This window comes from Leuciscus leuciscus (assembly GCF_965113295.1).
Source record: "Leuciscus leuciscus genome assembly, chromosome: 15".
Lineage (NCBI taxonomy): Eukaryota > Metazoa > Chordata > Actinopteri > Cypriniformes > Leuciscidae > Leuciscus > Leuciscus leuciscus.
The window spans coordinates 35,051,236-35,195,414 of NC_138739.1; the positions used below are offsets into that span (position 1 = coordinate 35,051,236).

General features: G+C 37.4%; 4 protein-coding genes across 8 annotated transcripts in view; 1 reads left to right on the forward strand and 3 right to left on the reverse strand.

Moving 5' to 3' along the window:
- Positions 1–2,007: 2,007 nt before the first annotated feature.
- On the reverse strand, positions 2,008–72,285 carry rbm20 (RNA binding motif protein 20). Of its 3 annotated transcripts, none has more exons than XM_082137811.1 (16): positions 71,034–72,285; positions 27,456–28,470; positions 26,555–26,616; positions 26,062–26,159; positions 24,968–25,053; positions 18,398–18,541; positions 16,352–16,483; positions 16,196–16,275; positions 14,520–15,144; positions 13,718–13,798; positions 9,810–10,380; positions 8,832–8,939; positions 8,333–8,454; positions 2,953–6,448; positions 2,430–2,508; positions 2,008–2,146 (listed from the first exon to the last, which is right to left on the reverse strand). In XM_082137811.1, the coding sequence occupies exons 1-14, from the start codon at positions 71,114–71,116 to the stop codon at positions 6,380–6,382; spliced, it is 3,276 nt and encodes a 1,091-aa protein (XP_081993937.1). In that variant the 5' UTR covers positions 71,117–72,285; the 3' UTR covers positions 2,008–2,146; positions 2,430–2,508; positions 2,953–6,379. The 3 variants fall into 3 exon arrangements, with proteins under 3 accessions (XP_081993937.1, XP_081993938.1, XP_081993939.1); XM_082137812.1 differs by lacking the exon at positions 71,034–72,285 and adding an exon at positions 66,957–67,638; XM_082137813.1 differs by lacking the exon at positions 71,034–72,285 and adding an exon at positions 37,904–38,233.
- A 6,172-nt stretch (positions 72,286–78,457) lies between these two features.
- smc3 (structural maintenance of chromosomes 3) lies at positions 78,458–102,458 on the reverse strand. 2 transcript variants are annotated; one of them, XR_014197532.1, is made up of 30 exons: positions 102,248–102,458; positions 101,634–101,709; positions 101,491–101,529; positions 99,578–99,645; positions 99,362–99,433; positions 98,944–99,023; positions 98,774–98,852; positions 98,384–98,501; positions 94,920–95,095; positions 94,690–94,770; positions 94,086–94,250; positions 91,910–92,031; positions 91,204–91,417; positions 91,005–91,108; positions 90,639–90,738; positions 88,060–88,220; positions 87,813–87,954; positions 86,932–87,082; positions 86,691–86,843; positions 85,967–86,118; positions 85,712–85,870; positions 84,770–84,877; positions 84,574–84,682; positions 84,240–84,487; positions 83,263–83,475; positions 80,956–81,144; positions 80,689–80,866; positions 80,334–80,440; positions 79,170–80,161; positions 78,458–79,077 (listed from the first exon to the last, which is right to left on the reverse strand). XR_014197532.1 is itself a non-coding variant. In XM_082137795.1 (29 exons), exons 1-29 carry the CDS (start codon positions 102,260–102,262, stop codon positions 80,090–80,092), a joined length of 3,651 nt encoding a protein of 1,216 aa, XP_081993921.1. In that variant the 5' UTR covers positions 102,263–102,458; the 3' UTR covers positions 78,458–80,089. The 2 variants fall into 2 exon arrangements, 1 of the variants encoding a protein (XP_081993921.1); XM_082137795.1 differs by having other exon boundaries at positions 78,458–80,161.
- Positions 102,459–104,567: 2,109 nt separating this feature from the next.
- On the reverse strand, positions 104,568–109,603 carry dusp5 (dual specificity phosphatase 5). Its single transcript, XM_082137895.1, has 4 exons — positions 109,111–109,603; positions 108,041–108,183; positions 107,451–107,670; positions 104,568–105,274 (listed from the first exon to the last, which is right to left on the reverse strand). Exons 1-4 carry the CDS (start codon positions 109,472–109,474, stop codon positions 104,880–104,882), a joined length of 1,122 nt encoding a protein of 373 aa, XP_081994021.1. The 5' UTR covers positions 109,475–109,603; the 3' UTR covers positions 104,568–104,879.
- Positions 109,604–136,497: 26,894 nt separating this feature from the next.
- The window catches only part of LOC309475223 (stonustoxin subunit beta), a 10,421-nt gene continuing 2,739 nt past the window's right edge, over positions 136,498–144,179 (forward strand). Inside the window, exons 1-3 of one of the 2 annotated variants that reach the window (XM_082137945.1) lie at positions 136,498–136,628; positions 138,129–138,290; positions 142,098–142,163. In XM_082137945.1, coding sequence (XP_081994071.1) covers positions 142,106–142,163 — 58 coding nt within the window. In that variant the 5' untranslated portion in view covers positions 136,498–136,628; positions 138,129–138,290; positions 142,098–142,105. The remainder of the gene's footprint in view (positions 136,629–138,128; positions 138,291–142,097; positions 142,164–144,179) is intronic. The other variant, XM_082137946.1, reaches the window with a different exon arrangement.

Here is a 144,179-nt window from a genome sequence, read left to right on the forward strand (position 1 = left end):
TCCATTCTCTTCTCTCTTCCGGAATACTTTTTCATCTGTGTTTACACAGGTTCTCAAAACAGTGACACCATTCTCACAAGTTTGTGCAACAGCTCAGATCTAATTGGACGGCTTGTTTAAAAAAAGAAAGAAAAAAAACGACACACTGGTCAAAAAAAAAAAAAATATCTGCGATTGATCGCGGCCGGTGTGAATAGGTCCTTCAATCTTTTAGTAAACTAGTTCACTTTCGACTGGAGTTAAAGGCTGTAGTATGCAAGTGCTAAAATAATCATTTGAAAATACCTGTTAATGGCCTGAATCACAGGTCAAAATAAATAAGGTTTAGTAAAAATTGGGCCATAATTTGCTTAAGGTTACCCAAATACCTAATATCATCAAATTAAAAAAAAATATATGATTTTTGCAACCATGCTATTTGGGACAGGGGCCTCCTTTCCAGCTTTTATTGGGCTGCAACGTCCCTCTAGTTAAAATAAACTGTGCTTCATTTAATTTAAAGTCACAATGAAATGCAAGAAGTATCAAATTATCTTTTTTTATTGTGACATACGAGTGAAAATAAAATGTAGGGTGGAGAGACTTGATTCCTTCCATTGGTTGTTGATTGGATGGAGGCAGATCTGAAAGTGAGCTTGCAGTCGATTGTAAAGAAAGGGTTTAAACTGACTGAATGGATAAGTCTGTCATTCACCCGAAAAATCGAATTACGTCATTTTGATTAAGAATTACGAGGTCAAAAAAAAAAAACACATGCAGGGAAAAATCGTACACAACAAGATCAACATGCATTTCGAAAATATACAGGGTGAATGCCGACTTTAAAAGTATCTTATGTTTGCTCAAACTAGATCAAATGACACATTTTACAAAGAAAACATGTCACCAATTTTGTATTTCTGTTTTAAGGGCAAAACAACACTATTGGCTTCAGCTCAGCCTGACCGTAAAGACGATTGTCAAAATGCTGTAATCCACTTTTCAGGCCTATTCGGATAAAGTGGGGCACTTCCAAACCTACTACATTTGCACTGCAACGCCTACATCTGAAGGATTCTGGCCAAAAACAGCTAACAGGATCTCTTGCCCTGCCCTGCCCTGCCCTGCGGGCTGACTTAACCAGCAGTTACGTAACACAAACAGGGCCGACTGTGCCATCGCAGAGTGAATCAAAAAGAAAAGTGTGCCATTAAGTCATCTTGCGGGTGATGGGGGAGGTGGAAAGGTCAGGAGGGGCGATAATCTCAGCTAAAACACTAATCTAGACGATTAAATGATCACCGTCAGACACAAAGAGAGTCGAGTGGGGTTTTTTTTGCAGGCTTGGCATTAGGTTAGCAAGGCAGCATACATGTGGCGTACTTGACGCAGCCAGTCGGACAGTATGTAGGCCGTTTCTGCAAGCCAGACTTTTCCAAATCAGTTCAGGTCTGTTGCACTCAGAGACGTTGAACCCTCTACAAAGGACCAGCACTGTGTAAAACAACATCTGAATGAATGGGAGTGATCGCCTGTTAATGAACGTATGCGGGTGGACTTTGGTAGATGTAGTGTGTCAGTCCGTTCACTCGGACGTTTGTTATACGTCTAACTGGCTAAAATAAAGCAGCGGATGCTGGAACAGATCCAGGTCAACACTTGATTTGTTCTGAACACATATAAACGAAGCCCAAGCGCACTGGACTTTAATTCCAAATGCAATTTATTCGTATTTACGTGCACTTCCAAGATCAGTTAAATCTAAAGTCCAGAATGTTTTCATCTGTTGAGTGTGGACGTGTCGTGAATATACTTGTGGTTCTTGGTGTGAACGGGCTTTAAGGAATGAAAACAGCACCGATACCTTTCTTCGGCAGGCCTCGTCCCTTGCCCATCCTGGACCTCCGGTTGAGCAGTTTGCCCTTTGGGCTGGTGGGCGGAACCGTGGACCGGACCGCATCGCTGTTATCACTCAGCGAGTCGCCCCGACCCGAGTCCCGGGAGGAGTTCTTCCTCAGACGTCTCTTCACCTTGGCCTTGAGTCTTGCCTCGTGAATGCTGCCGGTGGGGGCCAATATCCAGTTTCCATTGATCTCATTATTGACATTTCCAGTGAAGGTGCTGTCCTCATCCCCGGAGGGGAAGGAATCGCTAAGATTTCCGGCCTCTGTGGATGACAATATGTGAATACTCATGACAACTTATATTATGAGACTAAATATACATAAAAATAGCATTAGCACTAGGGGCCAAAGTTTTGGCCCTTTTAAAGACGTTTTGTTCCACCAAAAGAGTAAAAACAAGTGATAGTCCTGACCTTGGCAAATTTCCCAAGGCTTATCATATAAAATACCAAATATAAAGGCAAATAGTTCTCAAACACTGACCTAGAAACATTTAAAATGATATAAAATCACTAACTCACGCGATAAAAATCAACTTAAACTTACCAACAGGGTTTGCATTTAGCCATGCCTCACAGTCAGTTGCCATGGTTAGTTTTACAGCGTATGAAGTGTGCTTTTGCACCTAGGAATGCAGAAATATTAACGTTAATATGTCTAAACAATAAATGAATTAATAAATGAAAACATGTAGACAGCTGCTCCAATCAGCAGCGTCCATTTGGCTCATCCACAAGCCTGATACAATGAACGGACGCATTACCACACAGACAGAAGATCTGCAGTCTCTGAAACAAATTGTTTTGGCGAAGCAATACTTAGTTTTTATAATAATTGTATTAACGTGTTTTACATTTGAGAGCACGCATTTAATGTTTGGTGTTACGTGCACGCGCAAATGCACGAGCGCAACATAAACATAAACAAAGCCTCGGGACCTGCAGCGAACAAACGCGTTTTTGCCTTTATTTGACGCAGCGTGTAAGGTAGAACCTACAAAAGTGTAATATATAGCAAAATAAGTTTCTTCCCAACAACAGCCAGTCGATAAAGAGCAAATCCTACTAACCTGCTTTATCGCGAAGCCCAAGTTCGAACGCACTCTCCGCTGATGTTGATTTTGTGTTCTCTGCCCAGCAACTCGACAGAGTAATGCTGCCCTGCGAGCTCTCTGATTGGTCAGAATAATAGAGGCGGATAACAAAATGACCAATGAAAATTGAGTTCTGACGAAACAGGTCTTTCTCGTATTTTCTACGAGGCGTTCGTTGAAGATCGTGACTTTCCGCCGCCCGGCGATGGACGCCGGAAAAGAAGTGATGTCATTATGTAATACACTGCGCATGGATGAGGATGAAGTCACTTTTTCTCTGTTATATTATTCAACTGACCCATTTAAAAAAAAAAGATGCAAGGGTTATTTCATATTCTGCAGGCCAACACACGTCATTCAGGGCCATCATGAGACATGATGATATTTTCCAAAATGTTTATTCAATATTTGATTCAATGCAACCCAAAAATAATTATACAGATTTTTCTTCCAGAAAATGGGATGCTATTATTAACAGAATATAAAACAGCGGAGAAAAAGTTTTCCAGAACCATTCCAATAATATACTCGCATTATAACACACACACACACTCACTCAGTTTTTTTCTTTTTTTTTTCTTTAAACAAATAAATGTGAAAATTAGACAAATAAGCATGGTCCAGTTCAAGTATCCCTAAGTCTGAGCTCTGTGTACAGCAATGATGAAAAGCAAAATAGTATGACGGACATTACACAGAAACAGCTTTCCACTGGTCAAACGATTATTTTTTTCTTTCTTTTTGCATTTTGAGATTTTCACCACCTAGAAGGCACTTTAAAAAAGTTAATATTTCAAGCATGAAACAGATTCAAGACCTGAACACTGACAAAAAAAAACATCAACAACAACAGCAGAATATTTACAAGTTTTAACCTGAGGATAATTTTACACCTCTTGAAATTTAAATAGAAATTTAAATAAGGCACATCTGAAGTCTATAGAGGAAAATCAACACATACGCAAGCTTTAGAGTATGAATGAGGCAGACGCAAATTATGTAAACACTTCACTTATCAGTGCATTTCACATTCTGATACATATTTTTCACAGTGTAATAAAAATTCCTGGACTGCGGCGGATAGACAGTTTACTGAAAAACGAAATGACGTTCCTCTTTGACGTTCTTTCTTTCTTCCATGGAACACAAATGGAGATATTTTGCAGAAAGTTCCTGCTTACTTTTTTCCATACAAAGAAAACAAATGGGAACTGAGGCTCATGACATGTGGGAGGAAAAAAAAGATATTTGTTAAGTTAAGAAGATAACTTATTGGCTCACTCATTTCAGGTAAATCATGGCCATATACCAATTCGTTACAGTGTTATTTTAGTGTATAGATACAATCATAGTTTTTGTTAATACTTTTCAATTAGATATTATTTTTATATTTTCTGTTTTCACTTTAATGTTAGTTCAAGTTTAGAAATTTTGGTGTGCGTTTTTGTCTTTTTTTCTTCTTTTTTTACGCTGTAAAAAGTGATCAGTTCACTTACTTAAAAAAAATAAGTAAACCCATTGCCTTGAAATCATTAAGTAAATAAACGTAATGCTTAATTGAAAAAATTAAGTTATGTGAACTCGACAATTCCACATTACTTAATTTTTTCGATTAAGCATGAAGTTTATTTACTTAATAATTTTAAGACAACGGGGTTCCTAAAAAATTTTTTAAGTTAAGTCAACTGATCCCTTTTTATAGTTTTTATTTATTAGTTTTAGTTTATTATGCTTCAGCTAAATGAAAATGAGAAATAAAATAAGTTTTATTATCTTTTATTTCAGTTAAAGTTGTGTTTCAAGAAGGCCTAACACGTTTGTTAAGATTTGTTAGCTACAATAACCCTGATTCGTTCCCTGGTTTTAGTGGAATCATGGCCATGATTTAAATAAATTGCACAGAGAACGAATTCGATTTTTATTTTGTTCCTCACAACGATCTCCATATGGCTTCAAAAGACTGTGAATATTGCGCACACATATCACATGGACAGGTCTGAGTATAGATTACTTACGAACTGTAATCCATTACTGAATACAAATTACATGGTGAAAATTGTAGTTAGTAATGTAATCTATTACGTCACATTTTAGGTAATATAATCTGATTACTTTTGACCAGGGATGCACGATATGAAAATTTTGGCCGATACCGATAACCGATAATTCTTTATATTTGAAAGCCGATAACCGATATATTGGCCGATAAATATAAATCTACATTTTTTATATAATTTTTGAGAGCCTGATTGCAAAAACACAAGTCTCACCATTAAAAGCCATGTCTCAAGCACACATTTATGTTCTCATTATAATTTTACGTAGCCTATATATAACAGACTTGCGCTACACATGTTGAATATGTAGTATTTTCCTTTTTTGAAGTGATTCTAATCAAATGTCAAGCAATTTAAAACCATCATGGCGAACAGTGCGCATCTGAAGTGTCTCAGTTGAAGGAAATAATACATTTCAACCAAATTCAGCCAAATTTTCTTATTGGGCCGATAACGATAACATTAAAAATGAACATATATCGTCCGGTGGCCATATATCGTGCATCCCTTTTATTGACCTAACTCATTTAATCACATTGATTTGTATAGAATAATCTTGTATCATATTGATATAAAAATGCAAAGAGAAAGAAAATATATTCCACTCTTTATCAACAACGTGAAGTAAATTGACGAAAAGCAAATAATTAATTGGATCTTAAAATGTTCATTTAAAAGAAAAATAATTTTAAATAAAATCAATCAAAATAAAACACTTTATCTCAATTTTCCATGTAATTATCGCTGCATAACTAGTGGCCGTTCTTCTGTGTGCAATTCCTAAAAACTGGAAGACTTTCTGGACGTATACAAGCAATAGGCTTTTTTAGAAAAGAAAATTTAAAAGATAAAATTAGGAGAATTAGGGATAATCATTGAATTATGAATAATTTACTGCCATTTTGTGATTAAGCAATCATGTAATCAATAAAAAGTAACTCTATATTACTTAAAATGTAATATAATCTGATTACAAGTATTTAATTTGAGGAATCTGATTATGTAATCCAGTAACTCCCCAGCACCGCACATGCACTACTTTAATGATGCTCTTTAAATGTTGGAGCCAAAGACCTCATTCACCTCCATTGTATAGAAAAATAGCAGCATAAACATTTTGCAAAATTACATTGTATTTCACTGACAAAAAAAAAGTAGTGTTTACAATTTCTTTCCAGTGAACAATTCCTTTAAAATATGATACTCGTAAAACAGTGGATCCAATTGCTCCGGTTCTCCTTGAGTCCCTTCCCTCTCCTCTTTGTCTTTGTGTTGTGTCTCTCAGTCTCTCCCTGGATTTGTCTCACTCAGTGTGTCCCAGCGGTGATGGTAGTCTCACGTGAGCCTCACTCAGTTTTTGGCGACTCCGTGTGGAAGTTCAAGAGACTTTCCTCCGCCAGCTGCGACAGATACTTCTACAAAAACACAAACAATCCCCCATTAAATTACACAAACTAAATTACAGGCATGAGAGCAGCCGTTCAGCCTTGAAGAGCAACAGTTTGGTTTCTCTGACTAAAATGGCTGACTGACTGTTATACTGAAGTTAGTTTATGCTACAATTGGATCTTTGCATGTTTATAAGCTCTTTTGGCTCAGAAACCAAACTCTATTAAAATACACTTTTCAAACCCATAAGTTTATGTAGTTTGTCCACTGGCAATATCCAACAGTGGATAAAATGAGAAAAAACGTTGACTTGCTAAGGCTAATTTTAGCTAGCTTTTTAAGTATTCCTAATTTAATCATCTTAAATAATATTACCGCACTTTTTTCATAATTTGACAAAACTGTCTTTCACATTTTATAGGTGCAAAATAATTTTGCACTAGTGTTGTGTTAATAAGTATGGACTTGACTGTTGAGTCAAGTTGAGGTCTGTTTCAAAGACATAAAAGTGCCTTTAGTCGAAGAAACTCCCACATATGTGAGTCCTACCAAGAAGCGTACTTGTTTACCAGTGAGACAAGGAGAGCTGAAAAAGAAGAAGGTCAAAATGTGGGAGGAAAGCAGGTGTTTCCTGTAGTGTTTACAGTCTCTCTCTCTCTCTCTCTCGCTCGCTTTCACCTGTCTTGCTCTTCTGGTGTTAAATTCTCACTGTAGTTCTTGTTAACTCAACACAGCTGGCAGCCCTCGAGCCGGAGACGTGAAGTATGAGGTGACGCCGTTTGGCCGATGCTCTAGTGTGAGAGACATGACAACTGGTTGTGGTCTGACTGTGATGACGGGGAATGTCCGGCTCAATGTTGCGTTGGAAAGTGTGTTCGTCTGTCTGTATGTGTGTGTTTCTGAAGGGTTATGAGAAACCATATCCCACCCTGAGGACCGGGCTCCTTAGATCAGTCGGGTCTTACATTGCCGTCACCAATGGTGTGGTGAGTAGCTAAGTCAGTGTAGCCTTTTCGGTTACAAGGTACTATTTCCAGCAAGTAGCAGCGTAGTGTGGCCAAATGCTACATCGCTGTTTGAATTTCACATTGTTTGCATGTGGCTTTAATGCCATAGTCAAATCCGCTCTGCTAAGTGGTTCTCTCAGTCCACTCTGATTCATTCTAAGAAACAATTCACTGATTCGAGTTGCTTGAGCAGTTTGCATGTAGTTAGTGAGACTGTAGTTTCGCCAATCTTATATGTTCTGCTAGAAATTCAGCTTACTTGTACAACTGTAGTTGGTTAGTCTGTAGTTTAGCTAATCTCATGTACTGTTGGAAACTCTGATTCATTTGTGTGAATCAGTTTGTTAGGGAAGAGATTTTAAGGAACAATTCACTGATTCCAAGCAGTGTTATTTATATTTTATTTTATTCAATTTTTTATATATTTTTATAATTATTTTGAATACATTTTTAGTTTTCATGTTAACTTTGGTCATTTCGTTATGTGCTTTAGTCGTTTCATTAGTTGTTTTTTCTTCAAATATTGCATAAATAATTTCATTTAGCTTTAATTTATTAATTAATCATATTAACTTTAATTAAAGTTTTATTTTATTTTTATTTTCAGTTAATAATTTTAGTGCTTCAACTTCAACTTATTTCAGTTTATTGCCAAGGCAACATTTTTAATTTTCATTTACTTAAAGTTTTTTTTATCTAATATTTATATATTATTTTATTTCAGCTTTATTTATCGCACAAGAGTTAAAGCTGTTTAAATCATCGTATGACAGTCGTTTTATGGTTTTGTATTGTCATGGTGACAAAGCAGTAAAATTGCATACAACTTTAAAGGTTAAGAAAGAGAAAACATTCATATTTTAATGGAAATTGAAAGGAAGACTGCATGTTAGCATTTATGACCTGTAGGTTCCTGTAGTGAATTGTACTCCGACAGTGTGACGTCTTGGCTGTTTGTTCGCTGTTGTAAAACAAGCCACACAGGTTACAATAAAATCCCGTCCTTGGCACAATGAACTCCACACCTGCCAAAACAACAAAAACCAGCCAGAAATCAGAACAACACCAAACCGATACATTTTCTGAGCCACGTTTCTCATATACTGTGTGTGTGCAGGGGTGTAAAGTCAGCTCTTCTGTGAGGGAATCAAGTGCGTTGGCTGTGTGGTAATGAGTACAACAAGCTCAGGCCTCGAGGGTGCAATTCACACCTCACTCAACAGGATGACAAATGCTCCACACTGACATCAGCTGGCCTTAAAGGCTTCAGTTACCCACTGAGAGCCTACATCACAGCCAGAGCTGCTCAAAGCGGCGCTATTACTATTGCTCATGCTTGCTTCTTCCGGACTAACGGTGTTTACATCATGTGGCTCGAATCTTTTGACTCTGGTGGACGTACCTAAAGGTATGCTGTGTTCACTAATGGCTTTCTCCTGATCCTGAGAAGGTGACGCAGCACAGATGTCTGTCGCCTGAGGTGAAGGGGCTGGTAGTGAGTCAGGAATATCTAGAATAGAAAAGAAAGTGGAATGATGAGACTAAACACATGTTATTTTATCTACAGCCTGTAAATCACATTAAACTGCCACTAAAGGTTAAAAAAAAAATGCCCTCTAAGATTTTTTAGCAAGTAGATTTTAAATGCAACTTCTAAAAAAAATCTTTGACGATTGAATTTCACAGTTTTTGTAGGTAAAAAAAGTTTCATCAACATCATCTTGACCTTTGACATCATTTTGAAATAAAAGTTATCAAAATGTCAAAGCTTTTCCACACAACAAAAATGCAAGTGTCATCAAGTAAAATTTTTGCTTCACTAATAAAAAAAAATATTAGCAGCTCTCCAGAGTGACACTAAAAATTATCGCAAATGCAACCAAAAATCCAAATGTGGTTTCAGCGGATATCATCTTGTGCAGTGGCATTAGTTAATTTCTAAGTTACTTCCGAGTGCATGCAAAAACAAGCATGGTATAAGCGGACAAATGATTCTCAAGAACTTGCTCTTTTTAATGAGTCAAAATGACTCACTTTTCAAACTCAATCGTGATTTAATGGTTTGAAGTACCGGTCAGTGAATCTGAACAGCAATCTTAATCAAGAGATTATTAATTTAGATTTCTATGACATTTACATTTATGCATTTGGCAGATGCTTTTATTCAAAGTGACATTCATTGCATTCAAGGTACACATTTGATCAGTTATTGCTTTCCATGGGAATCGAACCCATGACGGGCGTTGTTAGCGCCACGCTCTACTTTTCGAGCTACATGACGGCTATCGTAGTTATGAGGAACTATTAAGAACTATGTGTTAGTTGTATCTAACGCATACAACTAACTGACATACTAACAAACTTATATGACTGTGGGTACCTTTCTTCTGACTGTCCTGTTTGAGACATGGCTCCTTGTTGTCCATCTCTGTCGCCTTTCTTTCGTCATTACTCAAGTCTGTCACTTTTCCACTTTCACATGCGCTGCTGTGGTTTGGAGGCCCAGCTGGTGTGGCTGTGTTGGTCTGTGTGTCCATATCAGTGGCGGTGCAGGTCTCCTCCAAAGCGCTCTTGAACTCATGGGACGGGAACTGGTTGAGTTGAGAGACCAGCTGCTCTGGGACAGGTGACTTCAGGGGCGTCTCTCCGGGGCAGGACTGAGCACCTCCAGAGGTTTCCTCTGGGACCAAATCCACTGGTGGAAGGGTAGGAGGGTCCACCACAGTGTCCTCTACTTTTGTTGGGGTTTCTGCATTTGGTTTAGGGCTCTCTGCATTTGGTTTAGGGCTCTCTGTCGTAGACTGACCGGGCTCAACTCTTGGGTCCTCCTCTTGAAGGTCAGGTAGATCAGGTTCAACTATAGAGTCATCCTCTCCTCCGACTTCATCTACGGTCACCAGTTCCTCCATGCTTTTAGGATACCAGCTCTCCTCCTCTCCACTTTCCAGTCCCTTGGCAAGAAATCAATACTTTCATTCAGCAAGGATGCATTAATTTGATCAAAAGAGACAGTAAAGACATTTATAATGTTACAAAAGATTTCTATTAAAAAAAAAATGCTGTTCTTTCGAACTTTCTATTCATCAAAGAATCCTGAATGAAAAAAATGTATCACTGTTTCCACAAAAGTTTTAAGAAGCACGACTGTTTTTGTCACGGATTGGTGGCTGTAGTGAAGCGCATGACGGAGGAATAAACAAAATAAACAGGTCTTCAAAAATAATAAACAGGAGAATAACATGTAGAAACACAACCACGCATACATTGATGCTACAGGACCAAGAACCAACTCAAACTGATGGCTTAAATACATAGAGCACACAAAAGAGATCAATCAATTAAACACACAGGAAAACTGTGTCAAACCGGCAAACAGAAACTGAACCCAGTGAAAACTAAGGGAGGGCGGGCATCCTGGAGTCGTGGAAGGTAACGGGCAGGTGGGCAGGGCGATGCCAGCAGGCTAGGAAGCCCAATGGAGCTAGGGGCAGGAGCCAGGGAGCCAGGGAGAAGCAGCCTCCTCGACCAATGTGGCCATGAGGAGGGAGCTTGACTCGGCCACTGTGGCCGGATAGCCAGCCAGCCCCCCAATGAAATCAAGGACAGCTTTGCACACTCAAGGCACAGTTCTGGGGCCTGAGCGGCCTCCTGGACGAGCTCTGGGGCTTCAGCCGTCTCTAGTGCAGACTCAGAGGCTGAAGCAGGCTTGTGACTGAGCTCTGGGGCTTGAGTGGGCTCCGGGCTAGAGGACTGGAGGGATGTGTGTGTGCCCCAGACACACACAGCAGCAGCAACTAACAAGGAAATGACCACCTCTTCGACCACGCCAGGGCAGACAGGAAGAGCAGACTCCACAATTTCATTCTTTGGAACGGACTCAAGGTCCTCACTTTCTGGAGCCGACATCGGACTGTGCTCAGGGGCTGGACATGCAGAGGGCCGTTTCTTCTTCCTCAGCCTCCTCCTTTGGGCTGGGGTTAACGCAGAAATTGAACAGACTCTGGACTGGACTCACGAACTGCAGCGAGCTCTGGAACTGCTTTCTCTGGAGCTGGCTCTTGAACTTCACTCAAAAGAACAGGCTTGAGATTATTACATCTTGGAACAGACTCGGGAATTCACTCACTGGAATGGACTCTGCAATTTCACTCACTGGAACGGACTCTGGGATTTCACTCACTGGAACGGACTCTGGGATTTCACTTACTGGAACAGACTCTGGGATTTACTCAACTAAATCTGAACCATTCAGTCAGAGAACATAGTTAATATATTCCAACAATGACGAACTGAATCTACCAGAAGACAGGAACTGATACAGTCTGTCGTTCAGTCCCTCTCGAAAGCAGGCCTTAAGCATGTGAGTGCTCCAGCTCAGCCGATGGTAATACTGCAAAATATCATCCACAAAATCTGTAGGATGGAGATGATCTTTAGCCCGTTTCGTTCAGCCAGATCTATAGTGTCTGGGGTCCTGTATTCTGTCACGGATTGGTGGCTGTAGTGAAGCGCACGATGAAGGAATAAACAATATAGTGTTTAATTATAACTTCAAACACAATAAACAGGATAATAACACAGAGAAACACAACCACGCATACATCGACGATGCAGGACCAAGAACTAACTCAAACTGAGGGCTTAAATACACAGAGCACACAAAAGAGCTAATGAGATTAATTAAAAGGACAAAAGGACCAATCAATGAAACGCAAGAAAACTGGGTCAAACAGGCAAACTGAAACTGAACACAATGAAAACTAAGTCAAAACAGAAAATAAACGTGACAGTTTTCAACATTGATAACATAAAGAAATGTTTCTTGAGCATCAAATCAGCATATTATAATGATTTCTGAAGGATCATGTGACACTGAAGACTGGAGTAATGATGCTGAAAATTCAGCTTTGATCACAAGAATAAATTTCACATAGAAAAAAGTTATTTTTTTGAATTGTAATAATATTGCACAATATAAATTTTTGCTGTATTTTTTAAAAATAAATGCAACATTGGTGAGCATAAGAGACTTCTTTCAAAAACTCTTCCTGAATCATAACATTTCAGAAAGCAAAAACGCAGGCAGGAAGATTAACAGGGTGACCACCTGGTTATTGCTCTGATGGGATTTTGCTGGACAACGCAGGACACATGGGAGAGAGATAAATTTACTACTATTAGACTATGTAAATATTGATTTACATTAGTCGGAAAGCCTATTTGCCATGATAAATATAATAAACTGAATAACAGACTAGTAGGCAAAATCATATTTTATACTAAAATAAATTTCCTTAAGTAGTGACTATGTTATGTTCATTTATTAGACTATACAAACATTACTGTAAGTGCATTTTTACCAGATTCAGTGCATCTTGGATTTGGCCGTTTTGAACAGGACAAATTATCCAGTATGTGTCTGTATTTAACCTCCATCCAGAGTTTACTTCTGATGAGGTCCACACTGGTTCCTCTTTTTCTCCATCCATGTAGTCGTCATTAGCAGAAAAAAAAACCCTCTCTACGAATATGTTCAGGGCTTGACATGAACTTTTTTTGCTCAACAGCCACTGTGGCTAGTGGTTTTCCAACGTTACTACCCGCACAGCATTTTTCACTGGCCACAATTTTGACATCGATACCATTTTGACAAAAAAAATGCCATTTATATATTTTTTTAATTACCTACAATTTGAGATAATATTAGCAATATTAGCAATAATATATTGTCACTTTAAAACCTGACACATTATTTTGTGTTTTTGACTGTTTAAGCGCAATAAGCAGTGAAAAATAACTCAATTTAGTACTGAGAGGCGGCTTTATGCTTGCGCTCTTTGGGTGTGAGCACAAAATCTGCGAGAATGGGTAAAATGATGCGCAATCCGCACAATCCCTTACCGAAACTCAAGCCCTTTAACACCAACAATATTCATCCGGAGCAAGTGAAACGAGTGACTGAGGCGGGTTTGTGTGTAACTCGCTGTCGGAGAGATGAGAGAGATAGAAAGCGCAGCTAGTATCGTGTATTTATGCGGTGGATTATTTTTTTTTTTCAGTATCGATGTGTATCAAAAAAATTATATTATATATAAAATTCAACCCGCCAAAGTGGCTAGTAGGAGTGACTATTTATCCTATAATTATAATTTATTATTATATTTATTAACTGTGGTGTAATTTCAGGGAAGAAAAAAAATACAGACATAACTGAAATGCGGGACACTGCTTATGAGGAAAGCTCCCAATTTCGGGACAGGTGGCCACTCCATAGATAAATGTGTTTACCTCACTGTCACACTTCGAGGACTCTTCAGGTTTGCTGTTATGAGGAGACGCTGATCTTTCTTTGGCTCTATGTTCTTCCTTCTGTAATACATAAAAAAAGCAGTGCTATTAAAATATTGTGTTGAAGGGGTTTATTGTGTTTACATTCCACTCCTTTTATTATATAACGAATAGGGAATCATAGTTTTCTTAAATCTATTGCACCTATTCTGGTATTAGTGTAACAGTGTAGTTGGTATCTGAGAGGTAACTGAGGCGGTGTTTATTCATTAAGGCCCACAGAAATGCAATTGTTTTGTAATTTATTCATTTGCTCTTCATGCAAGTGTGCAATCCTCTTATTCATTTTCCTTTGCTGTTCTCATGACAGCTGTACAAGACATGTAAAGGCAACTGTGCCCTAGGGTCATGAAGGTCAGTAACGCACCACATGTATCCACTAATAAATACTTGCCATTAGTAACTCTTTAGGTTTTACAGGTCACTACATGTTAAATGTGACAGTGAAACATTGGTAGAAGTCTTTATCAGATCAAGTTTGTCCCAACTTTTCTGGTTTTGGAGTTGAAATATTGTTTAATAAAGCAGTACATTTAAATATTTAAAATAGTTTTAAAGTGTATATATTTTAAAGAGTGTATAATATAAAAAAATGTATAATATTTTGATATAAATAAGATGTATTATAAAATACATGATCTAAATTATTATATCTAGTAAGTGTATGATTTCAAATGTTGTGATTCAGTTGAAACATTATACGCATTATATCTTAAAATGCTGTGAAATGTGTAGGACATGCCTTATTTTGGGACTCTTTCTCCTCGTCCTCTCGTCTCCGGCTCGACTTCTTGCTGCGTCCTCGGTCTTCTTCTATCCGGTTGGAGCCGGTGTCGTCCGTCACGTCTGACTCCGAGTGTCTCGGCCTGTGATAGTCTCCACCGTCCCGTCTCTTAGTTTTTCCTTCATGTCTGTGATGTTGCGACCTGCTCAGTTTATCAGTCTTGTACAGTGAGTCTTTCTTGTAAAAGTCATCTATGGAGTGGTAGGAGGAGGAGAAGGAGGAACCCTGAGGACTCCCTCGGGGGTACCAGTCCCTGCCCCGCTCGTCCCCGTGCCCCATACGGGGGCTGATCCGCTCCCCGGTTTTAAGGTAGGGTTTCCTGCGCTCGGACAGCCACCCGTTGGCTCTCTCCTCTTCGTCGTTCCTCCAGTCGTCTCTGTCACGGGGGTCCTCGTCGCCTCGGGAATGGGACGTCCAGTCCCAAGAGGCCCGGCGCGGCCCCATGCCGTTGCTCCAGTCAGGCCGACAGGACGGCCCCGGGGGACTGTGTGCCGAACTACATGAAGTGAAGCTCGGACTGTGGGAGCGCGGACTCAGAGAACGACTGACTGGGCTGCGAGATCTTGCACGTTCTGGGAGGTACCTACACAAACCATTTGAGACGATGATAAAGGAAAAGAAAAATCTTTTTAAAAACACAAATGTACTCTCTCACTTTCACTTTCTTGGTCTTATATTAGGGTGACCAGACCTCCCCGTTTTTCCGAGGACAGGACACTGAAACCCGGGACTGTCCCCGTTTTACAGCATGTTCAAAACAACCCGCAAATACACAGCAAAAAAGCCCAACCATCATAATCTGCTGGTTACCAGAGCAGTCGTGTAGTGATTATCATCACCAATAGGGGAGCTGTAAGCTACATTCATTACTCCGTCGGACACCGCTAATTTAGCCATGAAGAACTGAACCTGGTCGAGCGCAGAGCATGGATATTTATCTTTTTTTTTTTTTTAGAGCTTGCATGGAATTTTTTTTTCGCGCAAAACATACGGATGACATTTATGATATACAACTATGTATACAATATACAAAATGTATTAACAATATGTTCAATGTCATCAGAATACAAATGAGCGATATTATTTATCATCAGTTGTCAAAAGAGACACGCCATTATGAGTTTCAAGGTAGTTACAATACTAGACGTGACTATAATAATAAAATAATTCTATAGTATACTATAAAACAGTCACGAGGGTCTGCAGGGGTCCTCTCTATGATGTCATTTCCTTATTAATGTTTTTTTTTCTTTTTCTGCACGACATGACTTGGATTTGGAGGACAAAACTTTTCAAAGGTTAAGCAGTGAAGCTGTTTTTTATTTTTACCATTATAATAAAACAAACAATAGAAGAAGAAATAATAATAATAACAGAAGATCATGCCAAACTACTTTTCGAGAATTTCATTATTTTAATGAGACTTTTTTTCTTAATTATGATACCAGGACAGTTGCACTGACCCAGACACTTTTGACTTTATGCCCTCCAAATGTTTTTTTTTTAAAGTAATTAGAAATTCAAATCATGCTCTTAATAGAAAATATGTATTCACATCACTGTATATACGAAATGTATTTTTGCATAAATGTATAGTTTCAAACCCAAAAGAGTCCCTTATAAAACATCCTCACCTGTCAGTCTCCTGCATCTCATCTCGCTCTCTCTGGGAATTGATGTCATGGATGATTGAATCGACATCTTTACCTGGTTTCTGGATCAGAAAGCAAAACACTCTGAGTTGGGTTTGTTCAAGCCATGTGATGACGATGAGCCGAGACGACACATACCTTCAGCTGCAGCTCCTTGTATCTCTTGGACATGCGGATCAGGAGTTTGTGTGAGTTGATAGTGGCCGGCTGCAGCTGGTAATACTGAACCATGGCCTGAGCCGCCTCTACGTACGCCATTTCAAGAAAAGCCTGACAGAAAGCATGCATGAAACATAAAATCTGTCAAATGGGATCCGAACAGATATTCTTTTTAATTACGTAATAAATCTTTAAGACAGTTACAAGATCGATTCAACGCCAGGCATTTCAGGCACATGTCAAACTTGGCACTGGACCCAGAATGTGATCCAGTTGGTACTAACAGCACCAATCAAAAAGTCAATCAAATGTGATTAACGAATCGTGGTGATGGAGACATCATCGTTGTCAGGGTTGTGCTTGCCTAAATCTATTTCTGCAGTACTCCTCCAGCCTGGCACCATTTACAACAAACTGTACGATAAATCATCTTAGGACACAGTTTCAAATTAGGTAAAACAGTTATTTAACTGAATAATACAGCTTGTAAAAATTTGAAGTCATCATGAAATAAAAACTTAAACTTCTAATTTATTATGGAATATATTAACGTGCCCTCATAATCTTTAATAAAAATATCTTCTCCTCCCTCTTGCAACTCATCTCTTTTCTTCTCTGATGATGCGTTTACTGGCGTGAGGGCGGGGCTACCTGTCACTCACATGAGATCGACCAATAGCAAACCACAACCATCCAATCAATTCCCCATTGACAAAATCAAGTCCCGCCCTACATTTGTTCTTGTTCGAGAAGCTGTTTCACTCACAAAAAAGTATGGAAGCTTGTTTCCGCCACTGAATAAAAAATTGCGAATTGGTAATTGCGAATACATTTCTTTAAAAAAAAGGTAATTGCGACTTTATATCTCACAATTCTGACTTTTTCTAGCAATACCGAGATTGCATCTTGCAATTCTTTTTTTCTCAGAAATGCGTGATATAAACTTGCAATTGTGAGTTTTTTCTCTCGTAATTGCTAGTTTATCTTGCAATTCTGACTTTTTTCTCAGAAATACGAGTTCATACCTCACAATTCTGACTTTATACCTCACAAAATTGCATGTTATAAAGTCAGAATTATAAGATATATACTTGCAATTATTATAGAGATATAAACTCACAATTCTGAGAAAAAAATAAATGTTCCCCTCAGAATTTGACTATATATCTCGCAATTCTGTAGCCTGGTTGACACCAGACCCTTCTCAGTTGTAACTGAGAGAGGGTCTGGGGAAGGTTCATTCACAGCCCATAACCAACGGACGCTCAAATGCCTCTGGGCGCAATTGGATAGACCTAAAACCAATCAGAGCGATCGTCATCGTGTAAAGCCTCAACGTATGTGATTGGTGCCTCGATTTGGAAAAATTGGAAATGGGCTTGAATTTGCTTCTTGGCCAGACGGACTTGCAGAGCAAATCTAAAATTTGCCGGAAGTTCGTCAAGGTTTTCCCAGGCTAGCAATTCTGACTTAATAACTCACAATTGCGAGTTTATATCACGCAATTCAGAGAAAAAAAGCCAGAATTGTGAGGGAAAAAGTCGCAATTACTTTATTATTGGCACAAACAAGCTTCCATACAAAAGGGAAGAAGAGACTATCCTTTCAACAAAATATGTTGATCCAGGAACGTGTCTAACTCTAATTAGGATCCTGATTTTGTTGAGTTTGAAAATATAATCCAAACCATATCCCTACCTCTAAAACTAACCTACCCATTACTTATCTCTAAAATCATAGGGAAATGGTAGGTGAATAACACTGATGAAGAAGCACCTAACCCTGGTTCTAAGTCTAAACATAATGTAAAGAGAATATAACTGCACATACTCTTAAGCACATTTTATTATTACCAACGTTTTGGCACAACAAGTAGCCTTTGTCAAGGCTTGTAAGCCTAAACTTGGCATAAACTGTAAACTCGTCCATCAAATCTGATTGGTTGATTGGAGTGTTGTTCCAGGAACAACAAAGATGTTGATGCAGGAACATGTTGTACTGCCCAACTCGAAGGCTGAACCATACCTGGTGCGTCGAGCGCATGAGGATGTAGTTGGTCACTTTGCCGAAGGGCAGCCCCAAGTTGATGACATCATTTTCCGTGCAGCTGCCCTCTGGGAGGTTACAGATGTGGACCACACGCCCGGGACACGCCTTACGCTGAAGAAACTGAGAGAGAACGGGACACAATTAAACATACACTCCTCAGATTATACACACTTTTTCATCTGATCAACAATGGTGGGAAATGTTTAAGGGCATTTGAATACATCAATTAAATATATGTGAACATATTTGTGGCTAGCAGTTAATGTGTGATCTTTTTATACCTGAAACAGTTTGTTAAAAAACCACCTGGCCCCTGCTGTGCTCACTAATGCCCCCTACTGGTGCTGTAATACTGGTGGAGCAGCTGGGGGTCTGCATGTACATTAACATACTACACCATCAGGATGTGATTTATCATTTAAAAGCATAAGCGCACTGAAAACTTACACTTGACCAGAAAACGAGAGATATCAATGTGGGATATCATAAATGTCTCATAAAAATTAACCCATAATTCAATTTATTCTTTGAAATTAAATAAATAAACAAATAAATTTAGCAAATTTAAAAAAAAAAAAAAATGTATAGAAAAAAATATATGAATAAATATTAATAAAAATTTTTTTAAAAAAAACATACATTTGGATAATTGATATTACATTTATTCCATATATTAAAAACTACAGAAAGTCTCTCTAATATGTAAAAAAAAAAAAAAAAAAAAATTAAACCTAGTACAAAAAAAAAGCACACAGTATAAAGACTCTAAAAATGATCTAAAATAGATAATAGAATTTTAAAAATAATGATATATTATTATACCATAATTTAAAGATTCTAGAAGGGATCAATCCACGATTAATCTACACTACCATTCAAAGGTTTGGGGTCGGTTAGTTTTTTTAATTTATTTTTTATTTATTTTTTTATGCTCACTACGGCTGCATTTATTTGACCAAAAATGAAGTAAAAACAGTAAAAATGTGAAATATTATTATGATTTGAAAACTGTTTTCTATTTGAATATATTTTAAAATGTAATTTATTCCTTAAATGCAAAGCTGAATTTACAGCGTCATTACTCCAGTCTTCAGTGTCACATGATCAGTCAGAAATCATTCAAAAATTATGATTTGATGCTCAAGAAACATTTATTATTACTATCATTGTTGAAAACAGTTGTGCTGCTTATTATTTTTGTGTAAAAAACAACAACTATTTCTTTTTTTAAAAATCCAAAAATGTTACAGTAGCGTATACTACAAAAATCACAAATAAAAATGTACATAAATAATTCTATATTATGCCCGTCACATTCTACAAACAATAAAATAGACAAATTCCATTTTCACATTATCTTTTCCTGTACGTATAGCACAATCTAAATACTCTAAAAATATCTAAAAAGAATTAAGTTAAAATTATGTCTTATATTATTATTTACATTGTGTCTATTAGTATATTATTTTAATATAAGCTACAGTGAGGTGTGATGTGTACAGGGTGTTTGATTGACAGCAGCAAATGTGAGGGGCCAGGGTCAGTGTTTACACTGCAATTTACACACCGTACGAACAGTATTATACTGGAAGGACCACAGAGATCTACAGAGTGCGTGAGAAACGATTAATAATCATGACTGCCGACTGTGAGAATCAAAGTAGTGAAACTTGTGAAGTTCCTGTAAATGATTCAACAATCATCCTCAGACCGGATCTCAAAGTAGAGCCAAAAAGGCCTTAAATCAATGTCAATCTGGACACGGTTGATTTCTGGGTTTATCTGCGGCCGCCGACTCTAACAGTTTGAGCAGAGCTTGTGATCATTTGGCATCCTGTCAGACTTCTCCTTTGCCCAAATGTGCCAAAAAGGTCACATTAGTTCTACCTCCATAAACACAAACCAAAATAGCCCCCCAAACAGGCTGTTTATGCCTCTGCTATACGCTATACAAGTCAGAATGTAACACTGAATGGCTTCTATGTGCCGGGACAGTAAAATGCAACACCAGTGTTTTGGAGTTCATTCAGCTTGTTATAAAGCAGTCGAGGCTCGAGGTTCTGGCAATGATCAAGGTGATTATGTTGAAACACTGGGTAAAGCATAACTGGCATAGCAGCGGCTGCTGCTGATTGGCTGGCAAGGACTACCCTCAAAAGATTAATTTAATTTTTATGATTGGTCTATAAGCAAGTGAACTTCAAAGTATAAGATGTGCTTGTTTGACAGAATCTCATCATTAGAGAGAGATGAAAAAAAAGAAGAACTTCTTCAAACAGGATTTCCTAAACACCTCCTCCTATCTGTCATTGGTTGACCAAACAGATAGCTCCGCCCCAACGTCACGCCATTGGTCGAGTCAGTGTTGCCATGCTGGGCTGGTGGTCGGGATTCTCAAACAAATCCAGCAATGTTTTGAAAGCATTTTAACATAAAATGAACCTACTAATGGCGTAAAGTTGTCTCCGCATATTAAGTTGCAGCTTTTTTTTTTTATCGAAATATTATTATTGTGGGTTTATATTAATATTTTTAATTCATTTTATTTTTTTATTTTCCATTTTTATTTTATTTTATTTTTATATTTTCCATTTTTATTTCAAGTTTAGTTCAAGTTTTAGTATTTTTGCTGTTTCAGTTTTAGTTTTGGTTATTTTAGTAAATCAAGTTAAACTAAATGAAAATGAGAAATGTTGCCTTGACAACTAGCTGAAATAAAATAAAGTTTATTTTTATTTCAAGTAAAAAAAAATGCTTTGGTAACACTTTACAATAAGTTACCATTATTAACAATGAGCAAAACATTTGTTACAGTCTTTAATAATCTTTGTTAACCTAGGAAATACAAATACAACTGTTGTTAGTTCATGCTAGCTCAAGTTCATAAAATATTAACAGATACAACTTTTATACAAATATTGAAATTGGTATCAACAAAGATTAATAAATGCTTTTAAGAATGATTAATAATTGCTGTTTTAACATTGTTAATAAAAGTAACCTTATTGTAAAGTTTTCGCGGTGCTTTTTATAGTTTAGTTTTAGTTTTCACTTGCGACCCAAAATATGAAATATGTAAATTCCTCAAGGTGGCAATGTCTGATACACAATGATGAAGTGACGTTTCACTCATAGTAACCGCAGGCAGAAAACAAAAGAATAGGAAGAATCAACGTCATCATTCTCAGCCACTCCCTCTGTTCTCTGACTGAACCGCCAAAAATTTGGCCGGAGAAAACCCAGGAATATCCCACAAACCCAGACGACATACTGAAGGAAAATGAAAATTGAGTGGAAGTACGTAGGAGGGCGGAGTCAGGCTAACTTGATGGTGGATCTGGTGAAGAAGCTGTCAGCGATCAAAATATTGATTTTGAAAATGTTGAAAATAATAGTTTTGAGATTGTGAATATGAGCCAGATGCTGAATGTACTGGGAAATGAGCTCTGATGAGGACAGTGATGATGGTATAAAACCTGAATATGGCTAAATACCCGAATATGTAATAATGATTGGCGAAACATTCATGCATTTAAGGGTTAAAGTCATTATGCAAATAAAGACAATAGAAATTAATTATAAACTAGATAACCATTAATTAAATGTCTTCATATTTAGATTCTAACAAAGAGAGAAACCAGATTAATGTTGCAAATTGCAATATGTAACATTTATGATGTGTTCAGTGTTACCAGTAAAATGACAAAGAAGTTTCAATAAAGCAAAAATATTTTTTCAGCTGTTGTCATCGCAATGGTTTGAAAACGAACAAAAATGTATTGCCGATCTGATTACATCTTTTTATGTAACTATAACAGATTGCAGTGGAATACTGCTGTAATACGAATGTCAACTGAGACACGATGAGATTTGTCATGAACACATAATAAATTAGGAGAACGAAAGACAATCTCTTTGGAGATCTAGTGATGACCAGCACCATATCATGCTACAAATGCATTCGCATCTGTTTGCTTATCTAGAGAGGGTTTAAACTGCTTTACACAAGCCCTGAAACAGGTTCATCTGAAACCTATAGCATGCACTTTCTGAATTTCATAGATCTCCTGGCATTCCTCCCGTGAGGAAGCCTTTATCCCCAAGGATCAGGTTACGATTCTGTGGGCTGAAACTGAATTCCCAGCCTCAGAGCCTCCAAAGAATCCTGGAACAGCACACAAATCTTGATTACTTGGACAGACGGTTTGATCTGTCGATGGCGAAAATACAACACCCTTTCTTTCTGGACTGATTTTATTAAACCGAAAACAGAGTTTTTGCATCCTAACCTAAAAAAAAACTAAAAGAGTTATTAAAGCGCCGCCAACGTACAGCTGCAGTATAACAGGTGGGTTTTATTGGAGCTAACATTAGCCCGTGCCTTCACTTCTCCAGTGGACTAAATCATAAATAACTTGGCTAAAAAGACCGCCATAAAGAATCTTTGTGCAAGTCTCTGAATCCACAAGCTGGCAACTGCATAAAATACCATCCAGCACAGGACATGGTTTCAATTATAGGTGGTTTGACGTCTGCGCAAGGTCAGAGCATCTAATCCAAAACAATGCTTCACACCGTCCATATGCGAGGATCCATCAGTCGCACTTGGGACACGCAAACAGCCGCCTGTCGGAGCGCTACTCGCATTACTACACTACACGCAAACAGAGATTGAGCATGAGAGAAGAAATGAAAAATAGACTGTCAGAAGATTACCGATGACAAGAGTAATGTAGAAGAAATGCATTATAACAACGGATGAAATATATTATAATATATTATATTATATGTCTGTAATTGTAGCCACAGTAATAATCCATTATAATATGTAGCCTACCTATCATGGATACACTACCGTTCAAAAGTTTGGGGTCAGTAAGATAAAAAAAAAAGAAGAAATTAATACTTTTATTCAGCAAGCTTGCCTTAAATTGATCAAAAGTGCCAGTAAAGACTTTCAAATTGATACAAAAGATTTCTATTTCAAATAAATGCTGTTCTTTTGAACTTCCTATTTATCAAAGAAACCTGAAAAAATGTAGCACGGTTTCCACAAAAATATGAAGCATCACAACTGTTTTCAACAGTGATAATAAATGCAAATGATCATATTAGAATGATTTCTGAAGGATCATGTGACACTGAAGACAGGAGTCATGATGCTGAAAATTCAGCTTTGATCACAGGAATAAATTACATTTGAAAATATATTCAAATTGAAAATAAAGAGTGATAATATTTCACTCAATTTTACTGTATTTTTGGTCAAATAAATGCAGCCTTGGTGAGACTTATTTCAAAAACATGTAAAAATCCTACCGACCCAAAACGATCGAATAACAGTGTACATCTTCAAAGAGTAAAATGCGTTAGACACTTTAAACACATGATAAATTAATAGGGGTGTTATAATGCATTGCACTTAGTCCAAAAACACTTATTATTAACCAAGGAATGATTAAAAATGTCGTTTCGATGATAATGTAAACTGTGATTATAAGGCGCATAAGTCATACGCTTTTGTCATCTGCAAATGCTGTAAAAGTGGTTCTCTCTTGATAACTTGCTTTCTGTTTCTGTTGATCTCTGTCTCTTCTCAGTCCTTGACCTCAAAATGGCCCTGCTTTGTTTTTTTTGCTAGAAAGCCAATCCCCCCCCCCCCAAAAAAAAGTGTGGTTCCAGTGGTATTTTACTGAGAGACTGTGTGTTGCTACAATTGACAGAACGTTTTTTTGCATATATGCACAGATTATTATTTTTTTTTATTGCTAGCAATAATATATAATAGTGTTTAAGAAACATAGTTAAACTGTGCTTTGTATTATGGGTGGTACATTTTTTTTCTCCAAATCTCTCAGCACTGGCAGGTCTGGCAAAAAGTGAATTTTGGAGGCTCATCCCACAGCTAAATAAAGTCCCTGCACAACAAAAACAAGTGTTCAGTTTTTACACTGAACCAGATCAGTCTAGCCTGGTGCATTCCCACCTCATTACAACAGCATGATAGCATAACAACTGCTGAGTCGACCCTGTTCATTTAACTGAAAAATACTGTTGTGCTCGAAAGTTTGCAGAGCTGTATATTCACAACTGAAACAATCCCCTATCGATGCTACTGAACCACACTTATACATGAAACCCTTTCCTAGTAAGCAATGACTGAGCTGTACAATACTGATCGCTTCCACCTGTTCTCAAAGAGCTCTAGTTGTGAAGATGGCTCAGTTGTCCTTTGAATAATAACCGTTAGACTGTGATAATACGCACTAAGTAATCTGTCAGTCATTGAAATAGTGTGACCAAAATATAGCATGCTCTGTATCTCAACACTCTTGGCTTCTTTACAAACCCGGTGAGCTAAAAGAACAATGCTATGAGATAAGCCAACAAACACTCAGAATAAAGACCTCATAAAAAAAAAAAAAAAAAGATGGGTGAATTTTTCAGGATTACAAATCCACACCAGTCAAACGCCAAATATCATGTGAATTTTAATTTTCAACAAAATATTTATTCCTTAATCCATGGTCTTTCCCCATTACTAACCTTTGCTCCTGAAGTAAATCCCGGCCCTGAGAGAGGAAATGACATGGCTGTGGCAGGCAGATATGAAGCACTTCCAGTTGAAACATCTGTAGAAAACAGGACAGATATTCATATATATTTATAAATAATAGATTTTGAGGAATACATCTAATTTTTCAACAACCATGTTGCAAATTGTTCACATCACCTTCCTTGAGGACCCACTAAAAAGTCAGACCCCATGAAATAATTTGACTAAAGACATTTTTTTTGACATTTTTGTATGTGTGTTGATGTATTTACAATTGAAACAGGAAATAAGGGCAGGGAATATTTTAGTTTAATTAGGGCTTGTAGTTTTTCGCCAATAGCCTTTAGTTTACATACCAGCCTATAAAACCAAATAAAAGCCACTTCATTTGCAACCAAATCATTTTTGGAAAAGGATGTGAAGTAAAAAATGTGACATTGAATCAAATAAAAGTGCGCTGGCATAACCGAAGACACACATATTAACCATCGCTGCGTCCAAAATCGATTACTTCCCTTTAGTATGCGATAAACAGTACGCCAACATAGTAGTATGTCCGAATACATAGTATTGGAAAAACAGCATGCAAAAAGTCCCCGGATGACATACTACTTCCGGCGAGATTCTGGTGTGGGCATTCGATGGTCACTTTACTATCCCATGAAGCTAACGGGAGAGGATTAATGGAAGTGAAGCTACGCAACTGAAGCTGGTGGGTCACGTGACCGTAACAAGCACGATTTGCTTCTTGCTAATGCTAGCCAATGGCTAGACGATTAACATACTGGACAAAACTGTGATTACACCCCTTGATGATTAATCAATATTTTTAGAAAGAAAGTTTGTTAAACAAAAAATTATCTGTGAATTGTTTTGTTTTTTCCCAGTTGTTTCAGACAAAAACAAAAATTGTGGGTTTAACACACGTCACTCAAGTGTGTGCCAGACTGTAGACACTCCACTCCCCCGCAACTGAAGTGACAGCCCTAAAAATAGAGTCCTCTCTAAAATCACGTCCCAGAGTTTTCGGTCTCCTGAATTTTCAGCGCTTACATTGAGGGACAAATTGGGAGATTAGACTTACCTTGACTGGCAGCTGATGTGTATGCCATAGTGTTACTCAATGCCATGTTGAGACATCCTTCAGACGACACTGGAAAGTGCACTGCTCCGAGCGGCGGGCTGCGAGGGGGACAGCACTGCATTTAGATCCTAAATCCCAGTGCATCTGGTCTGACTATATCTTATGACACCGCTCAAATACAAGTCATAGCTCTCTCTATATGGAAGAAGACTCTTTATAAAATAACTCTGTGTTTAATACGGAGATTGGTTGTACTCATAAAATGCTTAACAAGAGTATCACAGGCGATGACCTGTAGGTAATAAAGATCAAAATAAACCACATACAAACAAGCCCTTTAAAAATATCTTGCTTCTACACCAAGTTAGCAACGATTAGCCACCCATGCATCAGAGTTGGTGGTTTATCAGCATGATAGACACTTAAAACAGCCCTGTACATCAATTGATGAAGGTTGTAACATGGTACAAATGGTATTTTCGTCAGTACTCACCTTTCAGTATAAAGCGAACAGTTTTGCAGATGTAACTTGCCCTTCACATGCTGGTCCCAGTCCTGAAAACAGCACACACACACACAAATTCTCACACAAACATGATACGCCTGTCAGATAGACTTCACTATGATCCTTCTCTATGAGAGAGAAAGATTCCCCTGGCGTTGCCACAACCTGGGCCAATTAGAGATCTAGTAGTTCACCGCAGAGAAAGGGCGAGCAAGAGTTTAGAACGAATGCGATTACGACAAACTCCTGCAGAACAACTGCGCCCTCCCCCCCTTCTAAACCTGCCTCCACTCGACACATGCCAGCTGCCACAAAAGCATTTACACCCTAGTGTAACAAATGAGCCCATTTTATCCAAGTATCACGAAAACCCTCTCAGTTCTGCAGAAATAGCTGGGGAAAACAGTTGCTGGAGTTGAGACCAACTGGATCCAACACCAATTCTGGATACTGGATGCTGCAGCTGAGACATCTGGATAGACTTATGTAGGTACAGTACAGAGTTCATAAGCAGAATTCAAAGCCTTGCATACATTCGGCACATGTAGCAAATTCTTGTGAGATTTGTATTCTTAAAAATATTTGATTCCGTTTACACCTAGTATTAAGATCTATCTTTGTGATCCGATCACAAGTATTCTGCATTAAACAGGGTCCAGCGGGTCCAAAACAGTTTATGATCCAATCTCGGTTGATCCGATCGCAAGTGGACAGTGCTGAATACAGGTGTAAACTGAATTCTAAATGGTTTCTTATCCAATCAACATTGAGAGTAGTCATAAACAAATGTGACCACATTGAATTTGCAGTGCAAATGCTAATCCATTTTTGAAGTTGGTGTGAATGGTCCATTTACTTTGATCTCAACCAACAAGTCAGATCTACTCACCTTCAAGTTGTAAACTTTCTTTTCACAAATGGTGCACTGATGGGGTAGGTGTGAAGGTGTTGTCCCATGATAGTCATTGAACTGGTGGGGTTGTAACGACAAGGTCACCCCTTCTTCCCCCTGGGAAACCTGTGGCTGCTGTTGAAATCCCCCTTGCTGCCCGATGGGTGGGCCAGTCCCTGGTCCACATGTAGAGTTAAACTTAGGATCTGCTGTGGGTTCCTCGGGGTTATACAACTCTGCCCTCTGACCCACAAACCCTGGTCCGGGTGGAACCCAACCACCAGGACCTGGTCCTGTACCCATATCCATCTTCCCCAAATTGATCGGACCTTTCCACTGCTCCTTAGTGGCTGATGAAGAAACAGATCCTAGATTCTGATCGTTGCTTCCTCCCGTGAAACAAGTTTGTTGTACTGGGGTTTCTGTGGAGTAGAAGTCTCTCTGAAAATTGTTGTGGACATTGTTTCTGGGTTGTGTAGTGGCTCCACCATACTGCCCTCCATCACATGGTTTATTAGCGACCACTGACGTACCTCCCAGATATCCAAATTGCAAGCGTCGGTCCGTGTCCGTCGAATATGTTCCAGCCTTTTTGCCGAAATCATTGTGCTGACTAGCTTTTTGGTTGGACACCCCTCTGTAGGCAGTGGGCCTGATCCCAGTGGGATTTGGGTTAAAGCCTCCCCCAACCAGTTGTCCTAGGGCAGCATTTGGGGGTGGGAAGGCTATTGGTGGAGGCGGAAAGGCTCTGCCGTGGGCCTGGGCCATATTTGAACCCCGAAGATGGTTGAAGAGAGGCTGGGACATGGCCACATTGGAAAGGACCTGATTTAGGACAGAGGCTGCGGCAGCAGTATTAGTGGTCTGGGCGAGTTTGAGGCGGTGAAGGGTGAGCTGGGCCTGAAGCTGAGCCAGCTGAAGACCTGCAGGACTCAGCAGCAGGTTCTGACCCACTCCACCATGAGCACCTCCCAGAGGAGCAGACTTATTATCAAGCTTTTCTCCTGAGGTACTGTGGAGACACACATAACATTTAGTCAATTAAATGATCATGTGCCACAGAAAATTTACACAGTAAAAACTAGGCATTAGCAAACCCCACATTAGTGTATGGTTCCCATTTGATTCTGATTTAGTAAGCAAGTAATTGCAACCCTCTACAACCAAATTTCATAAGAGGCGACTAAAAAATGTCTTTTTAAATAGCCAATGGGCTAGTAAATTATACGATTATAGTCGCCTGTAATTTAGTTAGAGGCAAAAAAAAAAAAGTTTAGCAGAGATATAATTTCATTGCCTGCTGAGCTTTATGCATCGTCGCTTGGTTGAGAGCGCCCTGCTCAGTCGCTTTCTCTCACACATGCGTGCTCACAGTGAGAGAAAGAGACAGCACATGCAGGGCTCGTTGACAGAACTATCAGTAGGTGTGTTTCCATTACAGATTTGCGCAAAACTTTTGCGATTTTTTTCTAAATGTCGACAAAAACCTATTGCGAAATGACGGCGTTTCCATTACATTTTACACACTGCAAAAAATGCTGTTCTTACTTAGTATTTTTGTGTTGTTTCCAGTCCAAAAATCTAAAAATTCTTAAATCAAGAAGTATTTACTAGAGAAGTAAAACTACATAAGAAATTATTTTTTGTTTTCAGATAAACAGTAAGTAACTTAAGTAATTTTTGCTTAAAACAAGCTAAATTATCTGCCAGTGCAGTAAGAAAAAAAAACTTAATTCAAAAAAACTTAATAAAAACATAATCTTAAAACAAGATTATTTTCCTTACTGCACTGGCAGATAATTTAGCTTGTTTTAAGCAAAAATCACTTAAGATACTTTCTGTTTATCTGAAAACAAAATAGAATTTCTTATGTAGTTTTACTTCTCTAGTAAATGCTTCTTGATTTAAGAATTTTTAGATTTTTGGACTGGAAACAACACAAAAATACTAAGTAAGAACAGCATTTTTTGCAGTGCATTTATTCATTTAGCTGACGCTTTTATCCAAAGCGACTTACAATTGCTATATGTCAGAGGTTGCACGCCTCTGGAGCAACTAGGGGTTAAGTGTCTTGCTCAGGGACACATTGGTGTCTCACAGTGGATTCGAACCCGGGTCTCTCACACCAAAGGCATGTGTCTTATCCATTGCGCCACCACCACCCCATTAACTGATGTTATGCGACTACAACGTCATTTTTTCCTCTCGCGATAAGTCATTCCAAAAATCATAGAAATGGACGTTGGTAGCTTTATGTATATCTCAGCTACTGCACTGGCCATTATTATTAATCAAAGGAGACGTATGTGTGTTATCCAATCATTAATGGCAAGGAAAGACCCTTATACTTGAGAGAAGCACATATGAGGTGTTTCTGGGCGTTTCTCACTCATTTCTGCTTCGAGGTCTTGACTGTGGCATTTCTTTGAGGTTTAGAATCCAGTATTCCTGTAATTCTTCTGTCTTTTATGAATTTAATAAAGAACTCTGTTTCGTATTCTGTCCAAATATACCACGTCATCTACATCAGCTGACCTGTTTCCATTGCAGTTTTGCGAAATATTTCTTTTTGGTTTCAATTGCTTGAAAAACCACCTCATGCGAGCTTAAAAACGTTTTATTTTTTTTGCGATAAACGGGAGTTTTTGCGAAATTGACGTGTTTCCATTGGGCGTATTTTCATTTCAGTGTGTACGTAGAGGGTAGAATTGGTTAATATTTCCATAAAACTTTTCTGGCTACTCAAAAAAAACCTTTAAGTTCTGTTCTAGGAACTTTCTAAAACCCCCAAACTAAATGTTCCCAGAACATTACAGGAACCAAAAATGGTTACATGGGTCACTATTTTAGCGAAAGCTTTTGAAATGGAAATTTTTGTTTTGCAAAACCTCAAGAAACTCAAACTTGCTCAGAAACATTCTTCCTGGCTAGACATGAGTACAGAAACTGTGAACTCCCTGTCCCTGTTTGAGTGGACTGATTAATGCGCTCACATGCTTGCTAAATTTAGCAAGCACTACTATCAATCAAAATATCTGTGCAAGCCTGATAGCACTCTCGCTGAGCACACACCCTCCAATCCAAGAGCTGACACAAGTGCCAAAGACCCAAGGAAGAGTTGTAATAGTAGAGAAATAGGGAACAACAATTTTTCTCAAAAGGTACAGGTCCTAATAAGGGGATTCTTTCATGAGGTACTTTCCATGTGTTCTGGTGTTTCAAATACAGACCAATGTCATGCATGAGCAGTCAAGAAACAACTGGAACAAGGGGAGGCCCTCAGATCCTTTCAAATCTGAATTTGTGCAACTGAATCTTTTGAGTGGATTAACACCTCTCCAGAGTAGTGCTGGAGTCATTTAAGATTATGCCATGGTCTTACAGGAGCCTTTCCAGATCGTAAAGTTCACACATCAATACCAGCTCTAAATAAGTTATCCCTTCTATCTTTAGACCACAAAATAATCAGATAATAGGCTGTTTTTCTACTCGTTACACACATGTTCATATTTACAACACACATTTAATTAAAAGATTTGCTTTAAGCAACAGTCATTGCTGTGTTCCAGTTCACGGTGTTCAATGACTTGTGGGTTAATTTAGCTCTCCACTTCCCGTGAAGTGATATGGATTTCTTCCATTTGTGGTTTGGGGTGACTCTGACCCTGATTTTGAGTCTCACCTAAATTGGCTGAATACACTTTGAAGTCCTTAGCAGGGCACTATTGGCAACTGGAACACACCTCTAGAGTGAATGTGTAAGAACAAACCAAAATATCTATACCCAACGCACATGGATACATCAGTATTTCAAGCATTAGTCTAATGAATATAGAGTTGCAGCGAGAAATTGGCAACCAGGCCACCTGTGTTTCAAGCACTCCTGATATTCACGGAGGGTCACAGTGACTGTCATCTGTCAATATCCGCGTTTCCATTTTCGTGCCCAAAGCAGCCGTGCTAGTGAGTGCTAGGGTCAGTCGCGTCTCCACTGTCACTTCCGGGGCTTGATTGGGGCTCATCGCCAACGGCCTGGGTTTTTTGGCCCGACAAATACCTTGGTCCAAAGCGGTGCAGCTCGGGCTTGAGGAGTGGTCATGAATAGAGGCAGAGTTCATCTGAGTCTGGAGAGGATGATTTCATACATCAGCAATGAAGACTTCAAAAATGATGTTAGCTCAAAACTCACTTTCAGACAGCAGCGAGTGTTTGAAATAACTTCTGTTTGTGATCTGATGGGGACTCTGATCATGGTATAAGGCAGAAATATTTATATGCGATGCAAAAGTCTATGCGCACTAATAGTAAACATGGTAAATACAACCACTTGAAGAAATCAGACAATAAGCTATCACAATAAGCTACTATAAGCTATCACAATCGTTTATTTATTTGATCTGTCAGTACGTCTCGTCTCTTTATACCGGATGGTCTGATATCCATATCTAGCTCCGCATGCATCATAAAATAAAGCAACTCTGGTTTTACGGGAGCTTCCTCTGTTTATCTGGCTGAAAACATAACTGTATTGGGACTGTCACTGGAGAGAGTGCTAAAGCTCTTCAGGTCGTATTTTTGGTGGAAAATTTGTAGAAATTATCATTCTTTCTAAATGTGACGTAAATATAGTGTCCTGTGGCTACAAATAAACAGAAACAGAAGCGACTGAATAAGTGCATCCTCTTCTTTGTGAAATAACGGTAAATACCACTTTATTATCTGTGCGACTATATGTGCAATCTTGACACAAATTAATAAATTATGATCAAAGTATCACTTATTGTTGTAAAACTGTGGTAAAACTTTAAGTAAACTACAAAAATGCTAACAAACGGCTGCTTTTATCATGTTCATTTTGCTAGTTTCCAGTGATTTCTTTCTGATCCGTTTTCTGATAAAACTTTAAAAAGACTAAACATTTATTTGGGAGAACGATGTGTTTTTAGAAACTAAACAGTGTCAAGTTTTATTTAAATTTGACTTTAATATTTCTCAGACCAAAAATAAATATACAGATATTAGTTTCATTGTTGTTAGCACGTTAGCATGTAGCCAAGGGCATCTTATCCTTCGAAAGGCACTTTGTATCTTTGTCAACAAATGCACTAAAAGCTTAATTAGTTATTAATTTGTATTATTTCTCAGATCACAAATAAACATAGAGATGTTAGTTTCAATAATGGATTGTTGTTAGCGCATTAGCATGTAGCCATTGGCTTCTATGCCTTGAAAGGCACTTTATATCTTTGTGGACAAGATGTACATACATACTTTTCTTTTATTATTATTATAAGCAGTAGCAGTAGTATAAGAGCAGTAAACTGGTACTTAAATATGGGTGTATATTACCACATTACTAGACATTCGCCAGTACAATATAACCTGGCATGTGAAACGGCATGCAAAACTGTAATGGAAATCTTGGGCAAAGACACAACATACATAAATTAGATTTTATGGTACAACTGGCCTTTGAGACCCAACAGCTGGTCAACTGTAGCATACCACAATTAAGAGTGCAGAAATTGAGCCAACAATGGATTTAAAAAGTATAGTTTTATGGTTGGCATGCTATAAAATGATCTTACACACTGTAAGTGCACGCAAATATAATGAGGTTAGGTTTCAAAAATACTGTAACGTTAGTAGCACCTAAGTTAGTAAGCCACAGCACATTTGCCCAGAGATTTGTTCAATATTTTATCTTCATTAGCACATTGCTAATATGTTGCAGTGTAACTTTTCTGTTGTTGTTGTTGTTGTGTAAATTTTTTAAACAAAATTGTTTGTCTTGATTATCATTGACGAAAACTTTGTAAACAAACATTTTCGTCAGCTATTTCGTTTGCGTGGCTGTGATATCAAAGAGGACTGTTGGACATTACGCCAGTATCGTCACACCTTCATGACTCGAAAGCCTAAAATACACCAGTGACACACAACACAGCACGCACAGCTACCACCGAAAACCAGTATGGCTCTCACAGCTGCCTGCTCGCTTCTGCACTCGAGTCGTCTCGCATAAGCAGAGGATCCAGGTGTCAGATGCCCTTCACCACTTAATACAAGCCCGTCTTAAGACAGGAAATGTGCAGAGTATAATTATACGCTATTGTGGATGTACAATGTCTTTGCACCAATCTGATCCGTGGGAAGGATCAAGCTTTGTGTATTTCTAGCTAATCCACGGATAAATTGGCAAGAGTACAGAGGTCACGCCCCCCGACCTCATGATGGGACAAATTATGTCCTGAAAGCAACTGTTCGAGTTTATAAGGGCTGAACCTTATTGGCTGGAAATGCATGACATCATTCCTCAGAGACAGAGCAGCGTCTGCAACACCTATCGATGCATTCAAACAGCTGAAATAGTTTTATAATCGTTTAAACAAAATTAAAATAGAACAAAAATTTAATGAAAATTATGGAAATATATATACACACACAATAAGATTTTTTTGTAAAAATGTAAGTAATACTTGCATTCAACAAGGATTCATTGATTAAATTAAACAAAAGTCTGTCTGTCTCTATCTGTTTCTGTCTATCCATCTATCCGTATCTATCTATCTATCTATCTATCTATCTATCTATCTATCTATCTATCTATCTATCTATCTATCTATCTATCTATCTATCTATCTATCTATCTATATCTATATCTATCTATCTATCTATCCATCCATCTATCTATCCATCTATCTGTCTATCCATCCATCTATCCATCTATCTCTCTCTCTATCTATCTGTTTCTATCCGTCTCTATCGATCCGTCTCTATCTATCTATCCGTCTCTATCTATCCGTCTCTATCTATCCGTCTCTATCTATCCGTCTCTATCTATCCGTCTCTATCTATCCGTCTCTATCTATCCGTCTCTATCTATCCGTCTCTATCTATCCGTCTCTATCTATCCGTCTCTATCTATCCGTCTCTATCTATCCGTCTCTATCTATCCGTCTCTATCCATCCGTCTCTATCCATCCGTCTCTATCCATCCGTCTCTATCCATCCGTCTCTATCCATCCGTCTCTATCTATCTATCCATCTCTATCTATCCGTCTCTATCTATCCATCTATCATAAAATAAATGTCAAATCCATTAATTATTTCTAATTAAAGGTGCTCTAAGTGATGTCACGCGTTTTTTAGGCCAAAACATTTTTTGTCACATACAGCAAACATCTCCTCACTATCCGCTAGCTGCCTGTCCCCCGAACACACTGTAAAAAAAAAACGTGGTCTCTCTAGACACCACAGGCTCCACAAACGGCAACAAAAACAAACTGGGCTCACCCGCACCACGAAACACAACAAACAGTGCTCCAGCCAATCACCGACAAGAAGTATTTGAGGGGTGTGGTTTGGGGGTTAGTGCGCGTGCACATGAAGTGGGTGTGGAGGAGAGACGAGAGAGAAGCATGAAGAGGGAAGTATGAATTATGGCCGACACACGACTAAAGAGACGACGTTCCGATGAACAAATTGTAAAGAAGAGGGACAAGGATAAGGAACGCGCAAAGTCCCGAATTTACACCGGAAAAACCCTCGAAATGTGGCGAGAACTTTCTAAATTGACGTTCATGTTCGCCAAACCAACACAAGGATGTAATTAGCTAGAACTATGCAGTCAGCGTTAGCTTTGGTGAATACAACATCTATGTTTCAGCTAGCGTTCAATCTCTATTGTAAATGGTCAAGCAAATTCACAGTAGGGCGACAATTTGTGTGAATGATTGTTTTCACCCACTGTTTGTTATGGATTTGAATGTTCATTTATAGGCTATTGACAACTTTGACTAAATTTGTTTATGACGCCGCCGTTGTTTATGCTCACTGGGAAACGCGAAGCTAACGTTATCTTGCTATTATTGCGTCCTTGTATGGGAGCTATAGTTATAGTTATAACCTCAGGTGGCGAAACGATTTTAAGACAATGTTTCTCTTTTTCTGCATTCTGTTCTGCAATAAATAAAAGCATTTATCTAGCTTGGTGACATTACACATTGAATGAAGTATCAGTAAAACTTAACTTTGTTTTTAGTGACTACTTTGACTTTCCTTTATGCCGGAAGGGAGGGGAGGAGGGAGGAGACGGGATGAGGAGGGGGGAGACGGGATGAGGAGGGGGGAGACGGGATGAGGAGGAGGGAGGGTCTAGCTAGCCTCCGTTTTGTTTAACAACAATTCGAATGTCAACACTCCCGGCATCACTTAGAGCACCTTTAATATCTGTTAAATTCTAACCCTGTAGTTTTGTGCCTATACAAAACATTTGCATTCATAATATCACCAAAACCGCTTTAAACAGCAGAGAAATAAGAAAAGCCACAAAGAAACTACAACACCTGCAAATATATTTAAACATAACCATGCATGTTAAATAGTTTCATATATTCATGTAGCAAGCATATAAAATTGGTTTATTGCTATTGTTTTAATTAAAGAGAATGAGATGTTTTATGACGCTGTATTTACTGAATTAATTAATTGTATTTATCATAGGGTTTATGTATTAAATGTTGTGGTGTGTGTGTGTGTGTGTGTGTGTGTGTGTGTGTGTGTGTGTGTGTGTGTGTGTGTGACCATGTTCTGCTGCTGCAAAGACTAAACGTTCTCATTTTAAAGTGGAAACTTTACACTGACACTGATTTATTGCTCTTTTCGGCTATTATTGTGATTTAATGCTAAAATAATAGTAACCTAACTTTTACAATTTCCACTTTTAATCCATTTATAGATAGATTATATAATCTAGTTATACTGCTGTAGAAATAAAATGTCCAAACTATAATATAAAGGTGCAGTTACACTTCACATTTTAAGGTGACGTAGTTGCATTGTACTTACTCAAATAAGTACTGAATAATATTAATTAACTACTAATGTACTTACTGTAGAGTATTTAGGGTAAAGGTTTGTTTTAGGGTTAGTTAATTGTAATTATGCATCATTTACTGTTATTACTATGTAAGTACATGTAATAATGTGTAACTACATCACCTTAAAATCAAGTGTTACTAAAAGTGCATTAAATGTACTCCTGAACATTAATTACTAATGAACATTTTGACGAGGAAATCAGAGGCTGTCTATCCCGACAAATGTAAGGAGCGCATATAGTACCATATTCAGTTACTGCTTACACGGGCATCTGGTGTCTCACACGTAACGTACTGTACGCACACGGTTTCTTTCCCCATCGGATTTAAAATGTACAAAGTGTAAATTTACAAATTATCTGCAAATGCATAATGTTCGAACTATAAGACCACAACGGAGTGTAGTTTTTCTCAGAGAAAAAAAGGTGTTTATATGAAGACTTATTTATTCTGTGTAGACATAATAAATTATTAAATTCTATGTATATAAATATCACTGTAAAAATTACATGATCAATAAGTTATGACAACATTTGTTTTTGCATTGCTTTAAATCAGTTATACAAGATTCAACTCATTTTTTTAGTTTGTTTAATGTAATTTAAGTTCAAATAACTTAAACAACCACGTTGATTGTACTTAAGTTTAAGGCAGCAACTTTTTTTTTTACAGTGTGTATTTCAAATGCAATTTTTAGCTTTGATTACTAAAAATGACCAAACAAAACTACCAAAAAAGATTTTTTTTTCGAAGACTATATAAGAATCCTTTTTCAAGCATTCAACTGAAATTATTATATTTTACTATGAATTATGTTAAACTATACTATAAAAGTGGAAACATGCAATTGTTCAATTAAGGACCCGTTTCATAATCGTCTGGTCTTTGTATTAACTGGTGTAACTAAATAAAATAAAATAAAATATATACACTTTTTTTTAAACATTTGGCGTAGAAACAATTTTCACTCAGAAATTGCTTTTAAATTTCCCCCAAATAAAGTAATACTTTAAATAAAAGATGAAATTTTGAAAAAGTGAAATATTCAAACATACACCAGACACCTTTGCTCTATTTACAACTTAGAAATTTTTTTCCCCAGATTGATTCATGTTAATTCAGTTATAATAAATAAGATTTTTGACTTCAGTTAAACCAGATACTTTACATTTGCCACGTTTATCTTCAGGTTAATTGAGTTTTCCAAAAAAAACAATCTTTAAAACACAACTAAATGCGAAAGTACAAAAACTGCAACAACCTCGGCTTGGCTCTAAGTCTGCTCAACAACTTCTCAACGTTACATTTCTAATAATCACTTTATCATGCATCTTTGTCTCGCCGTACAACAGCACATCAACCGCGCCAGTCTCCTGTAATGCCACACCACAAATATCGAAGCTCCTTTTCTCCTCACACACACTACATATGCATTCAGAGAGGAAACAATAAATTAGCCTCCTGAGATGTACGACCCACAGATTTAAATCACAAAAACTTGGCGGCGACTTCATAATGTATCAGAACACACTGTCACCACATTATCAGGCCGCTGGCTCTTACCTCGCTCAATCCCTTCCCTCTCTCTCTGCTCAGATCCAGGACTCTGTGTACACTAGCCGCTTCCAGTTCCCTTTGCCACGAATGTGTGCTGCTCCATTCGGCCTGGAATAGTTCAGCGTCACATGTGCTGCGCAAAAGTGAGTGAAGGGAAAACAGGGAGGGCGATGTTATGTGAACTAACACCTTATGGATGAAACCATTCCCAAATGGGATGTGCCTCCTCATCCGATGCATCAAATATACTTTCATTAGGCGTAATTGTTTGCCAGATGTCCGAACGAAAAACTTAACCAATACGACACTTTTAATTTTGAATCTTAACTTCGTAGTTATATAAGGTAGGAGAGAAAAAATTGAAACAAAGATTTGATTTTTAATACACTCTAAAAAATGCTGGGTTGTCTTAACCCAATGTTGGGTCAAATATGGACTAACCCAACGTTGGGTTAAAAATGCAATTTAAAAATGGTCAAACCCAGCCGTTGGGTTACATTTTTAATGTAACCAATGCAATTTGTCCATTTTTAAATTGCATTTTTGTCCATTTTTGATTTTGTCCAAGATGCAATTTGTCCATTTTTAAACTGCATTTTTTAACCCAACGTTGGGTTAGTCCATATTTGACCCAACATTGGGTTAAAACAACCCAGCATTTTTTAGAGTGTATGCATTGCCTATTTTTATATTTAGGTATAGCAGAACATTTTTTTTTTACCAAAAGATTAGATTTTTAATATGCATTGCCTATTTTGATAGAACCTCATGCTGATTTAAAATAGATTTAAATTCTTTTTGAAAAACAATACTTTTTAAAATTATAATTAGGCCTCTTATTACATTCAAATATTTGGGGAAAGTACAATTCTATTTGAACAAAAACGAACACTTTCATTCAGCAAGGATCCATTAAATTGACTCGACAATAACTAAGAAATTGATTTACAATTTTATCAATAGTGTTGTTGATTTTCAGTGTTGTAGACTTTGGCGATGCTGAGGAATCTAGACTGACCCTGTTGCTCCAAAGACACTTGTTTAGGAAAATCAGTTTAGGAAATACTGCCTCCATAGTGGAATTTTTATAGAACAGTTTTCAGCCTTTTTTAACTCTTTTATTTTACCTCTGAATTTTGGATGAATGTTTTTATGGCCTGCAGTGAAAAATAATAATATTTATTCCTTAATTTTGAGAAATACCCTGTTTTTAAAGAATATATTAAATCCCCAGTTTTCTGACTTTGTGAATATGGTAATGTTGGTGGGAAAATATCACATTCACACTTGTAAATAGAATAAATGTTTATGTAATTTTTAGTTTTTTTTATGTAACTTTGTTTTTCCTTTAACATATTCTGATCCGTTCAAGAATGATTTATGCAATTTTATATGATTTATTTGAAAGAATTAAAAGAGCAGTTTCATAGCTATCCTTGTATTGTTGAACTGGTCAAAGTTGATATAGGATTTAGAAATTAGTAATAAGTAATAAGTAATCCAATACTACAGTAGACTAATTAGTACAGTAATCTAATTACACTATTGAAGATATAATTAGTAGCTAGTAATTAATTATTATTTTAGAGTAACTAACCCAACACTGCTATAAACAAAAACATTTATCATGTACAAAAGCTTTATGTACAAGAGCGAAATTAACTCTTAATTTTAACTTCTATTTGAACTTGCGGATTGTGTAATAAAACTTTCTTTATATCTTTAATTGTTATAAAGTTTTTTTTTTTTTTTTTAATCTGTTCTGACTCTGTAATGACCTTTATTGGTGTAAAGTAATTTAGTCAGGTTGAAATATTCATATTAAAATAATTATTTTTATTTTTTTTACTTAAAAGGTTAATTTAATTTACATAAATTAAAAAGTTAAAATTCACATATAACACAGAGTTCCTTTTGAGATTGCCCGACAAAAATGCAAACCACGCTGGTTTAAGTAGAACACACGCATGTTAATAGTAGGACCTTTGAAACAGAATAAAATTGAAGTCGAAGTGAAACATGAGCAACCCAAATCCAGAAAAAATGTCCTGCCGGAGTCACGTAGGAGTTTGTGGGATAATGTGCGACTATTAAATCCTAAATGTGATCCTTGTTTGACAGCATTGACAGTCTTTGCCAAGACGCCCACCTGGCTCTGAACTTCATATGTCCAGTTTCTCTGTCCTAGTTTTCACATTTTTAATTAGCAACATCAGTGAGCTGTAATGACAGATGAGTGGTATCACCTGCTTATCATGATGAACTGAAGCGCTGACAGCATGTGGGATAAAACACAACGCCCTGACAGATCTGCGAAACTATTGGGAATATTAACAGAGAACACAACGTCATTACGAACCACAAACATGTCGCACCTTTGGCCACAAATATTGGACAGAATTACTGACAAAATCGTAAAATAAATAATATATGATCACGCAATAATAACAAAAAATACAGTATTTCATTTGCTTAATTGCATTTGTTGAAAAAGTTTTTTTTTTATATTATTTGTGAGCAAAATTTTGTCTTTTAGTTTGTTATTTGTAATAGACTTTGTAACTACTATAAGGATATTACAAATACCTGTAGGCAATAAAAAAATTGTTTATCATTTTATTTTTTAAGATTTTAAATGTTCTTTATGCGTGTGTGTGTGTGTGTGTGTGTGTGTGTGTGTGTGTGTGTGTGTTAGCTGTTGCCTTAATACTACTATATATGTGTGTGTATATATATATATATATATATATATATATCCTATAAGCCTACATTATATAAAATACAATACATGTGTATTAGTGGGAAATTCACTAATTGAATAGAATTTTTGCTGCAATAAGATAAACTATATTCATAAGAAATATTTCCTAAAATAAAAAACTCTCTTTCAAAATGATGCCGTCTCAATACAGTGTAACATGTATGTTCTGTGTCCCCCCCTTCATTGTGTTTTTGGTTTAGTCCTGTGACCCAGTTTCCCCCAGTCTGTTTGATTAATCATTTCTTTCACCTGTGTCCTTTTCATGATCTGATTAAGCTCCTTAGTTTGCTACATGTATTTAGTCCCTGTGTTCTCCCTCAGTCTTCGTCCGTTCTCGTTAAGGTTAGCGTCAATGTTATACTGTGTTAAAGTGAGTGTTCTCCTGAGTTTTGTATTAAGTCCTGTTTATTCCTATTCTCCGTCTTCCTCGTGCTTTTCACGACACCCCGTTACGTGACATACAGGTCTTGAATTTGCCATACATTTTGTTATCGACGTCAAGAATGAACACAGAGGAATTTACTGTTTTGACATTCAGAGAAATTCAACATTCATCAAATAGAATTTCATTAAACTTAGTGACGAAACAAATACTTTTGTTATATTATACAATAATATAAATATTACGGTTTATATACAATTTTATATTGTCAAAAATGTACACCATCAAAATATATTGTAATTTTGGTATAATTGTGCACCAAATTGATTTCAGATAACTTTATATATGATTTAATTACTCAAATCAAATCAGATTTTGAGGTAAATTAGAGCCTTCTGTGAAATGAAATGTTCTCCGAACATGGTCCATAAAATAAACATTCTATTTCAGTTTCTGCTTTAATTACCCATTAACAAGATGTCACACTTAGAAATTTGAGTTTCATTTTTATATGAATGAAATAAAAAAAATTCTATTGGTGGCACGTTTAACTGAAAATGAATTTTAAAAAAAAAGTCGTTATATGAATTTCTCTGAATATTTAATTTGTAGTTTCTACATTTCAAATTTTAATTAATTCTAATAAAATTAAATAAAATTAAATCTTGCTTACGGCTTCATTTTGAATTAAATTCAAACCCAGCAGCAAAATTTGAGTTTTAAGTGCGGTCTCACTTCATTTCTGAATAGAGTACAATCCTGGTTCATGTAAGCACTCCATGAAGATATTCCTTCCAAAATTCCTGATTTAAATTCAACAATATTTAATTACTAATAAAACAGAATTAATTCATCTGAATTCAGGACCAGTGAAACTTTAAACTCAGCAGTTTCAAATATGTTGACCCAGGATTGCCAGCTCTGCATAACAAAACTAGCCCAATTTCCATATCCCAAATATCAAAACTCAAGATATGCCATTCCCATAACTCAAATACATATTTTACAGTCACTGTAGAAACAACTAGTGATCATAAACACAGCTCAAAGGTTCCCTACCACTCACCCTCCGTCATGACAAAACTCTGGATGTACTCTGTCTCTACACAAAAGTTGTGTGTGTTAACATTAGTAAATGCACTGTGAACTAACATGAAGAGTATTATTAACTAGTAGCAACAAAGATTTATAAATGCTGTACGAATGTATTGTTCATGTTAGTTTATTCTTGAACTAATGTTAACAAATGAGACCCTATTGTAAAGTGTTACCAGCATCATTCTCAAAACAGTCAATCAACAGCATGTTCGCACTGTGAAAACCTTATATAATGTCACAACATGCCCCACTAGAGGGCATATAAGTCAGATGACATAATCTCATTCATTTTCTAATTGCTTTAATAGCATCAACAAACATTTATCGCATTACTTAATTCTTAATAGATTTGTATTTAATTTACATTAAAATGTCATCAAACTTAGAAAAAAGGTTCAATGGGGTTCCTATATTGAACACTTCTTGACTCTAGACAGTTCTTGACTTAATTTTAAAGAACCCTTTATGCCAAAAGGCTCTATATGAGGAGAAATGTCTTAAATTACTGCATAATACTTTCATGTTTAACGGGTTTAAAAAATAATAATAATTGTAATCAAATGTTTACGAGCTGGTGAATTGATGATTAATTTTAATTAAAATGTTAAATAAAATTGGAATTAGACCTGAATCCATAAAATGATCCCATGATGGAAACCCCTGAAAGGTTCTATCTATGAAGCGCCTGACGGAACCTTTTAAGATTCTATATAGAAGCTTTTCTTCTAAGGGCCGGTTCACACAGAACACATTTTTGCAGTTAAAAAGGAGAGATGCCGGTAAGTGGAAAGAAAAAAAGAGCAAGGTCTAGAGATGTGTTTTTTAGAAGTTGAACTTATTTTAACTTGAGCAGGAATGAAAAAATGCGTTCTGTGTGAACAAGCCCTAGATCGATGACATTCACACAACGCTTTTTTGCTTTAAAAAACGCGAGATGCCTGCAGCGTAAGGTCTCAAGATGTGTGTTTTTTTTTTAAAAAATAGATTTTTTTTTGTTTAACTTATTTTAAAGTTAGTGGAATGGAAAAATGTGTTCTGTGTGAATCAGCCCTTAGGGGAGTCTTGCGTCCAAAAAAGCGACGCACCACTGTGATGCGGTAACGCATTATTTTGACCTTGAGAGAAGGACAGGAAAGAGATCTGTTTGGGTATAAGCAGCGGTCCTTGTAAAAGTTATAGGCTATTTCTTTTAACTTGACACGGAGTCAAACGCGGCGCTCATGCAAAAGACGCAAGACGTGAGCGCAACAGTCATACGTCCGTCTAGTGTGTGTTGTTTACTTAGAAAATGGCGGGAGTATGTTGTATGATGTTATGATGACCTATATGCCTTTCTCCACTGACGTGAGTTACTCAAAGCGTTTCTGATGATTGTTAGAAGGCAAACGGGAACATAGTTTGTGTAACATTAGCAACACATTATTAGCTGTTTGATAACATAGTCAAGCGTCCGAAAGTGCAAAGAGCGACACCATTGTGCAGCGTTTACCTCAGTAAGTTGGCCGAGTGAATCTGTGAGCTGGCGTGAGTGGAGGCGGGGCTAATTAGCATATTCAAGGGTCCTTGTGTACTAAATGAAGCAAGGGTGAAGTTACATTCAATTACATTTTGATAATCTCACAACCCACTTATTTCTTATTTTCCACTATAATATGTGGTAGTTTTGTAATGCTCTTCATGGCCTGCCATAAACAGCCTGTTGTACACAAGCGGCCCAGCATCCAATTCCCAGCGAGGTGCCAATGTGACAGATTTACAACCAGCCATCTGTTGGCATTGAGTACGGACGGCACAACAACCAGCATTTCAGATTCTTTCCCCTTTTTTAGCCACACATGGCCACAGTGACTCCCAAAACCTTCTGACAGGGAATAACATGACTGATGTAAAACTAGACCTTCACTTTGATGCCAAAACAATGGAGTGGAGGTAAACCAGCAACCCATTGTTGACTAAACTGGATTTAAAGCAACATGCTTTGACAAAAATAAGTGAATAAGGGAAATTAAAGCACACACACACACACACACACACACCTCAAGTTCAGGCTATTTATTCATTCATCACGTAACATTACATCAATATGACAGTACTGCAATTAAAAAAAGTTGTGAAACAAACGTGTTTCAATAAAAGTTTATGATCAGTGTGTTTAATGAGTTGATCATGTGATAAAAATAGCAAGAGTCATTCATCAAGGTTGAAGCTGATCCCTGACAAAGTGTCACTTCAAATGACTGATTTCATTCTTTGCCGTAAGCAGATAAAAAGGCAAATCCACTAGATGGTGCTGACAGATTTCTCACTGTCACCAAAGCATCAGAGACATTAATTGTGAACTAGGATCCTCATACGGCCTAATGAGGGCAGTGTGTACTGGAAGATAAATCTGCTGGCTGCACATAGAGAGAAATCTCACACTTCAACTGACTGGCTTATATAGCTCAGGTTCCTCTTTACAATGCAAGCCTATGGATTTTTAGCTTCATCGCTAAAATAACAAATCTGTTTGCTTAGAAAAGTAACAGCACATCTCTCATTTTGAGGTGTCATTTTTAAGGTGTCCGTATCACAATATATATTTATTTATATATTATATTTATATATATATATTATATATTATTTATATTATATATATATTTATTTTTGCCACTATTTTAAAGGTTGATTGAACTATCGAAAACAGAAAAGGTGGACATTACATAAATTAAATTACATTTTTAGGCCATTCTGCATGAGCAACTCAGTTTGATCACGGGTTGATTTGTTTGTGGTCAAAGCATTGGGCTTATGATGACATTTTGAAGGTTTTATTTTCAGTTTTCATTTTAATTAATAATGCTGTGCTTTTGTGTAATTTGTTTTTATTCAGTTTGTTATTTATTTATTTCAATTTAATTGCTTCAACTTAAAATTATTTCGGCTAGTTGCAAAGGCAAAATTTCTAGTTAAAAAAATTTTCATCTAATATTTATATTTATTTCAGCTTTTTTAATCAACAAAAAAAAGTTAAGCATTTTAGTAAATGATAACAATGCTGGTATAGTGTTTTTGATTATATATTGTTGTAAAAGTCGTGAAATGTCTTCCATTTAAATAAGTGCATATAACTTATGCTGTATAAAATAACTAAAACCTTTCAGTTTACTGCAAACAAACTGCTACACAAGTTAGACAAATTCTATATTGCTATTATGTAATGCAAGCTTATTGATCCACAAGGAAAAAGATTAAGTTTATATAACTTTTATTAAGTTTGAGGAAAGCATAGACCGACTTTAATTTCTCTAAGAGCTGAACCTGACTGCCTAAAGTTGCCTAAAGTTTTTTAGTTTTCTCTACTAAATCTAAATTGACATTTGTTGTGCATACATTCAAGTAAATGCACAACCATAGCATAAAATAAAAAATTTAGTAAACGGAAATGTAAAGTACGCAAATTATTTCGAAGTATAGCTTTCAATAATTCACTCTGACACTAACAACCTAGTCAAGCCAAGCCAAGTCATAGAGTGTGTCTGGATTGGCCGGTCGAGCTGTAGGGAGTGTCTGAGCCAAACCCAGTTGAGGAGAGAGTGATTTACGGTGTTCTGGTCTGGTGTGACCCAAACCACAGTCTAGTGCAAGAGCGCACCATATCACAGGCATCTGGAATGTGATTCATGTGCTGCTGTAGCGTCACAACCACCCGACGGAGCATTTGTTAAAAGGTCCACATTTAGTCATACCATATGGTGACTTTTACAAGCTTTTCCTAAGGAAGAAAACAGACGTGAACAAATAGGGCATCGTGTCACACAGATAAATCACGTAATTCACACATTCAAATTCTAATTCTATAATAATACCAAGCTATAAATGTAAACTACAAATTTGAACATGATCAGACAGCTAAAAAAGTGTTAGGATTGTGCGTCAAATGTGTTAGTGTGTTCACGCAAAGCAAACAGGATAGCAATTGTCACTGTGTCAGCACAGAAATAAAACTTTAAGACTGGTTTAGTCCCTAATAAATTCTCAGAGTTATATCTTTCGGCCTTTGGACAAGAAACACAGGCTGTGTTCCAAAACCAAGTCCCCCTGTAGTCAATAATTGTATCCCTTAAAACTAATCTTTGATCACCAAAATTACATATTTAAACGTTTTTTTCCTTGAAAAAAAAAAATAAAAAAATCGTCATGCCTTAAAATAGCTTGAATATAACTCTACACCCTTGCCTTATTTAGTATACACGGTTCTATGAATATGCAAATGAGCGCCACCTCCACTCACTCACACCAACTCTGAGATCCACTCGTTGACGATCACAACGTTGACTTATGAATTTGCACATGGTTTTTCTTAAAGCACATTAAAAACACCACGTAGACATATAAACAACATTAAAAGCTTGATTTTCACCACAGGGGGACTTTAAGAAGTGGCGATTTTGTATGAGTTTGTACAATGTGATTCATATGGAAATGGAAAGAGTTTATCATTTTTTGGAAAAAAGCGAACATTGAAGGTCCAAACATGTAACCGAACCTTCAGTGGGGCATAACAAGCAGACTGTTTAAAAGCGTATAAATACGAATGCGCCACCAATTCGGCAAAGAGTAAAATAGTTAAGAATTGACATGAGGTTCTGTTGTTAAATGAATCATGCAGTGATTTTTTTTGCTCTAGTCAATTTACTGGTTTTTGCGCCATTATGCATTTAAAAAAAAAAACCCCTCTTAAACCAGATGCTAATTTGCGCTGCTCTTGGTAGATTGTGTTGGTCATTATGGAAATGATCCGGCTGCGTCTGTGTTCTTTAATATGTGTGTCATCAGGAGATCATCCTCAGAACTTTCCACTCCCATCGGCGCTTTTGTAAAATTGCGCTCTCATGCTAATTTGCCCTGTTTAGTAAATCTGGCCTTTGTTTGTATTTGTGTATCAAATGTGTGAATTTGATGATAGTTTTACCAAATGAAATGGTGAAATGCTAGTGAAGTGACTCTACGTTCACAAACACTATTCTATATTTGGATTTGATTAAGTATACAGATATACTGTCAGCGCCAATAGCCTCGTGGGCAAGTACGCCGACATGTAGCGCCGCTGTGCTTCAGTCGACACGAGTTCGAGTCCCGGCTTGTGGACCTTTCCCGATCCCATCCGCCTCTCTCTCTCTCTCCCATCTCACTTCCTGTCTAGCTACTGTCCTATCCAATGAAAGGAAAAATGGCAAAAATAAATCTAAATAAAAAATTAAAAAGTGATATAATACAGATATACTTTTGATTTATTCATCCAAATTTTGCCAAATTCTCAGGCATTCTGCGATATACGATACATTCCATTTTTATGACTGGATTCTGCGATTCCGTCCATGTTTAGAATATTGTGGAAATCCTGGTTCTAATTTGAATATAATGTTGTTTAGCTTAGCAACATAGTAGCATCCACTGGAATCAGTTACGAGATTGTTAATTGTGAGGCGGTTTTAAGTCGGTCACTTGCGAGCTTCCAGTTCAGGACGCTGCCTATATACTGTAGGCGCCGGCGCGCCGCGGCTACTCACTAGGTTTTGGACTGGAGTTCTGAGTGTTCTTGGACACACTACACCGGTTTAGGTCTGGCTCCGACCCCTGTGCTGACAGCCACTGAAAAAAGACGCTTACCTACCTGCAGGCTGCTGACAGTACACGTTACAGCACGTGTCGAGGCCAGAGGCCAGATGATTGCAGAGCATTTGGCTCTGGGACCACCAACCAAAGAATATTCTAAGTCCAGCCAGCTCAGCACATCATCATGTGGACTACATTTAACATTCACACACTCAGGCCAACATAGACGGCCTTCAATCTGTTCAGCACGGTCTGAAGTCCACTACACACACACACACACACACACACACACACACACACACACACACACACACACACACACTCATTTACTCACTCTTAGTTCAAAGAATGGAAAGATAGACTTTTTAGGATGTGCACTTCCATCACCTTAGACATTTTTTTTTAAAGAACATGTTGCATGGTGACCAAATCTGAAACGGACAGAAATTTAACCCTATAAAGCCTACTGTATCATATTTGATATGGCCTCTAAATTATCAACGTTATTAAAAACTGTTGCACAAAATCTACTGCATTTTGTCTGATTGATAGTTCATTCTTTGCTTTCGCTTTCAAAAATGTTGCGTTCCCCCAAGAAACTCTGTGTTCCCTGACAAAAATGTTTGCGTATTACAGTTATTCACTGAATATAGAACGGAAACTTTCTGTTAACCAATTACGTTTTTTGTCACCGTAGGATTTTTACAGTGTGCCTTTATTTGTTTTTTTTTTATAATATATTTATTTTAAAAAATATATATATATTTATAAAAAAAAATAATTAATAAATAAAAAAATTATGGAGAGGGAGAGCCCTATTATTGTAAACATTTTGAAAATTATAATAATTGTTACTAGATTGTTAAAGATTTATGAATTCAATTGATTAGACATGCTTTTTGATTATTAAAATTAAACCATTAAAACAGAATCCATGCAAATCAAAACAGATTTCATTGGGTTCAGAAATTTTATCTTTGTTAAACTTTTAATAAAGTGTTGTTAAACTGTATAAGCTTTATGATTTTAATTTATTAGACATGCTTTTCGACTACTGAAATTTAATGTAACAGGACTTAAAACATGTTTAAAAAAAATTCAACAGGAAAAAAAAAATTTTTTAGAAAGAAAACCTGAATTATTATTATTTTTTTTTAATACAACAGAATTCAGGACAAAATAAAAGGGATTTCAAAGAACCCTTGGCATTTTATATACACTGGATCAACTTTGCTTTGTTATAAAAAGGTAAAATGATCTGATATTTTAAGAGACTTACAACCTTGACACACAGTCATACCGGTCTCATGCTCTACGCATGCTGGTCGAAACACGTGACTTTTTCAATATTAATAAATAATATTGAAATTGTTAGGTGAGCGATTCCTTTAACGGAGGTCCCTGAGGCAGGGTTTACATTTTCGTGTTGACTAGGCAGAACCAAAATAGATTAATTGGCCGATTTGCAGGCTAACCGGTTTTGAAATGCAGCTCATTGCAATGTCACAGTGAATCAAGTTGGCATAAGAGAACATTTTCATCTCTGTCTTCATAAAGTGGACTTCACAACTATGACTTTCACAAGCCTTGGGTGATGTTTCCAAACATAAACAGATTTCATCCGAGTTTAGGGCAACATACTCAAGGCATCCATTCCAGCATTCTTCGACCACCGCCACCCAACACTACGCCCCCTGACCACCCCCAACTACCACCACCCTGTGAGTGAGATCTGTCCCGAGCTTGCGTAGCATTTTACCATCTGTCAGCACCACCAGCCTGTGGATGCCAATCACGCCCTGTCACTCCCCAGTGACATCGCCTTCCTCAGCCAATCGCTGCCAAGCACTACCTAGAAACAGGTCCTCTCCTGCCAATCAGGATCCTGTGCTTCATCCACCTGTCTCTGTCCTCACATGGAAATCTATGCCTGCCCAAATGCACTCACACGCACATGCACTCGCCTTCAGAGACACAAGTTCCTCTTCGGATATCTTTTGAGCTTGAATAAAAAAATAAATGTAAAAAAATTAAAATCAAATGGTGTGCTCAAGTCATGTCAGAAAGATCGTATTTATGATTCGATCGCACATTAACGCCACTACAAAGTCGCAGTGGCCGTATCTTTTTTTTTTACTTAGTTGAAGTTCACTTTGCAAAACTCTGTTTCAAGTACATTTAACTCAAACAATATAACACTGAATTAAGCATGCTTTTAAAGTGTATGCTTTACTTAGAACATCTTAGTGAATAATACTGTGAAGGCAACATATCTACATGATAGAAGTGATTTGGTAAACACCAGAACGATCTCAATACTTAGTACACAATGTAAAGTGCAACCTAATTAATTATTTCTATCCAGTGCATGATGGGAACACCAGTATCAGAAAGTTGAGAAGGTTTTACTTTACTTTTATAACGTTAATATTTTTGCTTTCATATCTAACAGTTTAAATAGAGTACTATTGTAGAATTTACTTTTTTAAAATTTTTTTTATTGCTAACTTAACTAACTTATTCAGGTAGAAATTACATTAGTTTTTTCAGTATTTACTTCACCACAGAATAATTTTTACGACTTTCCAAATATCCAAAAATACAATCCTTCCCCAGAGGACTTAAACGCACCAAATTACAACGATTCACATCCCAAATGTTGTTTGATTAAACATAAACTTTGAAATTGTATGATCAAATTTATGTAGAAAAGGTACATCGCCATCTTGCTCCAACACAGTCGTTCTCAAACTTATTTTGGTCAAAATCTGCCATAGCAACAGCTGTTTTCTGTTAATTATATTATAATTTTTCAGCTTATCTCCCGCAGAGTCTGTTATGAACATAGTATATAAAATATTGCAATGCATGTATAAATATTAATTACCATTTTTTTAAATGTTTTTGTATGATGTCTCTAATGCTCACAATCGCTGTATTTATTTGATCAAATCCAGTCATATTTTGGAATATTACTCCAATTTCAAATAACTGTTCTGTGTGAAAGATATTGTAAAATGTAATTTAGTCTCACATGATCCATCAGAAATCATTCTAATATGATGATTTGATACTCCAGAAACATTTCTTCTTCTTATTATCAATGTTGAAAACATTTTATGAGTAAGTGAAAGTGAAAAACATTTATTTGAAGTATTTTGTAACATTATAAAATGTCTTTCCTGTCACTTTTGATTACTTTAATGCATCCTTAGTGAATCAAGGATGCATTTTTTTAATTTTTTTTATCATGCAGACCCCAAACTTTTGAACTTTTTGGCCTTACGGTAGCAGTTTGATGGCTGGGATGGGGGGAAGTTCGCTTTAAATTGTTGGTATAGTCATTGTATTTGGCGTAATTGTTTAAATTTTGTCAGTGAAGACAAAATAGAAAGATACTGGCTTTATTTCGAACTCTAAACATTAAAGATAAAGCCGGATGCATTAAAGGCAAATCCAAAACCCACATTACAATATATCTATTCTATAATTTCTCTCGGCAAGATGCAATTATGAAAAATAAATAAATTAACGAAGCATGTGGCCACATGTGCGCTCCACAGAACGGAAACAGTTTATCAAATAGCCATTACATTAATGACTGCAAATACAGAAGATTCCAGAAAAGCTGTGAACAGCTGCCACATACTCAAGGAAGTTGGATGATCTGTGTGAAAATCACAAGTAAGAAGGAGCCGCATTAGTTTTATATCCCTACTGGATTTAATAAAGACATGCAGACTATCAGAGAAGACAAATGAGGAAGCGGAGGATGAAACTACTGTGACTTTTCCGCTGTTGAGCCATTACACACTGGCAAAAAGACAAGACACCACAGCTGTAAGCAGCCGGGACAGAGACTGTTCCAGTAGACTTCATATTACCAAGAATATACTTCAAGAGCTCGTTTCTTCCGACAAACACAATAAGAAGATATTTTGAATTTGAATGGCTTTCATTATAATGGACAAAAAGACACAGAGACATTTTTCAAAATATCTTCTTTTGAGTTATGCAGAATAGATCAGTTGGACAGGGTTGGAATGACATGAGGGTGAGTCATATGTTCGGGTGAACTATCCTTTTAAAAGGTCTGTTTCATGGTTGTTGGTTATGGTTTTAAAAATAGTTGTAAATTTAAAAGAATAGCTGATTTCACGCCACAGCTATAACGATAACAGCAGAGGAATGAGATCACTGGAATCACTTTCAGAATGATTTTTCTAGCTGATGAATGATAAAAACACTGACAGCCAATCAGAATCCATCCTGCTTTAAGCATGAGCATTTAAAATGGCAGACGACAAAACTGCAGTGTGCTTATAATAAACAGAATGATATTGTGCATTGGTGTGGACGTTAATATTGTTATCATTATTTCTTGATCTGAAGTGTAATCTGATAATTTGTGCATATAATTAAACAGGAAATTAAATAAAAGTTTAAGCTTATTAAATGCCTTTTTTATGTTTTAAAGCATATTGCTTTAAATTTAGATGGAAAAGTAGTTTCTAAAGTTTTGGCTTATGAAATGCCTTTATTACATTTTAAAAGAATAGTTCACCCAAATATGAACATAATCCCATAATTTGCTCACTGTCAAGTCCTCCTAGGTGTATTTAACTTTCTTCTTTCAGCCAAACACAATCGGAGTTAATATACAGGCTCTTCAAAGCTTTATAATGGCATTGAATAGTGCCAGAGTTATTGAAGCCCAAAAAAGTGCATCCATCCATCATAAAAGTAATACATATGACTCCAGTGGGTTATAATAAAGGCATTAGTTATAGAAAAATAGTTATAAATATCCATATTTATACAAGATAATAGAGTTCTGGCGAATGGGTGACCTCTGACCCGACGTATGACATAGGCATAGTGCAAGCTTAGGTGAGAACTTACTAACACTGAAGCACAGAGGATAGAGCAAAACAAAATGCCGGTCATGAATTAGAAGTCTAAAACGAGAAGTTTTAAAGAGGACTTCGATATTAGAGAAACGCTACATCATATGTCAGGTCAGAGGTCACCTTTCCGCCAGAGCTCAACTCTCAATTCATTCAATGGACATTGCCAGAAGCCAGTTGGATTATTATATTATTACATTTATGGCATGGATGGATGCACTTTATGGAGCTTCAAAAACTTGGGCACTATTCAATGCCATTATAAAGCTGGCTTGAGGGCAAGTAAATTATTTGATTATTTTCGTTTTTAGATGAACTATTCCTTTAAGGCATATTGCTGGTGAAGTTCACACATACACACACAATGAGCTTGCACTTTGCACTTCTTTAAATAAGCCCTATTAAAATAAAGTTAGTGCAGCAGTAAAGCCTGAAAATATCACTGGTTGGCAGGCCGCCTGCTTCAGTCCAGTAACAGCCATATCTGAATCATCCCACAGTCGCACACACACACACACACACACACACACACACACACACACACACACACACACACACACACACACACACACACACACACACACACACACACACACACACACACACACACACACTTATTTGTTTTTAGATGTATATAAAATGTAACATGTAAAAAACATGATTTACTATCTATATATTGTTTTACAAAATGAGGATGTCCATGGTTTTGTGCAGTGCCTACAGTTAATTGTTAACTACACGGTTAAAAATAATGGTTCTTTGTTGGCATCAACAGAACCATGAAGAATCCATGGAAACTTTCCATTTATAGTGGAAAGAGGGGATAATGTTCTTCACACTGAGAAAACACGGTTCTTTAAAGAACTGCTCACAGAAAGGTTCTTTGGGGGAACCAAAAATGTTTCTTTAAATGGCACTGCTGTTAAAACCCCATTTGGGAACCTCCTTTTGTAGCATGTAGCTACTTTTGAATTGCCATCAATGAAGAAAGATGCTTTCTGCAGTCATACGGTGTTGTTATCATATCTACCAGCAGGGGCAAACTTGTCCATGCTAATCCCACCGTGATCCCGTGTGCTCAACTAATACATTTCATTTAGCATCACAGTCGAGGGGCGACACTAACTTTGCATCTGGGGCCCATTTGCAGTCATTTAATTACGACCGGCCATTAAGAGAAGCCCCGACATCACTTCTTCCCCACAGGGCCCATCGATAAGGCAAGATCATCCGATGAGAGGTTACAGTCGACGACAGCTGTACACTTTCCAGACCTCACTGTGCTATGGCCACCCGGGTTATGAGATGTTATTAATACGCTTTTGAAGACCACACAACACATTCTGTCCCATTCACACACATCATTCCCATCATCCACAAAATTGCGAAGATAGAGATTCTTCCCATTTATCAGAGGAGAACACAAGCAGGCAACAAAGGCTAATGAAATTGGACACCCTCTCTTAGACACACGTCCTCCAACTGTCTGTCCATGTCTCCGTGAATGCTCTTATGAGATAACCGTGGGCTGAGCTGTACTGATAGCAGCAGCTGAGAATAGAGCAGTGACGGCTTGTTTGTTTCCATAGATAACACTGGGCCAGTGGTTAAAGAAACAAAGGGGTACAGAAGATATAATGATAATCGACAACATCAGGTTAGCTCCATTTCTAATGAAACTCTATAGCCTTATGTTGACTAAAGCATGATTTTCACGCAAAATGATTCACGGCAGGTGCATAAGCACGTAATGTTGATAAAAATGGATGATAGTAAACAAATGAGATAGTGTGTAGTTACTAATTAGGATAATACACAGTCAAACCATCTCCAAATAAGGGCTTCCGCACAACGTACCTGTGCAGCCACACGCCACTTATCAAACTTATCCTCATGCACTTTACAGATGCCTACTCCAGAGACGTCCCCCTTCTCTGGACGTCATTGGACGTAAGCTGGACCAGGTCAAGCTCAACCCGAGACGGGGAGATGGACTTCATGCTCCACCCATGGCTGTTTTCCAGCGGGCTCTTGCGTGAGCACATGCGCATCAAAAACCTCAAGCGAAGTGACACGCTATAATCAAGACCAGATAAAACACATTGAAAACACTTTTTTTTTTTTACTTTTCAGTTTTGACTTTTATCCCAGATTTAGAAAAAAACATAAGTAGCCTATGTATTGTTGAATGGGTGGTTTGTGCGTTAAAAATGTTGATAATAAAATATATGCACATGCACTGTTTGTTTATAGGATCCAATGACTTACACCGTATCTACACTGGATGTGGTGCGACTTGACAACAAATTTCCAACAGTAAATTGATGCCTCCGTATTCCAAGCACTGGCGACACTTCTCATAGGAAGGACAAATGGATTTGCAAAGGTCGCTTTGCTGCGTCCAGTGTAGACAGCTTCTAGCTGTTGTCACGTCCGGTATAAACACGGTGTTAGGCGGTTTACACGAGAGTAAAAAATCTGATTTTTTTTTGCCAATCTGACACTGATCGGAATTTGTTGCACACGTGTAAAACACAAAAATTCACACAAGATTTTTGCATACATTCTGAGCCACTTCCAAATTCGGTTTTAAATCAGAATCAAATCCGACATTTGACCCAGGGGCGTGGCCACAAGGGTGGCAGCTGCCACTCTAAAACTGAGCTTTGCCACCTTATTTGCCACCCCAGATGACAGCTCGGATACTGATGTAATGTAGTCTGGCTATCACCAGACCAAGCTCAATCTTTTAAGACTGAACATTAGTCTGGTGAGTCTGCTCTGTATTTTCTACTGCACAAGAGGCGTGATCAACGGGCATAGTTCAAATGACTTTGTACGCAATTGGATAGTCCTTCAACCAATCAGACCAATGATCCAGGTGACGTACTTTGCAGCGAAAACTCCAGGCAGGAAACATGTCAACAAATGTGTTGGTTTGGAGCACTGATCAGCGGTTTGCAGAAGCAGCAATGGCATCGAGCGATTTTTGCAGGTTGTGCAAAAAAAAAAAAAAAAAAAAAAAAAAAAAAGGTACACCCACTCGAGCGATTTGTTTGCTAAACTAAAGAAGCCATTGAGCATCGTTGAGAGGTTAAAAGGAATTGGATTGGATTAAACCCGCCAATAGCGCGCCAGGTGGATAAGCCAGTTTGTGATTGGTCCCCGCAGATTTGTAACGGAAGAAGGATAGAAGAATGTACAGGTTTCCAGCCTGAGCTACAGGGCGAAATCAAATCGCCGGCAGATCGGGCTGGGTTTACCCAGTCTAGATGTAATATACAAACAATTTTCGTTTTTGGTTTATGGGGGGCGTCGACTTACCTTTCCCCCATCGGCTTTTATTTAAAAAAAAAAAAAAAGAAGAAAAAAAAAAAGTGTATCTTACTTCGATCGAGTCACGAAAAGCACTTATCAAATATGATCTATAATTCACAATAGTTTTAGTTTTAAGTCTGATGTCTTCATGTAGATAAAGTGCATTTCTTCCTCTTGCAGTAGGCAAGTGTAAAAGGCAGATCGGTATGAATCCATAGCACGTAGCGTCGGTGCAGTAGCCTAACTCGAGTGTCGGACTGAATCAGAAGAAGAACGCGCTTGTCTTGTCCAGAGACGAGTATAGTTGTGAGAAACTCCACACACCACGAAAGCAACATTTTCATTTGAATCACACATTCTGACAGGTATAATATGGTATTGAATACATTTTCATTCAAATCGCAGTGATTTCAGGAGACAAAACTTGACAAAAAAAAAAAAGCATGTGTAGAAAGCCAAATCAGCACAATATACTGAAGATCTTAATTATATAAATGTTTTTAATTAATGTTAAAAGCTTTTTATATAATTTTTAAATGGTTGACATTTTAGTTGTTACATCTCCGAGATTATCTTGACAACAGACTTGATTGCGGATTAATTACTAAAGTAAATATTAAAAGACTCTGACCTAAACGCATATAAGCCGCCACAGGTCAAGGGCAACCCGCTTGCCCATAAAGATAGCTTTCTAATGTCAGATTTTGAAGCAGACGTGCCTGTATGTGCTCGCACTAAAACTTGTTTTGCAACAAATAAGTTGTGTGTTTAATGTATAAGACTTCAGATTCATTAGCTATATATTTTTATTCATTAGTATATATTTTATACATTGAGTTCATGATTATGATTAATGAATTAAAATATGATAAAAAAAATTGTTTGCAGCATTACAGATAGTTTTAGTACAGGTAAAATATGTAAACTGGAAGAGAAGAGAAGCCTGGCTTCCTGTGATCATGATTCTAAAATTAAAAATATGCTTAATTTGACGTCTGATGTTTACCACTTAACTAGAGTCATAAATTCAAAACTTTTGTTTAAAAATGGTATAAAAGTAAAACAAAAACAAAAAAACGTAGCATAACTTTTGCTGTTGTATCATTGCTGTGGTGTTTGAAAGAAACGGCAGGTCTACCTGCATTTGTGACGTTTTGGGTGTTATGTAAGACGGGCCGTGGGTGGACATGAGTCACCTCGACCCTTAAAATGTCTACATGACTCACTCTTCATAAATCTGCCTGATATTTACATTGTGAATGAACACAAATACCCTTCACACGTCCCACCCCACAGACCATCAACGCCAACCTGCAGCTGTTTCATCCATTCAGACTGCCTCCAGAGGGAAACTTTAGTGTTTTTTTGTCATCTCATCAAGTTCAGCTAATGACACCAGAACCACAGGGTTGGCTTCCCCGCCGAGTTAAACGAAACAATCAATGTTTGGCAGGTGCCCCACTGAGTTTGAGTCAGAAAGACGCGTCATAGAAAGGATGTGTCGCAAAATACTGCGGTAGAGACCTGTAGGAAACAGTTTGGGAATGTAAATTCAGGCTTTCTTTGTTTAAACATGAATGTCACCTGAAAAAAAAAAAAAAAAAAGTACACAATTCTATAAAATAAAAATAGAATCAATTAGTACAGCAACAATTTCAGGCCAATCTGGAAAGCAAAATTCTCCACGTGTTCCCTCAAATATCTCTAATGGGTTTTTACAATAGCTACTAAAAAGCTAAAAAGATTACAATAGTTGTCTGATTCGTCAAGCACATAAACTACCAGGGTAACAGGCTATTGTCTTCTCTTACCTAACCAGATCTCAGCCCTTCTAGTGCCTAGGCCATACAGGTTTCCAGGAACGATTGTCTAGGGCAGGATCGACCTCTAGGAGTTCTTCCTGGTTTAGGCATACGTTCCTAGGCGGCTCTGACTTGCGTCTGAGCCCCTATAGCGAAACGAGCAATCCCTATTATGTCTTGGTTTCTCTAGGCTCTGCTAGGGCTTAAAGCCCGGGACACACCAAGCCGACAGTCGGGCAGTTTTTGTGCGTCGGCCGACTAAGTTTCTTCAGTGTGTTCCGCACAGTCGGCTGAAATTGGTTCTCATCTGCTGTTTTTCGGCCGATTCGACATGTTGAGAGAGAGAACTCTGATTGGTTGTTCAGCTCAGTGAACGAGTCACTGCACGAGAAAAATAGCAAAACAGCGAGTAAAGAAGTCAAAACGGTACAGATAGAAGGCTGTTCTAATGTTAGATCGTTCGAGTGTTCCTTGGCGAATATTTCAATATTAACATGAGAGGAGTGGAATAAAGAAAGTGTTTAGCAGGATTGATATTCAAAACGGTAAGCACGCACTGCTTTGTTTATGGTTTGTGTATCTGCAGCGTCGGTTTCCCTTTTTGAATGACGAATATAGATGAATACATCTTCAGAAATAGACAGTTGTCTCTTTTACACGCAGTACACACATTCTAGCTGACAGTCGGCAGTAGTTCTCTCGGTGTGTTCAAGTGCAGCTTTTTCCCCCGACGCGAGGCGACAACACAGTCGGCTTTCATCAGCGCTACTTCTTAGGCGTCGGTTTGGTGTGTCCAGGGCTTAAGGCCAAGTATATCATTTTAGTCGTTCCGCAACCATAGCACGGCCTGATTGTTTTGGTTCCCCATTACAGTGTCTAGCGACGCAGTACGAGTAAAGTACCGAAAGGGAACGTACTCGGTTACTTACGTAACCTCGGTTCCCTGAGATACGGGAATGAGTACTCGGTTTCAGGCCGTGCTATATTGCTGCACGACTCTCAGTTCGTTGCTTAAGTCTAATTTAATCTGAGTATCCCATGCATGCCAGATCGCCTGCTTTTATAGCCAGATGCCACGCCCATATTGGCGATACGCAAGTAACCGAGAATGTTACAAAGACAAGGCTTAAGCCTAGTCCCAGACTAAAATGCATGTTTGAACAGGTTTAACTGAAAGCAACTTGCACTGGGATATCTTAAAATATATCATATCAGTGCCTTTGTTTTGTCTCAAGATGCACATCCGTATGTTTTTTTTCCTAAGGCATGTTTATAAAAGATACTTAAATGTCATAATTGAACTAAGGCCTAATACTGGCTTCTGTGAAACCAGGCCTAAAACACACGAACGATAATGCTACTATATGCTAATGCTACTTTGCCATGCACATGAACTCAAGTCCTTGTGGTATTTGGAGTCATTATCTAGAACCTTGTTACAGAGTCGACTAAACAAACACGTAAACATTAACACTACTATGCTAATGCTACTTCGCCAAGCACATAAACTTGCGTCCTAGGTCGTATTTGGAGTCCTTAATATGTAGAACCTTGTAAGCAATGTGTGCAGTGGATTATAATAAAACATGCAAACATTAATGCTACTATGCTAATGCTTCTTTGCCAAGCACATAAACTTCATTGTCATTGTGGTATTTGTAGTCCTTATGTAGAACCTTGTTGTAACTTCCATAGACTAAAACTAAACTCTAACACTATGGATAGTGCCTGTTTAACAATCAGTTATGATAACTGAACAAGTTATGAACAAGTCCAAGATTAAGTCCAAGTAAATAATATTCTTGAGCAGAGCTGACAAGTATGTTGTGTCCGCTATTTTTCAAAGCATTACTACATCCCTTCATCTATTAATTTTGTTGTTAATATGGTGAGGAGTTTTTTTTGGCATGGCTGGATGGGTTTGTGTTACGAGGAAGATCATATGGAGTCTTAGAGAAAGACAAGCTGTTACAGGGTCTGTAAAACGTCTGTAAAACATGCCTTGCCTGTTGCCACCGTGCCCTATAAATTAACCTTGATGCCCTCAGAGGCTATACGTATCTGTGGCAACTGGTTTTGTGTTTGTGTTCGCAATTAACTTGAAAAAATAATGTCACTCCAGAATAAGATATTTTGCTTAAATAAAATTAGGCTTTAATACAATTAAGGTTTCTGCATTGTGAAGACAACTGACACTTAAACATGTTACTGATCAATCCTATCTTAGTAACTATTGCTTATCCACCATATTGCTTAATTTTTACAAAATTATAATTTGAAAAATGTGTTTAAATCACAATGCAAAATACTTTAAAGTCCTAATTTTGTCTATTTTTTTTTCTCTTTCCCTTTAGATAGAAATATGGCTTGAACATTTATTTTGTGATCTTCGAAAAAAAAAAACTTCTAGGTGCCGACACCAGTAGATTATGGGTCAATTATTCCTGGTATTTCGATCCTCCTCATTTATCTAACTTGCTGAACAATAGTTACCGGCAACTGCAGTCTTGGCAGCGATCGAAAGGCGACCTATTTTCAACTGTCAGCAAGTCAACAAAATGTCGGTCACACAGTACACACACTATAGGCCGGGCCAGGTCACATGATCAGAGATGAACACCGCTGTTAGTCCATGAGGAATATCAGGCATTGCTATCCATTAACATCGGCAGCAGTTAGCATCTAAAATTACAAATGGTGAGTAGTAAAATTATATATTGACCCCTGCTGTTCTATTCCCTTCAGCACACCTGCTGGTGAAATGCGGGCATTGCCATGCCTGGTAATTTATACACCGAGCACCTGGCCAGACCACGAGACCCCACAGTGCAACCAGCTAGCAGACTCGTCTCCGTTTCAGATGTGATTGAACCTTATACTGGCTCAAAATGGAAAAAGGCGTCTACTCATCCAATATAGTATGTTGATCTGTATCTTAACACACCACAGATCACTCTCAACGCCACAGTTTGAAGGAAAGATGATTGATAAACCGTGAATTTAGGGCCTTGTACAACATTTTAGCTTTCTTAAAAGAAGTGTCAATGAGCACCATATATGAACATATGGAAACAGGTGGAGACAGAACATAAATGATGTAGATATTTAGACAGGTGTCCCTTTTAAATGTGCCAATTAGTGATACCAAACTCTACCAAATTCTTCTTTTTATAACTACACTATCTGGGCCTAAAAAGCATCGTCCTCCATTGATGCTCATTCAAAAGCTTTACTTGATAGATTCCCTAAAAGCTTTACAGATTTCTCTTCTCCCCTTGGGTTGTTTGCTGGGAAAAAAAGCACATTTGTGACCCCTGAACTTTCTTTGAACAGGCCACATGTGTTTTAGCTGGACCTAAAGTACCATTTTATGGTATACTGAAGACCTGAGAAGAAAGTGAAGAATGTGTGAAAACGCCATAAAGCTGAAATCAATGAAAGGAATATTTACCAGAGTACTTAGCACCCTGAACACTTACAAGCTTACATGATACCCTATAAAGATTTCATTGAGAAATCCCTACCGCTACCTACTGCGAATTCAATCTACCTCAAGCAGAAACAAAATGGCTTACAGTTATTCTCAACCTGTGATGGTGTCAAGTATATTTATCAGAGAACCTACTGATAATTGTGATTAAAACTGTCACAATCACATTTAACTGAGATGAGTCACAATCACCCTGAATATCAAGACAAGCTTGAGAATTTGAGTTTCTATATTAATAGTTTTAATTATATCGTATAATTTAAACGCTGAAATGTGTAATGTAATGTAATGGAATCGCAATAATGGTTTTCAAACAGGGTTTTCCTCAATGACTCTGTCTGCCATTGGTTAGGGAAACAGAGATAGCCCCGCCCCAAACTCATGCTATTGGCTGGAGCGTTGCTATGTTGGGCTGATTGGAATCCTCAAAAAACAATGACAACAACAACACTTTACCTACAATTGGCTTTCTTATTGTCTCTGAAAAATATTGAAACTTCAATTAGGAACGGAACAGTCTCTAATGTATAATATTTCCATGTTAAAATATTTTCTTAAACCCATTTTAACATTGAACTATTCTACATTAGAAACGGTTCCTCATTGAAGTTTCAATATTTTTGGCTTTACAATACAGAAACTCATATAAGGCATGATATCCGTGCCTTGCTGCTATACTATAAAATGACTACAGACATCATAAAGGATGGTACAATGGCACAAAATGAACAACTGAGCTACAGGTTGTAAAAAAAAAAAACATGCCAGATGGTAAAACGCGAGATGACGGTAGACGAAAGCAAAATGCCTTTATGGTGTACACACATGCAACAAACTACTCACACTACACTGAGCAGCAGCATCTGTGCAACGCTGAGCTTTAAGCAAGAGATTTCAAAGTCTTTGGAGAGAAACCGTACACATTCCTGGCATTAAGGCATGACGGGGCTGTTGTCAAAGGTCTGTGATATGTTAGTTACGTGAAAAGAGGGGGGAGCGCCACACATGAACTCAAAACTGAGCCTATTTACTGTCTTTATACATGCTTCTGGTGTTGTGCATGATTCACTAGTACACAGAAAGAAAAAGTAATCATTCACAACAACGTATGCCTCGAGCACTAACCCTAAAATCTGATTGGTTGATAGTAATGTTGTCCCTATCACATTAAGTGTCCTCCTGCTGTGAGATTTTGATAAGATGGCAACGGATGCCAATGCGTAACTATACATCTCAGATAAATGTGTCTACAGGCCATGTTCTAGAGCACTGACTCCCAACCAGGGGTGTGTATGCACCTAAATACAGACAATACAACTTAAAAATACTAATTTGTATACTTATATTTAATCTGTGGGTTAAATAACTAATTATGATTCTAATCATGTAGTTTTTAGAGTTCCTTTTTACAGAAAGAAAACTGTATAGAACAGTGTAGACAATTGTATAATGTGTACAGGCTAGTTTTTACCAAAAAAATGCATTACTTGGTGGCTCAAAAAAAATGTTTTACCATCAGTATTAACTTTTTTTGTTTAACGGTGACTTTAATAATATTAATCATAATGACATCCAGTTAAATTTTTTTGTTTTAAGTATAAAGTTGCTAATTTTGGGAGAAACTCTGTGGAATTCTGCAGAACGGATTGGTAAACTTGATATAATCTGTTAAGACGGTGCTGAGCACTATACAATGAGAGTAAAATAAATAAAATATTTGTATTCTATGGTAAAATATCAGCATACAGCTTTGGCATGAACTTATGACTGAATTTCCTTCTTTTTTTTTTAAGGATAATATAATGGAGTTAAAAGGAACAGCTGTGATTTGGAACTGAATAAAGGGGCACTTGAGCATATTGACTGGGATGTTATGGGAAAAACAGATACAGTCATTAGCCGTGTTTCCACTGTCGGGCCAAAAGCGGGCGTGCTAGTGTGTGCCAGGGCCAATCCAGGACCTTGTACTTTAACAATCAAATAAAAGGCTAAATCTAGTTTATAAGCAGATCTGCCTCGTGCCTTGATTCTGCTCAGGGACAGACGTCCAATTAAACTCGGATAAACACCTTCTTTAATTTTAGACCATGTTTACCCAGGGACCTTTACACTTGGCTGACGTGTTCTCAGCATATGTTCGGCACACAGCACGACTGCCGTTACAGTGCCGATACAGCAGTGCTTATTACATATAATTCAATCAAACACATATAGAGCTGTCAGTGATGTCAGATCGAGCACTTTCTCAAAAGGGAAACCGCATCGGGATTGGTGTGAAGCGGTGGTCATAGGGCTGACTTCCCATTTCTAATTACATCCAATATGTGCAGATGAGACGGCACAATTTATTTGATTAAGCTATAAATGGATATACAAGCGGGCATTGCTGTGATACACTGAAGTCATCAGACCTCAAGGTCATGAACCTGGCTTTTCAGTTTTTGTCAAAAAGTAAATCATTTATTGAATAAATAATTGATGATGATAATCATCAATAATAATTCAATTGAATGCTTCCCTACTATATAGTTTGTGAAAAACTATATGCCAAAGAGTAGTATGTCAGAATACATAGCATTCGAAAAAACAGCAGGCGAAAGTCCTGAGTCTGAAGTGCACATTCGATGGACACTTTACTATCCCATGAGGCCACGGGACAGGATTTATGAATGGAAGTGAAGCGACGCTTTATTTCGTTAATGAAATCTATGAAGAAAAATGTTTGTTGATGACCTTTTTTTCCAAGACGAGACGATGACGAGACGAAGCCAGCATCATTAAACAATAACTGTGACTGTATCAACATGCAATATCGCTGACGAAAAAAGACGAGACTAAAATGTAGTTTAAAACACAAAAAAACTTGACCAAAATCATTGTTTGTTTTTGTCGAATAAAAGAGGAGCTTTCGTGCTTGCGGTAGCCAGATGTCAAGAATAGGCCTTTATTTAATTTCCTGGTTTTGGAACGTTCGAAATCGCCAAGCAGTCACTCGCACTTCCGGTGGTTACTTAGTTACACCTTTAGATGAAAAGTAGGTCAGTAAACTTAAATAAAATTGTGATATAGACCAGTGTCTGTCAATATTAAACCGCATAAAGACTATTTAACTAGAAATCATGCCTGTTCTGCGTGTCTCTGTGAATGAATGGCACAGAGCACTTTGTGTGTGTGTGTGGCTGTTTCATTTGCCACACACACACACACACACTGAGGCACGCATGACACTCGCAATGTTTTCAGCCTGACGTATTAACATTAATGCACTTCATCAACAGCCGCTCTGAGAGTCACTTCAGCAGCATTTTAGCTTAATTTGAGAAAAACTATCGTCATATCATAAAACACAGAGAGACTCAAAGGTCAACCCGTCAAAATAAAAGTTTGGTTTAACCTTTGAAGAAAGTTTTGCTTAAATTATTACATTTTAAATAATTGGTTATAACAATTTAATTTAACCATTAAAATAAAAAAAATAAAAAATAAAAAAAATTAACTTATGGGAGATGCGAGAGCAAAGTAGTCCAGTGATAATTAACAGGCAGCCATGGTGAACGCTATAACCGGAAGACGCACTACACTGCTGCAGCAATTTTTCGTGGCTACTTCCGGCGTTCTATTGTGTTGCGATAAAGGCCTATTGTTCTGTTAAAAGGACACGTTTTCTACCCAACAATTTACTTAATATTTGCAATCTGGCAACCATGCACACTCTCTACACCGCGGAAGAAGCGCGGATGATCTGAAAACACTGACAAACAAGTAGGCTAAGCAGAAGTTTAGCGATCTCCATTTGAGATTTTCTGCTGAAATGAAGGTGTCGTTCAGTCAGTCTGTGTTCCTTCACAATCAAACCTTCTCAGTGATGAACTGTAATAAATCCAAACATGGATCTATTCTAGACTATAATTGCGATTGTTGATGTTGAATGAATGCAGTTACGCGACCTCTGTGTGATGACACAAAGTCTTTTTTGGGGGGGTTGACTAAATATGATAAAAATTATAAAGTACATTTGACACAGGACAGTCTGAATAACATTATTAAAAAAGCTGATAAAATTAACACACAAATAGCAGAAGTTGCTGGTGCCTTAAGACTGTCATACTTTCAACAAAGATTAGCCCATTTACTTCCACATGTCAAAGCAATGAACACAAGCTGAGAGGTCAGAACACCACAGCAGGAAACCCACAATTCTACAAAGACGGAAACAAATAAGTGTCACCACAAATAGGCTGATAGTGGTTGACACCCGCTGAGGGCCAAGCCTCGCACTTCTTCACCAGGCTCACCAATGCCATTTGCCTTGTGGACAAATATTTTCACACAGTATTAGTCGTTTGGGTGTGTGAACGTGAAGAAAACAACAACTTGTGTCCTATGTCATTCCAAACACTGACACTTCCCAAATGTAACCAACCTCACCAACCAAACTGGTTTTGATAATTAATGGCCATTCAGTTTTTACCAGCGTCCATCGATCAAAGGAGCTGACAGCACACGTGCTACGGTTGCTGAAAGGGCGAGTGTTGATATTTGAGAGATCGCACCTTCCTAAATAAACTGTCATGTGACCCAAGCCATAGGAGGAAACCTTTGGCTGCGGCATTTACAAGTAAAAAATAAATAAATCGGAGATATCAGAAGATGAATGAATGAATGAAAGCATGAAGTTTCGCTGGTTGCAGGTTTGCCAACATCACATGAAGGTGTCGGCATGTAGATAGTTTAAAACTAATAAAATTAACGTCAACGTTCTTAAATGTCATGAAGATGCTAGCATTGCAGTGTTTTTCTTTCGAAGTCTGGTTTCTTGATGACTTTACAAATCGAATATAAAGCTAACGTTAGCATTGCCGCTCTATTTCTGGGCATTTTATGCTAAAACGTTTCTGTTCCCCAATCATCAGATGTGTAAATCCTCCCTTATTTGGTTACTAATCAACATCTTTGTTGACAATTGAAAACTTGCTAAGCTACGCTGTTTTGTTTCTTTATACCCAATCATTCAATTGTCTGGCAAGACTTTATGGACGTTAAGAGCAAATTTATGGTTGGAAGACATTCCCAACATCCATAAAGTGTTGCTCTAAATTTGTACAATGGCGTACAAATAAACAAAACTATACCGTTCTCTTACCAAGCTTTCGGTTGGATAGGCCAGTTGGATATCCCACATCCCCTTTTTAATTGAGCAAAGGTAGGGGGTCAGTACACCATTTAAAAAATGTTGCCTCAGATTTTACAGGGAGTTTATAGTTAGTTAGGGACTCTGTCATAAATGTTGTTCCAGGACTAAAAACAAAGACATTTCTCAGGCCTCTGTTGCCGCATCTACACATCAAACGGCACAAAACACGTGTTTCCACAGAGCACTGTGTCACCATACTGATTCATGAGCGCATAGACATGAAACTAATGACAAAAGGCAACCGAATAGCCGGTAGTCTTAAGAGCTGAAGGGACAAAGGCATTCACAACATATTTCCCAGCTGTGATTTAAGCATCCCTGGTAATGCCAGCAAACACGCATGCTATGAAGAACCAAGGTCAGGCCTTCACTAAGAAACAAGTGTAAAACTTTTACTGCTCTATACGGTGCTTCAAACATCTAGATCCAACTGTTCAAAGGTCAAACAACACCAAAGACCACGACAGCTGTGGAAAAATAGTACAATGAAAATTAACAACACAATATACCTTTCCAGGGTCATATTCACACGGCCGTTTACACCGAAGTATCCGGGAAAAAGCAGAAGCGCTGTAGCCCAGAATGGCGTCTGGGACTCCCATCAGCCTCACGTTCCCGGGGGTACGACGAGGAAACTCCCCCCTCTGGGTCGGGCTGGCAGAGTGATATAGAGAGAGCAGCTGACGAGGGATATATGGGAGAAGAGAGAGCGATACACCATGGCGGACAAGAGGAAAAAAAGGACAACACAACAGCCCCGACACATCCTGACAATACCAGTCATAATGCTGTGGCCCACTGTGCTATTTAAAAACAATCCATCAAAAATGCCCCATCTTTCACCGCACGGTCAGAGCCCACGACCTCTCGCTGGCTGTGAGAAGCTTCACGCGGGGCAGCTGAGGATTTCATGCACTGCGCCGTTACATGCAGGAGCCAATGTGCAAGAGACTCGAAAACAATTAAGCTGACTTCGTATGACAGATTTCTCAAAGTCACAAAGTTATAATGGTAACAGGTAAAATGACACCGTAACAGCACTGGCTGGATGCTGCAGGATTTACTTTCGATTAAATGTGTTCACAAATACACTTTAACTGCACAGATTAACTGAACTGCACAAAAACACTTATCAAATATTTTTGGAATGTATATGAAAATTTACTTAAAATGATATACAGCAATTTTTGTTATTCTTTGTAATTATTATTCAAAACAACAAACCACTGCAAATGTCATATTTACTAAACTCTATTGTTGCACAGAATTGTAATTTTTTTTTTACAATTTTCTAACATTATCTCAAAAAAAGTATGTGTGTGTATATATATATATATATATATATATATATATATATATATATATTAGTGCTGGGCAAAGATTAATCGCGATTAATCGCATCCAAAATAAAAGTTTGTGTTTGCATAATATATGTGTGTGTACTGTGTATAATTATTTTGTATATATAAATACACACATATGCATGTATATATTTAAGATTTTTTTTTTTACATTTTATATATCAATTATTTATATTTATATATAATATAAATTATGTATAAATACATATACAGTATATACATGCAAATATTTCTTAAATAAATACATGCATATGTGTGTATTTATATATACAAAATAATTATACACAGTACACACACATATATTATGCAAACACAAACTTTTATTTTGGATGCGATTAATCGCGATTAATCTTTGCCCAGCACTAATATATATAAATAAAAGGGATATTTATTTTTTAATGATCATACAAGTTTGATGAAACCATAAAAATATGAGAACATTTTAAAGAACTTTTTAAATATAAATATTAAAGAACGAAACTCTTGGTTAAGGTATTTATCTGGCTTCTTTTTTTTTTCTTTTTTTTAACAACAATCAATTATTAATATTTCATTGGTTAGGGTTAGGGTTCTCTCGCCTTTGCATTTGTTCATAATTTTTAGCAAGAAATGATGTCCGCACAACTTTTGCCGGACATACAGTACCAGTCAAAAGTTTGGAAACGTTACTATTTTTAATGTTTTTGAAAGAAGTCTCTTATGCTCATCAAGCCTGCAGTTAAAAAAACAAAACAAAAAAAAAACGTAATATTATGAAATATTATTACAATTTAAAATAATGGTTCTCTTTTTTAATATATTTTAAAATGTAATTTATTTTTGTGATGCAAAGCTGAATTTTCATCAGCAAGTACTCAGTCTTTGGTGTCTTATGATCCTTCAGAAATCATTCTAATATGATGATTTGATACTCGGTTATTATCAATGATGGAAACAGTTGTGCTGTTTTAATATATTTTTTTGGAATACTTTTTTCAGGATTCATTGATGAGTAAAACGTTAACAGCATTTATTCATTAAAACAGCATTTATTCAAAATAAAAACATTTCTAACAATATAAATCGTTACCATCACCTTTTATCAATTTAACGCATCCTTGTTGAATTAAAGTACTAATTTCTTAAAAAAAAAAAAAAAGTTATTTTTCCCAAACTTTTGAACGGTAGTGTATATTGTTACAAAAGATTTCTATTCTAAATAAATACAGTTCTTTTTAACTTTTTATTCATCAAATAATCCTGAAAAAGTATCTCAGGTTATAAAAAAAATATTAAGCAGCACAACTGTTTCCAACATTGATCATAAATCAGCATATTAGACTGATTTCTGAAGGATCATAAGACACCAAAGACTGGAGTACTTGCTGATGAAAATTCAGCTTTGCATCACAAAAATAAATTACTTTTTAAAATATATTAAAAAAGAGAACCATTATTTTAAATTGTAATAATATTTCATAATATTACTGTTTTTTGTTTTTGTTTTTTTTTTAACTGCAGGCTTGATGAGCATAAGAGACTTCTTTCAAAAACATAAAAAATAGTAACGTTTCCAAACTTTTGACTGGTACTGCACACATACGAAGTGTTGTGCAAAAACGGAGAATGTTTTAAAATAGAAACAGTGGACGCCATGTCCATAATTGGACACCTTTGTAACGCTGCAACAAAATTGGCATCCACATTTCTGTCAGTAACTCACACGTAAGAGTGGCCTGATTCTATACGTCACTCACTGAAGATCACTGCCATGTTCGTCCCGTTTACAGGGCTAATTTTGTTCGCCTGTACTAGAGCAAGTTACATTAGCACTTCGACTGACGAACGCTAGTGAAAGTGCAAAATAAACTTTTCTGTACACGATTTGCCAATGCAACCATCTAAACTTTGCAAGACTAATTATTATCAAAAATATAAATGAACTGCACAGTATAAAAGTTTTTTTTTTTTGTGTGTGTGCATAATTAGCATTATATTTTGACTAGTGTTAAGTGATTTCATAGAGAGGCATGTTGCAGGAATGTGGTCATCACTTATGTGCACATCAGCACTGATCAAGCCCTGTCATTTATCAACACGAAACAAATAGCAGTGTCACCGGTAACATCTGCTGAAAACATTCACACGCATGTGCTGACTGACTGTGGAGACCCAAGCTCATCATCTTATCCAATTAATCCAATTTCCATTCGTTTTCGTCTTCATAATTGATTCAACATGAAGGGAATAGTTATCTGCTGTCATATCCTACATTATACAACATTAAACAGTCACTTGTGTGTTTTAGCAGTGTGTTTTAAACGTTAAAATGTTTCAATAGTAATTTAAAGTTTGGATCATTTATCAACTCATAAACAAGAGTTTAATTTTTTTTTTTTTAAGTTTAAAAGTTTATATACATAGTAATTTATTAAGATGATTTACAGCTAAAATAATAGTTTTATATAATGACTATTTAAAAAGTTAAATTTTGGGGACACCTAAACTAAATTGCAAAATTAATTTTACAAAAATTCTGTAGGTATTCTCAGCACTAACAAACAGTCAGTTTTAAAATAAGTAAATACTATTATTTATGCTATATATATATATATATATCTATCAGTAAGGAGTGCTAACAATAATCACATTTAACAACCTTTATTGTTTGCTTTTATTTATAGATTTTTTTTTTTTTTTTTTACTCTTTACCGCTGGTAAATATGAACCAAATAAATATATTTTCAGTATTAGTAAAATTAGTAAGAATAAAAATTAGTAAGTTTAAATGTAAAATGAGAATGAGTATATATATAAAAAAATAAATAATAATAAATAAATAAATAAAAAATAAATAAAATAAATCACAAAATCAATTGATTTTATATTGCTTTAAATCTATATAAATGCATGTTTACATTTGTGATGAGACAAAGAATGACAGAATAAGCAGGAGGAATGATAACGGTTTATGTTGGAGATCTGTGGCTACAATAATACAGCTCAGAATCACAGTGGAATTGCACTTTGGCAAAGAACTCAAAAGTTACACTCATCGAACCCATCCATCATCTCTGTGCCTTTAGGACCCGTGCCAGTTCAAGCATTTAGATGATTCTTACTGTACTTGCTACTTAAGCGTGATTTATCCCCGCAAAACAGGGACGAAACGCTCGCTAACAAATCGATTTTTCATACATCTCCATGCAACACAAACGACTTTTCCCACAGCGGCACATTCCTTACCTCTGGAGGTGCTCAGCACAAGCTTTCCCAAGAGTTTGTGACTGTCCGTTCTCAAAAACACCCTTGTCCCAAGTTTGGTTCATGGTAGAAACAACTTTCTACCCACAGGAAAATCCAATGAGTCACTCCCCGAAAAATTGCAGGAGGTTTTTACTGCAGTGAATCCCGACCGAGGTCCTGTCTCTCTGTGCAGTTACGAATCGGCCTCCAGTGAATCCGGGATCAACAGCGGTAATGAAAGTGAGCCCACTCGCACGCGCCCTCTCACTGAGCTTCTGCCAGACCTTCAAAAGTCTAAAAAAAAAGTGCAGATAAAACAGTGTGCTGGAAGGGGCTGGTGGTAAAGCTGGGATGAGGGCTGGAGGAATACGACAGGAAGAGGTACGTTTGACCATTTGGGAGTCCCCGAGGGCTGCCGGACTCTTTCATTCTCTCTCCAGCCAATGATAGAGCAAGTGTGAGGAATGCCATTAGCCCCGTCACCCAAAAGTGCCGGATCAGTTTCGTCAACAGATTATCAAAGGCCAGGCCCCCGTGCGCAGATTATTAACATTTCCGACCATTAACATTTTGCAGGGCACAAAGAGGCCCCTGTTGCACGTCTACGTGCAAAGCCTTTGATTCTCTCACTGTAACGCTCTGGAGCATTAACTGCTGACGGAGAGTCTCCTGCAAGGGGTTCTGTCACACACACACACACACACAACTCTACTGGGTCTAGTGGAGATATGTGGATGCTGGCTGTATAGGATTTTGTGTTTGGGTACAATTTGATTTTAAAAATTGGGCACGAGATCTTCTCAACGAAACCAAGATGGATAATAGACTTTGGGGGAGTCAGCGGGATGTGTGTGAAACTTGAAATGCACATAATGATGAAACTTATTCATTCTCACTACAGAAGGAGTTAATGTATATCGACATATATATATATATATATATAGTACAATAGCATAGATGGAGTGACAGAGCCACAATAAACAGAGAGCGATAGATAGTGTGAACAGATAGATAAGAGTGAGAGACAATAGACAGAATTATAGATAGAGTAATAGTGACAGACAGATAGAGCGCTAGATAGAGATAGAGCGATATAATAATAGATAAAGTGATAGAGTGATAGATAGAACAATATAGGGATAGACAATAGATAGATAGAGTGATAGATAGTGTGAACAGATAGATAAGAGTGATAGAGACAATACACAGAATTATAGAGTGATAGATAGAATGATAAGAGCAATATAGTGATAGAGCAATAGAATAATAGATAGACAATAGACAGATAGAGCGATAGATAAGTGGTAGAGCGCTAGATAGAGTGATAGAGCGATAGAATAATAGATAGACAATAGACAGATAGAGCGATAGATAAGTGGTAGAGCGCTAGATAGAGTGATAGAGCGATAGAATAATAGATAGACAATAGACAGATAGAGCGATAGATAAGTGGTAGAGCGCTAGATAGAGTGATAGAGCGATAGAATAATAGATAGTCAATAGACAGATAGAGCGATAGATAAGTGATAGAGCGATAGAGCGCTAGATAGAGTGATAGAGCGATAGAATAATAGATAGACAATAGACAGATAGAGCGATAGATAAGTGATAGAGCGCTAGATAGAGTGATAGAGCGATAGAATAATAGATAGACAATAGACAGATAGAGCGATAGATACGTGGTAGAGTGATAGAGCGATAGAATAATAGATAGACAATAGACAGATAGAGCGATAGATAAGTGGTAGAGCGCTAGATAGTGATAGAGCGATAGAATAATAGATAGACAATAGACAGATAGAGCGATAGATAAGTGGTAGAGCGCTAGATAGAGTGATAGAGCGATAGAGTGATAGATAGAGTGATAGAGCGCTAGAATAGATAGTGATAGACAATAGACAGATAGAGCGATAGATAAGTGGTAGAGCGCTAGATAGAGTGATAGAGCGATAGAGCGCTAGATAGAGTGATAGAGCGCTAGAATAGATAGTGATAGACAATAGACATATAGAGCGATAGATAAGTGGTAGAGCGCTAGATAGAGTGATAGACCGATAGAATAATAGATAGTCAATAGACAGATAGAGCGATAGATAAGTGATAGAGCGCTAGATAGAGTGATAGAGCGATCGAATAATAGATAGTCAATAGACAGATAGAGCGATAGATAAGTGATAGAGCGCTAGATAGAGTGATAGAGCGATAGAATAATAGATAGACAATAGACAGAGCGATGAGCGCTAGATAGATTGATAGAGCGATAGAATAATAGATAGTGCGATAGATAAGTGATAGAGCGCTAGATAGAGTGATAGAGCGATAGAATATAGTGATAGACAGACAGATAGAGCGATAGATAAGTGATAGAGCGCTAGATAGAGTGATAGAGCGATAGAATATAGTGATAGACAGACAGATAGAGCGATAGATAAGTGGTAGAGCGCTAGATAGAGATAGAGTGATAGACAATAGATAGATAGGTAACACTTTATAATAACGTTCAGTTGTAAGTCATTAATAAGTGGTTAGTTAATGATGAACTAATTATTTACAAAACATGACTATGCGTTCATAAATGATTAAGTAATATGTCAATTATTTGATGTATGTTTTGTAGATTCAGTTATAAGTCATTTACTTAAGCAATAAGCCCCTAGAAGCCGTGTTTTACAGTGGATTAAGAACAGCTAAGGGGCGTTGTTAGGCACGACACGGACCGGTTACTCCATAAAAATATTAATTTTATTCATAAAATAAACAGCAGCAACAAAAATATAACGTTATAACACATTTATTCCTCCGCCAAGCAATGTAGTTCCACAGAGGTTGCTAAGCAACACATGCAGCAACAAAGAATCAGAAACGGCAGTTGCGCAGTAACACGCGGTCACAGGTGTGTGTGAGTAACTTACAACGGCTTCGAACGCAGCTCAACCAATCAGAATCAAGGAATGGAACTATCCGTTTTATAAAATTGATTAGTTAATGATTAACTAATCATTTACAAAACATGATTATGGGTTTCATAAATGTTTAATAAATTATGTTAAATTTGTTTGTATGTATGTAGCAATTAGAGGGTGCAGAAAGTGTAAATGCCTAGTATACACGTACAGATAATTTGTAACAGGTAAGTAACAGTGTTCAACACCTGTTATAGATGATGTGTAAACGCATGGATAAATCATTTACAACACTTTCTGCAACAGTTTACACTTTGGATTTGGGGATGCAGAAAGTGCTGTAAATGATTTATCCATGCGTTTACACATCATCTATAACAGGTGTTGAACGCTGTAGTGTGTGCTGTAGTGTAAGTGCTGACTGGTGAGGGTATAGACAGCTGTCGTCTCTCTGAAACACATGGAGGCTTTAACCACTGTGCACCTGATGTGAGCAAAACATACAAAAAATTTAACAATTTATTAAACATTTATGAAACGCATAGTCATGTTTTGTAAATGATTAGTTAATTAACTAATCAATTGTAAATGACTTGTAACAGAATTTACAAGACATACATAAAATGTTGGCATATCACTTGCTAATCATTTATGAATGTTTTGTAAATGATTAGTATATCATTAACTAACCACTTATAAATGACTTACAAATGAACATTATTATAAAGTATTACCGCGATAGATATAGAGTGATAGATAGTGATAGAGCGATAGATATAGAGTGATAGTGATAGAGCGATAGAGCGATAGATATAGAGTGATAGATAGTGATAGAGCGATAGATATCGATAGAGTGATAGAGTGATAGATAGTGATAGAGCAATAGATATAGAGTGATAGATAGTGATAGAGCGATAGAGCGATAGATATAGATAGAGTGATAGATAGTGATAGAGCGATAGAGTGATAGAGAGCGATAGATATAGATAGAGTGATAGAGCGATAGATATAGATAGAGTGATAGATAGTGATAGAGCGATAGAACGATAGATATAGAGTGATAGATAGTGATAGAGCGATAGATATAGATATAGTGATAGAGTGATAGATAGTGATAGAGCGATAGATAGTGAGAGCGATAGAGCGATAGATATAGATAGAGCGATAGATAGTGATAGAGCGATAGATATAGATAGAGCGATAGATAGTGATAGAGCGATAGATATAGATAGAGTGATAGATAGTGATAGAGCGATAGATAGTGATAGAGCGATAGATAGAGAGATAGAGCGATAGATATAGATAGAGTGATAGAATAAAAAATAAAGTGATAGACGATAGATATAGAGCGATAGACAGATAGAATGATAGATAAGAGCAAGATATACCTAGATATATAGTGGCAGAGACACAGATAGATTTTAAACAAATAAAATATACATGTAAGCATAAAGATGTTTAATTTGCCACTCTTAAATAATGAACAGCAAATGCACAGAATATCGATTAGATTCTTGCGGACCCCCTCATTAACCCTCTGCAGACATGTGTGACATTCACGGTCACAATCCCAGAGTATTCTTGACTTGTAGGAAAGCAGATACCGTTGAGAGAATGACTGACACTGAAACTGCAAGCGCTGGACAAAATGTTCCACATCAGCAGGACAACTGCACACAGAAAACCCTCGGAAACAGCCCTGACCACAGCGACAGGTGGAGCTGCGCATCAAACACTTCAGTCAACAAGAGGCACAGAAAACTTTTCTTACGCCGACATTGATTTTTTTCTTACTTTCAATCTTAACTATGAAAATCCTGTCCCTCAACTTTGTCATTTCCACAGCATTTTTTTTTTTTTTTTTTTAAGTGTCAAAATATGATTTAACTACAATTCAGATAAATAAAATTTTAGCAGTGAATTCTCCCCTATAGCAAAACAAAGTCGTCAGCCATTTTATTCTATAAATGTTTAAGTCAGAGTGATATTAAACACCATACATGATTTGAGGTGTGTTGAAAATGACTTTCTGGTGGAAATGACTTTAAAAAAAAATATGGCACAAATGGCTGTCATGGACATTGTTAGTGAGTGTAAAAAGTATTTTACGAGAATATTTTCGAAAAAGGGCAGAAAGCAGCACCCATGTGACGATCCCTGTTTAAATGAGACCTGTGCTGAGTCGTAACGCTGCCCCTTTACACTAGATTGCTGCTCAGAAAAAGGTTGAGCTACAGCTGCGAATGCCATTCTCGTTAACTCGCCACTATACATCCCAATGTTTAAACCACACAGGATTTAAACACTCAAACATCACTCATTAGGAAAACAATAATGGTTAGAATATGCATATAATATAATAAAAACTTCCAGTTTGTTGCTGTTGCTCCCATAGACCTCCTGCACGACCTCATAAAACTGCTTTAAAAGAGGAACGAATGCGGTTCCCACTCGAAGCGGCAAGCTGTAAATGCCTTTTCACATATGGTTTACAAGGGTAAAAATGGACCCGCAGTGACACAATGACGCCTCAGCGAGAGGTTATATGTAGAGCTTGTAGTTGCTGGGTCAAATTTAAAGGATCTGCAGGTTGAGAAGAGTTTGTGACCTCATTTTTACAGTCGAGCGAGTAAATACAACAACTGAAACAAATAAATACGCAAATAACAACGTGAAAGTATATACGACATATTTGGCAGACACATAGACATAATAAATACACAGACGCCCCATTGGTCGCTTTGGAACGGTGCTGCGATTCGTCAACGCCGCCGCCATATTGCTGAGGGCAAGACTGCGCTGTAAACAAATTCAAGTAAACGGGTGAGCTGCGGTTTCTCTGGATAAAAACTAAAATAACGTGTACATTTATCAATCGATTTCAGTGGTTTGTACGTGGCGTACAACATTTATTTTATTTTTTATCTCAATAGTTAAACTTATAAAATATTTTTTTTTAATAAGGAATTGTCAAAGCTCGGCTTGTCATGTATTTGGCTTTTTATTCTTGGATAAGAATTGTGAACACCCCCATACGGAGATATCATTTCATTTTCACATTCAATGAAATAACGTTTTCTTATTGTGAAAAAAAAAAATTCTGTCTTTTTAACCCGATTTTAGCTTTTCTTGGGCTTAGAATCGACCGCCATTGAGAAAATGAAACAAATCAGCAAATACAAAATCACACCGGCAGGTGCTTTCGGTATTTTTATAGCACTAAAATTATATATATATATATATTTACAGATAGATACTCCAAATATACAATAACAGATATAACTGATGGATCCTTTATGGTAATACATATGATATGGTACAACTACTGTGCAATGCAAATAGTAAATATAAGATCAAGTTAGAAGTAATAGTAAATAGTTTAGTGTATAGACAATCAAATAAACAGTATACAGCAAATAAAATAGTAATGAATAGTATAATTATATAATATCATAAGTACAATAATAATATTGATAATAGCATATAGTTTATGTATAATACTATAATAATAGCAATAGAATATGAAATACCAAATACAGAATATAGACAACAAAATAATAAGTTAAATAGTGACAAGTGAATAGTAAAATAATTTAATAGCAAATACAATGTAATGTAAATTGCAGAATAATATACACAATAATAAAAATAGTAAATGACTAGTACCTACCCGAAACGAGTACTTGTCATAAAAGTCGGATTTAAGAAAATATAGATGAATATTTAGATTTCAGGAAATGTACTTTATAATATAAAATATAATATAAGCTACAACTATAATATAAATCATGTCAACTCATGTCTCAACTTGGCTAGCTATTTTAGTCTGACTGACTCCGGTGGCCAACTAACGTTACTATTACTAGTTATATAATGACCAAATACAAGCAGAAACAAATGTTCAGTCTTGAACACAAATGAAAACAGGTCTCGGGGGAATAACCTTTCACAAGGTAATTCCCCGAGACCTGTTTTCAATTGTGCGGTGATGTGTACAGCCCTTAGCACTACACGAAGCAGCCATTTTTCTCAATTCCCGTCATGAGTTATGGGAAAGTTGCCCTCCGCAATATGGCGGCGCCGTTGATGTACGATCCAGCGGCCAATAGGGCGTCTAAGTATTTATTATGTCTATGGGCAGACACGTTCTTGTTGCAATTACCGGAGAGGAAGTTAATAAGTGTTACAAGAATAAAAGTCATTCTGTACTTTACTTTTCGAAGTATATTATTTGATTGCTGGTTGATTCTGCTAAAAAAAAAAAAAAAAAAAAAAATTATAATATCGATATATCGCTTTAATTTTGTGTTCAGCTCTTATGTACAAAAAACAACCACATGAAATGATGATAGAATAAGTAGGGCATTTTTGAATAACTGGTCACATATAGTGATTTGCGACTTAAAAGTCCATAATGGGAATTTAAATGTTTGTCCACTAAGAAAAATTATAATGCAAATTATTGCGTTGTTTAATTCTTTTAGCCTAATTTTTTTTTAACAAATGACAAAAAAAAAAAAAAAAAAAAGACGCCGATTGTATAGGCAGCTGGAAGTTCATCCCGTGACAGTGAAGTGACTAGTGTGAAGAGCCATTGAGACAGCAGCATCTGTTCTCCCAGCAGGACACCGCTCACCAAACTGACAAGTTTAATGGGACCCTAACACTATTCACAGAGACAGACAGAGTCAAGGGCACATGGTGGTTATAGGTTTGACACGGCACCTGTCAGACAACAAATTAACTTGTGTGGTGAACGACTGTAAAGCAGGGACAGATTTATGCGAGGTTTATCGTGGCCTCCCCGTGATTATGGGGTGGTTTCATCTGTTGATTATGTTAAGGGTCGCGAGAGAGTGATTCTGGCAGAGAGAAGCGTGTGAGCAGTTAAGAGAAGAGAGATGGACAGGCCCAAAGGACTCTTGGATCAGTTTAGTGATCAGCTGAGTGGATCTGGCAGATAAAACTGTGTTTGTGTTGTTGGCAGATGGAAAAAGGATCCAATATCCCCAGATTATTTCAGTGAACATGACTCACCTTCAACAGAATGACTACAAACCTATTACAGACGAGCATGATTATTTCCAAAGCCTGATCTCCTCACTCAACTCTGATCTGCTTAAGCTCAGGTTTGAAAGACACTGGGATGAAAACAATGATAAGCATTACAAAATATAAATACTTATTATATTATAAATATTTATTTAAATGGTAGGCTGTGTTTACGTTTTACCTTGAGATTGGTTTAATAAGGAACAACTTCTCAAAAAACCTATAAAAAAAAACCATTTAATTTTACACACACATAAAATATATTTACATGTTATATTTATATATATTTACTTAAGTTATGAATAAAAAGAACTTACTTGCACTGCACATGCCAAAAGCAGCCTCAAAATCGTTGATTTCTTTGCAACCACATGATGTAACAATATCAAAACTGTACAATGTGTGACACGGCGCCCTCTAGCGACAAGAAACCAATGGAATCAGCTTTGATAAAGACCAGGGTAATTTTATTCTTTTTGGGTAACAGAATACACATTAGAAGACTATAATCACAATGACCTAAAGAATAAATGAAACATCAACAAAACAATGATAAAAAAAACATGTAGGCTCATTCGGAAAACCTACAAAACGAGCCGTTTTCATATACCACTTAAAAAGGAGAGTATGATGAAATAGCTCATGCTGGTTTATTAGTAAAGGAAGAGAGAACTGGTGTCAAACGGCAGACTGCAAACCACAGCTCTTTAACATACACCTACCTGTGTATTCAGTCTTAGCATACTACAATTGTTCCTTTACTGGCGCTTAACTTTGAAACTTGAGTGTCTGAACTTTCCTCATCTTTAAATAACTCGGGCTTGAAGCCAAGTGTGGAGCACGGCACATTTCATCAAATATTTTAAAAAAGGTTTTCAGTGTTTTATCCTTGAAAGACGAGAATCAACAAAGAGGAAAGAAAATATAAAATTGTAAAACAAGTCAGCATATCCTGTTCTGAATCCAAGCAGATTAAGAAAAACTAACTTTTGCTTTTCATTCATTCATTCATTCCAGCTGGGATTTAAAAAAAGGAAAACACACCAGTTGAGATGGTGGTGAGAAACAAGGAAAATGAGTGATAGCGGGGTATTGTTTCTCTCAGCCGTGAGTGGTGTCGTCCTCCACAAAGTCCTTGGCCTGCTCTGCTGAGATCACATCGATGTGACTCACCTAACAAACACACACACACACACACAGAGAGAGAGAGAGAAAGAGTAAGCCTAGGAAAATCATCATCTGTGCAGCTTGACAAGAGTTCCATTTATAGCTCATTTTCTATGCACAAGACTCATTTGCATTTGCAAATTACTTCACACATCAAGGTGTTAATGATGCCCGTTACCTTGTTTCTGAATTTGACGCCGTAGAACTTGTCTGCTGACTCCAGAAGCTCAGGTCTGAAGGTCGTAGTGATGAACTGAGCATGTCCAGCCAGCTCCACAATCATGTCTGAAAGACAGCAGTACAAACCACTTATTCACTCCAAGCGGAAGCTTGTAACCTCCCAAAACCAAACATTTTGTGTGTAGTGGAAAGATAAAACAAACGACTAGATAGAATAGAAGGGGGAAAAAAGCATTATTTTGATTAAAACCAGATCACTTCTTTTTGGTCCAGATTTTCTGCCTTTTATCCCCTTTTCAGTGGCTGAAACTTCGCTGCATCTCTAATGTCAACACTGCATTGGCTGATGGTACCTGACACTGCTTTTCTGTGCTGGGCATCCAGAGCCTGGTCGATTTCATCAAACAGGTAGAAAGGAGCAGGGTCACATTTCTGGATGGCAAAGATGAGAGCCAGAGCGACCAAAGACTTCTGCCCTCCAGAGAGCTGCTGCATCTCTCTCATCTCTCCCTGTTTACCTGTGAACGACACCTGACGCACACACGGTTTGTCAAGTTTGAGCATGTAATAACTGTGTGTACATAAGCACACAATCATTTGATTGTCCATGCTGCCCTTACCCTGATGCCCACGCCAGTGAACTGGTCTACACTGGGCACACTGCTCTGAGAGGAAGACCCCCTCTCGCTGTCTCCTCCCTCGCCCTCGTCCTGAGACTGTCCACCCTCAGTGTCTCCCTTCTTCATCACCAGAGTGGCTTTACCACCGGGAACCAGCTTCTGAAACACCTCGCTGAAATTCTTAGACACCTGCGGGGAGACAGAGCACATTATTAAACGGGATACAGAATGCTTGTTTTTATTTGTGCTCACTGCGGTGGGAGATTGATTTAAATAAAAATAAAAGAAACACTGATGATGTGTTTTAAACAGGGCCAGGGCTCGACAAGAAGGACTGAAAGGTGCTGGTGACAGATGATGGAATCACAATCAGGCTGAAGTTTATCATGGACATAATCATGGACATAATTCAATCAAAACGGTTGAATGGTCCTGAATAAAACAGTCACACTTGTAATCCTCTCGGTCCAAAATGTTTATAACATGTTTTGGAAAATATATATTCCATATAACAAAATTGAAAATAGTATTTTTGTGCATTTTTCATAACTCTAACTTAAACTTCTACTTTAAGTTAACTTTTATTTATTTGTTATTAATTATCTGCCAATTGTCTTCCAAGATATAAGAGACCAAACTTATATCTGTGCTCCAAAGCATTCAAGTAGGAAATTTCATTTTCAGGGCTATGCTCAAACAGTGGTTAACAGGTAATAAATGGATTATTTAATACTGCATAAATATAATCTATTACCTTAAAATGCCCTTAAAATACAAAATAATAAATGTATCAAACTAAAATACAGTACATTCATTTCATTGAAATAAAAACAAATTGTCATTTTTGACAATGTCAGGAACACCAGAGGGTTAAAGTTGCCGATTTAAATATAAGGGTTTCTGCAGGTATCTTTTAATGCTAAATTTAATGCCTTTTTAAATGCCTTTTTTTTTTTTTTTTATGCCATACACGACTCATAACCAACCACGCATATTATATATTAGTGCTGTCAATCGATTAAAAAAAATTAACTCGATTCATCACACATTTCTTCTGTGATTAATCGCAATTAAAAACACTTAAATTTGTATAGGTTTATATTAGTTTATATACTGTATAACGTAATAATTTCACAGTTAATCTACAAATTAATGTAGAGACAACATAAAGGCCAGTATCACTGATACTAATACAGCTATGGATGTCTGGATAAAAAAAAAATGTCCCCCCTAATTTTAAACATTAATTATAGCCATCCAACATTACAGTGTAATTGAAAGCTATACATTTTTTAACATTAGGCTTCAAAAACATAACTTTTAATTTAAGTGAACTTCAACAATCCTCATATAAACCTATAATAATTGTCATATTTACCTGTGTAACAGGTAGGACGTATACAGAAATTGAATAAAGTTATCAAACAGCCTGCACGGCATAAATTATAAGTTAAATATAGACTAGGCTAATCCTTATTAAAGCTACAAAAGTTCTTCAGTCAAGAGCAGTGAGTAATTTTCTCTGTTCCCTTTGTTCTTTGTTTAACTTTACTGACAGAAAGCTTTATTGGCTGCTGTCCCTTTAAGAGCAGCCGCTGCTGCACGACACATCACACGCACCTCATTCTCTCACAACTTACCTTCATTTAAGACTTTATTTCACTACTTTAAGACTGCTCTTATGTTATGAGGATACTGTGAGCATAATTGTGTGTGTTATTGTTCGTTCAAGCGCGAAAGAGAACCGTTTTCTGGCGCGCGCCTTTCTCTCTGTGTGTGTGTGTGTGTGTGTCACACTCACATAGACAGGACATTCACAGGCAGCGTGTTTAAAAGCATTTGCATGAATAAGAGCGGGATCATATAATGTAACGCTACCCAAAGGATGACAAAAAATTAATGGATGCTGCGTTTTGCATTAAATATTTTAACGCGTTAAACTGGACAAAAATGAATCGCATGCGCTAACGGGTTAATGTTGACAGCCCTAATATATATATAATTGTTATTTAAGCCACGTACACAAACAGTAATCTACAATTATACCACTCAAGTCAGTCAAAGGAGACAGTGCTGTGACAAAATATTGCATGTCAACAAATCATCTGCACAAAAACGCAAAGTGGGCTTTAACAGCGGATGTCAAGATGATGAGGGGAAAGTTACTACACACAGTTAATTGCTGTCTGCCTTTTACCGTCGATTTGTGGCCGTTTACTTTACAGGAACTTATCAAGATCATCAACATACAAGAATCCTGTCAGCGGAAGATATTTGAGTTTGAGTGAGTCTGTCTGATGGTCGTACCTGTTTGAAGGTGAGCTGGATAGCCTCGTATTTGCGCAGCTCCAGGACGTTCATGAGCTCCATGATGGATTTGTACCCTCTGTCCAGCTCTTCCTGCCTCTTAATCAACTTCTCTTTCTGCTCTGAGAAATTGACGAACTGGTCCAAGGCCTTTTTATTCACATGGCTGTACTTTTTCAGCTCTGTGTTGCACTGCTCCAGCTTCCTGAACAACTACACAGACACACACACACAATCATCACACAACATGAAATAGTATCGAGGGGACATGATGATGGAAAACAATTTGAGATGGGAGGAAAAATTATATTTCAATGCTTTGCGTCCACCGAAGAAAAGTAGCGTTCTTTGCAAGCAAATGTAGTTTATCAAGGGAATGTAAAAAAAAAAATGTGCAAGTAAATTTTTCCAGAACAAAATCACTTGAATAAACGTTGTGCCATTATTACCACTTCTGAACCTACAAGAGAAGATTCCAGAAGATAGCTAAAGAAACAAGACAGATATGGCACAATTCAACCTCCCTCCTCAACTCCACGCACTCAAGTTCACCAAGACAGGGTGAAAAAACAGGAGCGCAAGCATGGGGTAATGAAGAATGAGTCACCTCTGTGTAGGAGGGCTGACACACAATAGAGCCCCTGACTGGAGAGGTGGAGAGAGAGGAGGAAGATCAACTAAGAGGAAGAATATGAGACAGGTGGGAGAGCTGCGAGACTGGAGGGGGACGAGAGGAAAGATTAAAGCCAGGCATGAGCCGAGGAGGTGGTAAAAGGGTATCCGGACAAATCATGGTCTTCATTATGTAATACTCGTTTATGACCTCATTTACGACAAGAAGGAAAAAAGATTTATATCACTCTAAATGTGTCACTGGAAATTATATGGGCAATTCTTAGCAGCTTGACCATAAATCTTGCATTTCAGGGTTAAAAAAAAGAAAAAACAGCAGCAGCAGCTTCAAATGTTTTCTGTACCTGTTTGAGCGTGAGCGTTTGGTACTTCTCAAAGGCCTCCTGCGGCAAGGAGCCCAGCTCGCGGATCTTCTTCATACATTCCTCTTTCTTTTTAAGTAACATGCCCTGTCTGTTGGTCATCTTCTCCAGCTCCTTGGTGTCATGGTTGATGGCTTCGTTCTGCTCCTTCTCGATGTTCTTCCAGCGCTCCATACTCTTCTGATGATCCTTTATTTCCACCTCCGTCTTATCAATGAGGGTGTCCAAATCTGAAAAGTGAGAAACAAAATGCAACAAAATGTAATAAAAAAATGTAATAAATAAAAACAAAACACTGATTTGAGTCTTTACTCACCCTCAGAGCGAGCCAAAGTGTCCTTTATGCGTTTATTAATGCCATCCAACTCTGACGTTGTCGCAGTGAGGACGGTTCCTCCTTCAGTTTCTCTCAGTTCATTCAATTCCTACACAAACACACACTTTTTAGTGCACTATATGGCATTGTATTTCATACAGGTTATACTGCCAAAAGGGAAAACTGCTATATTCACCTGCTCGACTTGGTCGAGACGCTTCCGCAGGTTCTCGTTGAGGTACGTCTCCACCCTGGTCATGATTCCCTCCAGCTTAATTCGCTCATTCAGCAGCTGTCTGTTGTCCTATAGTAAAAAAAAACATTACACACATGAAACACAAACATCTATAAATAACCCCAGACTGAAGGGCCAAAAGAAACATGTTCGGTTTTAATGGTTTATTATTAAGTCTAAAAAAAACAGATGATGTGGCTTTTGGCCACGTGAACGTACATCTAAAAGAACAAGTGGAAATTATATGCATATGTTTAAAGGCCAAAGCCTGCATGGAAATTCAAAAGCAGACAAAATTAGCAAACCAAATGGAAGGCAATACAAAAAAAAGAAACACAAAGGCTAATGATGTGGGCCGGTTATACAACATTTAAAGTAGCTTTTTAATTGTCTGCTGTGTGTGTCGTGTGTCAGGCTGGAGGTGGTGAAGAGCTGCAGCTGTGGCCTCAGGCTTCAGCGATTATTCTCGCACACATCTAACAGAGCTTCACACCGACTAACTTTTCAGATGAGATTACAGCTTCTGTATGGAGTCGTCATACACATACAATGTCACAGCAACTAGTTCTTCCTTGTGACCTGGGACCTTGTAAACATCACTTGGTCACTTTGCAAATCAGAGGCCGTTTACAGCTGGTATTAAGATGCGTTTTGCACACAAACAGCCAGGCTGTTGTTAGGGCTGGGCAGTTAATCAAATTTCATGATTTTTGCTTCCATCGATTATGAAATCAAGATATTATCAATAAAATTATTATTATTGGAGATAGATAGATAGATAGATAGATAGATAGATTTACAAAGTTTTATATATAGAACTTTTTATATACAGATTTACAAACTCATCTCAATATAGACCAAAATAAATGTTCATGACTACCACCATAAATCAAGCAGCCCAACCTGTTGCAGCTGTCTGATCTCATCATTGAGGTCATCCACTCTGCGTTGGTCTTCCAAACTGAGCTGAGAGAGCAGGTCCGTTCCCAGCTCTGCCTTGAGAGACTCCCGCGTGCTCTCCATGGCGTGCAGGCTGGCCTCCAGACTCTGAAGACTGCGTTGCTGGGGGGGAAAGAGTAGAGAGAAACCAAATTAAAGACCTGATAGAGAAACAATGGTAGTTATAGTACTAGCGCTTGAAAATATACTATGCATTACCTTGGGCATGAACGTTTTCTCTGACTGCTGTCTCTTCTCCTTCAGCATTTTCATCTCAGACAGTATACTGTCTCTGGATGCTTTGAACTTCCGCTGCTGGGTCTCGATTTGCTGCATCTGATTCATCAGCTGGTCAATTTCATTATTGATACGTGAAGAACTGAGTTAAGGAGCCCACAAGAACTTGTGATCCAGTTTAATCCCGAAAAGCTGCATCACTTGAGATAATCTGCTTCTGGACAGTGTTATTTGTGTAGTATTTATTAATATTTTGAATTAACTCTTATTTTTATATTTTCTTAATGCTTTTATGCTTCTCAGCTGTGCTCATTCTTTGAAGGGCTGTTTAATACTTTTATCTGAAAAGGTGGTTGTGTCATCATATTAGTTCTGAATTAGTCAGAGTATGAGCCACGCAAATCTATTGTGATTCGATCAAGGATTGAAATGAATTTCACTCGAGGCCTTAAGAATCACATCCTCCAATCCAGCTACACATTCTCATCCCTCCATTACTAATATAACACCATGTGTGCAGCTCATACACGTTAATGACTAGCTGACTCATTCAGTGATCCTCCTGTGACCTTGTGTCATCTAGGCCGATTACACCAGCAAGCCCTGCTGGCCGAGAAACACACAAGTATAATTTTACAATCCATTCGATTTCATGCCACTCCATCACAAGTAACCCTTGTGTGTGAGGTGTAAATGTGGAGGATATGTTCAATGTTTCTACGCAGGTTCTCGTTGAGTTTGGCCTCCAGTTCTCCAAGCTCCTCCTCGGCCTTCCTCATGTCCTTCTGCAGCTCCAGACGGGACTTCCGCGTGTCGTAGTAGCCACCGGTCAGAGCGCCACGATGACTCACCTGATCACCTGTTAAGACATACCACAACAACAAGGGCTCATAAATAAATAAATAAATAATTTAAAAAACAACGCATATAGGAACACATCTGTTTACCCTCCAGAGTGATGCAGTCCATGGTGAAAGCTCGAGCCAGCTGAGTGGACACTTCCATACTGCGGCAGATCAGAGTCTTCCCGAACACATGTTTGAAGGCCTTGTCGAAGTTCTGACTGTAACGAAGCTTGCTGATCATGGGGATTGCGTCCTACAGAAAATCAGTATATTTCCACTTAATAAAATAGCAAAACATAGCAATAAATTAATAAATTAAAAATGAAGGTTATTCATCTTCTATTTCTTAAATCAAACCCTTTTTAATTACTTCCAAACTGTGAAAAAAAGAAGAAAAAAAAAAGGACAGGACTTGGTTTTATCCATCTGAAGTTGATTGGATGTTGTAAAGTGGGCATTCCAGAATGAAGCCAGGCTTTTTTCTTGGGAATATTAGCATAATTTCACCTACATTTCCATGCAAAAATGGTCCATTGTCAATAGTCACTTTCATTTCGCAATGTTTACAGACATAGCAACGGATCTTTTACTCCGTATTGTGACGTACATCCGAGTGAAACGGATCATTGAGAAAATAAAGTAGGATGGGAACTTGGTTCCGATGTTCATTAGATGGAGGCAGATCTGAATGCGAGCTTGCAGTTGATCATAAAGTGGTGGGGTTTAAACAGACTACATGATTGGCGATGTCCGGTACACGTCAACCGAAAGAAGTTTGTCACTTCATTGGAAGGTTGAGTTGATTAAATTACAAGCTCAAAAAATGCTTCAAAAAAGTGAAACGTACATGGATGATTCGTTTACATTAAGATCAATAACATGCATTTAGAAAACAGATTGAATGTTCATTTCATGCTGACACCAAGTAAGGGTCCATTTTAAATGTCATGTCAGTGGTGTAGGTGACCATGTGTCCAGCTTACGTTAGTCTCAGGGTAAGCGGTGTCCCTGACGTCCAGTTTGGTGAGAGGCAGGAAGGTGACCTCTCCAGGCAAGTTCATCTTATTAAACTCCATCAGTATCTTGGTGCTCACTTCATCTGTTTCCACAATGTGGTAAAACAGCCTGAACAAAACACAACTCCATTACTGTCAACACACTGCCACAAACATCCGTGTGACACATGACACCAAGCAGGAAACACTAATAATAAAGCGCTGTGTCTCTGACCTGGTGCCAGCGGTCACCTCCACACAGGTGTAGAAGGCAGGCTCGCACTCAAAGTTGTTCATGACGATGCCGTGATAACCGTTGATGACGTGCTGGTTGATGCCCTTCCGGCGGAAATGTTCCAATACTTTATTAATGCTGTCAATACCATTCAAGATAGCCTGGAGGAAAGGCAAAGAACATTCAAAACATTGCTTTTCCAAGTTCGTATTTTCATTTCAAGCCCAGATGACGCTAAACTGAGTTCATCTATACTGATGTATATTTTTGTAACGTGGGAGAGTTGCTATAATTAGTGACTGACTCAGTCCATGAGAAACGATCCAGCAGCCAAGTTGAGCTTAGCAGATACGGTTCAGTTCAGCCGATACATAGTGAACTGGTGTGGGCGGCATTAGTTTTAAATACATATGCATGTTGGTTACATATAATGAACTCTTGAGGTGGACTTGATGGTTTAACGTTTGACATTGAAGAAAATTAGACATGACATGAATATTAGAATTGTAATTCACTATTGTACTGTAAAATAAAATGTATACAATTTTTTGCAGTAAATATTACAATAGTAATATTATTTTTTTATTTTAAAATATATACATTTTCCCTCCAAATCGTGCTTCCCTACCCTCCGAGGCCATATTTTAAGTTTCATTAAAGGCTTGCTTCAATCAACAACAGCAGGATGTAGAAAGATATTACCAGGCATGAAAACAGGTCAGGGGTAAAAAGGTGAGAAGGATGCGGCAGCAAAAAATCCAATCAACTTATATTATATATATATATATATATATATATATATATATATATATATATATATATATATATATATATATATATATATAGTGCTTTTTAATGTTAAAATTCATCAATCTGGTGAAAATTAAACAAAGAAAAATTATTTTAGTTACAGGGTCTGTCTACATTACTACTACATAATAATAGTTATAATATTAATCCCATATATTGTAAAACAAATGCACTGAAAAATAAAGGAAACTTTCATAATTAGTTTTGTACTAATTTCTATACTTGAAAGAGTATATTTCTATACTTCACAAGGTGTGATTGGGCTAGCCCAGTGTCAATCAAGACAATAACCAAATGGGCCGCTGATCTACGTGTTTCATGGGGTGTCAGAAAAAAAAAACTAACGCTGACTTTTTATTGACCAATGCATTACATACTAATTGCGCACTAACCCAGCGCCGCCAATTAAGCAAAACAAAACGAATGGGCCGCCGATGTACGAGTTTTATGGGCCGTTAAGACAAAAAACGAAACAAAAAAGTATGAGATGTATCGGCCCAAAAAGCACGTCGGCCCACCGGGAATCTCCCGGTAGTCCCGATGGCATTAGCCTTAGGGCTGTGCCGGTAAACTTGACAACCGCGCGCCACCGCGGTGGCTGAGTAGCACCGGCGGTGGACACGAGTGAAGCACAAAGCTATGTTTACAAAATAAATAATAGGTTAGCAATTAAATGTTACATCGCAGCCATGGAAAAGTTTGGATTCATGACGAATGAGAGAGTTGTGCGTGAGCCCATAAATTTAAGCTTTGTCGGCTTTGAATTCTGGTTTGCGATCTGGTCACCCAATTATCAGTGAATTCAGGAGAGCACATGGCACAAGGAAATAAATGACAAGCCAGACTATACACAAACACATGACAAACCGGGAGTGTCAGAGCTCTGTCACCAAACCAAGATAAAAAACCAGACAGAAGTGACAGAACCCTGACAATTCAATGCTTTACAGGCTTTATTGTGTTGTTTCTTTGTTTTTTTATTATTTCAAAACAACCCCCCAACCACCGCCGGTAGTTGGTCCATTACCACCGCGGTGGTAAAAAACTGCCACCGTCACAGCCCTAATTAGCCTACATGCCTGGACGTCACACAAAACAAAATCCTACCTGTAGCCTTTCACCATCCACTTATTTAGCTGCTGTCGCATCAATTGACATGCCATCTCCTTTCCTCTCTTTCTTTTTCTATGTTTAGCCCCCGACAGCTTTTTTGCATTATCCATCTTTTTCAACGACAACTCACTACTCGTTCCTGCTCGCTCAGCGCTCACGGCGCCCGCGCCCGCTCGCGATATTATCCCGCCAAATTAAAAATAATGACATTGGCAACATCGCTGTCTGTATCTGACAGGACAGTTAACATTGTAAGCTAACTTACCTCAGGCTTGCTTTCCGACGTGCGGTTCTTTGTTCGGCAGTGTGTCATCAGACTCGCGGTATTAAAGACTTTGAAAACAATTCTGCCCTACTCTGACTCGGATTGGCTGTCAGGTTTCGGCATTAGGAATGATGATTGGTTTTTTAAAGCTGCTAAGTTTATGGTAACTATAGAGATATAGCGGGTAAATGCTGGCCACGACCACGACCCCCCCTTCTACCCCATTAATATTTTCTCATCGTATCTGCACAAATCACGTAGGTGACCCATTTTGGTTTTAAAACGGCGAATTTCGCTGAAAGGTGAGGAGTTTTCATGCCTGTATTACATTTAATATAATTATTAAAAAAAAATTTAAAATAAAGTACAGATGACTGTTTTGGTTTCTAACCTTTCCGGTGGCTGCTCGCAGTAGCTGTTGTTTCTTCTCCAGGTCTTCTCGTTTGGCTGCCAGCGCCTGCTGTTCTGCGTTCTCCTCTCGCCACAGGTAACTGCAGGAGGAGGGACACAGACACACCCATCAGCTCTGGCTCACAAACACTACGCCTGGGTTCAGCAGGAGACCTTATTCTATAGCCCATCCGTCAAGCCTCATCGTGCTGGGAAACCTATGACTCGTGGATTATTAATAACTAAAATGCCAGGTGAGGAGAGGAACGGTTTGTTCAGGTAACAAGAAAGGGTGGGATGCTGGAAAATGGGCCAAAGCCAGACAATTTCCCATGATGCGTTGGGAATAAGAACAGGAGGGTCTTACTTTCTCTCACTCTGAAGTTCGTCCTTTCGGTTCTTCACCTCGTAGTACTTCTTATCCAACTCCTCCACTCGAGTCTTCACTTCGTTCAAGTCTTGGTCCAGTTTCTGTGACCGAAGTCAAGCGTCATACATTCAAAACAATCCATAAATCTAGCAAAAGTGATAAATCAATACCAAAACAAGCTTTTAACGAATCTTACGGTGTACTGTTCCAGATTTCTCTCTTTATTGGCCTCTGTGTCCTCCAGATCTTTGTGGATGGCGGCGATCTGCCGTTTCTTGTCGTTGATGGCTTGATCCAGAGACTTCAGCTCTTTCTTGATCCATTTGTCCCTCTCTTCTTTAGAGGTGAACTGGCTGCCACGACCCTGCTTGGCATACAGATCTGTTCGCTCTTGTGTGGCTTGAGCCAGTCTGAAAAAACACAAACAAATCAATCATACTTCAACTATTGATTAAAGACACAAAACAGCATTTCTAATGCCTTAATGTGACATTTTGTGAAATAAAATAATTGAAATAATTTGTGAGAACAAAACGAAGGGCGGGACTAGAAAAATTTGATTATGGAAAAACAGGCAATATTATTAAGCCAAATGTTAAAGAAATAAATATTGACAATTCGATAAAATATTAGGAAAACAAACTACTTCTTTTATGAAATAACAGTGATGATGAATCATCCAATCACAAACCTCTAAAGTGATAAGTAGTAGTAGCAATAAGTCAATTATGGTTGTGTGATGTAACATAATATTAGTTGAGTCCGAAAAGCACCTAATATGTCCCACGAATAACTTTAACACATCCCACCCCAACTTCCCATTTAATAGGAAATACATCAACACAGGAAAGAAAACTATGTTCCCTACTTCACGGGCCCTTTCAATGCTTCAAAAAGTTTACCGGGCAATTCCTCGCTCCTCTTTTTCTTTCACAGCGTTAAACTTGGGTTCTGTTTCCTGCAGCTCCTTCTGTTTTTCTTCAATCTTCTCCAGAAGCTTCTGGCGCTCTTTGAGCAGCCGTTTCTGTTGGACAGGAAGTGAGACCATATTTAAAATCACAAGTCGCGGCATTAATTCATGATTCTCGCCTCTTTTAATAGAAAGCTTAAATACATTTTGTGCAGATGCGTGAGGAGGAGGTGTTCATATTTAAATGAAGAAGAATGAAATGCGCATAAACAGGTGTGTAGATTCAGTGTCATGAGCAGAAGAAAGGGGATCTCCGTCTGACCAAAACCTACATTCACCAATCAAAGGGCAAATGACGCATTTCTGCCTCTCCTCCATAGGAAAACACACACACACACTTGGCCAGGTGGGGCTAATCCCTCTATAAGCCAAGCCGGGATGCAAGAGGGGCTGACCAAAAGTGTGTATTTCACACATACAGGGATACACAAGCATTATGTGTGTGTTTGCGTCTGGCTGCGAGCCAGTGCTGGAGTGAGCGTGTGTAGTTAGTGACGCAGACGGAGACACTGCAGACCCTCTGTTCACTAGTGCCTGCCAGCATTTCCTGCAGATCTCTGGCTCTCAGTGTGTATAATTAATGTGTTTGCATTTGCGAGCATGTGTATCAAACCCGCGTGTTTGTGTCTGTGAATTCAGTCATCGCTTTGTTTGTGCACCAGCCACCTCAACTCAGCGGCAGCAATAAGAAAAGAACAAGCAGGTGGGTATTTGTTTGAGGAAATGGAGCTTATACTTATGAATGTTTATATGTACTCCACAAAAGTAAAAAAAAAAAAAAAAGGCATGTTACTGAATGTAGCTCTTTAAACTAGAGCTGTGATAATTAACCAGTCCCTCCAGAAAAACGCGATTATGCGATCGCATGATTCAATGCATAATCAGCCAAAGTCCGCATATTTATGCCGGGGACGCATTTTTTCAAATACGCCGCATAAATTGCAGATTTCCCCGCACAAAATATGCGGGCTTGCATGATTTCATAATCCCCGCATTTTCGTTGCAAAAAGTCACATATATCTCAGCAGAAAGTTGAAAAATGTTGCGTTTACTTCACACAAGCGCAGCCATTTCCCCTGTTGCCATGGGAACGTTATGAAGTGACGTAATTACGCGACATCATTGAAAAGCTGCAAACCCCGCGATGCTGATGAAACCATGATGATTTGTAAGTTTGAGCCATGTGTTTATTAAGGTCTGAAATAAAACAAGATGAGAACTTAAATATTCCCAGCACTTTATGTGATGTAGTATATGCTTGCTTATCATAGGAAGTAATAAGAAATGACTCTTTACATTAAAGTAGTAGCCTAGTGAATAGGGTGTTGGGGGAATCACTTTTTTTTTTGTTCATCAAACCGCAGTTTTTGCAAGTTCCCGCAATTTTTGCAAGTTCCCGCAATTTCATCGCATAAAATTGCATAAATATCCCGCATATTCCATCGCATTTTTTAAGAAAACGTGCCGCATAATCAAGGATTTTTGCCCGCAACAGTCACAAAAAAACTCCGCGTTTTTCTGGAGGGACTGATTAACATCATTGTATAATTTGTCAACTCACTTTACTCCATGTTATTGAGCTAATATAACTCAACTTATTTTTTTTTGAGTGTGTGAAAGAAATTCATATTTTTGATCAATTTAATGTGCCCATGATGAATAAAAGTGAAATTAAAGACATTTATAATGTTTTTTTTTTACATAAATTAAAATAAGAAATGTTTCTTGAGCAGCAAATCATCACATTAGAATGATTTCTGAAGGGGTCACATGACACTGAAGACTGGAGTAATGACGCTGAATAAATAACATTTTTAAATATTATAATAGAAAACAGTTTTTTTTCTCTAAATTGTAATAATATTTCACAATATTTCTGGTTTTACTGTATTTTTGATGAGCCTTGAGACTTCTTGCAAAAACTAAATCTCCAAGCTTATGAACAGTAGCGTACACAACTCAAAGACAAAACCAAAGCGATTTCTTCTAGACAGTAACTTTCACTTTTCTAAGACTGCACTTCTTCTAAATGTGTGCGTTGAGTGCATATGTGTGCCTGTAGCGTGTGCATGTGCTAGCTTGTGTGTGTGTGCGTCTGCTAGTCGCACCCTCTGTTCGCTGTTTCCTGCCAGCTCGTCCTGCAGATCTTTGGCTTTGAGTTCCAGTTTGGTCCTCTGTTTGATCTGCTCCTGTCGCTCGGCGCTCAGCTGTTCTTTCTCCTCCTTCATGGCGGAGATTCGAGCCTTCAGCTCCCTCACCACACGCTCCGTCTCCTACAGAGACACAGAGAGAGAGAGGTTAGATAAGATGACCCAACGTAAGCTTGCTGTATGACGCGTGAAAGCAGTTTTCAAAAGCACGTTTTAGGGAATCTTCACATTTCATTACTTTATTTTAAATTAGTGGGGGAAAGTTAACGTGAAATCAAAATTGACCCCATTTACAATCATTGTTCCTGGTTTATTGTGCTCGACTCATCAGTGCATGTTAATCTAAAGGAAAAAGGAGTTTCTTTTAGTATAATACTTCCTTTTGATGTGTGACAGGTAAAAATAAATTGTAATCTACAAGATTTTTTTAATTTGCTAAAGAAATTGTGGCAAATTTTCATGCAAAACATTTCATGATGATGTTAGGCTGTTGAGGAGGGTTTTGCAGAACAAGAAACATGAATAAACATCAGTGATTAATGCACAGAGAAGCTCAGTTTACCTCCACTTTGTCTCGAGCATCTTGTTGTGCATCTCGCAGCTGTCTAGATTTGTCTCCACAGGTCTCTCTCTTACTGGACAACTAGAGGAGGGAATCACACCTTCAATAAATTATTATGTTTATCACACATCAGCAACAAAGTAATACAGTATGTTGAATACTAATTTATTTACTGTCACAACCGAATTAAACCCGAGAAGGTGATGACAAGTAAGAATTGGTGTGTGTACCTCATCCATCTTGGCCCGGGTCTCGTTGAGCTCCTGGTTGTAGATGGTGTACTCCAGAGCTCTCCTCATTTTGTCCCATTTCTGGTACTGAGCCAGTTCCTCTTTCTCGTCCTCCAGAGTGTGCAGACGCTCCTCGATGTACTTTAGCAGCTCATTAATCTTCTCTCGCTTTCCCTCTGCACACACACACACACACACACACACACACGAAAGAACTGCATGTCACAAACCTTTGACTATAAAAAAACACAGTAAAGCATCTACTGTAGGGCTGGGCGATATGGACCAAAAGTCATATCCCGATATATTTAGGCTGAATATCGATATACGATATATATCCCCATATTTTTTCCGCAAAGTGAGAGCAAATGTTCAGTCAAAGTCAAATATGACGTTACAAGTAGTTTTATTGAAACCGGCTATTTCAGTGAACAGTTGCAAAATCAAATGAATAAATAATAAACAGGTTCCTTAGGGCTGCACGATTATGACAAAAATCATAATTGCCGATTAATCCCTTGGAATTGTGATTTATTAATTATGATTATCAAAATTTGCATTGAATATATATAAACAAATTTTGTGTAAACGTGTTATAATTTGCCTATATATATATATATATATAGGCAAATTATAACAGGTTTACACAAAATTTGTTAACACACACCCAAGTACTGTCCCCCTTTACTTAACATACACATAAATTGAAAGAATATGAATAATAGTAAAGACTAGTACTAATAAATAAACATTAGGCCTATGCTAAAGCTATTAAATAGCAGTCCCAAACTAGTTTGTTAATACAATGTTGGTATGATCCACTACAGTCATGGAAACGACAGTTACCAGTGAATACACAATACTAACAAGAACTGTTAATGAAACATGGAAACTGCTCCTGGTGAATAGAATGAAAATCATCCCTGCATTACTTTTATTTCGTGTAATTTACAACGTAACGGCGTTGCATGCTCGTAGTTTCTTTTGCACTTTATATACAGTGAGGCGATACACAGCGCGCGCCGCCGCATTTGCGCGTGCAATTGATGAGTGTGCGCTACGAGAACAGGATAGCGGCTGACAGGACAAGAAAGTCAGTTTTTCTGAGGAGAAAGACGCTTTATTTCAGCGTACACTTATGTCACTGCCTGGTAGTTCCTATTGTGCTGGGTTTTCTGAAGTAGTCATGATTCGCCTCTCATATCATAACATGCTCTAAACACGCACGCAGAGTGGAAAAGGAGGGGCGGTGGCGCGGGCGCGGGGAGCAGTGCAGACAGCTCCGGGTCAGAGGCTTGCTTGGAGCAAGGATCACAGCACAAATTTGAACTATATCGATATATGCGATATATCACATTTAAAAATATATTTATTTTTTTTATATCGATATAATCGCCCAGCCCTAATCTACTGCAGTGTTTTCTGCACTGCTTTAGTGAGTCATTTAAAAGATTTGGCTCCACTAAATAATACAAAGATAATAAATAGACAACACATTTTTATATTGCATTGGATGCACGATTTAGGGGAAAAAAGCAAATTGCCATTTTTCTGATAAATATTGCAATTGCGGTTCAAAATAAATTCCAGGTTTACTGTCCTTATTTGTAGGGTCCGCACAATTTGGCTAGAAGTGTGATATTATATACCAAAATGGCTATAAAATTATTATTATTATTATTATTATTAGCAGCAAGTAAAAAAAATTTAATTACTAAATTAAAACAAGAATACATTACTATTGTAAGTTCACTGTAAAAATGATTTAAGAAAAACAATATAGTTTTATTTTACATTACATTTTTTATTAAAACTGTAAAAATACAATGCTAATATTTCTGGCTGTCTTAATTTCTTAATGTTTGACCGTTAAATCATCTTTTAAACCAACATTTATTTTGACAAAACCACATTGAGCCATTAAAGCGTGCACACCATCTAGTAGAGCTGCACTAGGGCTGCTCGATTATGGGAAAAAAATCATATTCATGATTATTTTGGTCAGTATTGAAATCACGATTATGTAACACGATTATTTCACATGACTTTGGGTAACGCGTTGCATTTTTTTAAAAGACATCTTTCAACAATTCTTAAAAAAAAAAATTTTTTTTTAAAGAAATTTAAGCATTTATTGTACTTTTTGAACTATTAAAATAAATAATCTAACAGATAATACTTCAATAAGTATTTTAATTTTCCCGCAGGTCTACCACTTATATTGTGGGAAATTCCCCCGCATACATTGATTCACTTTAGCAAGTAGATTGTATGAGTAGCCTAAATTAATCCACACAGATTATAAAATCAAATCAATAATTTTAAAACTTTCTCCAAGACGCAATTTCACAAACCGCGTGAGTGTTCAGCGGCGCCGCGTCGTCTTTTTCTCTGTCTCTCAAAATGGGTTGGACAAGGCAAGCGTCAAAACTACACTCTCGCGTTTAGGAGTCAGGACATGACGGAATTGTCACTTGCACAATCGGGCCAGCATTGCATCGTAACTAAAGTTGATTATTTTCACTTCTTTAAATCTTAGCAGTTTAAACATTCAAGCTGAGAGACTTTATGGCTTCGGGAGGGGCGGATTTGCGCGTGTCATTCAAAACAGTCCAGTAGTATATATGATCCTGCAAAACAGAACATGGCAAAATAGAACATGGCAAAATAATCGTTTTTACTCGATTGTACTATTTTGGTGATCGTTGGGAGCCGAAATCGAAATTCAATTAATTGCACAGCCCTAAGCTGCACGATTTTGAATAAATATAGAATCATGATTTTATTTGTTTAAAATAGAGATCACGATTCTCCCATGAATCTGAATAGATGAAAGAATGATTCAATGACTCACTCATAAACACTTGATTAATCAGCGTTTTTGAACTAATCTCTTGAATGAATGATTCAATGACAAATGCACCGTTACACCAGTAGGTGGCGACAAGTGACTTAAAATGTAATCAATACGATCTTTATTTGTAGCATCAAGTTACTTTCAAAAGGTGATCTGCTCCATTTTGATCACTACTGCAGACATCAGTATTTAAGAACTATAAACTTTTATTCCAGTGCTTCAGTGATAATTTGAATTACTGAAAAGAAATAATGATAACGTAAAGACTGTTTGTGAAGCGGTTTCATAAGCTTACATGACAACTGCTCTCTCTGGCTCAGCGGCAGTGCCAACACAGACTTTGAATGTTCGCTGATCATACTTGTCAAAGGTTTAATAGACACATCTGAATCGTTTTCATTTAGGAATAAGATCGTATGGGTGTTTGAATCGAGATCGCGATCTTTTAACTATTATTCGCGCGGCTCTACAATTACGTAAGAAAAAGGTCAACTGCAAATATTTGGCCTTTTATTAAAATAAGCAGAGAAATACAGATCGGAAATGAAAAATGGCATTTTCACTCTAATCATACATTTAAACAGAAAAATCTCAGAGAAGGATCTACCTGTTTCCTTCATGAGCGAGATACTCTCCTCCTTGCGCTCATCATAGACTCTGGTGCCGGCCACCTCTCTGAGCAGCTTCAGACGCTGAGAGTCCGGCGCTGTCGCCATCTGATTGATCTATTATCATGTTGGAGACAATCAAAAGGGAAAAACAAAGTGAGCAAATTCATTTAGAACGAGTAGCAACAGCATTAGCACCACTTTAATCCCAAGAGCCACATTCTTGTTTGTAAATCACCATTAATGTTAATGAGAGAGATGCTGTTATTTGCTACAATCCAAGAGGGCTGGAAAACACAGTTGCAGAAGCATCTTAAGCGATAATGCGCTTCAAAAAAATCATGAATAGCTGTAAAAATAATTTGTCATGTCAAGAGACACTAGCATACCTTTCCCTGCTTGACGATGTAATAAGGGTTACTACGGGAGAAACCAGCACTCTCCAACAGGTTCATCACGTCGTTCTTACTGAAACGCAACAGAACACAATGCATTCAGTTACAGCTTGAATCATCAGCAGTCCACTGCTTCTCTGATGTGTTACGAGAAATAAACTTACGTGACCATCTTTTTGTCCAAGAAGTACTGGTCTTTCTTTGCTCCGATGACACGGCGCAGAGACACTTCCTCTTTATCGATCTGAGAGCAAATGAGGTCATGTTATTCACCTGCCTTTACTTCAGTGCACTTCCCATCATTTAAGGCCCCGATATACTTCACAGGTGTGTCGAATTGCAGAGCTCATGCAAACATATCCACGTCGCTATGATCAGATGCTTTCTTCACTGCGGCTTTCTCGCACATCACATATTTACATATTCAACTAAACATCGCTCTCCGCAGCGTGGACGGCGTTGGGATGTTGCCTAACAGTATATCTATGCAAAAGTATTTAAAACTTCTTTTTACCCCTAAACAAAGAACGAAAAAGAGCTTCACCGTTGAGTATATCAGGGCCTTTAAGATACATTTCTTACCGGCAGCCTGTTGTCAGAGTTGTCGAATATAATTTCCACAAAGGCTGAAATGACTCGAGGACCAGTGCCTTCCTAAAAAATAAATTGGTTTAGCATGGTTAGGGAAAATTACTTAATGTACTTAAAATGTTTTGACATAAAATAACTTATCAATTATCAAACAAAGGTGTTTTTATGGGTTTTTAAATTATTGAAACAAAATATAATGTTACTCACGTGAAGCAGAGCCAGACGCTGCTCTGGTCGAAGATGACTGAACTCATCACTGAGCACAAACTGTATGGCTGATGGGGGAAAAAATTTTAAGTGCTCATAACAAACTATTCACCAACACTGTCAGTGTTTTGATGTATTAAATTACTACGGGTGCTCCATTTGATCAGTCGCCGATAATAGCTTTATATAGTTTGATCGGTGGTCTGATTCAGATGATGCAAAACACACAAGACAATTTTTGTGTCTGAAAAGGACAATAAATTTGTAAGGTCTCTGCGGAGAGCGGAGATATTGCAACGACAGCAAGAAACTAGAGCTGTGATATTTTAGTACATTTCTTTCCTTCACAGCGGTGTGCTTTCGTTCCTCCCTAAAAGCCCAAACTTAACATCAGTGATTGTCATAAAGTACAGTCTACTGTTGCTAAACAGCAGGACAATATCCTTGATAATAAAAAGTTATTAAAATTACATTAAGCCGCGGAAGAGATACTGTTCTCCAAGGGGCTTTCTGTGCGCGCGCTCTGAGACGGAGTGTAACACAAACAAGCAAAGTGAACTTTGAGCTTCGGGTTCACGCCTACAGAGTCAAATACACACAGAATTTTGTCAAAATGCCCAGCTTAGTGAGTATTCGCTTAAACAACGTCAGTCTTAAGTGAACAAACAGTTGGGAAATAAGTTGCATGTGTTCACACCGCCGCCGACTTGAGCTTCCAAAGTTACCGGAAGTCATTCATTTTCAATGGAAGCTGGCTTCTCTCAGCTGCAAGGAGCGTCAAATCCATCGGCGTCGCGTTTTGGGCGTTTTGAGCGTCAATCTGAAAGTTGAAAGAAGCTCAACTTTATGGTAATGAGCTATGACGCGGTTCAGCGGCAAGCAGCGGCAAACGCCAGCAACCAATCGGAATATAGACGTCCTTCGCGCTGGCTGATTCCGGAGAAACATACGATGTAAACTTTCGTTCCTACCAAAACATTAGTTCCGAGAAAATGGAGGAGAAACTGATAATCACTGTTGCTGGGTTTCCTATCATTTATGATATGACGTTATTTTCATATAGGGACCAGTTACAAAAGAGAGAGAGCCCCGGCCGCGTGCGCGCACTCACCTTCAACGTCTTCAAACAATATGTCTTGCTCTCTCTCCCTCGCGCATATTAATCAAATATTTTTTTCCCGACCAAATGTGACCAAAACGGTTATAAAAATGCTGTCATTATAAAAGGTTCCTAGTGTCAATGTATTGCTTGTTTTTTTTTTTCTGTTTACATTTCATGGTGTGACACAGACTTCAGAGCGGCCAAAGCGTCAACAAGCTTCCCCGTACGTTTTTGACAAGCGTCCTTGACAGGGCGGCCAGAGCTTCTTTGCAGCTCAAGTCGGCGGCGGTGTGAACGTACAGTAACAGTATACTGGATCTGTGCGTTCAGTCATAAAGTGACAGCAGCCTAATACTCAATAGTCATTTAATATTAATCAAACAACAAAAGACAACAAGAAAAATCACTAATTTAAGCAGATTTAGTAGAATTAATCTAATTTTATTTAATTTATGTATTGAAAACTACACAATGGTTTTATTTTTTTACATTTACTTTCTGTTGATAAAGACTGTTGTTTAAATATTATTTACTTCATAAGAATGCTATATTTGTTAATCTCTAAGCTTTTACTAATCTCCTCTAAGAGAGGGAATGTTGCTTGTCAATAAATAAAGAGTTGTCAATTCATGATAATTCCTTAACTCTTCTTATTTTTATATACTTAAAATACATTGTTGTTAAGAATAGTAGCTATTACTTATTTTGGTGATCTATATCGGTGATCGTATCGGCCAATACGGCTCCCAGTGATCGGTTATCACCCCCAAAAATCCTGATTGGAGCACCCTTATGAAAAATAATTACTTACCATAAAAGAAGTTACTCTTTCCTGATCCATTTCTTCCCACTGTAAAAAAACAAATGTTAAAATATATTTTTTTGTGTGAAAGTTTATAAATGTAAAAAGCAAACAATGTGATTCAAAATATACAAATCTGATGAAAATCATACCTATGACATTGTGTTTGGAGCTGAAGGGGTCAACCACAGTCTGATCTCTGTAGCTGCGAAACCCCTGAATAATAACCTGAAAGACAATTATATTAAATACAACGTCAACATAGTGTTATAGCAATACAACCTGCTAGAATGTTTTTCCTCCAAATATACTGAAAGTAAAACCTGCTCTCAAATAAAGAGTGTAATCTAAACAAAAACTTACAGAGATGTTTGTGTATACAACACTTTATGTATTATGAATTACATAATACATAACGGAGTTCAAGTATTTACATGAGAAATAGCTTAATTTTCTACTAGCAGTATCCTCACATATGATGGGCAGCAGCAAATTAAAGTTAATTTCAATATGAGAGATTTAAAAATATTAAATACTTTATTGCAATGTTTGGGGGGGGGTTTGACAGCTAATGCTAAAGCTAATGCTAACTTCATTGAAGGCCATGCACTCGCTAAACTTACAACCTATCGAGCTCAAAATTAACAAAAACTTATGTTTGTGCACATTTGATATTGAAAAATGTAAATAGGTAGTTTAATAGCATTATTCACCCTATATATCATAATTTTACACGCAACGCGTGAGTAGCATCTCACTCACTCACCTGTTTAATGTACATGGCGGTTTATGCACAAAACTCTCCTCAGGAACCAGCCGAACAAAGCGGAATTAAACACCCTCCTCCTCAGAGAGAAGAAGGGCTAGAGTGAAGATAAATATGTCTGCACACTGAATAAATTTGTCCGATATTTACTCTTCTGTACGATCAAATTTTATTTTCCCTCCCCTCACGAAGCAGACATAACAATCAAAATGGCGACAGAGGCGGGACGAGCGGACGATTCTATTTGACTTTTTAGGGGGACATATAAGTATAATTTAAAATAAATGTTTAAAGGAGCAGTAAATGGACCTAACGATTCTCAAATTTTCAAGACAAATTAATTATATATGTACTAGTTGAATGTTTAATTAACTCACTGATTGACTTTAGTATCATATCTAGTTCGTCCATAACGTTACCCCTATTTTGTACAGTTAGATTAGTCCGTCGTGGAAGAGATTGGGCGCCAAGACAGCTGCTGTAGAATAAACTCTTGATATTATTGTATTGTTTCATTTATTTATAATCCCTTTTTCATTTTTATTAAATTTTTCTTTATTTTCATTTTCTTTATTTCACAGAAAAGTATGGAAGCCCTTTTCCACCACATAAGAAAACAACTATTGATTATGATCCATAGACTGTATAAACTAGTTGATCGTACAGTTACAGTATAATGACATAAAAAGTCAAAATTATGACATTCAGAGTCATAAGAATGACATACTAAGTCGGTATTATTACATACAAGTCTACATTAGGCATGAACAGTCATAATTATGGTAAAGAATTCAACACTTTTTAATCTCATAATTATGATTTAGTCATAATTATGACATCATAATTTCATAATATCTCATATTATGACACTTTTAATGTCATAATTCCGACTAAGAAGCTGTTATATATTTATGACTTAGCTAAGTAGCTGTCACATGAATATGAAATAATTCAAAATCTTTCTTTCACACAAAACTTTCCTGCATAACTGCAGCACACAATTCATTCTGGGTTACTACACTGAGTATTTATCTTAAAATAGTATGATAATGAAATGGTGATCATTATTTTAGAATGATCTGATCCACATTATTATTATTATATTATTATCCACATTATTTACATTATATTTACATTAATATCCAGTCAGTCTACACAGAAGAACAGAATCCAAACTGCTTCTCGTCTGATCTGGATCTGGATTCAGTCAGTTTTGGTTTGTGTTCCTGCGTGCAGAACTTTTATGAAGCCAAAAGTCTATTTTTTTCTTCTTTTTTTTTTTTTGCGCTATATTTTAATATTGCATCACAAGAGTCTTTATTGCAAATTATTTTTGTTGAGGAAAATGTTTTTAAGGTGCCAAAACTACTTTTGACGTGCATCTTAAATGTGGACTGAAATAGGCCTAAATTTGCCTTATTTTTTTATGTGGTGTGAAAAGGGGCTTATGTTCCACTAAAAGGTATATGTTAGTAGGCTATATACAGTATATATCTATACTGATGCAGTATTTATCACAGCAGAGGTCACTGTTGTGTCTTTTTTTTAAACTATGGCTCCTTAAAGGGATTGTTCACTCACTCTACTCTCACCAAAGCTTACACTACTCCTAGATATCATGCATTGGGTCAGAGGTCACTCTTCGTCCGGAACTCGACTCGCGTACGGCCGTTACCGGAAGCCAGTGATTATAGTTTATAAATCTATAAAAATTTATATTTTTCTTACAAAAACGCATCGCTTCGCTTCCAGAAGGCCTTTATTATCTGCCTGGAGACATATGGATTACTTTTATGATGGATGGATGCATTTTTTTGAGCTTCAAAAACTCTGGATTATTCAATGCCATTACAAAGCTTGGAAGAGCCAGGGTATTATTTAATATAATTTCGATTGTGTTTGGCTGTAATAATAAAGTCATATAGTACACCTAGGATGGCTTGAGGGTGAGTAAATTATGGGATAATTTTCATTTAAAGCTCATATTTTTTCATGAGGGTATTTTAGCCCTATCTGTCAGTATAATAACAATTGCATAGGGTGGTATATAGTTCCTTTCATGACAAAAGCATGTTTCTGTGAATTACTGTTGACTTTCCCCAGGTGAAAAAGACGTATTGTTACATTTATTTAAAAAGTATTATAGTATATTTTTATTGTACTAAAAACATACTCTAGTACATTTTTAATACATTTAATAGTACGTCTTTTTCACCTGGCACTGGTTTTGTGGGAATATCTGCAGAATGTGTTTAAAACGTGTGTGTAGAGGAGTGTAAATCATACCTGCTGGTAATAAGCCAACACCATGAACAAAATGTACACTGTAAAAACGTTTATTAACAGATCCACAATTCATAAAAAAGAAACTGTTTAAAAAAAACAATAATTTAATTTGCCCATTGGCGCTGTTGATAGACAGAACATCATCAAGCTAAGGCAGGTATTGCAGTGTAATCATTGTGCAGTGGTTTTCTCTAAGGCAAACAAATCAAAAAGCTACCACTGTCTTCCATGATTTTGTTTTTTTAAATATGAAAACATTTTTATTCCCTGTGATAGTCCATTGCTTTGTTCTGTTCATCCTTTTATTTTTCAAGTACACTGAGACTGCAGTGAGTCGGCAGCCATTTTAAGGCAGCGCAGTTATTGGACTCAGTTTGAACTGGTGAACCGATGGTTGGATGGGCATTGGTGTCAGGAAGGAGGTAGGGAAGGTGAAAACCGAGGACTTGAAGCTCTCAGTTTCGAGTGTGAAGTCACCACTAAAGAAGGTGGGCGTCTCCTGAGCGGCAGGAGTGATGGATGGAGGCGTGGAAGAAACCACCTCCGACTCGAACTGCAGTAGTTGACCCATGAAGCTAAAATTGGGCGAGATGATGGCACGCCGCTTTCGGATGACCTCAAAAGCCTGCTCCAGCTGCAACCGTTGGGTTTTCATGATGTACGCCATGCAGATGGTGGGAGAACGAGAGATTCCAGCCTCGCAGTGGACCAGCACTTTACCTCCCTTTTCTTTCACACGTTCTGTGGAGAGAAAAGAACATGAATTCATTATGAAAGCTCTTGAAATAACAGCATGTTTTTTTAAGTCAAGCTTCAAGTCAGACTTTATTTTTAAAGTCAGAAAAGCTAATTGCAGAATAGCAATTACTGTTTTCAAACAAGTTTCCCAATTCAAGCCCCTCATCTGCCACTCAAGCAACTAAGCCACGCCCCAAACATATGCCATTGGTTGAGCCAGTGTTGCTATGCTGGGCTGGTTAGAACACTCAAACGAACAACTCATTGGCTGCATCTGGAATCGCATACTTCCCTACTATATAGTAGGCGAAAAACAATATGTGACCAAAGAAGTATCACAGTACTCATAAAAGAGTTGGCAAAAAATACCCGGATGACCTACTCTTTCCTGCGAGATTCTGAAGTGTGCATTCGATGGACACTTTACTATCCCATGAGGCCTCGGGAGAGGATTTATGAATGGCAGTGAAGGGACATGATAATGACAACAAAACGAATACTATAACGTACTTTTCCGTAGCGGTTTAGCGGACAAAATGTTCAGACTTTTGGGGGAAAACCACCTATTTTGAGTATATCTGAGCATATTTGTTAGCAAGAAGGAGTAAAATAATCATCTGGTTATCTTTTCACAGTCATTTTCTGATATATACAGTCCATTATCGCTCCGCTAACTCATTTCCTCCCTGACCCTTTTTTATCATAATGTCATATCAGTTTCATTTCCACCTTGAAGGTTCTGAGTCATAAATCCATATATTCACACACTCACACCATTAAAGCATAGATTGCGTATTTCTTTGTAATTCAATACTGATACCAGACTTATTTCTCTCAACGACACACACACACACACACACACACACACAGGGAAGTGTTGCGCGTGTTCATGCGAGATCCCTCGCTGCAGGTCTCTTTAAAGCAAAACCTGCTGGTGTGAATCACGCCTGAAGCCCATCTGGAGCGGAGCGGGGCCGAGCTGTGGGCGTCATAATGACTATCACACTCGCTAATGCGCCTAAATATTACCACACACTCATTAGCCGACGCTTTCCATGGATTATTCTTTCATTTCACTGCTATCGCTTTCCTGCGAGAGACCAAATGATTACGTATTATTGTCTATATTCAGGTAAATGTAAAATAAATGTTGCTATATGACACTGACTGACAGGATGACTGCAATTTGAACAGCTCACACAGGGAGCTTTAGTCTCACAAAACCAACGTGAAGAGTATATTTCACCCCAAAATCAAAATGAACAAAACATTTATATTTATATTTACAGTGTATGTTTATATTTTACATCAAGAAAATTAGGCTTATTTTAGGACCACTAAGATATTGTGTCGAATATTTCCCTCATTACTGTAATGCCTTCCGACAATTGAATTTTATAAATATTACAATGCAGTTTCTTCTCTGATGATGCGTTTACTGGTGCGAGGGCGGGGCTACCTGTCACTCACATGAGATCAACCAATAGCAGACCACAACCATCCAACCAATTCCCAATGGACAAAATCAAGTCCCGTCCTACATTTTTTCCTGTTCGAGAAGCTTTTTCACTCGTTTATACGTCACAAAGAGAAGAAAAGACTATAGCAGCTTCCATTTCAGACTTTAAACGCTGTCAAATCATTGTGTAAACACATTTACCTGATAATAAAGCAGTGCACAACCTACAAAACACATTTTTTATAGAACACACACACACACACACACACACACACACCTATAACAAATAATCATCGACTCATCCACTGACACACTGGCCACGCCTATGATACGAAAGATCTTGGATTAGTCTAACCCGTGACTCACAGTGACGCGTCCATTTATCACTGTACATGTTTCATCTTATTTGTTTCTGCATGAGTTGCTCTTAATTGCATTTCCCAGAACACAAGTTTATCAAGGAATTTGTAGGTGTAAGTAAAGGGACTCAGGTCAGATTATGGAAATTATGTGTTAGTGAGGCAGAGGAAGTCTTATTTTTAAACGACCTGAAATAAGCTGTCCTATCTATAGGTCAGTGCTGAATTCTGGGAATGGTTTTACGTGTGACGTTTACATAACATTAAAGATGTTGACTCTCTCTCGCTCTCTCTCTCTCTCTCTCTATATATATATATATATACACACACATATATAAAATAGTACATATACAATATTTACCAATAAAATCTATGGCTTCCTGGAAGTGTGAGCTGATGTCTGCCGTGTGACTGTCCTCCACCGGGATCCATTTGTAGTCGAACTGTCCTTTGGCGGGCCGAGAGTCCCTGCGTGAGACGTTCAGCAGCGCTGTTATGCGGAGGTCACTGAGATAGTCCTGTCTACAGGCGTGATATGCACTGCCCAGGTACAGGAAAGGCAAGATCTCCACCGGCCGGCCCTGAACAATGACAATAAAACACAGATATCAGAACTCAGACTCTCAGGGACGACCAACAGGTGGTGCACAGGCACTGTTTGAATTGCATGAGCAAAGGTCAGACATAAAAGGACCTCAGATGTCCACTGGGTGTCTTTGAAACTTTGACTCTTGGGTATAGACGGATGGTTGTCAACAGCCATAATAACCTCACATTTATATGTGTTATATATTATATAAAGCATTATCATTGACAACATGGCCTGTTCTTTGTATTCCGACTCATATTTGAGGGGGGGGTTGTTGCAGAAATTCCCACAGTTTAGGGGAAGTGGTTTCGGTGGAAGTGGGTTAAAATGAGGAAACAGCAGTTTGCTTTCTTCTCTCTTACCTGATCATAGTCTGGTTTGTGGTGAGAAGCCAATTTGTCACAGTGACTGCTGACGCCTCTCTCGCTTTTGTCTTCACTCAGGTCCACAGACTTGGTTTCAGTGCAAAGCTCGGGGTAATGGGAATGGAAGCTCTCGTAGCCTCCTGCAATGAGAAATGCGCAGTTATTATGAGTGTTCAAGGATTGTTGAGTCGATCGCCTTATCAAGAGCTCCTCGTGTAGCAGATCAAGCTGATCAGAGTGTGAGAGGCAAAAAGCAAATCCCACCAACAAAGGGAGAGTGTTCATGAGCTCTTTTCATTCTTCAAAATCTTTCTTTCATTCTTTCTGCACATTGTTTAATAAGCCAATTAGAAAATCCGAGTACGTTTGAATCACTGGAAGGAGTAATAATATGGTATGGTATAGCTATAAATATTAATGTATTGGTATACTTCCCTCTCTGACTCATCCGTCCTTTGACGCACAACTAGAATTGATCTCTTGAAAACCAGACAAAAGCTTGATCTGCTATATCAAACTACTTATTAATTCAACAGCATAACAGTGAATGTTGAACTTTGATGTAAAATTATAAGTGTTGTATGATAATATAGCCTATATAATAAAAATGTATCATTTAAATTTCACATTCACTTTCATTATTATTTATTGTATATAATTGTACTATATAGCCTAAATATATATGTAATTCTTTATTTACTTTTAGAATGTCAGGATTCTAAATTGATTTATTTGATCTAAAACCTTTCATTTTAATCAGAAATTACATTATAGACATCTATAGGCTATACATGTGTGTGTGTGTGTGTATATATATATATATATGTATATATCCAAAAAGTACATAGCCTATTAGTTTCGGTATTAAAATGTTATTATTTCCGTACAATTCAGAGCATATTTAAGAATAAAAAAAAGGTTTTTTTTTTTTTTTTTTTTTGCTTTGGCCTGACATCGTCAGTCTAAATGTATACATAACAATTTCATTAAAGTTAAAAATATTTGAACACGTCCTCTTGAGAAAACTTTAAACAAAACAGTCGAACCATCGAGCATTCTTCACTCACCTTTAAGGAAGCAGATGCTCGCGGTACTCGCCAAGTGCGACAACGAATTAATGACAATCTGAGCGATACTTTCTTTCTTCAGTTTTTGTAAATGAGGTGTGCGGTCATCCAGAGCCACGACCGCGGAGATACTGCCCTCCCGGAGCCGAAACAAAGCTTCCTCGTCCGGGATGACGAACTGTAGCGGTACCGGACCGCCGCGGGACCTCCGGACCACCACCGAATTCAAGTTGACATTGACGGATCCTCTGATGCTCGAGCTGGAGAAGGAGAAGTACGGTCTACAGTCCACAATGAGACAACTTCCACTCTCCTTCCGTATGATCTTCCTCAGGCGTCGGCAGTCTATGCTGGAGACCTTCATGTTGAAGCGATAAAGTGAAATGTGGAGGACCGCTTTTATTTGGGATGTGGATGTTACAGGGGTGTAGGTTGCCTACTAAACCCTGCTTACTGTGCCTGAGTCTACATTTCCTCCAAGGGGATTCCGTCGGATCGGTTTTATATGAATGGAACCTCCGGCGTTTGACGTCACGAACCATATATGGACACACCGACACGGGAGCGCGCCTACGTTCTGTTGACTAAACCCGCCCCTAGTTGAAAGTGTGATAGAAGCGAATCCTGAACATTTATCATCAGTTCATCACGGCACTTCTCCACACATTGTGTCATTTTCTTGTAATTCCAATCCATTTTCCTCTAAATATCCTTGAAAATATTTAAAAGCGGTCAGCTGTGTGGTGGGCTTATGGCCCTTTCACATAAATAACTAACTACACCTTAAAAAGGGAGCCTATATGATCTGTGACAACATATGTTTTTACATTGCTTTAACTCATCAAAATAAGTTAAGCAAATTTGAACTTTTAAAATAAGTTATAAAAGTATTTTTTTTAAAAGCTAATTTATTTCTAATTTAAGTTTAAATGACTTATTAAAGGTGCAATGTGCAAGTCTCTGAGTTTTTGCAGAACTATGCCCCCTCTGGCGACAAGCGAAACTGCAACCAGAGGTGTGCACGCTCATTCTGTCCCGAATCCCTCTTATTTATTTTACTGTACAGGATTATAGAGGCAATCGCAGTAATCAGAGAAGGGCTCATTCAGCCCATCAGGCAATTGTTTAAGCATGTATGGGTTAGAAAAACGGGTATTTTTAACATGAAATGTTGCGCATTGCACCTTTAAACATCCAAGTTGATTGTACTTAAAAATGTAAGGCAGCAACTTTTTTTACAGTGACTAACTTTAGCGATATGTATAGCGTCCACACTGTAAAAAGTGATCAGTTGAATTAACTTAAAAAATGTGAGGAAACCCGTTGCCTTAAAATTATAAGCCAAATAAAACTTAAAGGTATAGCGGAGGATCTTTCCAAATTTTAGATAAGACCCGCCCTCTCCACTTTTTGAAAAGTTTGATTGATTCACCAGAATGATTGACAATTAGGAGGACCAATAGTTTAGACTACCCACCAGGAAGTAAAACATCCTCCGCTATACCTTTAATGTATAATTGAAAAAAAAATTAAGTTATGTGAACTTGACAATTCCACAACTTAATTTTAGTTTATTTACTTAATAATTTTAAGGCAGTGGGTTTCCTCACTTTTTTTTTAAGTTAAGTCAACTGATAAGTTGACAGTGTAATAATAATGTTCTCGAGCTCTTTGAAACAGGATGGATTCTGATTGGCTGATTGTCGTCAGTTGGGAATAAATCGTTCTGAAAGTGATTCCGCCGATATCGTTCTTCTGTGTCTTTATTGTTATAGTTGTGGTGTGGACATTCAGTATTCTCAAAGAATTAGAAGATTATTAAAACTTTATGGTTATAGTTATCGTCGTGGTGTAAATTGCCCTTAACAATAACTATTAGCATCCAAACCAGCGCACAATATCGTGCTGTCTATTATAAGCGTGCGCTGCAGTTTTGTCTTCAGCTCTTTAAAGCAGAATAATTCTGATTGAAAAAAAAAAAATCGTTCCAACATCCAATTATTATTCTTTGTTGTTATCGTTACAGCTGTGGGGTGGACTTTCCTATTCCCATAATGCTTATTAAAACTTCCATTATCGTTATAGTTATCGTCCTTTTTTGGGCCTTTATTGGTTGCATTTGTATTTGATCTCTACCAGTTTGTGTATATACACTAAATTAAGTATCAAAACAGACATCAACACAGTGAAAAACATTTTCTTGGCAGCTCAGGTGAATGGCAAATTACACGTAATAAACTTCCGCTTCACTCTATCCACCTGGCCTATATTCGTTCTTCATAATCACACACTAATGCGATTATACACCACCAGCCAAAGAAATATACAACAGACCTTTGTTTTCACTCACTGTGTACATGTACACTGCATCAGATTACGCAACATAAGCAAAATATTGTTTTATTACCTTATGAGTAATGGTTTTCACGGTACGAGGGCCCAACATTTCCCAGAATGCATCCCACAGCGAGGAGAGAGAGAGTGTGTGTGTGTGTGTTAGTGTGTGACAGGAAGAGCAGGCAGTTGGAGGATTACTGTGGCAGGCCGTCACCCATATGGCCCTGTGTAATCTCTCGGCTGATGACATCACAGTGTGTTGGGGTAACACACGGCCCGCTCTCCCTCACACTCGAAAATGAATGGCAATAAAGGCTGGGAGGCGAAAATCACGAGTAATTGCATGTAACTGTGCGTGTACATGAGTGAGTGTGTGTTAAATGAGGAGGATCAATAGAGTCTGAATTCACTGAAACAGGATTGTCTGTGTTTTATTGTTATGTTTTTTGTTTATATATATATATATTTACATGTATTTCAGTTTGAGTCATTTTAGTACTTTTTTCAGCTGATCCTCAACCCGTCTCCATACCGGCGTGATGAATCTGATCTTCAACCAGATGGAACTGGATAATATTCTGCATGTTTTGATCCAATCTGACTTCTGATCTGTAATGCTGCCTGAATCATAATCACACACTGTTCGTTCGTTGGCCAGAGGAGAACTGGCCCCCCGACTGAGCCTGGTTTCTCCCAAGGTTTTTTTCTCCATTCTGTCACCTGATGGAGTTTTGGTTCCTTGCCACTGTCGCCTTTTGGATTTTGGCTTTTGGCTTGCTTAGTTGGGGACATTTAATATTCAACATTATTACTGATCTGCCTGCATTGACACCATTATATGAGAACTGAACTGAGCTGGACGATGACATCACTATTTTCTCCTGAGCAGCTATATATATATATATATATAAATGAACTAAATTAATAACTTTTTTTTTCAACAGAAATGAACAATCACTGAATTTACTTACATTTACATTTAGTCATTTAGCAGACGCTTTTATCCAAAGCGACTTACAAATTAGGACTAAATTAAGCGAGTCATCATGAAGAGGCAATAAGCTGGACTATGACGCCATTTTCTTCTAGATCTTGCTTTGAAACAATCTGTATTGTAAAAAGCGCAATATAAATAAAGGTGACTTGACTATGAGATAAAAAGTCCATATTACGAGATAAAGTTGAAATTGACATACTAAGTCATTTTTGTGAGATTCTCAAAATTACGACACAAGTCAATTATGAATTATGAAATACTAAGTTATATCATAAGATTTAAAAAAAATGAAATTATGACAGAAAGTCGAAATTATGAGATAAAGTTGAAACTGATATACTAAACCATAACTATGAGATAAAGTAGAGATGATGACATACTAAGTCATAATTATGAGACAACAGTCAAAATTATGAGATAAAAAGTCGAATAGATGAATTTCTATGTCATAATTACGATTCAAATATAGTTGTAATTCAACATACCATGGTAAGTTACTGTACCATAAGGGTCTGTCTCATTTTAGAAGGCCCTGACACAACATTCCTGTACATTGATTATCTTCTCCCTGTGTGAGTCATTCCCTTTCTTCCCTATTCTATCCACAGCATGAGTGTGTGCGTGTATAAAATGCCTTCCTGATGTATGCACGTTGTAGGATAAAAAAAAAAAAAAAAATCACAATGGGACCCACATGAGTTTTGTGCTCTAGACACAGATGCAGGTGCTTCCTGGAGTCCTGACAGAAATTCCTCGCTGACCGATGCATTTCTTAATATATACTGTCAATGATGTACCATGCAGCGCACACACACTCTTCCGTCATGGCTCTTTGCCATTAAGAGGCTTCACACTAATCTAATATAAAGGGCACCTGGTATAAGCCTCGCCCCCACACTGATGATGATGATGATGATGATGATGATGGCGATGATGATGATGATGATGATGATGATGACATTGGTAAATATTCCTAGACTCACAGCTGTGTGCCGGTAATACAGTGGGTCACATTATGACACACGCAGTAAACCATGCATCTTAGCTGATCAATAACAGACACTCAAGAATAGTCGGAGATGAAAAAGCAGAGGCGTTAAAAGACTTTCTGTACATGGAAACGTTCCAGGAGCTCGAACTAGCGTTCCAGGAACACCACGTTATAAATTTTTTTCAACTAAAATGGCATGTAGCTTTTAATGCCTCATATGTTTGAAATTTCGCACATTGCGTCAAACCAAAACCTTTGAATTTATGGGACAACAATGCTCACTGCCAAACAATCATGTTCATTTGTGTTTCTTAAAGTAGGGCTCATTCCTAAAGCACACACACACACAGGCCTGAGTCACACAACACACCCCTCTGACTGTATTACTGATCATTCTAATGTTACAGTGCTACAGGGCATGGAAAGATATATATATATATATATACACATATAAATGTACCTCGCCTTCTCTATTCAGAAGAACAAAGCGGCTCTAAGTCAGGAGCAGTAAAAATAGCACAGACTCCAGGTGCTCGCAGGCGCTGTCTGATTAAACGAGAAGCCACATCGTGGTCTGCGCCTCAGCATGTGTCTATTTTCTGTCACATGTGAGGGAAATATTCAGTTTACAGCCAGACTTTGAAAGCTGTGTCTTCTCACATGGATTTAGGTGGACAGTTTCAGAATTACTTTATTATTATTATTTAGACATACCCATAGCACTGTTTTAAGACCGAGCTAGTTAGCTAACAGGGAACATTCTCATAACTTTTGGCTAACATTCTGGCAAGGTTGTAAAACGTTAACCGTTAATGTTAATAATAATCAAACCGTTGCGTTTGATTGTTAGCAAAACCTAACATCTTTTTATCAGCTGTGTAGACAGCATTTTTAGGGAATAACATCATGATGCAAAGGATTTTGCAACAACATTCTAAGATACTGTGTTTTGGCATCATTTTGAAGCACTATGTACTATACGTCATTCACAGAGAATGGAAAATGTGTTCAAGATGGCGGACAAGTCCAAAGAAATGTTGAGTGTAAATCTGCTTATATTTTATTAATTACCGGGAAAGTATTTATAAAATATCCAAATGTATACTATTTTGGACCAAATTGACTCAATTTTTGTGCTTATTAGTGTTGTGATGTTAGCTTAGCAACATGCTAACATCAAACTCTATTGAAATTGACTGAAATCGGAGCTAAAGTCTTTCTCTCAGTCAGGATCTGTCTGTGTCTGAGTGAGGGAGGGTGGAAAATGACTGGCCGCTGTAAATGGATCGACGTCAAGATGAGTAAGTGGCACAAACTCAGCCTCCACCTCAGTAGAGAAGATGCAGTCACAAGATTCTTCACAGGCTCTCACTAATATTTATTCATTACGGCCAAGAGCTGGATCATACAAGTCAGAATAAGAGCTTCAGTTGTTTATTAGTACATGCACAAGCAGATGACCATAAGTAACGGTTTAAGAATGAAACATGAGGCGGCCAGCAGAGCTTAAGAATTACATATAATCAGATCACGTTGTTGTGAGTGTATGGCACAGTGGGTCAAGTCGGTGTCAACAGTGGAGAACTGTGTCTTGTTATGTCGCAATTAAAATAATAGTTCACATAACCTAAATGAAAATTCTGTCATTTACCTTTATGTTGTTCCAAACCTGTATGACTTTATTTGAGCTTCACTCATGCAATATGAGCAGACTGAATTAAGACCATTTTAAAGTAAAACTTTGCACTCAATTTAAGGCAACACATTTTTTATTATTATTCATACCTAAACATCTGTTGAGAGCAAGAGTGGAGGGGAAGAATTTGAGGCAAGTAAATTTTGGTCTGATCATCAAACAAAGTTATTGTATGGCCTAGAATCGAATGGTCTGGACCACTTTAATAATACTTTTAATCTCAACAGCCATTTTGCTTTTGGGATCTGTTCGACCCGGAAACTGTGACATCAAAACATCAAACTCTACTGGATTCAGTTGTGTTTGGAGCACAGAGTTGCTGACTTTGAGTGATGGAACATATGTACATTATATCATTATATTTCAATCAATACCAAATAGTATTTCAAGACTTAAAACGAGACCTTAGAATAGATCCTCATTGTTGTTTCTGTATTCCCTCACTTCAGCCTTCTATTTGTGTCCATTCTTTTGTTTACGGTAGCACATTCTAATACCTTATTGTAAATGTATGAGAATCTGAGACAATCATCTAGATGCAGATGACAAAGACATTCAGCTGGAAAGTTTCGAGGGTTCCAGGGGTTTCCCTGCATGAGCAAACTCTAGATGTAAAAAAACACCCTATTGTTCTACCTGGTATGAACTTATTGTCCAGTTTCAATGTGAGGCCAGCTGTTCTCATTACAGACATACTGACCTCAGACACTTGGATTGTCACGTTTATATTCACTTGTCTAGAAAGACAGTATTGCCAATGTCACTTAAAACAGAATTATTGGTCATTCACTGTTGAACTGACTGATCCGATTAAAGTCGGCACAAAGCGGAAATTGCGATCTTTTCTTCCCTATTTTGACATAATATCTGAGTGAAACTGCTTCTCGAACAAGAACAAATGTAGGACGGGACTTGATTTTGTCCATTGGGAATTGATTGCATGGTTGTGGTTTGCTATTGGTCGATCTCATGTGAGTGACAGGTAGCCCCGCCCTCGCGCCAGTAAACGCATCATCAGAGAAGAGAAGAGATGTCGCTGCTAGAGCGAGGGGAGTTATTTAGACTAAATATTGTGAGGGCGCATGAATAATAATAATAAAAAACCCGATTTGAACGGATTATTCATTTATAATAAATGCTGCAATATTCCATAAAATAAAAATAAGAATTGTCCATTTTGATTTCATGGTGACAATAAATACTTAATTTCTTCATCAGCCTGTTATTTTACTACCTATAGTTGCGATAGAAAGCAGAAAGCTATACGATTTTGATGATTCTGGCACAGATGAAGCTGATTCAGTCTTTTGTTTCCTCCTCGTCCGTCTCTGCAGGTCACTGCCTTTAATTCTAGCTGAGTGGATTTGGCTTTCTGACTCCCACACATACGGGAGGGGGGAAGAGAAAGAGGAAAACAGGGAAAATGAGAGGCCGAGGGATTTGGGATCTCGCCCCATGCCGCGGGAGATTGCTGCAGGCCAGGGCTGAACGGCCCTCCTACTTTCTCCACCCTGGAAGACCCTTATTATGACCACCATTTACAATCCTTCATGAAATGTTTTCACAGGGAATGGCGCTTCTTGAAGGAATGTTTCGGGTTCAATGCAAGTTAAGCTGTATTGACAGCATCCGTGTCGTGTTTGTATTTACCACAGAAACTATTTCATCGTTTCACTCTCAAGCCATGTTTACAGTATAGGCTAATGTATGTACAATTAAAAAAGTCAATGGGGCACAACACGGCAGTCAAATGACTTTTGAAATTCGTTTTGAAAGTATATACCAACATAATTCTACAGTATACATGTGTTAGCATGAGACTATGACGATACAAATGTTTATGAGCAAAGTTATATCCACTTCTCAACTATATTTAAATAACCATTTAAAGCCAGAAAACCTGCTACAATGTGCAAAATTATACCAGAAATGGCAAAGTTGTGTTTGCATGGTAGCGATGGACAGAAGCATCGCTAAAAATAGTAAAGCTATTAGTATTAGCCATAAGTTTAGTTATTTCACAGTAGTGAGGTGGTAGAATTAGCGTTTTAGCATTGTTGATGATGCAATATTGTAGTGTTTTTAAACCTCTTCCGGAGATGATGTCTACCAAATAGGCATTTCATCAAACCTGCCTTCTATTTTTACTGTATCATAAATGAAAAAATTATGAAGTTGCTTCTGTGTAGCATGATACTTTTGCTATTCATACAGCTTGAACTGGAACTAGCTACTTTGTTAAAGTGTAACTTTCAGCTTATCTAAAGGCCCGTTTACATGACACGGTTTTCAACTAAAAACGGAAAACTTTGACGGCTTGCCCGATCATTTACACGAAAACGGTGCAAACTTTTGAAAACGGGTTTTTGATTATGATATCGTTATCATCTCTGTGTAAACTACAAATCCAGTGACATCATGCGCATGCGTATTAAGTGTTCAGTCTATAGGCGCGTAGTGTTTCTTTACAAAGTGACATCGCCATCTACTGGCCTGGCATGGATAATACAACCATTTTAGTCGTTTTCATGTTATCGGGATGGTTTTGACAACGCTGTCATCTGTACAAAGAAAAATTTTTTTCAGTTTTTTCTACATCGTTGTTGTGTAAACATACCCTAAGATACTTTTTAGTTAGTAGCTTAGCTAGCTAATCTGAATACTTTGCTCAATACCGTTGTTATGTTCTGAATAACCAAACGTTCATCCGCCCGGAAGAGTAGTCCCACCACTAAGCTACTTTTGCTAAAGCTGTCAGCTAATCTTAGCTTATTTTTATTGTGCAGTTAGTAACTTAGCTAGCTAATCTGAATAGCTTGCCCAATAGCATTCTTATGTTCTGAATAACAAACATTCATCTGCCCAGAAAAGTAGTTCCACCACTAAAAGAACGATGTAAACGATGTCTTTAAAATGCAGTTGGTAGTAAAATGTTCTGAATAGCCTGCCCAATTCTGTTGTTATATAGGCTAATGAATAACCAAATGTCCATCCGTTCCGAAAAAGTAGTTCCAACACTTGGATGATTTAGACAACTATACACACATTTTTGTATTGCAGAATGAATATTTCTGCTTTTCAAGCCTTCAGAATGTCTTTCCCCATAGCCTTCTATTGTAAGCGCATTACCGTAACCATGACTTTTATTCATTTTGACATGCCGAGGGACAAGATGCCACAAATGCCGACGACAGTGTTTTGAACTTGTTTTGAACCCGGAACATATATGCAAGTTTCTGTGTATTTTTAGAAAGCCTGATATGGATTGTATACTTCATATATTTGCAGTTGGCATCCCACATCCCTATATTCACTGGAGAGCGATATGAAGCGAATGACTCATTTTTCTATATTCTTGATCTGAGATCCCTTGGGAGGGAAGGAGGGATGAAGAATCAGAGGAAGGAGGGCTGGAGTGGGTGTTGTGGAGAAAGGCAAAGGCAACAGACGAGTGACATCTCTTAGCTGGAGGTTTTCTCCCCTCCTCTGAGGCAGAATCTAAAAATATCGTAACCTAGTGCCTTCATTAGACCAGACAGGGCTCTCCATACACACTCACACACTCTTCGCCCCACAACGTGCAATACAGTTTGACCAAACACAACATACATCGACCATTACCTACATGAGATGAAGAGAAAAGGATGGTTGCTCGTCTGCATGTCCTTGCTATGACTCACCGTGTGTGTGATAAGCGCGTGGGCGCACACATGTGTGTTTATGTGCGAGTGTGTCTGGATGTGTTACTGGGTGACGATAACATTCTTCAAGACGAGTTTGGTGGGTCTGACAAACTGTGAAACTCTCGAATGTGTGTCACAGAGAAAAACATTAATTACGCTGTGACAGGCTGTGTGTGTGGTGATTTCAAACCAGTAGGGAATAATATTGAATAACTGGAGTGGGTTCATTTTTGAACACTCTTAAGAAAAGCATGTATGAATAAGGCACAATTTTGAATTACTCACTGCATTGTGTTGCGTTTCAGGTTTGAAGGAATTGTCCGTAAGCTTAACAGAAATGATATTGGTAATTTTATGCTACATCGACATTATCTGTGTTTCTACTGAATTTTGTCTTACAGTGTATCCTTGCTTTAAAAAACTATATATTTAACACACACACACACACACACACACACACACACACACACACACACACACACACACACACACACACACACACACACACACACACACACACACACACACACACACACACACACACACACACACACACACACACACACACACAAAACACCTTTTGCCAGGTGTTTGCATTACTGTCCATTTACCATAACTAGAAATTTCTGTATGGCAAACTAAGCTTGATCAATGATTTTAATTCAAACAAAATGTATGTATATATATTTTGTAAGAGGATCTTTTGGGCTTGAGATGAGTAATTTATTTATTTGTTATTCCTCCATTTATTTATTCATACTGTATGTTTTACATTACATTAACTCATCAAACTAATTCAAGCCATTTCAACTTGAACTGAAGCTAGTTTTAGCTGAGAACTTAAGTTGAGGTAGTTACTTTAGAGAACTTAACTTTTTAAGTTGCAATAGGTGGGATTATTTTGTACAGTCCCCATTCAGCTAAATAACTCTATTTGTGTTCAAGAGAATAAAAATCAGGTGTAAAACAAGGTTTTTAAATCAGTTTATTTTTAATTTTAATTATGAACTCTTCCTTTAATAAATGAAAATCGTAAGTCAAATGGACCCACTTAAAATAGCATTTTTAGTGCAGTTTGTGGTGCTCAAGTCGTGTATGATTATATAACCGTATTATTGTTTTGGTGCTAATTAATATCACAGGACAGCACTGTCTGAAAATGCCAGATGAACAGTTTCGGTGCAGACAGACCCGTTGAGTGGGAGGATTGCTGGTGAAGTGCTAAAATCTGCCATCTTATTAAAACAAGTATGATTACAATGAGTCAACCACTTAAAAGTAAATACCAAACCTGAGTCACACAAGCTATATGAGTAAAGCACCACTGGAACAATGAAGCGGGGTGTTTGAGACCTGATAGGCCTGTCGTATACACAAGTACCCCCCTCATTTATAGAGAATTTATGTATTTTTACAATATATGTTTGACCACACTGTGTTTGCAGGATTTGAATAATTCTTCTGGAAGAAACATGCCGATGACTCATGAGACTGTCGAAACGCAAACACACACACACACACACACACACACACACACACACACACACACACACACACACACACACACACACACACACACACACACACACACACACACACACACTTAAAAACACATCCACAGCCTATTTGAAGATTCGTTTCTCTGAAACAAAGGGTGACGTACGATAACGCTTGAGATATTCAAATCTCAAAAATGCCAAGGGGAAGTTGTATTAATAGTATTGCATATAATACCAAACATATATCAGATATAAATCTGTACAATAATTGATCATAATTTGTTTGTAGCAACCATACGTTAACTAGTAGGCTATTTGTGGTAAACCATATAAACACCTTGAATGATTTTTGCTGTGCAGAAACAGAAACTGATGATACTGTAGATTTTGATAAAGGATATCTGTGAATTCCCGTCATTTTATTAACGCTTCCTAATTTTTAAATGTCGAGAACAAATGTTGATGATCCAGTTTTGGCATTTGATTTGAGGAGTTTCAATGACAGTCTCTGTCCTCACACACAATGAGGCAGAAACAACCTTCGTTTCTCCCTCAGTATCGCTTTCAAGATCAAAATGGGGATGTGGATATGAAAACTAACCACGAACACCCTCTCTCACAGTCCAGAAACGGCTGCCGGCAGCCGATGGGGGTTGGTTTGGTGCGTCAGGCACAGATGTGTGCCCATGTGAATTTATTTCTGGTCAGATTCTGTGACACTGCACCTGTGTTACTTCCCTTTAAAAGAAAGAATCCTGTATATATGACAGTATAAAAATTACAGAAACATTACAACATGCAGTCAATGGGTGCCCTGAACTCTTGTTACGTAATTTGTATAAGTTTCGGAACAATACTCTTCAAATATAGGGGTTATTGTAGTCTTTTTTTATTTCTTTAAGGTCATACTAAATGTATATATATATATATATATTGTTTTTGCATGTGTTCATACTTTCTTTGTATGTCATCCTGGCCTAAAATTATATCTGCACAATTTGGCATGTTTCATTGCATTATCACAAATAAAACAACTGACTCCAAGCAAAAACGCAATATGCTTACAAAATCACTTTTGGCCACTACTGTATCGTTACTGCTCGTTAGCGCAAATATCTAATCAGCCAATCACATGCCAGCAACTCAGTGCATATATGCGTGCGGACATGGTCAAGACGATCTGCTGAAGTTCAAACTGAGCATCAGAATGGAGAAGAAAGGTGATTTAAATGACTGAATGTGGCCTGGTTGTTGATGCCAGACGGGCTGGTGTGAGTATTTCAGAAACTGCTGATCTACTGGGATTTTCATGCACAACCATCTCTAGGGTTTACAGAGAATGTTCACAATAAGAGTGAATATAAATATCCAGTGGGTGGCAGTTCTGTGGGTGAAAATGCCTTGTTGATGCCAGAGGTCAGAGGAAAATGACCAGACTGGTTCTGCTGATAGAAAGGCAACATTAAAGGAACACTCCACCATTTTTTGAAATAGGGCTTATTCATCTTCTTTCCTACATTTAGATAGGTGGGCAAATGCATTTTTGTCTCAGTGCATGCATTGTTTTAGTTTGACAGGGTCGGCGCTAGCTTAGCTTAGCTTAATGAATGAAATCCTTTGTTGCCAGCTAGCATGTCCTGAGTAAGAAGGTGAATAAGCCCTATTTAAAAAAACGGTGGAGTGTTCCTTTAACTCAAATAACCACTTGTTACAACTGAGGACTGCAGAAGAGCGTCTCTGAATGAACAACATGTCAAACCTTAAGGCATACAGGCTACAGCAGCAGAAGACACACACCTAGATGCTCTGAGAAGAGGAAACTGAGGATACAATGCACAAACTCACCAAAACTAGACAATGAAAGATTGGAAAAACGTTGCCTGGTCTGATGAGTGTTGATTTCTGCTGCAACATTCAGATGGTAGAGTCAGAGTATGGCGTAAACAACATGAAAGCATGGATCCATCCTGGCTTGTATCAACGGTTCAGGCTGCTGCTGGTGGTGTAATCAAGTTTCAAGTTTTCAAGTTTGGTTTATTTATAGCACCATTAAAACAGCAGCAGCTGACCAATGTGCTTTACAACATCGGATTGAATAAACTCACCAGAGGTGTAATGATGTGTGGGATATTTTCTTGGCACACTTTGGGCCTCTTAGTACCAACTGAGCATCGTTTAAACACCACAGTCTACCTGAGTATTGTTGCAGACCATGTCCATCGCTTTATGACCATAGTGTATCATCTTCTGATGGATACTTCCAGCAGGATAATGTCACAAAGCTCAACCTCAAAAACCTCAAACTGGCTTCTTGAACACGACAATGAGTTCACTGAACTCAAACGGCCTCCACTGTCTCCAGAATCCAATAGAGCAGCTTTGGGATGTGCTGGAACGGGAGATTAACATCACGGATGAGCAGCCGACAAATCTTCAGCAGCTGCGTGATGGTATCATGTTATTATAGACCAGAATCAATATGGTTTCCAGCACCTTGTTGAATCTGTGCCATGAAGAATTAAGGAAGTTCTGAAGGCAAAAAGGGGTCCAACCCGATACTAGCACGGTGTACCTAATAAAGTGGCCAGTGAGTGTATAATAAACAGAATATTTGTTTATTTGGATGCCCTATAGGTACTCGTCCTGGGCTCCCAAAAAAATTTAAAATACAAACCTACATTAATCAACAGCAATAAAATTCAAGTCAATAAAACACATATAAGTGTCAGGGTTATGTTTAGGTTTCATTATGTTTTGGTTTCGTTTTCATTGTTCCCTGTCACTTTTTTCCTGTCACTTTTTTCCTGAGTTCTTGTAACATGTTTATACTGATGTGGATTCGTTTCTAATTTGGTTACCCTGCGATTCTGAGCATTATTGTTAACAAACTGTTTGTGTTGAGTTCTCTGTCGTCGTGCCCTTGTGCAGCCACAGATGTCTGACAATGAATATACTGAATTAAATAACTATCATTATAGTTTCTTAAAGTATGTATATATATATATATATATATATATATATTAGTGTTGTTATATTGATTAATCACGATTAATTGCATCTAACATAAAAGTTTGTAAATACACACACATACACATATATATGTATTATATATATATATACACACATTTTTCACTATTCATACATTTTAGTTTCAGATGTCTATAATGTTGCTACATTGACATATAAATGAATCGCTTTAATTCAAGTGAAACTAATTCTTTAATATGACTAAATCCTCCTGATTGCATTGTGTTACAACAATGAAAGTACTTTCAGAAGCTCTGTACACTTCACTTTCAGTGTGTTTTACCATTGGGCAACTGACTGAGGACGGTTTGTGCATGCAAGTTCATGTAGCGAACAGCGGGATGATTCGGAGCTAGTGGGGGAGCCGTTTCCTGTGGGCCGTTTCCTCTTCCTGTCTCTCTGAGTGACAAAGACCAGGGGGGCAGGGGGGCAGGGGGAGGGGGGGAGGTTTTGGCTCTTCCTGTTTAACAGGAAATGGGAACAGCTCTCAGCAGATCTAGACTGGCAACGAGGGGCTGCTATGCGAAACCAGGCATCAGAAACAATGCACATCCTCAAGGCATGTAAACAACGCTGGCCCATCCCATACCTCGAGGACTCAATAAAAACAGAGATCATTTTAACTGTACATGACATGCTACTGGTCATGTCACACTTTGTGGATATCTTGCACAAAATAGGTTGCGTGATTATAAAAGGGGGAGTCCACCCACACTTTCCATTAAGAGTGAGAATGAAACCAGCGTGGCGTAAAAACCCCCATTCCACTGCATGGCTGCGCAGGGTGGGGCTGAGGTGTGTCTGTGAGTGGTTATTACTAATGAACCACTGACTAATCTTCTCATCTGTTGCTCGAAGTGTGTGTGTGTGTGTGTGTGATGTGGAAAGCTTGTACTCAGCTGTCTGCTTCTCTGACAAAGCTGTGACATGTTAGGACATGTTCCTAATACTGCAGTTGTTGTAGGCTAATTGAAGTCAAATGTTATGCCAGCGTTCAAATACTTTGGCAACATAAGCACATCTTTGAAAAACAAATTAATTTTGAACGTTTAGCTAATGTTCATATGAAGTTATGAAAACATTATTTCTGAATGTTCCTTGAATGTTCAAAATATACAGTTTTTTGGCTTTTAGTATGATTATGTTAGGTTAGCCTTACTGTTATCTGTAAGCTAGTGTGCGAATGACGAAATTCGCATTGATAAGATTATATATAAGCATTCAAAACTGCAGTCTCTCACTTCCGCCAATATGGATCAATGATTTTGATGACATCACTCTGACTCCACTTTGTCACGATACACAAAGCGCATCATATGATCGAGTCGCCACAGAACAGAAAACGTATCGGACCCATTTGTATTGTGCACAGAATGCTAGCGATAAAGGGGGAGATTAGAAGGAAACTGCGGCTTTACTGAGCTCAACAGCTCTGTGGCCGAGCTGTGATATAAACTAAACGCTATTGGCTATTTTTAAAAAGGGGAGGAGCTGATCGATACGTCCCACCCTGTCTTCCTGTTTCAGTGGAAATGACATCAACACATTGAATAATGCTGCCTGTTTAAAGGCTCTTCAGTGGGCCTTTAATGTCTTTCTTGGTTATGCAAACATTAGGGAAACATTCCATTAGCCTATATAATTTTGCAAACATTGTGGGAACGTTATTTTTGATTTTTTTTTTTACATTCTGAAACAAGCATTAACATAAAAAAAAAATGTTAGACGAGCGTCCAACTAAAACACGATGTATAAATAATGTTTTTGGCCCAACGGTTTGAGAACATTATTAAAGACCAGATAACTTACAGTATGAACGAACGTTCTTTTAACGTTATTTGAAGAAAGTTTGTTCATAGCTTTGAGAAAACCTTGCCAGAATGTTGCCTGTTAGGTTGGATCTTCAGAGGGCGTTGTTAGGAGGTGATTTTAGTGATTTTAGCATGCTACTATGGATGTTAGGGTGTTCTGGATAGTGCTATGGTGTATTGGCTGGTTAAAAGAGCAAAAGAGTCCCCCAGCAACACCACCCTGCCAGGGAAGGAAACGCAAGAGAGACGGCTCGGCTCTGGAGCCCACTGTTTATGCAGCAGCATCCTGCCCATCGCCCCGCTACCCACCGAGAACACGTACACACACACACACACACGAGTAATCACACGCAATAGCCCCTCACTACCTCCACACACTAGCGTTGCAGTGAATAATCTGCTTCCTGTTGCCTGACAGCACACATTGACGCAATAGCGCGCAAACACACACACAGTTTTCTCATTTAAAAGATAAAAAGAGCAACATGAAGAGACAAATCAAGGAGATAAACAAAAATTACTTTAGAAAAGTGCAGTGGTTGGCTTAGCAGTTGCGTTCACAATATGATTTCATATCAAGCTCGCTATCACTGTTCATAAAAGTGGCAAAAAGGTTGATATGTTTCTCTGAAACGTTTATGCTGCTGACAAACCGCAGACTGACATGTTTAGAAGGGCGCCACATTGATTCATTTTGACGTCTGTCCATTGTTGTTACATTGAGCTACAAAGGACCCTGACCCATTGTGTGTGGGTCCGTTCGCACTGTGGCGTCATCAAGGTTTCTCCTCCCATCCAGTATTTGTGTATCCGAACACGTTGTCCTGCATGAGTGACTCTGCTCTCTCTCTGAGCTGACTTGCTGTCTACTAGCTTCAGCACTTCTAAGGCAGCATTGTAACGGAAATGGAATATGAAAAGTGAATTGGAACACTCTACATCAGGGCCGACCCCATATAGGTCACTGATGATACATACATAAGTGATTCAAATAATAATAATGATAATAATAAATTAATGAAAACGTAAAACTGACAAAAATGTGTGCAAGATATTGAAACGTTTCTTATATAATTTTTTTGTGTGTTGTATTTTTTAGTACATTCATTTATACATATAATAATTAATTTATATATTTTTTATATTATAGCTGCTTAATTTTATAACATTAAAAATTAATAATATGTTACTTAATAATATATTTTTTTAAATATATATTTTTAGAATATGTTTGAGATGTTATATTTTAATGAAAGGACACTATTTAAATAATTTTTATAGTATTTATTTATTTGTTTAATAATAATTAATTTGTCACACCGCAGTGCTATTTTAACAAACTGCAAAACTAAAAGCTTATTAAAAATGGTGAAAGAATTAGAGCACTTAAAATCAGTTTTAATTTAGTATTATTTTTATACTATTATAGTATTTTATTAATATTTTGAATTGGCTTTTAGTTTAGTATTTTAGCATAATTTTAGTTTAATTTTAATCATTTGCTTTTGTCATTGTCATCATATATATATATATATATATATATATATATATATATATATTTCTGTTTAGCTTTAATTTTTTTATTCCAGTTTTAGTTTTAGTCATTTGAATTATCTTCACTCGGAATTTCATTTCGTTAAGTTGCCAACGCAACATTCAAATTTTCATTTAAGTTTTTTAAGTTTAAGTTTTTCATCTAATATTTATGTTTTATTTTATTTCAGCTTTATTTAAATTATTTCTAATAGTTTTTGTTTTAACAGCCCTGCCTAAAATACACAGTTTACCATATATTTACCATATACATATATACATATATATATACACGCCATATATTAATCTAAAATCTTGACTTGTATGGATGTATGGATGTTATTTGTCAACTATCCAAGTACTTCATTAAATTAACTATATTTTTAATCAACATTTCTCTTGCGTCATCCGCCATCTTGATTTTTTTCACTGAATATGTCGCAATGTATTCTGGGATTGCTGTCTCCATGTTGATGCGAAGCTGCTTTAAAATACCGGTCAAAACGAGGTATCTTAATCTTGATGTGAAGCTGCTTATTGTGTCGAGAGCACCGATGATGCCTTAAAATGCTGGCAGCTCCTGGAACAAAGCCAGCGTATTTGTGAGTCACACTGTGTGCCTGTATTCTCCAGGTAAAACACTTCAAAAGCATCAGTACCTGGATGTGAGGTGAATAATGGAGAATCAAAACACACACACTTTCTCACACAGTATGGCTAAACGTCAATGAAAGGGCCTCTGTTTTCATGGTCCCGCTTGCCGATCAAACGGTTACGTGTGTTGTGGACATGTGTCAATTTTCTAAAATGATGACGCACACCCCATAACAGCATTGTGTCATCTCATAAAGTGTTATATGTGTGTGTGTTTGAGAGACAGAGAGAGAGAGAGAGAGCTGCAATGTGGGACGGCTAGTGATTGAAATGAGCGAAATGCTGACGTACTTCAAATTTGGACCAATGGTCTAGTTAAAACTACAGAAAAACATCAATTTCCAGTCAGTTTGATGAGGCTTTTTTCCCCCAGATACATAAACAAATATGTACGCAACAAGAATGATTCACAAAGACATACTACACACACAAATACACAAACCCACTTTCTAGAAGATTACCGTGAAATTGGCATGGAAATTGAAGCGAGTGTGATGACAACAAGAGAACTGATTTGACGACAGCAATTACAGAGGCATTAAAGGACAACACACAAACACACACACACACACACACATAAGCGCTGACCCAAAACTTAGTGAGCTGCTTTGCTGTGAAAGTGGGGCTAGTAAAGCTATAGTCAGTTCATATTCATAACGCTTCTACTTGAGACTTGACAGTTGATTTCAGTGGAGTTTGACGTTAGCATGTTGCTAAGCTAGCTAACAGCGTGATATTCTAATAAGTATAAAAATACACAGCACACACAAATTTCTAATTAAATCAGACTTTCTGAGAATCTCTGGAGATGTGATATAAAATCTGTGATGAAAGCACCCACTATAGCGATACCCTCCAAAGTTACGACCCATGTGTTCAAGAGAACAAAATCGTCACTTACTTAGAAATTGGTGCAAATCTTTTTTATTTGCATTTTTAGAATAAATGCGCATCTTGGCGTTTCCATCCAATTTTTTTTTTTTTATGCAAAATCCCACAATTTGCATAAAAGCAGTTGAATGCACTTCCTGTTGGTCGAATTGAGAGGAAAGTGAGTAAAATAAGACAGAAAAACAAGCAAAACAATTATTTCAACAGAAATTTGCATGATTTATGCAAAATATCCCGCTCACATTGCGTTTTCCCTAGCTGTCAGGCCATTACACTGGTTATTTGGGATTTCTTCTGAATAAAAATGAGTCAGCGGGGGAGGGCGAAGAGATGGAGGAGATAAAAATGTAGCATTTTTCAAAAGTACAGTATATAAAGTATCATTCATTTTACTTTTGCTGATGATTAAGATGTTTTCTGTAACCCATGTTACTCTGGACAACATCACTATTAACATTAGCATTAACTGTAAAGGTATCACTTAAAAATAAAGGTTCTTTATAGTGGATAGTTCTTCAATGGTTCTTCTAAGGCACCGCTGCGAAAACCTCCCTATAGGAACCTTTATTTATAATAGTGTAAATGATGACAGACTCTTTCATTTTTTAGTGAACCTGTGGACCTGAACCTCTGATTGGTGTAGAAGATGGGACAGCTCACACTGATTCCCTGAAGCGTTTCAGATGTGTGTGTGTGTGTGTGTGTGTGTGTGTGTGTGTGTGTGTGTGTGTGTGTGTGTGTGTGTGTGTGTGTGTGTGTGTGTGTGTGTGTGTGTGTGTGTGTGTGTGTGTGTGTTGGCAGTATCATGGCACAGCCTGTTGTGAGAGATGAGCTCGATGAGTCTATATCCTGTTGGACTGTAATGACTCAACACCGAGTTCCACACCAAACATTTTCTGATCCTTTATGTATCTATCATTCATTCATCATCGTAATATCAAAAAACGACGGGCTATAATAAGATATTTTAAAAAGTATCTTTGTATTTCTGATTACAAAACAATTATCTTACATCCAGTCCCTGCTGCTTTCTACACAGTGCATTCAAGGCATATATTTGTCATGTTTTCTGGGAATCAGACCAGGATCTTGCTATTGCTAACCTCATCTGCTAGTGGTTGAGCTACAAAAAGGGTTGCAATCATGCTAAATTGGTAAAACATTGCTTGAAATAATAACAAAAATAGTTCAAATCTTATGTGTTTCTTACGTACATACGTATGTATTTTAGCTATTTATTTTTTCTAATAAAATTGACCCATGTTGAAATCCATTTCTTGATCCAAAAAAATCTGTCAATCATGTGTTGTCCTTGAGACAAGATTTTTTTATATTGATGTTCACCCATTTGTAACCATTTGGGAGAAAAAAACAGCTGAAATATCACAGAAAGATGAATATATTAAAGATACTGTATATGCTTTTACTTTAACCATTATTACTTTAACCATTACTGTAGTGGTTTAGAAAAGTAACTGTAAATTGGCCAGTAAATTACTGTAATATACATTGCATCATTGGGTAATATGACTTGACATGAAATGGAAGTTGTGAAATGCCAAGTCGGAAATCGATTACTTCCCTACTATATAGTATGCAAAAAACAGTACGCCAACAGAGTAGTGTGTAAGAATACACAGTATTCGGAAAAACAGCAGACAAAAAGTCTCCGGATGATCTTCTACTTCTGGCGAGATTCTGAAATGTGCATTTGATGGACACTTTACTATCCCATGAGGCCACGGGAGAGGATTTAAGAATGGAAATGAAGCGACTGACGCTTGTAGGTCACATGACAGTAACAACATGGCGGATGTAGTATGTCCAAATTTCATTCATACTACCCATATTCATACTATGTAGAATAGCGTTTCTCTCAGGGGCATTGAGTTGTTCTAGTTTGTTTAAGGCATGTACCGGTAAATCCCAAATATCTAAGAGATACAAACAATTTACGGTTGTAAAGTATTATATACTTCCCTATTGTATATCTGAGTGAAACAGCATCTTGGACAAGAAAAATTTAGGACGGGACTTGATTTTGTCCATGGGAAATTGATGGGATGGTTGTGTTGATTGTTTTGATTGACAATTTGGTGTAACAGGAAACCATTTTGTTGTCATGTGACCCTCATGGCCGAGTATCAAGGTCACGGTTACACCACTTGACATAGTCACTAAATCCAAATTTTAGTTTAAAACCAGCAACATTGGCATCAATGTTTTTCAAAAACAAACATGAAGAAGTTTTTGAGTTTGAATTGGAAAATATTTCAAATTTTGACATATCTATTTTGTCCTTTAAAGGAAGCCGTCTGCACTGTTACTGGATCCCAGAAAGGGCTATTTTTCACAGACACGACACGTCATGTTCTGCATCACATGGACAGAGAAATATGATGGACGGGAAATGTGTCTGTGAGGTTTTTTTTGCATTCAACGCACAAACCAGCCTCACACATAAACGGAGGTGCCATTTGACGTCACAAACTGAGACAGGAGTCAGCATATTCATGTTGTAAAAAAAACACTAAAAAAACACCTCGTTCGCTTCTCTTGCTGTTTTTCCAGTTAATCAGGGACATCTTGCTAATGTGTGAAGAAACAGTGTGACTGAAACCTACACCCAGTCTCGGCACAGCGTTCTTAGACCAAAAGAGAGAGGAACGTCTTTAGCTTTGTGTGAATGTGTTTGTTTGGATCTGTAGAATGGGATTTGTGACTGTCACCCATCTGTCCCATTACGCAGCACACAGGAAGTGACCTGTTTGCTTCATCATTACTCACAAACACACACACACACAAACTGCCATTACTCACCTGATACAGTCTGATACAGCAGCACAGATTGTACCTTGTACTGTATTTGTACACTTTCTGTCACCAAAAACCATTTGTGCTTCAAAATAATAATAATAAAAAAAACTGCAACTGTTTTAGGACTGTTAAGTCCATGTCTGTTAGCTTTGAGGCTATAACAAATATGTGACTGAACTCCTAAAAGTTATTGGTGAATCTCACAAATTCTATATTTTGCTTAAAGATTTTTTATTTTTTTTGCATAATGACATTATTAAAAACAAGCAAACTCTTTGTTATTACTGTAAAAAAAAAATATGAGATGGGGAAAAATGGGGATCATACATCTATTAATCTCACCAACTGATTTATTTGATGAACTGTAATATGTGAAATATTATTGGAAATTAAAAATAACTTTTATATTTGAATATATTTTTAAAACTGTAATTTATTCCTGTGATCAAAGCTGAATTTCCAGCATCATTACTCCAGTCTTCAGTGTCACATGATCAATTACAGAAATCATTCTGATATGAGGATTTGCTGCTCAAGAAAAATTTCTGATTTTTATTTTTGAATAATGCTTTTTAGTTTTTTTAGTGATACATTTTTTCAGGCTTCTTTGATGAACAGAACATTTGAGAAGAACAGTGTTTATTTAAAATAGAAATCTTCCGTAACATTATAAATGTCCTTACTGTCACTTTTGATCAATTTAATGTGTCCTTGCTCAATAAAAGTGCTAATTTCTTAAAAAAAAAAATTTTTTTACTGAAATTAAAATTATATATTTGTTTCGGTTACATTTTAAGGTATCCTTGTTACTTTCTTTTTTCTTTTCTTTTTTTTTTTGCATCAATGAGCACATGACATGACCTCATCTGTCAGTCACTGCAAGTATTGACTAAATGGATTTTTCTGTAGAACACAAAAGGAGATATTGTGCAAAGTGTCTACAAAACAATAGTAATATTATAAATAGCCAAATAATAACAATAATATTATATATTTATACATATATAGCTTCCTTCTTTGTCATTTATCAGCAGTCTTGTCCTTCAAAGTATGTCTCTAGACCACAAACACGCACGTGCGTTGTGAAGGGTCATGTACATGACTCACAGGACGCGTGCTTTACTGATATATGCATGTTATTTTAAAGCATCCTTGTTACGGTGTACTTATACATTTAAGGTGAAGGTTAGTTGCATGCAATCATGCATAGTTTACTGTTATTACTACAGTAAGTACATGTAACATGTGTAACAAGGACATTGTAACATAAAGTGTTACATTTGTTTATTTTATTGTGGTGCAATGTTCACATTTTCATGAACTTATTATGACAAAATAAACAAGATACGTGCATTTAACGTTTACAGTCTGAGTAAAAACAGGCCAAAGATATACATGATTGCAGTGTGTGTGTGTGTGTGTGTGTGTGTGTGTGTGTGTGTGTGTGTGTGTTCACTACTCGCTGCTCCTAATGTGTGTGCACTAACTTGGGTTAAATGCAGAGGACAACTTCTGAGAATAGGTTACTATACATGTAAAACAAAAAAAAAGTTTCTGCCTCAATTTTTTTAAGTATTTCAACTTAAATTACATTCAACTGACTTTAAAATCTTAAGTTAAAGTAATGTAAAATATATGTGTTCATAACTTATCAGTTTTTACAGTGTATTTGGCCTTCATATCATGTCATGTCACACACATCTGCCTCTATACTTCACTGCGGGTGAGTCAGGGCTGGGCTGGCTGTGGTGGCTGGTCCTGGATCAGTGGTATTGATTCTTTCCTGTGGACCGAGAAAATTGCTGTCTACTTGATCTCAGATGAGCTCTTCAAAGAAGAAGAGCAAACAGGAAAGGTTTTTTTTTTTTTTGCAAGCACGTTCTCATCTGTCAGTCACTAGAAGTATAGGCTAAACTGCTTTTTCTGTGTATAATAACAATAATATTATTATACATTATTATATTTAGCTTCCTTCTGGGTCATTTATCAGCAGTCTGTCCTTCAAAGTATGTCTCTAGAGCACAAACACGCACGTGCGCTGTGAAGGGTCAATGCCTGTAAATGACTCACCGGACGCGTGCATTACTGATATATGCATGTAGATTCACGCGCCCCGCGCTGTTACATGCAGTGCTCGAATTGAGGGGGGGCTGGGGGGATCCGGGACCCCCCATAAGGTATTAGGGACCCCCCATAAGAAGTAAAAAATAGAATTAGGGGGGTCCCTCGGATATTTTTATTTTAGTAAAAATAATAATGACAAATCAAAATAAATGCATGCAAAGGATACAGTAAATATCATGAATTGATTATTTACAATAATTTATTTTAAGTGTGTTTATAGGCTAGTTGTCATGTCTCTTTAAAATGTAAACGCCCCGCCTAAAGAGCGCTGTGCGCGCGCATGACATCGTCGACTGACAGGACTGTTTGTTTGGCGCCGCTCCGGTGAAGCTAATTTTAGCTTTTAAAATATGGAGAAAAATAAACCTCCACTCGCAGTCGGGAAGAGAAAGCTTCTTACTGACTTTTTTGAGGGGTAATTGTCTCTCGCTATATATCTTTCTACTTTATATCTAACAGTTATCCACTCCATGTCGGGGCTTTTATATTCCTAGCATATATTGGAAACATTTGGCTTACGTTACTATTTTTTTCATATAATTAACAGTCCTGGTTCTACAGGAGTGCTAGTGCTAGAGATCTCGATGAAGATGGATAACAGATTTTTAGTAATTATAAAGGGAGCGCTCGTTGTGCGCTTTCTAATATCCATTCAGAATTTGTATTTATTTGTATATGACTTGTTTTTCATGCTGCTAGGACCAAAGGCTGTATAAACACGGCAAAGTTTTGGGAATTACATACGCATTTATGCGGGATTCACTCTTGAAATAGCAATGATTTATTTTGATTGCCATAGTATTGTTTGTTTATGAATAAAGCAGCCTTTTTCACTGAAATGGTTGAATAGTCTGCTGACTCACTCACTCATGACAGTGCTTTGCCGCCACCTACTGGACGTAACTATTTAAAAATCGTATGTGCTGAAATAGTTGAAAAATCCCAACCAACACACAGGCTGACAGCCTGTTTTGCCACAATTTATAATAAACAAGTTTCATGCATTTAATTAAGTCTTTTGGAACAAACATTATCACAGTGTCACATCAATCATCCAGTTGTTTTTAGGGTAAATACTACATTGGTAAATAAAGCTAGAATCATTCTGTTGGATGTACACTATTCAAAAATTCAAGAGTCTCTTCTGTTCACCAAGCCTGCATTGATTTGATCCAAAATACAGTAAAAACAGTAATATTATGAAATATTACAATGTAAAATAATAATACAATAAAATATAATTTATTTCTGTGATCAAAGCTGAATTTTCACCATCGTTACTCCAAGTGTTCATCACATGATCCTTCAGAAATCCTAATATGATGATTTGATGCTCAACAAACATTTATGATTAATATCAATGTTGAAAACCGTTATTTACAGTATTTCAAAAAAAAAAAGTTTGATGAATAGAAAGTTTATCTGAAATATAAACTTTTGTAGTATTATACACTACCATTCAAAAGCTTGCGGTTAGAATTTATAACAAAATGTTGGGAAAGAAATTAATACTTTTATTCAGTACGGTTGCATTTAATTGATCAAAAGTGACAGTAAAGACATGTATAATGTAACAGAAGATTCTGTTTCAAATAAATGCTGTTCTTTTGAACTTTCTATTCATCAAAAAATCCTGAAAATAAAATGTATGCTGCTTTGTCACCCTCTAAATCCATATTACTCAAGTAAGTAATTTAAAAGAAGAGATATATATATATATATATATGTATGTGAATTCAAGCGTTTTTAATAAATAGTATATATTTATGCATATTATGATCAAATATATTGTATATTTTGTATAAAGTGTATATTGCGAGACTAACCAACCCCCCGCCCAAAAAAACTTGGGGACCCCCCATAAGACTTGACTCAATTCGAGCACTGGTTACATTGCTCACGTCTGAACATTAAACTCATATTCGCGGTGATTCATATACCACACTAGAGCTCTGCAAGTGATACGTCACGCGGGGAGCTGTCAATCAATTCCAGTCTATTATTGCGGTGACATAAAGCACGCAACCCAGAATCTCAAATACATGTTTAAATATGCTATGTGAATCGTAGCCTACAGCAGGTTCAATCAACTGTGCTAAAAAAAACTTGAGCCGTACGGTGGTGTTATTCAGTAATGGGTAAACAGACATTTAATCTAATTTAATAGAGCTGAGGCGCCATCTAATGGTGGGCATATGACAAACTTTTTGCTCTTTTTATGGACACTGGCATAAAGTTGTTGTTTTTTGTCGCTGGACATTCGATATTTGCAAATATCGAACGCAAATATCGTCTCTCGAGTGACATACGTTTCTAACTTCAATAGCATTTGAAGAGAATGACTTACAGTCAATAGTATCAATAGCCTATCCAACGTCAACCCAACTTTATGCCGCAGTCTTTTTAATGACTTCCGGTTGCGATCGAATGTAGATTTATAGGCCAATGTTATTGATGCTATTTGCTGCTAATCGCACCTGCTTAGCACTTCTCATGTGTCGTTTATTATTATTATTAAAAAAAATACCCCAAAGCGCATATAAAAAACACATACAATCGTTATCATATGTATAGTAGCTTCATGTTTCATGTTTATGAACGTTTCTCTGGGTTAGTTATTTACAAAGACAGTGTTGCCAGATTGGGACGGTGATTTCCAGCCCCAAAGCTCACCAAAACCGAGATGGTCCTCACTGCAGAACACGAAATCCAGGGGGAGGAGTTGGATCCGGATCCAACTCCTCCCACCTAAACCTACCCATCTCCACCCCCGGATCCCTAAACCTACCAATCTCCACCCCTTAGATCTAGATCCAACTCCGCCCCCTGGATCTCGTGTACTGCAGCGAGGTGCTACTGCCAAAACCCGCCCACTCCAAGAAAAAAACGCCAAAAATGTTACTGCCAAAATAATGTGATATCATTTTATTACCATGTCATTCAAGGTTGATAAGCACCATTTTTTTTTATCTCCTTAAAACAAAATAACGATGATAAAATAAAATAAAAAAGAAATACATTTTCCAGGAAAACGGATCAAAACAGGGCAATAATTAAGGAGAATTAGCAAATATGACTAAAAAGTCCAGGTGGACACTGTCAAAACGGCAATCAAGAAATGAACCGATGACTTTAACCCTCGGAAGTACACATTGCAGAACATAACGCAGAATTTAGCAGTCAAAACTGATTCATTGTTTATTCAAACCTTTTTCAGCAGCTGTCAGGGACAAGTAGAATGCAGTCTGGACGATGTAAAAGTTGCAGGTGTCTGGTTAGGCTAGTGTGCACATGACCACGGACAGGAGTCGTCCCATGAACACGTGATATGAGTTGAATACGTGCAGGGAATGATCTTTATCTGAGTCATAACAGCGATCGCGGAAGAGAAGCACAGTGGAAGCCGCTGCTCATCAGAAAATAATAGAAGTGATTCTGTCTAAAGAAATATGAAACGTGTAAGTATAGTCTATATATTTATCTAAATATGCACACTTTTGGACTAAACGCCCTAATGTATGCAGTTTAGTGAAGAACTTTTAAACCTCAGCAAACGTGACTGAATATGAATTGTATTCAAAATGCCAAAATACGACCAATTTTGGTCTTCTAACATAAATTAAGAAATTACTGTCACTGTAACAGAGTTTTCTCATAAAACAGTGTTCTAATATCGAAGCTTTCTAATGATGATCAAGTTCAAATAAGAGTGTGATGGTAATAAAATGTGGTTTCTGTCATTTTAGGTAGCCTAGCTCTTATCACGCTTATGTATGTTCAAGTGTTCGTTTTTCTAATAAGTTTGGGTTTAGTTGGCTATTTGATTCTATAAAAATAAGGTGTGGCGTCATGATTGACAGCTGTGATTGACAGCTCTCTGAGTGAAGTATAGTCACAGAGGCACCAGCAGACTGCTTTGGGAGCTTTGGGAGGAGACTGAACTTTAACTTTAACTTTTGATTTTCCATAACTGTGATTGTACAACTAGCAGACATCAAAATTGGAGCAGCCAGGCTGCTTAAAAAAATTCTAATGCGATTGAGTTTATGGGAGTATGGATGGGACTTTGATACCGCGGCTCCACCACACGTTCTCTACTAGACAGACTCTGGCTCCAAATGACATCATTAGCGCAAGATGGCACTAGCCATCTGACATTTTGGCTTCCCTTTTCTACAGTGGAAGGCAGCTGAGACACGTCGTCCATCTTTTTTACAGCCTATGGTTATAGCGTGCAGTGAATGTTGACAATAATCGGGCAAAAGGTCTCTAAATACACACAAATCCAAGCCGATGCACACACACGGATGCCGATTTGCAAATTCAGATTCAATAATAAACTCGGTTTTACTGAAAGTCACACTGCTCACGAAAAGATCTGCTTGATTCTTTTGTAATGTTTTGTAAAGCATCAATAACCAAAGGGTGCTTAGATAAGGGTCAATTATGTATAATCAAACTCTGATATTTGTACTTTAGAGTCTCCATAGTTTTTAATCATGTTATATAGAGCATAATTATTATTTAATAAAAGAAGAATCAGTAAAATCAGATCCAAAGCACGCACATCCACAGCAAAGCAATATGTTTCTCAAATTGGGTGCTCAACAAGGAAATTAATAAAAAAGGGAAAAAGTCAGCACACCACAGCTCACATTTTTGGAGCCAGCTCACATTTCTTTTTTATAAAAGAAGAATCAACAGATACAATTCTTTGAAATTTATTTGAGCCCAATTTTGAATAATATCCAATACATTTTTACTACTTTGAACACTACTATGCTATACACTACTCTCCTATAGTTCATAATACCACTATGAACACATTTTACTGAAAGTCACACTGCTTACTGAAAGCTTTGCTCAATTATAACGCAATGTTTTGTCAAGCATTAGTAACAAAGGGTGTGGTGCTCACATAAAGCTCAATTACGTAATAATATACGGTTCTATTTCAGATTGTCCATCTGTAAGTTCACTGATCAGTGAAAGTGTGGCTTCAGCTCTACAGTCATCAAACTCCTGTCTTAAGGAACTAGACCCGAATATCAATAACTTGAAAGATTCAGGAGTGAAGCTGATCCACTGAAGAGTCTAAAGTGCCAACTGGAGAAGCTGAGGTAATTTTAAAATAGTAAAATTTTAAAACTATATATCGTCACTGCCAGATGGAAATCTTGTATGTCCAAATCCAATTTCAGAAAAAAATTAACCCTGTCGTTTTTAAATAATTAGTTGGTATTGTGGCTTTGCATAGGCCTATGGTCAGACATGTGCCATTATATTATTAACATTCTACCAAAATCAAGCTCAGATGGAGTTACAAGGTTTTTGGCCAGCTAATGTAGAAGTTAAGCATTGTGTCTGTCATTAGACCAGCCACATCTCAGGCAGTAAGTACATTGCATTAGTTTTCATTAGGACTGGACAATAATTAAATATCAATAGGCCAATATATCGCGATATAATTTTTTTCAATAACGGTAATATGATTTTTAAACACATTTCCGATATTTCAATACATTACAGGCATGGGCTAGGTTTACGTTTTCATTTTTACTGCTTGATAAATATAAGCAGTACGGCACACAACGGCCAGGATTTTCTGGCCCGTCGAATACCTTCCAAAGCGGGCCAGCTCGGGCTAGAGGAGTGGTTACGATTCGAAAGGGTTTACCTGAGCCGGGAGACGGCACGGCAGCGCCGGGTGATTCTGTCAGCTAACATCAGCATTAAAGACTTTAAATAATTTACCTCAAAACTCACTTTCATGTTTGATTGCCTTCTGTTTGTGATCCGATGTGGATTCTGATCACCGTACAAGGTAGAAATATTTATACCCGATGCAAAAGACTATGCACGCAAACCATTACCATAGTAAACATGGTAAATATGAACGCTTGAAGAAATCAGACAAATCATAATGTTTTTATTTGATCTGTCAGTAGCCTACATACCGTCTCTTTATACCGGACTATCATAAAATAAAGCAACTTTTTTTTTGGGAGCTTCTCTGTTTCTCTGACTGAAAACATCTGTATGGGAGTCAAGAGAGTACTAAAGTGAAAGTGAAAGTGAAAGTGACACGTTACGGCCAAGTATGGTAACCCATACTTGGAATTTGACCTCTGCATTTAACCCATCCAAGTTAATGCACACACATTAGGAGCAGAGTAGTGAGTAGTTAACACACACACACACTGCAAACGTGGATACACACACCCAGAGCAGCGGGCAGCCTTTGTGTGGCGCCCAGGGAGCGATTAGGGGTTAGGTGCCTTGCTCAAGGGCATCTCAGTCATTTCCCACCGGTTCTGGAATCGAACCAGCAACCTTCGGGTTACCAGTTCAACTCCCTAACCACCAGGCCATGAAAGAAATGATCATTCTTTCTAAATGTGATGTGGCCTAATGTCCTGTAGCCTAACTTCCAAATAAACAGAAACAGCCTCGACTGAATAAGTAAGTGGGTCCTCTTTCTTTTGTGAAATAGACCTAACGGTAGCATCATTTATTTCTGTGTGACTAATGTGCAATTTTGACATAAATTAATTAATTGTGATCAATGTATCACTTTTTATTGTAAACCTGTGGTAAAACATCGATGCTTGGGTTTTAAATATTCAAGTAAACAATAAAAATGCCAGCAAACGGTCGCTTTTGTTTAGTGATCACGCTGTTTCCAGTGATTTCTTTCTGATTAGTTTTCTGTTTAAAGCCCTGGCTCGCACTGGCCTGACAGTGGAAATGCTGCTATTCAGATTCATCCATCGGAATGAATTCAGGTTGTCATCAACACTCAAAATGTCCATCAGCAACATGTGTTTTTGTTGTTGCTCAATTTTAATTTTTTTTTGCAACTCTGAGCACTTTTCATATTCTTTATCCTGGCTGAAGCACTTTTTTCAATCTATAAGAATAATATAATCAACCTATGCTAGCTTATAGTTTAAAGTTAAAGATTTTAATATTAATAAGTTGACTCTTATTATTATTATTTGATGGTGATTTCACATTTCTTGTTTGTATGAAGGCTAAATACAAATAAAATATTAACAATAATTAATTTGTTCCATTTTTATTTCTAAAATATTATATAGTTTTATAGGAGGAGGTTTCAAAGACTTGGCAAATACATTTTTCAGAAGTTTGTATGGTACAGGACATTCATTGTGGGCGTTCTTGGCAGTTTTTCGGCAATAATCGGAATTATATTGTATCGACCGAAATTAAGAAATATATCATAATATATATTTTGGCCATATCGTCCAGCCCTAGTTTTCATCAACATACAGATTAACAATGTTTATTGTAGCTATGTGGGGGCTCAGTTTTTTTTCTGTAGTTGAATACATTTGGCCGAAATGCTAATTAAGATTGTATTGGCTATGACTAGATGGCAAATGGTAAACTAAAGACTCTTCTCCACTCCTCAAGTACATAAAACATTAGCCTTAGACATAGTGTTTCTGGAGTAAGGAAAACGCTGTAGGCTACTTATTTATACAACCAGTCATAGTACAAGCATATACCGTCACCAAACTGTGTGCAGTACTTCATTTAAGATGGACTGACAGTTTGAAGACGTAATGGAGTTACGAGTTTAAGTTCCAAGCTCTTTTAATACTTTTCAGTGGTTAAATAGTTGTAAAATCAACAGACAGACATAAAGTGACCAATAGCATTGATTTATGAAAAATTAATCGAAAATGGAGATACATGGTTTCTGGGCGACAATGACGATATTGAAGTTTACCCATCACTGACAATGTTTTTGTCAGTTTTTCCTAACAGATTATCTAAGTTTTAAACAACTGATTTACATCTGAATCCAATTTTAATGTGCACGTTTATTCAGATTTACGTGGCTACAAGTGTTGAAAGTTGTGGATTACACATTTAATATAGGATTATTATGATCCATATAAAATATAGCTGTAAGCAGCAATTAGGGGGGCCAAGCGCATCAGAAGCAAAGTGATGAGCTAAGCAAGCATGGCAGGGAGCATCAGAACATAGTAACGATTTGACAAATTAAGTTTTAATGCAATAGGCAGTTAGCTTTGCCAAGAGATTGCATAAAATACTATTCTTTGCCTCAATATAATTTTTTTGTTTGTTTTTAAAAATGTCATATCTCCTGGCCAGTAAGTGGCGCTGTGCATAAACTGTGCAAGTACCCTCAGGCCATGGTTGTCATAACACACACCAAGTTTGGTCTGAATATGCTGAAGCATTGCAGAGATATACTACTTTACATCCATTTTGGTGTGCTTTGGTGTCCATTTTCGTCTAATTTGTTGATGCGCTATATAAGAACGGTTTGGTTTCGAAATTTTTTGATTTCGAACGTTTTTGCCAGCACGGTCTGATTATGATATGAGCCAATGCTGGTGAAAAATGGACCAACCATGTAGGATGAGTTCAATAAAAGTTTTTTGAAAATTTACGGAAAATGATGCCATATGGTGCAACTTTTCTTCAAAACCTTACAGTTCAAAAGTTATTGGCACAAGCATAAGTGCAAATTTGGACAGTTGGTGGCGCTTTTAGTTTTGATTGAAAGACTCCAAATTTGCTGTGGTTAATGTTCAGACTGTCCTCTATCTGTTTGCCAAATTTAATAACTTTCCCACAGTAACTTTATAGGCTGCTAAAGAGCAACAGCAGCAGCAGCAGAAGAAGAAATCTTACGGATACAATAGGTGCCTTCGTACGTTTGGTGTTTGGCCCTTAATAAACTACAAAAAAATAGTTTAGTAAAGGATGGACAGAAAAATATGATTTATTATATTTAACGATTATTTACTGTATTTTGTTCGTTGTGTTGTGTTTTTAAGACTTTTATTTCCATTTTTATTTCCATTTTTGGTGAGTCAGATGAATAGAACATGGCACATTATGCTTCTTTTTTTTTTCTTTGACAGTCTGGATCATGTCTTTGATTATGGATTATATCGGAGAGACCATGAGTAAAGCAGAACTACAAAAATGTAGGTCAACACACACATACTTTTTCTTCACAGTACCAACATGACATCATGACTTTGCGTAAACATACACGCCACTTTCAAGTCAAGTGGCGTGTTATTTATACGCATTTTGAGCCATGCGTGTATGTCCACGCCGAAACGAACCGTCATCTTCCGCGTGTATGTCTACGCCGTTAAACGTCAGAGTGATTCCGCGTGTATGTGTACGCCGTTAAATGTCCGAGCGAAACTGACCAAAATGTATATCTACATCTGGGGAGCAATATTTTTTTCCCTAGGATGGTAGGGGAACACTCATAAATGGTATTAACCCCAGTGACGGGTAGGTTTAGGGACGCGGTTGGGGTAGGTCATATATATTTATACAGTATAACGTTAAGTCACCGGCGTTGATAAACACGCTGAAAATCGATTATGCGTGTTGATAACACGCCAAAAATGAAAATACGAATTGGCGTGTCATACATACGCCATTTCATGAGATCAGTCTGACAGTACACCATTTTACATTAGACCATGGTCTAATAATCGTTCTATCTCATTCCGGAACATAAAAAACATTGATGTTGCGGTTTTTGCTGAAGGATTTTCCAACCTTTGTAGCAATGTTCAATATTCCACCCCAGATGACCTGGTTCTACATTACAATACTGGATTGCAAACGATTTTAGATGTCTGTGCTCCATTAAAAACCAGGTCGGTTTCATTTGTCAACTCTGCTCCTTGGTTTACTCCTGAACTGCGCATGTTAAAAGTTAAAGGTCGACGCCTGGAGCGATTATATGTCAAGACTGGACTTGTGGTGCATAAAGAACTGTACTCTGAGCATATGAAAAACTATAAGGTTGCCCTTACTACAGCTAAAACTGATTACTTTGCCAGTGTGATTAGTTCTGGTGAAGGGAAAACAAGAACACTTTTTTCTGTGGTAAATAATATTTTAAAACCCCCTGATTCTTTTCCTTCACATCTATATTCTGCTGATCTCTGTGAAAGTTTTTTGTCTTTTTTCATAACGAAAATTGAAAACATTCATCAACAAATGTCTGTGACAAAGCTTGATAGCTGTCAATTTAACCCTTGTTCTGATCAACCTCTTAATTTTATGCTTTCCTCTTTTGAACTTCCAACCATCGAGGAAGTAATCAATACTGTTAATAAGAGTAAATCTACCACATGTCAGTTGGATCCTATTCCAACGTATTTGGTTAAAGCCTGCTTGTCTTCTCTATCTTCTTTAATTACGGAAATCATACACTCTTCACTTATTTCTGGAACTGTTCCATCTCAATTGAAAACTGCTGTGATAATTCCTTTACTTAAAAAACCGGGGGCTGATTCAAGTAACTTTGATAATTTTCGTCCCATCTCAACTCTTCCTTTCCTTTCTAAAATTTTGGAAAGGTGTGTTGCAGCTCAAGTCCAGAATCATTTGTCTCATAATGGTCTGTACGAGCAATTTCAATCTGGGTTTCGTCCTTACCATAGTGTTGAGACTGCACTAGTTAAGATCTCCAATGACTTATTGTTAGCTGCTGACTCTGGACTTTTATCTATACTAATTTTGCTTGATCTAAGTGCAGCATTTGATACTATATCACACAGCATTATGTTGCACAGATTGGAGTCTATTGGAATTATTGGTACCCCTTTGACTTGGTTTCAATCATACTTTACGGGCCGTACACAATTTGTACAGTTGAAGCAGTTCTGCTCAAAGACTTCATATGTCAATACAGGTGTCCCGCAGGGCTCAGTATTGGGTCCTCTTTTATTTATCATTTATCTTTTACCCCTTGGTAATATTTTTAGGAAGTTTGGCATTCAATTCCACCTATATGCTGACGACACCCAACTTTATCTGTCCTCTAAACCTTCCGCTAATTTTCCTCCATCTGTCCTCTCAGACTGTTTGGCAGAGATTAAAGAATGGTTTACTTCAAATTTTCTTAAACTTAACACCAGTAAAACTGAAATTCTTCTAGTTGGCTTAAAAAACAATTTGTCGAAATCTAC

Excerpts from the sequence above, each read along its gene's own strand:
- smc3 (XM_082137795.1), bottom strand. Across the intron at positions 98,502-98,773 it reads ACATCGTCAAGCAGGGAAAG|ATCAATCAGATGGCGACAGC; the intron begins GTATGCTAGTGT and ends ACATGATAATAG. Across the intron at positions 91,418-91,909 it reads GAGGAGCGAGGAATTGCCCG|ACTGGCTCAAGCCACACAAG; the intron begins GTAAACTTTTTG and ends GTGTTTTTTCAG.
- rbm20 (XM_082137811.1), bottom strand. The coding sequence starts at position 71,116 with ATGAACCAAACTTGGGACAAGGGTGTTTTTGAGAACGGACAGTCACAA. Across the intron at positions 16,276-16,351 it reads ACAAGGAGCTGCAGCTGAAG|AAACCAGGTAAAGATGTCGA; the intron begins GTATGTGTCGTC and ends TTTCTGATCCAG. Across the intron at positions 6,449-8,332 it reads TTCACTACAGGAACCTACAG|AAGTATCTGTCGCAGCTGGC; the intron begins GTCATAAATGCT and ends GTGTTTTTGTAG.
- dusp5 (XM_082137895.1), bottom strand. The coding sequence starts at position 109,474 with ATGAAGGTCTCCAGCATAGACTGCCGACGCCTGAGGAAGATCATACGG. Across the intron at positions 108,184-109,110 it reads GAGCATCTGCTTCCTTAAAG|GAGGCTACGAGAGCTTCCAT; the intron begins GTGAGTGAAGAA and ends TTCTCATTGCAG. Across the intron at positions 105,275-107,450 it reads GGAAGCCATAGATTTTATTG|AACGTGTGAAAGAAAAGGGA; the intron begins GTAAATATTGTA and ends TTCTCTCCACAG.